Below are 104,017 nucleotides of genomic sequence, written 5' to 3'. Positions count from 1 at the left end.
ATTTGTTCCACTTTTATGGTTTATTTTTCTTAAAGTATCATGTAATGTTCTTTGGATGAAAATAACAGAGACTCAACTAAGGGTGGTGGTGGGGTAGAGATTGGTGTGTGTGTGTGTGTGTGTGTGTGTGTGTGTGTTTCTCAGCCACTCTACTAGGAACTTAGATTATTTAGCTAGATCTCATGGAGGATAGTACATACGTGACTTGGGAACTGAGAAAATATTGATATATTTCTGCTCTAATGATTTCAGAATATAATGAGTTTAAGGATTACTCTAGTCACATAGTCTATTCATCTCATGCTACTCACCTATATTTTGATGATTGATACTAATTGATATGATATGGAGATAAAGAACTTAGGGTGAGGTGACTAACACCTACCTGTATTATCCATCAAACTTACAAAATATACTACCGGCAGGTAGTTGAATATAGGGTTTAGTAGGCTGTGAGAGAATGAAATAATATAGAGAATTGTCCTGGTCAGTGATAGGATGGTAGGTTTAACTGCCTATCTGATTTCTTGCACCTCAGACCTTACTTCTGGGATTACCTTCCTCCTGAAGTATATCTTTTTAAGATGTTCCTTTAGTAGGTCTCTGTGGTTGGTAACATCTCTGTTTTTGCTTGATGATATCTTTATTTCACCCTCACTCTTATTACTGATAATTTAGCAAGATATATACTTCTTAGTTTAGTTATTTTCTCTTGGTAGTTTGAAAATATTTTTCCATTGTCAGATGGCACACATTGTTGCAGTCGAGAAATCTATGCTAAATTTAATAGTTGTTTCTTTGTAGCGGTGTCTTTTTTTTCTGGTTTCTTTATCTTTGGTATTCTGCAGTTTCACTTTGATGTGTTTGAGAAGATTTCCTTTACTTATCCTGTTTGGAATTCACTTTGCTTCCTGAATCTGAAGGTTCTTGTCTTTAATCCATTCTGGAAAATTCTTAGCCATTATCTCATCATATACTGCCTCTTTTGTTTTCTCTTTTTACTCTCCTGAATTTCTCATTAGGCAAATGGTATACCTTCATAATCTATCCCCATGTCTCTCAGTCTTTCTTTCATATTTCCTCTGTCTTTGGGCTGCTGTCAGTAATTTCTTTTGATCTGTCTTCCAGTTTATTAATTCTCTCTTCAACTGTGTGTAATCTATTTAACCGAAACATTGGCTTTGGTTTCAATTATTATATTCTTTATTTCTAGAAGTTCTACTTGGCTCCTTCTCAAAGCTTCTTGGTCATTTTTTAAAAATAGTATCTTGAACACCCACTGAACGCTGGCAGAAAACGTCAGACCTCCCAAAAGGCAAGAAACTCCCCCCGTACTTGGGTAGGGCAAAAGAAAAAAGAAATAACAGAGACAAAAGAATAGGGACGGCACCTGCACCAGTGGGAGGGAGCTGTGAAGGAGGAAAGATTTCCACGCACTAGGAGCCCCTTCGCGGGCAGAGAGTGCGGGTGGCAGAGGGGGGAAGCTTCGGAGCCACGGAGGAGAGCGCAGCCACAGGGGTGCGGAGGGCAAAGCGGAGAGATTCCCGCACTTCCCGCACGGAGGCTCGGCGCCGAGCAGCACTCACCAGCCCGAGAGGCTTGTCTGCTCAGCCGCCGGGGCGGGCAGGGCTGGGAGCTGAGGCTCGGGCTTCGGTTGCAGGGAGAGGACTGGGGTTGGCGGCGTGAACACAGCCTGAAGGGGTTAGTGCACCACAGCTAGCCGGGAAGGAGTCCGGGAAAAAGTCTGCAGCTGCCGAAGAGGCAAGAGACTTTTTCTTCCCTGTTTCCTGGTGCGCGAGGAGAGGGGATTCAGAGCGCCGCCTAAACGAACTCCAGAGACGGGCGCGAGCCGCAGCTAACAGCGCGGATCCCATAGCAACAGGGGCGCAGAGGGAAAAACGGAGAGACTCCCGCACAGAGGCTCGGCGCCGAGCAGCGCTCACCAGCCCGAGAGGCTTGTCTGCTCCCCCGCCGGGGCGGGCGGGGCTGGGAGCGGAGGCTCGGGCTTCGGTCGGATCGCAGGGAGAGGACTGGGGTTGGCGGCGTGAACACAGCCTGAAGGGGTTAGCGCACCACAGCTGGCTGGGAGGGAGACCGGGAAAAAGTCTGCAGCTGCCGAAGAGGCAAGAGACTTTTTCTTGCCTCTTTGTTTCGCGGCGCGCAAGGAGAGGGGATTCAGAGCGCCGCCTAAACGAACTCCAGAAACTGGCGCGAGCCGCGGCTATCAGCGCGGACCCCAGAGACGGGCGTGAGACGCTGGGGCTGCTGCTGCCGCCTCCAAGAAGCCTGTGTGCGAGCACAGGTCACTCTCCACACCGCCCCTCCCGGGAGCCCGTGCAGCCCGCCACTGCCAGGGTCCCGTGATCCAGGGACAACATCCCCCGGGAGAACGCACTGTGCGCCTCAGGCTGCTGCAACGTCACGCCAGCCTCTGACGCCGCAGGCTCGCCCCGCCTCCTCTGTACCCCTCCCTCCCCGCGGCCTGGGTGAGCCAGAGTCCCCGAAGCAGCTGCTCCTTTAACCCCGTCCTGTCTGGGCGGGGAACAGACGCCCTCAGGCGACCTACACGCAGAGGCGGGTCCAAATCCAAAGCTGATCCCCAGGAGCTGTGCGAACAGAGAAGAGGAGGGGAAATCTGTCCCAGTAGCCTCAGAAGAAGCGGGTTAAAACTCCACAAACAACTTGATGTGCCTGCATCTGTTGAATACCTGAATAGACAACGAATCATCCCAAATTCAGGAGGTGGACTTTGGGAGCAGGATATATTAATTTTTCCCCTTTTCCTTTTTTTTTTGTGAGTGTATATGTATATGCTTCTGGGGGAGATTTTGTCTGTATAGCTTTGCTTTACAATAGCTTTATTTTACTTCACTATATTATAGCTTCTTTCTTTCTTTTCTTTCTTTCTTTCTTTCTTTCCTTCCTTCCTTCCTTCCTTCCTTCCTTCCTTCCTCCTTCCTCCTTCCTTCCTTCCTTCCTTCCTTCCTTTCTTTCTTTCTTTCTTTCTATTTTTTCTCCCTTTTACTCTGAGCCGTGTGGACGAAAGGCTCTTGGTGCTTCAGCCAGGCATCAGGGCCGTACCTCGGAGGTGGGAGAGCCAACTTCAGGACACTGGTCCACAAGAGACCTCCCAGCTCCACGTAATACCAAACGGCAAAAATCTCTCAGAGATCTCCATCTCAACATCAAGACCCAGCATCACTCAATGACCAGCAAGCTACAGTGCTGAACACCCTATGCCAAACAACTAGCAAGACAGGAACACAGCCTCATCCATTAGCAGAGAGGCTGCCTAAAATCATAATAAGGCCACAGACACCCCAAAATACACCACCAGACGTGGACGTGCCCACCAGAAAGACAAGATCCAGCCTCATCCACCAGAGCTCAGGCACTAGTTCCCTCCACCAGGAAGCCTACACAACCCACTGAACCAACCTTAGCCACTGGGGACAGATACCAAAAACAACGGGAACTACAAACCTGCAACCTGTGATAAGGAGACCCCAAACACAGTAAGATAAGCAAAATGAGACGACAGAAAAACACACAGCAGATGAAGGAGCAGGGTCAAAACACACTAGACTTAACAAATGAAGAGGAAATAGGTAGTCTACCTGAAAAAGAATTCAGAATAATGATAGTAAGGATGATCCAAAATCTTGGAAATAGAATAGACAAAATGCAAGAAGCATTTAACAAGGACGTAGAAGAACTAAAGAGGAATCAAGCAATGATGAAAAACACAATAAATGAAATTAAAAATACTCTAGATGGGATCAATAGCAGAATAACTGAGGCAGAAGAAAGGATAAGTGACCTGGAAGATAAAATGGTGGAAATAACTACTGCAGAGCAGGATAAAGAAAAAAGAATGAAAAGAACTGAGGACAGTCTCAGAGACCTCTGGGACAGCATTAAACGCACCAACATTCGAATTATAGGGGTCCCAGAAGAAGAAGAGAAAAAGAAAGGGACTGAGAAAATATTTGAAGAGATTATAGTTGAAAACTTCCCTAATATGGGAAAGGAAATAGTTAATCAAGTCCAGGAAGCACAGAGAGTCCCATACAGGATAAACCCAAGGAGAAACACGCCAAGACACATATTAATCAAACTGTCAAAAATTAAATATAAGGAAAACATATTAAAGGCAGCAAGGGAAAAAAAACAAATAACACACAAGGGAATCCCCATAAGGTTAACATCTGATCTTTCAGCAGAAACTCTGCAAGCCAGAAGGGAGTGGCAGGATATACTTAAAGTGATGAAGGAGAAGAACCTACAACCAAGATTACTCTACCCAGCAAGGATCTCATTCAAATGTGATGGAGAAATTAAAACCTTTACAGACAAGCAAAAGCTGAGAGAGTTCAGCACTACCAAACCAGCTTTACAACAAATGCCAAAGGAACTTCTCTAGGCAAGAAACACAAGAGAAGGAAAACACCTACAATAACAAACCCAAAACATTTAAGAAAATGGGAATAGGAACATACATATCGATAATTACCTTGAATGTAAATGGATTAAATGCTCCCACCAAAAGACACAGGCTGGCTGAATGGATACAAAAACAAGACCCATATATATGCTGTCTACAAGAGACCCACTTCAGACCTAGAGACACATACAGACTGAAAGTGAGGGGATGGAAAAAGATATTCCATGCGAATGGAAATCAAAAGAAAGCTGGAGTAGCAATTCTCATATCAGACAAAATAGACTTTAAAATAAAGACTATCACAAGAGACAAAGAAGGACACTATATAATGATCAAGGGATCGATCCAAGAGGAAGGTATAACAATTGTAAATATTTATGCACCCAACATAGGAGCACCTCAATACATAAGGCAAGTACTAACAGCCATAAAAGGGGAAATCGACAGCAACACAATCATAGTAGGGGACTTTAACACCCCACTTTCACCAATGGACAGATCATCCAAAATGAAAATAAATAAGGAAACACAAGCTTTAAATGATACATTAAACAAGATGGACTTAATTGATATTTATAGGACATTCCACCCAAAAACAACAGAATACACATTTTTCTCAAGTGCTCATGGAACATTCTCCAGGATAGATCATATCTTGGGTCACAAATCAAACCTTGGTAAATTTAAGAAAATTGAAATCGTATCAAGTATCTTTTCCGACCACAACGCTATGAGACTAGATATCAATTACAGGAAAAGATCTGTAAAAAATACAAACACATGGAGGCTACACAATACATTACTTAATAATGAAGTGATTACTGAAGAAATCAAAGGGGAAATCAAAAAATACCTAGAAATAAATGACAATGGAGATACGACGACCCAAAACCTATGGGACGCAGCAAAAGCAGTGCTAAGAGGGAAGTTTATAGCAATACAAGCCTACCTCAAGAAACAGGAAACATCTCGAATAAACAACCTAACCTTGCACCTAAAGCAATTAGAGAAAGAAGAACAAAAAACCCCAAAGCCAGCAGAAGGAAAGAAATTATAAAGATCAGGTCAGAAATAAATGAAAAAGAAATGAAGGAAACAATAGCAAAAATCAATGAAACTAAAAGCTGGTTCTTTGAGAAGATAAACAAAATTGATAAACCATTAGCCAGACTCATCAAGAGAAAAAGGGAGAAGACTCAGATCAATAGAATTAGAAATGAAAAAGGAGAAATAACCACTGACACTGCAGAAATACAAAAGATCATGAGAGATTACTACAAGCAACTCTATGCCAATAAAATGGACAACCTGGAAGAAATGGACAGATTCTTAGAAATGCACAAACTGCCGAGACTGAACCAGGAAGAAATAGAAAATATGAACAGACCAATCACAAGCACTGAAATTGAAACTGTGATTAAAAACCTTCCAACAAACAAAAGCCCAGGACCAGATGGCTTCACAGGTGAATTCTATCAAACATTTAGAGAAGAGCTAACACCTATCCTTCTCAAACTCTTCCAAAATATTGCAGAGGGAGGAACACTCCCAAACTCATTCTACGAGGCCACCATCACCCTGATACCAAAACCAGACAAAGATGTCACAAAGAAAGAAAACTACAGGCCAATATCACTGACGAACATAGATGCAAAAATCCTCAACAAAATACTCGCAAACAGAATCCAACAGCACATTAAAAGGATCATACACCATGATCAAGTGGGGTTTATCCCAGGAATGCAAGGATTCTTCAATATACGCAAATCAATCAATGTGATACACCATATTAACAAATTGAAGGAGAAAAACCATATGATCATCTCAATAGATGCAGAGAAAGCTTTCGACAAAATTCAACACCCATTTATGATAAAAGCCCTGCAGAAAGTAGGCATAGAGGGAACTTTCCTCAACATAATAAAGGCCATATATGACAAACCCACAGCCAACATTGTCCTCAATGGTGAAAAACTGAAACCATTTCCACTAAGATCAGGAACAAGACAAGGTTGCCCACTCTCACCACTATTATTCAACATAGTTTTGGAAGTGTTAGCCACAGCAATCAGAGAAGACAAAGAAATAAAAGGAATCCAAATCGGAAAAGAAGAAGTAAAGCTGTCACTATTTGCAGATGACATGATACTATACATAGAGAATCCTAAAGAGGCTACCAGAAAACTCCTAGAGCTAATCAATGAATTTGGTAAAGTAGCAGGATACAAAATTAATGCACAGAAATCTCTTGCATTTCTATACACTAATGACGAAAAATCTGAAAGTGAAATTAAGAAAACACTCCCGTTTACCATTGCAACAAAAAGAATAAGATATCTAGGAATAAACCTACCTAAGGAGACAAAAGACCTGTATGCAGAAAATTATAAGACACTGATGAAAGAAATTAAAGATGATACAAATAGATGGAGAGATATACCATGTTCCTGGATTGGAAGAATCAACATTGTGAAAATGACTCTACTACCCAAAGCAATCTACAGATTCAATGCAATCCCTATCAAACTACCACTGGCATTTTTCACAGAACTAGAACAAAAAATTTCACAATTTGTATGGAAACACAAAAGACCCCGAATAGCCAAAGCAATCTTGAGAACGAAAAATGGAGCTGGGGGAATCAGGCTCCCTGACTTCAGACTATATTACAAAGCTTCAGTAATCAAGACAGTTTGGTACTGGCACAAAAACAGAAATATAGATCAATGGAACAGGATAGAAAGCCCAGAGATAAACCCACACACATATGGTCACCTTATCTTTGATAAAGGAGGCAAGCATATACAGTGGAGAAAAGACAGCCTCTTCAATAAGTGGTGCTGGGAAAATTGGACAGGTACATGTAAAAGTATGAAATTAGAACACTCCCTGACACCATGCACAAAAATAAACTCAAAATGGATTAAAGACCTAAGTGTAAGGCCAGACACTATCAAACTCTTAGAGGCAAACATAGGCAGAACACTCTATGACATACATCACAGCAAGATTCTTTTTGACCCAGCTCCCAGAGAAATGGAAATAAGAACACAAATAAACAAATGGGACCTAATGAAACTTAAAAGCTTTTGCACAGCAAAGGAAACCATAAACAAGACCAAAAGACAACCCTTAGAATGGGAGAAAATATTTGCAAATGAAGCAACTGACAAAGGATTAATCTCCAAGATTTACAAGCAGCTCATGCAGCTCAATAACAAAAAAACGAACAACCCAATCCAAAAATGGGCAGAAGACCTAAATAGACATTTCTCCAAAGAAGATATACAGATGGCCTACAGACACATGAAAGAATGCTCAACATCATTAATCATTAGAGAAATGCAAATCAAAACTACAATGAGATATCATCTCACACCGGTCAGAATGGCCATCATCAAAAAATCTAGAAACAATAAATGCTGGAGAGGGTGTGGAGGAAAGGGAACACTCTTGCACTGTTGGTGGGAATGTAAATTGATACAGCCACTATGGAGAACAGTATGGAGGTTCCTTAAAAAACTACAAATAGAACTACCATACGACCCAGCAATCCCACTACTGGGCATATACCCTGAGAAAACCATAGGTCAAAAAGTGTCATGTACCACAATGTTCATTGCAGCTCTATTTACAATAGCCAGGACATGGAAGCAACCTAAATGTCCATCGACAGATGAATGGATAAAGAAGATGTGGCACATATATACAATGGAATATTACTCAGCCGTAAAAAGAAATGAAATGGAGGTATTTGTAATGAGGTGGATGGAGTTAGAGTCTGTCATACAGAGTGAAGTAAGTCAGAAAGAGAAAAACAAATACAGTATGCTAACACATATATACGGAATCTAAGGAAAAAAAAAAAAAAAAAGGCCATGAAGAACCTAGTGGCAAGACGGGAATAAAGACACAGACCTACTAGAGAATGGACTTGAGGATATGGGGAGGGGGTGGGGGGAGATGTGACAGGGTAAGAGAGTGTCATGGACATATATACACTACCAAATGTAAAATAGATAGCTAGTGGGAAGCAGCCGCATAGCACAGGGAGATCAGCTCGGTGCTTTGTGACCACCTAGAGGGGTGGGATGGGGAGGGTGGGAGGGAGGGAGATGCAAGAGGGAAGAGAAATGGGAACATATTGTATATGTATAACTGATTCACTTTGTTATAAAGCAGAAGCTAACACACTATTGTAAGGCAATTATACTTCAATAAAGATGTTTAAAAAAAAAAAATAGTATCTTGTTTCTTGTTTAAAAATAGTATCCTGTCTTACTTTGCTTAATCATTTTAATAAACTTATTTTATATTCTGTAATCAATAATTCCAATATCTAAAGTTCATGGGCTTCATTATTCTGTTTATGGTTTCTGGTGATTCACTTCTGGCTTATTTTCTCAGATGTATTATATTTTGGGTGCTCATGTTTAACTTTTGATAGCCTGTTTGTCTGTGGAAATCCTTTCAGTCCTGTGTTGAGAGTGAACCTGTGCAGTGAAGATTTGTGTTTGTTTCTTCCAGGCCTCCAAGCATTACCAGCCTGGGACATTTTCTTGACTAAGTTTCCTGGGCAGTGTAGGTACTATAAATTTGAACTTTCAAACCCATGTGAGGGAAAGTTTGTGGTTATGAATTCTAAAGGGAAAGTTTTTTTCCCCTCGATGCCAAAGTCCAGGCTAAAACTTACCAGTATCTGCATATCGCCCTGGGTTGGTCCAGGGAATTTTTTTTTTTCCAGTGTATTCTTAGAGGGTACAGCCCTTTGAGTTTTCCAGCCTTGTGCAGGATTATAATCCCAACACCTTCTACAGGCCCAAGGCCTTGTCTTTGGTCTCTTGTCTTATGTGCAGCCAGTAAAACCATAGATTTTTCTGAGATAAGTAGGTTCTTTCAACACAACACAACACAATAGGCTTCACTGACCTGGTTACTACTCTGGTTTCTTGCTCCCCCCTCTGGGTTGAATGTGGAGTTTGGAAGACTATCAGATGTATTCCTCTTTCTTCCTTGAAAGCTTAGTTATGCCTTTGAAAGGATGTTCTATTTTATCCAACATTTTGTGTGTTTAGTAATGGGACTGTTTTTCAAGTTACCTAATAGCATGCCACATTGCTCCTTGAATTCCTTCTCTCGTACTCTCCGTATCAGTTGAGTTTTTCACTCTACATCTATCAGTAAGAACAGTCTGGCTACTACCTATCTGCACTTCCATGGCTATTGCTCTAGCATCAGTCATGATTAATGCCTTCCTAGTTCATTCCCTTCTATTCTTGCATCTCAATACTCCATTCTCCATGTAGCAATCTAGTGATTTTTTTTAATAACTTTATTTATTTATTTTTGGCTGTGTTGGGTCTTTGTTGTTGTGCGCGGGCTTTCTCTAGTTGCGGTGAGCAGGGGCTACTCTTCGTTGCAGTGCGTGGGCTTCTCATTGTCGTGGCTCCTCTTGTTGCGGAGCACAGGCTCTAGGCTTGCAGGCTTCAGTAGCTGTGGCACGTGGGCTCAGTAGTTGTGGCTTGCGGGCTCTAGAGCTCAGGCTCAGCAGTTGTGGAGCACGAGCTTAGTTGCTCCGTGGCATGTGGGATCTTCCCCGGCCAGGGCTCAAACCTGTGTCCCTTGCATTGGCAGGCAGATTCTTAACCACTGTGCCACCAGGGAAGCCCTCTAGTGATCTTAAAGTGTAAACCAGGTAACATCACTTCCTTACAACTCTTAAACTTCTTGGAATCAAGTCCAACCTCCTTACCATGTCATTTAAGATCCTTCCTGACCTGAATCTTGTCTTCTCTAGCGTTTTTTCCCACTATGCTACTCTTCTTGCACTAAACTGCAGTTACACAGGCCTTCTTAACTGACCTTAGTAAGTTCTTTTCTTCTTCCTTCTGTCTGTAATGCTCCTGGGAGCTTCTCATGGCTAACTCTTTCTGTTCTCAGCTTAAATGTCACCTCATTAAAGATGCCTTCCCTGGCCACCTTATCCAAAGTAATCATCCTAGTTTTTCCCTCATACCAGATATCACTATTTTAATTATTATGTTGTCATATTTGTAAGTTCCACAAAGACAAAGTGACTTGTATTCACCCTTGTATCCCTGATATATCCAGCAGTGTCTGGTACATATTAGACACTGAAATATTTGTAGAATCAGTGAATACATTAATGAACTCCTCCATGGATAAAAATGAGGCCTTAATTTGCAAGGAGGTGGGGCTTAATTTAGCACCAAAGTATATTAAGAGCTGTAGGTAAAAAGCAAAATGGATAGTGGATGAATTCCCAGGAACGCGTATCCTAGAGCAGGTTCATATAACAGGAATCGTCTTTCAGCATCTTTGGTTGGCCACAGACCTGACTGGAGGCAATGCTGAATTACATGAGGAAGTGGCGGTGTCTCTCAATATAAAGAATACCCAAAAAAGGCGGGGGGTTGCGGGGTACGGGGCTGGGGAGTGGCGGAGATAAGTGGTACACACCTCCAAACTACAACTCCCAGCAGGCCCCGCGTGAGCCCGCCCACTGGGAGGCGGTGCCCGTCTCCGCCCCGTGGAGCTCTCTGCTTCGGCCCCACCCCTCCCCGCTCCGCGCCGTAGCCCTCCCCCAGGGTTGTGGCCACGCGCAGCGGCGGCGGTTGTTCCGCTTCCCCTCTGGCCTGGGCCGTCGCCATTGCCGAAGGCTCCCTACCCTCCCTTCCCGGCGCCCGCGGGGCTCGGCTGCCGCCCGGCCTAGCAATAACAGCAGCTACGTTCCAGCGCGGTTCCTCTTCCCGCCCCGCTTCCCTTTCCCTCCCCTCCCCGCCCCGTGTCGCGCGCTTGCTCGGGGCGGCTCCTGAGCTCGCCGGGAGCTCGGCCGGAGGCTCCTCGCTGGGGCGGGGACCTTTCCTCGCTTGGGGTAAGTGTGCAGACAGGCCGGGACGCGGGCCGTCGCTCTTCTTCCTTCTTCCTTCTCCGCGGCCTGGCCGGCGCGAGCGGCCCGGGGCAGCTAACCTGCCCCGCGCGGGGCCGGGAAGCCGCCACCTGCGTGCCTGGAGCCGCAACTCTTGGGGCGGTGGCTCATTGTCTGCGCCCTCCGGCTGTTTTCTTCCCCGACTGTAGCCTGAAATGGGAAGCTTGCTGGGCTGGTGAGGTCTAACTCTTCCTGGACCCGGCCCTACCCTGAACCCTGTCGCGCCACGGTCTCTGCCCTGTTGATCTCCCTTCCATCGCGTTTCCAACCTCCTTTTCTCCATTTACTTTTGTGTTGTGCAAAACGTTGCGGGTTTTGTTCCTCGATTTTTTCGTCTGTTACAGAATCCTAGCCCCTCCTTGCTGTCTCTCTGGTCATCCCAGTTTCTTTGCTTAGGCATATTGTCTAGGGTCCCTTTACTGTTTTCTAAACTGCAATCTGTGCTTTCTTCCATATTCCGCGTTAGTAGAAACGAATAGTTTTCCGAGGGTTTGAGGGCCTCCGCTTAAGAACAGAACTTTCCGATCTTCTCGTGATTCCTGTTTGATCTTCAGCCAGGAGGTGAATATTTGCTTCTTTAGGTAACTTAGGTGAAGGTTGGCTTTCACCATGTTTGGCTTTCTTTCAAACAACATACACAACATGTTGCCGAATATTCCTCAGTGGACTCAACCTTTTGACTAATTCTTTAAAGATAGAGTCATCCAAGAACTGAAGAGTGGAAAGTAATTGCCATTGTCAGTCGTTGTGGAGTTGTACTACCAGTCCTTGTATCTTATCTTTAATGGGAATTCTCTGGGCAGTGCGAGCGTGATTTCTCTCCTCCTTGATAAATAATGCTAACTCCCACTGGTATAATTATCTGTTTTATTTTACAAGTGATCTATAGTTTTTTGTTTTCTTTTTAAACCTCTGTAAAAAGACAATCAAAATGGTTAGGCCTAAAATTAGACTACGACGAGCAGTGTTTTGGATCAAGGTTGTGCACGTCACGTTTTTTCCCCTGCTCTGTTTGACTCTTCCGCTCTTGTAAGTAGGCAGGATATTGAAATGTAGAAGAATTTGCTCTGGGGTTTTGTTTTTGTAGGTTTATTCAAAACAGTAACATTAAATAAAGTTAGATTGGGATGAGGCAGTGAACAGTAATTTTTAAAGCAGGTTAGAACTTGTCAACTTTGCCAGGAGCTCTGTGGCATTTGTAAAACACACTCATAATCACTTATATATATTTTGTATATATGTATGAAAAATATATATATATAAATGAAAAAGCTTTGTTCATGTTCTCCTATTAAGGGTGTTGATTTGTTAACTCTTTTCATCCTTAGCTTTTAAATCTTTCTAGTAATTAATTAACCAGAAACACTGATTTGCATTATGAAAAATGAACCTTAAAATGTTTCTGACCCGTAATATATGTAGGTCTTAAACTCACTTTCATGTTTTGGTGAAAGAGGTTGACCTAAATTCAGTGAATTCTGTGTTTTCACTTCAATTCTGTCATTTTGGTAGTGTCAGTTGTCCTTAATTCAATGAGAGATCTTCTTGGCCTAAGGGGTTAAGGTCTAGAAATGTTGGAGTGTGAAACTAGGTCTGTTGATGTCAGCTTCTCTGCCAGTTCTTTCTACAAACAGACGCTTTTACTGAGGAAGAGTTCTGGGTATTCTGCTTCTCTCAGGACCTTGATTCTGGTTTACAGTTATTCAAAGAGAGAGTTATTCTTTTGGACTTTGTGACATTAAATACTAGCCTTGAAAACCCGAATTCATAAAGTACGTTTGTGGTTGGAGTCTATCTACTAAACAAATGAATAAGGGGTTCCTATGATTCTCTGATCTTTATGAAAGGGCGATTTCCAAGTAGACGTGGTTAACAGTGGTGTATCTTTTCAATTGTACTTTTTTAAAGAGAAAACTTAGAACTTGTTCAGGTAGCTAAAGATAAACTTTCAGTTATTCTTTTTAGAAGAGAGAGACCTTGTTCAAAAAGCTAGGGATGAAATAAATAGGTAGGTATTGTTAAATTCTTCCTATGTTTAATCTGTCAATATTGATTATTCTAATATTTGAGTATAATATTTCTTTTGGCTTTCTGAATTTTCTACTTATGATTAAAGTGTGAAACTGCACCTTCTTCGAGTCTTTAAAGCTTTTGGGTTCTGATCAATTTGTTTTCAAAAGCCCTTCCAGTTAGTTAGAGGGGGTAATTCCAGACTAATCAGGGAGGGTGTTAAGTTACTTGCGAATCTGAGTTGTCCCTGGTATCCTTTTTGTACCTTGGTAGAAGCAGAAAGAGATGGAAAAAAATAGCCCCCGTTGCCTTGAAGAAATACTGATTATTTTCTTCTGTGACCAGAATTGAGTTTCACTACTTCTTCATTTTACGATCACTAACCTGAATAAGAGTAGTCAGTCTGAACATTCATGCCGGATTTCAGAGGTCTAGCCTCTTATCTTTGAGGTACAGTAGTACTTGTCATTCCATGTATCACAAGTGGTGAGGAGCTGGAGACCTGGATTTCAATGCTAGCTCTTCCACTTGACCCTGGGCAAGATACATATTCTTTTCAGCTTGTTTTTTTCATCTGTAAAATGAGGATTAATAATAATATAATACACATTTCATAGGGCTATTTAGAGCAAATGAGATAATGCAGGGAAAAGTACTTAGCAAATGCAGTGTTTAAGTGATTAATAAATGTTAGTTATTATTAATATTAATATTAATAATATTAATAGTTAATATTCCATTCTGAAATAGGTTTTATATTTAATTGCTTCTACAGCAAATGTTATACTTCCAAACTTAGATTTAAGACTGCTTTCTGAAAGTGATTGGAATCTCAGGGCCAAGTTTCTGAGACCATAACTATTAAAAATTACTTTTCAGGAAAAAAAATAGTTTCATCACTGAAATAAAATACAGGTTTTTTGAATACATGTTTCTCAGATTTTAAAATAGGCATACTTCTCATAGAAAATTTAGGAAGTAGTGAAGACTATTAAGGAATGGGACAAAAATTACTATACAAAAATCACTTAGCCCCCAGAGATAACCATCATAACAGATGAGAATAGTGCCTTTTTTCCTTATTTTTAAATTAAATTCCAAAGGTAGTCACTACATGCTTATTACAAAAGGTTCAAGTCAATTATTTAGAGTAGAAAGTGAAAATTACTTTCCTTACTTTTTAGTCCCATTCCTTACAGGTGCCCACTGTAAACAATTTTGTTTTCTTTATGCCATTAGAAATAAGCACAGTGTGTATGTAGTTTTACCTTGATTTTTTTTTTAATTAAAAAAATCTAATCATTATAAATTCGTTTCCATCTCAGTACTTGTAGTTAAACCTCATATTTTTAATAATCATGAGATATTCCATTGTATGGTTGTACTTAGTTATTCATGGTTATTTGTTATTTCCACTTTTGGGCAACTAAAACTGGAGTTTTAATGAACTTCTTTATACCTTTGTGCACATGCACATGTATACAAGTATTTCCATTAAAAGGATTCTTAAGTGTGCATTTTAAGTTTTGATAGATGGCAAATTGCCTTCCTAAAAGACTATACTAATTGAATTGTAGAAGCTCTTTACACATAGTAGATATTAATACTTTGCCTTCTGTTTAAGACGATCTTTTACATTTTATCTTTATCAAAAAACAGTCTTCTGTATTTTCTTCTGGTACTTTAATAACTTGTATTTGAATCTTAATACTTCCAGATTTTTTTTTGGGGGGGGGGTGGTGCTTGGTGGGGTAAGAGTTTGGCTACTGAAATAAAATACAGGTGTAACAATATTTCAGGAGTTTGAGGTTGGTGTAAAACTTAGTCCCATTATAGGGATTCAGAAAGGAATATTTTAATCATTTTATTGTAAGCATCACATCCGAAAAGGGGGGGAAATGCCCCCTTTGGCCCCTATTTCTTGTCATCTACCTAATTCATCCTCATCCTTCAAATTTCAGCTTTTGAGTATAGCTTTCTTTGGGAGTCTTTCCTGATTTCCAGTATGACTTAGATATTCTTACTGCTTTTATATGTTTTCTTAACACGTCCATAATCTTTATTTGCAGTGTGCTGAAAGAATGAGTTATTCATCTGGAAATGAGAGTTATTTCTCAATTGTTTTCAATTGAAATTAGTCAAAAGGGAGGTGCAAAGAACTCAGTAGTGTTGGTTAAAAGTGATGCACATACATATGTATGCATACTTTTAACCGCCTTTTAACCTGCATTACTGAGTTCTTCCTAACATCTTTCTGATCAAGCTGTTACCTTGTAGGTAATATTTTTTCATGTAAATGTTTAATAGGTTCTGGAAAAACACAAGGTTTTATTTTAATCTTGCATTTATTTCATAAGAACAAGGTTATTTATTTCATAAGAACAAGGTGTATTTTAATCTCAGCTTTTAAAAAATTAATTCCTATTCCGGGAATTCCCTGGTGGTCCAGTGGTTAGGATTCTGCACTTCCACTGCAGGAGGCATGGGTTTGATCCCTGGTCATGGAACTAAGATCCTGCATGCCACGTGGTGCAGCCAGAAAAAAAAAAAAAAAAAAATTCCTATTCCTTTTAATTTGAGATTAGTAGTTTATAGGCTTATGAAGCAATAATGTTATATAATAAACACATGAACAACAAGAGTTGGAGTAAAACTTTTAAACACAATTTCAGGTGCTCTAAAGAACAAATTATTAAAGAATAAAAAGTTACATTGGCAGATATAATGGTAAAAATATAACCAGATGTTTGATAAAGAATAAAGTTAAAAAAAAAAAACCCTTATTTCATTACCTGTGGATAACTGCTGTTAATATTTTGATGTTTCTTTATATTTGTGTGTGTACATAGTTTACTCTTCTAAAATTGGAATCATATTCTGTATAATTTGCTATCTTGCTTTTTTTAACTTAACCTCAAATCTTGAAAGTTTCCCTCTTTCTCCTTAAAAATTCTATTTAAAAATGATTTTTTAATGTTTGCCTAACATTCCATTGTACACCTATGCCTTAGTTTCATTATTCTCCTATTGGTGAATGTATAACATTTCTAATATTTTATATAAATAATGCTATGATGAATATCTTTTTATTCATCCCTGAGTATTACTTTAGAATATTTTCTTAGAAGTGGAATTACTGAATGAAAGGGTATAAACATTTACAAGTGTTAAATTACCCTTCAGAAAGGTTTGATGTATACCATCACTAGCATTGTGAGTCTCATTTTGTTGCTATCCTCATTGAAACAACCATCATTCTTAATGAAATTGTTAAATTTGCTTATTGCTAGGCAAATAAAAAATACAGTTTAATTTGCATTTCCTGTTTAAATTATAATTTTGTTTTTGTGAATTTGATTTAGTTTCATTATTTCTGATAAGTATACAGAAGTAACTAGATTTTTTATTAGTAAGTTCACTTTTTCCTTTAAAAAAATTTTTTTATACAGTTTTTAAAGTTACTTTCCATTTACAGTTATTATAAAGCATTGGCTGTATTCTTCATGTTGTATACTATATCCTCGAGCCTATCTTACACCCAATAGTTTGTACCACTAGAAGTAACTAGATTTTTGTGGTCACGATTATTTTTATTATCTTGCTGGACTTCAGTAAAATTTTATTTACTTTTGTTTTTCAGGTTCATTGTCTTACCTGAAAATAATAGTAACTTTTGCTTCCTTTCCAATAGTTATAATATTTATTAGTATTTTAGCTCTTTATTACATTGATCAGAATCTCCAAGACACAGTTATATAAGAGAGGTGATAATTGTCTTGGAACGTCTCTGGTATTTTTACAATTTAAGGATGAATGCAGCTGTTGGTTTTAGAGAGAAATTTTTTATTATTTATTCTGTTCTTTGTAAAAAAGAGGAGTGTCTTCCGAATTTTATCAAATGTTTTTGTAACTTATTTAGGTGATGATAAGATTTTTCTTTTAACTACTGATAAAAGTATATAAATAAATTTGCTAATAACATTCCCAAAGGTTATATATCCTAAGGCATATATCATGAGGAATCAAAACCCCACTCTTGTTAGTCAAGTGTACAGAATTTATTGAAAGAATAGAAGAGAGTCTCATAGAACTTTAGTTTAATAAGAATACACAGTCCATATGGTAACTTCTGTAGTCTGGAGAAATCCTTACTTACTCATGAGTCAGTTTTGAGAAATTTGTATTTCCCCAGATTATATTTTTAAAGATTTTCAAATTTATTATTATATGGGTGTATGTAATATTTTTTATAATTAAAATCTGTGGTGTTCATCTCCACCTTTTATTAGTGATTTCATTATTTTTCTTAATTTGATTTGCCAAATGTTTGTCTACTTAGTGGTTTTTAATAAGAAGCTTTGAGATTTATTCTGTTGATTTTCTGTTTTCTGATTTTCTAATTTCTGCTTTTTATTTTGCTCTGCTTTTTTTTTTTTTGGTTATACAGTAAATCCCCTACATATGAACGCATTCCATTCCAAGAGCACATTCGTAAATCCAGTTTGTTCGTAAGTCCAACAAAGTTAGCCTAGGTACCCAATTAACACAATCGGCTATATGGTACTGTACTGTAATAGGTTTATAATACTTTTCACACAAATAATACATAAAAAACAAATGCAAAAAATAAAGAAAACATTTTTAATCTTAAAGTACAGTACCTTGAAAAGTACAGTAGTACAGTGCAACGGCTGGCATACATGGGCTAGCATCGAGTGAACAGGCAAGAAGAGTTACTGACTGGAGGAAGGAGAGGAGGTGGGAGATGGTAGAGCTGAAGGATCGTCAGCAGTAGGAGATGGAGGGCAAGCTGCAATTTCACTCACACCTGACGTTCACTACCAGCTACATCACCGCTGCTTTTACACTTGCTTCTACGCTTGCTTCTGGACATCCTGGGCTTGAAATAAAGATACTGTGCTACTGTACTCTATTACAGTACTGTACAGTAAATTACACAAAAGCACAACCACTTGTAGAGGATGCCCGCATGTGACAGTGTATGCCAGACATGTGAATTAACTTACGTGGTTGGACCTGTGAACACACGTTCACATCTTTGAAAGTTCACAACTTGGAGATTCATATGTAGGGGACTTACTGTACTTTTTCTAACATAGTAAATTCTTAGTTCTCTCTTTTTTTTTTAAATGAAAACATTTTTAATGCTCCTAATTTGCCTCTGAGTACAGCTTTGGCTGCACTCTAAAATGTCTGTGAATGATATTCTTATATTCATTGCTTTCCAAATAGTTGCTAGTTCTAGTTTGATTACCTCTTTGACTCAGGAAGTATTTGGTATAGTTCTATTCACTGTATTTTCTTTCACTGTCAGTGACTGTTCTTTTAAAATATCTTTAAGTTTATTGAGGGTTTCTTTGTGACTTAAAGCATAATCCAATTTGCTAAATGTTCTTTGAAAACTTAAGAACATTTTCTGTTTGCACATACAGTTTTATATACACGCATATATCTGTCAATTAAACTTTATTCAAATTATCTTATTATTCCTTATTAATAGTTTTTATTAATTATAAGATAGTCTTTATTAAGTTTTTAATCTTAATCTGTCAAAGACTAAGAGTTAGCATTGTTTCTGAAAAGCTTGTGCTTACATTGGGGCCTTTACATTTCTGTTTCTTCCCCTTGAATACTGTGTTCCTTTCATTAGCCTCCACCTGCTCCTGCTCAGTATCTAACTTCTTTCCCCTCTGTGTTTTTCTTTATAGCACTTCCACCTGAAATTGTTTTTTCATTCACTTGTTTATCTCTTTGCTATTCTGTTCAGAACTTAGAACAAGTATGTATGCAGTGTGTGTTTGTTAAGTAAAGAGTGTCCTTTTTTATTTCTAATGACTTTTTTTTTTTAATTAATAGACTTTATTTTATACAATTTTAGGTTCACAGAAAAGTTGAGCAAAAAGTACAGAGAGTTCCCATATACCCTGATCTACCCCCTTCCTCAGCTTCCCCCATCATCAACATTCTGCAATGTTTGGTATGTTTGTTATGATTGATGAACCAACATTGACACATCATTATCCATCAAAGTTCATAGTTTACATTAGGGTTCACTCTTGATATTACACATTGTATGGGTATGGACAAATGGTGCATAATGACATGTATCCACCATTACAGTATCATACAGAATAGTTTCTTCACTCCCAAAATTCTCTGTGCTCCACTTATTTATCCCTCCCTTCTCGCTAATCCCTGATAACCACTGAAGCTTTAACTGTCTCCATAGTCTCGCCTTCTCCAGAATGTCATATAGTTGGAATTATACAATATGTAACCTTTTCAGCTTCTTTCACTTAGCAGTGTGCATTTGAGTTTCCTTCATATCTTTTCATGGCTTAATAGCTCATTGCTTTTTTATGCTGAATAATACTCCACTGTTGGGATATACCACAGTTTGTTTATCCGTTTACCCACTAAAGGACATCTTGGTTGCTTCCACATTTGGCAGTTATGAGTAAAGCTGCTATAAACATCCAAGTTTGGGTTTTTCACGGACATAAGTTTTCAGCTGATTTGAGTAAATAGCATGGAATACGATTGCTGGATTGTATGGTAAGAATATATTTAGTTTTGTTAAGAATCTGCTAAAACTGTCTTTCAAAGTGGCTGAACCATTTTCCTTTCCTACCAACAGTGAATGAGAGTTCCTGTTGCTCAAATCCTCACCAGCATTTGATGTTAATGTTTTGGATTTTAGCCATTCTAATAGGTGTGTAGTGCTATCTCATTGTTTTAATTTGCAATTCCCTAATGAAGTATGAGACTGAGCATCTTTATATCAGATACTTCTTTTGCAAATATTTTCTTCCACTCTGTGGCTTGTCTTCATGTTCTCTCTATCCTGATGATTTTTATCATGTTTTTGGTGTAATATTATTGATGCATGTTTAAGTTCTATACTGCTAAAGATCTGCATTACACCTAATCAAAAATAATTGTCATATTTAATCTTTCTAAGTCTCATATTTTACTTATCTTAAATTCCCATCTGTCCTGTTATTCTTTGTTCAATAAATTATTATCCAACCTTGTCTTTCCATGCCATTTTTAGTTGTATCTCTTTTAAATTACATATAGTTTATTTTTGTTTTAATCCAAAGTGAATACTTAAAACATTTATGTGTATTGTGATAGTTAATTCTGTTGAGTGTGTTTCTGTTATTTTATTTAATGCTTTCTGTTTTTTAATGATTCATTGCTACTACTTCTACATTTTTGTAAAATATACATAATGTAAAGTTATCATCTTAACCATTTTAAAGTAAAGTTAACCCTTGAACAACACGAGTTTGAACTGTGCAGGTCCACTTATACGTGGATTTTTTTTTTTTTTTAATGAATGCCCTTGCAATTTTTTTAAACTAATTAATTAATTAATTTTGGGGTGTGTTGGGTCTTCGTTTCTGTGCGAGGGCTTTCTCTAGTTGCGGCAAGCGGGGGCCACTCTTCATCGCGGTGCGCGGGCCTCTCCTATCGCGGCCTCTCTTGTTGCGGAGCACAGGCTCCAGACGCGCAGGCTCAGTAGCTGTGGCTCACGGGCCCATTTGCTCCGCAGCATGTGGGATCTTCCCAGACCAGGGCTCGAACCCATGTCCCCTGCATTGGCAGGCAGATTCTCAACCACTGCACCACCAGGGAAGCCCGTGGATTTTTTTCAGTAGTAAAAACTACAGTACTGCCCTATCCAAGGTTGGTTGAATCCTAGGATGCAGAACTGCAGATACAGAGGAACTTTGGATTTGGAGGAACCATGTATATGGAGAGCCAGACTATAAGTTATATTCAGATTTTTGACTGTGTGGAGGGTTGAGCCCCAACCCCCAAGCTGTTCAGGGTCAACTGTATACAGTTCTTTGGCATTAAGTAGACTTACATTGTTGTACAACCATCATCACCATCCATCTCCAGAATTTTTCATCTTCCCTAACAGGATCTACGCTCATTAAACACTGACTCCCTGTTCCTCCCTACCCACAACCCCTGGTGACTGTCTCTAATCTACTTTCTCTTATGATTTTGCCGTTTCTAGATGATTCATATAAGTGGAATCATACAATGTTTGTCCTTTTGTGTCTGGCTTATTTCACGTAGCATGTTTTCAAGGTTTATCCATGTTATAGCATTTATGAGTACTTAATTCCTTTTTGAGACTGAATAATATTCCATAGTGTGTGTGTTTATCCTGTTATCTGTCAATGTCTTAAAGCCAACTCATCCATACTTTAAGTGAATTCAACTGTAAGTCTAAAATTTTTAAAAATAACAATTTCTGATTTGTCAGTCTGAAAAAGAAAATTATACTTTGACTCCCCATAACTGAAGACTGGCTTATTCTCTTAACCAACCCTCACTTTAATGTTCATTGTCAGTTTCTCAGTCTTACATTTAAATTGAGTCATCATGTATGCCAGCTAACATACATTTTCATTTAATATAGGAGTAACTGGAAGGCACATTTAATAATTATTAGGTCACTAATGTGCACAGAAACTTTCATGCCATGTGGTCTCGCATTAATTTTGTTTCAGAGCTTCCTATATCTGATGGTGCTAGGAATCTTCCTTTTTCTTTTTATTGAAATATTTTGTGACTGATTGTGTCTTGTACATGTTTATTAATGTTGCCTGATACATTAACTCCTTACAGTCTTCATACTTTTTTTTCATTTCCAGAAATATTTTTGGTTATTTTTAGTTCTGTTTTCTTCCTTGAAAACACTTACAGTAATCAGGTTGGCTTATCATTTCTGTCTTTTGTGTGAGCTTCTCGAATGTTTGTCTTTAACACTCATTTGATTTTCCTTTATCACCTTCAATGTAGGCTTTATTTCTGCTATGGAAATTTTAGTTTCTTTACATCCTTTAAAAATTTACTCCACTCCCTTTTCTTTTTAAATTACTCTCATTTCATCTTGGTCTTTTCTTTTCATATATGCCTGTTTCATGGATTTTGCCAAACACAGTGTTTGGAACTTAATTCTGTGTCCTGCAGTAATTTTTTTTTTTAATTTATTTATTATTTATTTTTGGCTGTGTTGGGTCTTTGTTGCTGCGTGCGGGCTTTCTCTAGTTGTGGCGAGTGGGGCTACTCTTTGTTGCAGTGCACGGGCTTCTCATTGCAGTGGTTTCCTTTGTTGTGGAGCATGTGCTCTAGGCGGGCGGGTTTCAGTAGTTATGGCACATGGGCTCAGTAGTTGTGGCTCGTGGGCTCTAGAGCACAGGCTTAGTGGTTGTGGTGCACGGGCTTAGTTGCTCCGCGGCATGTGGGATCTTCCCCGACCAGGGCTCGCACCCGTGTCTCCTGCATTGGCAGGTGGATTCTTAACCACTGAGCCACCAGGGAAGTCCCTGTCCTGAAGTAATTTTAATTCACCTTCTAAGTTAGACTCTGCTTCTGTGAAAGGTAATTTTGTCTCCTTCTTAGGCTGCATTATTTTTTGTTGGGACCAATACTGAATTTTTTCCTGCTTATTCATCCTTGAATGGTAACAGTTATCTATTACTTGATATGCACTTGTCAGAAACATTTGTGGGATTGATTGTCCTTGCCTCTACAGTTGACTTTGATTCTGGTTGAAACCTCTTCTTAGGTGTATTGCTAAAGGATAAATACACACAGCACCTAGCCTGAGTTCCAGTGATAAATTGGCATTCATCGTATAGGGTAGTTCTGGGCTAGGATGGTGGGATCTTATGGTACCCTGGTTTCTAGTATGTGCTACTATTAGGGCTCTTCCTGATTCTAACCAAGTACCCCCAACACAGCACTTTGCTTGTGTGACTACACCTCCCAGGAAGCCATGTGCCAATCCAGGTTTTTCTGCCCATTTACAGCTCTACTTGAACCTTACATACACACAGACACATAGAAACATACTTGTTTTCTGGAACTTGCATAGCAGTCTCCTAAATGTATGTAGAAAGATCAGAAGAGATGATAAGGAACTCCAGCTGTCACAGAACCCACTTCTATATAGCAAGAAATGGCTTAGCAAGGATGACTGACTAGCTTGTTTCTTTGAGGCAGACTTTGGGTCTCCAAATAGAAGTATGGCTAGCAGAGAGGAGCGAGCTATCTTTATATCTTCTTTTAGGCAAATGGTCAAACTTTCTGTTATGAAACAGAACATGGATGGGTCATGAATCTTTTCTTAGTTGAGATTGCGTGACGTTATAGCTAATGGAAAGCCTTCAAAGATTTTATATAAATTGTCTTCATGGAAATTTGGGATAGACTCCATGGTGACTTCTGATATGATACCATTTTTTACTACAATAAACTGGTTTCAGTTTTTGTTTAACTTAGATAACCACCTAAGTAATCAAATAATCAGTCTGCTGTTGACCTTCATTTTTCAGTATAAGGTCTTAGATTGATAAGTTTTCACTTTGATTGTAGGAAAATGGCATCTTGTTACAATTTGCATCTTTTTGATTTCTAGTTGAACACTTTTTATATACATACAGTCCCCCTACTTATGAATTTTTGACTTTACTATGGTGCAGAAGTGGTATGCATTCAGTAGAAACCATACTTTGAATTTTGATCTTTTCCTGGGCCAGGTATACAAGGTTCAGTACTCTGGTGGTGCTGAGCAGAGGCAGCGAGCTGTAGCTCCCAGTCAGCCATGCAATCACAAGGGTATACACTTGTGATAGACTTAACAACCGTTCTGTACGCATGCTACCATTCTCTCGTTCACTTTAAGTACAGCATTCAATAAACTACAGGAGATATTCAACTCTTTGTTATAAAATAGGCCTTGTGTTAGATGATTTTGCTCAACTGTCAGCTAATGTGTTTTGAGCATGTTTAAGGTAGGCTGGGCTATGATGTTCCTTGATAGGTTTAGGTGTATTAAATACATTTTCGACTAAACGGTATTTTCAACATACATATCGTTATGTAGCCCCATCGTAAGGAAGATCTGTGTTTGTTGCCCCTCTCCTCTTTTTTCATTTTGAATCGCCATTTGGGGTTTGCGACCAAACTTGAGGAAAGCTAGACTTCACTCTGTTGAATACATTTCTTCTTACTTCTTTTTTAAGTTTTTAATTTGTTGTTCCTTGCTTCACCATTCACTACCTTATAGGCACTTTTGAAGCATTTTCTGAGTCTCACCCCTTTACTTCTTTCTTGCTTAGTCATAGTTTCACGTTTTTAGTGTAGTGATTGGGTGAAGGCCAAGGGGAAGAAGAAAAAAAGGAGGATCACATTTTGATTACAAAGTTTCTTTAACACACTGCTTCCTCTGTTTACAGAGACCTTCCTCTCTTTTTGCTTGGCAAGTTCTTTCTCATCCTTCAAAGGCCAGTTCTGATTTCTTTGCCTAATTACTTTCATATGCATAGGAGCTCTGGGTCCTCTTTTCCATTGCATTCCACTCATCGCTGTCAGCTCTTATCTCATTGCGGAGTAGTCATTTGTTACTCTTTTCCCACTGATGGTGAGCTCAAAACTGAGACTACATCTTAGTTATCTTTGATCTCTAACATCTGACACATTGTATTCACAAAATAAATATTTCAGTGACTTAGGAAGGACATACTAAGAGTTTCTTCATTCTTCAACCGTGTCATTTTCCTGCTTCTAGTGTGAAATGTAAAAAACAGTTCTTTCTCGGGAGTGTAATTATGGATATTCTGTTTTTCTTTAAATTTTATTCTGGTTTGGGTTTCTTTGTAATGACCTTGTACTACTTTTATTATGAGAATAAAAGGCACTTAAAACCAAACCTCTCGAACTTCCAGGTGTTCCCCATTGCCCAGCACCTGCAACTTTCTGGTCCCACTTAACAGTCTTATTTCCCCCTACTTGCTCCTATGTGCCCTTTTGTCTTATGAACTAGATCATTCTTATTGTTCCTGTTGCCTAGAATCCCATCTCCTGTGTAGGAGTATGATCTGTTGTAAATGGAGAAATGCTTGTAATAGGGATTGAGTAGTGAGAATTTAGACTAATGTCCTGCTGGTCTTATTTTGAATATACAGTAGTTAAGATGAGGTGCTTGGATGAGTTTTATCAGTTGTGAGGATCGAGATAAATGGAGCATTTAATTATCTTAGCTTTCTAGAATAGTGATCTTAAAGAAGACAGAATAGTGAAAATACCTTCAAAATTTCCTGGGTCTCCCCTAGCCTAAAAAAGGAAACAAACTTTGCTTGGCTCCGATGCCATCACAGATACACCTTTCATTGATTGATTTATTCATTCAACAATACTCATCTCTGAGACACATGAACTAGACACAGTGTTAGGTGTTAATGATGTAATGGTCAACAGAATACTCACTGGATCCATGCTTGTGGAGTTTATAACGTAGTTAGGGTAGAGAGACTTTTAAAAGCAAATCCAGTGTGATGAATGTTAAGACAGAATAAAATAATGTGCCTGGGATGGGAGTGAGGAGGTATCAGAGAAGGTTTCCTGAGAAAGTGACCTTTTTAGGCCAATAATACTTGGAGTAGGTGTTTGACAGGTGGAGGTGGTGAACAGAAAGTAGGGTGACCCGTTCAATCCCAGTTTGCCCCGGGCTTTCCTGGGTTTAGCACTGAAAATCTTGTGTCCCAGAATAACTCCTCCAGTTCCAGGGAAACTGGATGATGAGTCACTGACCAGAAAGTTTTCCAGAAAGGTCATGTGTGAAGGCCTGAGATGGCTATTAGAGAAACTGAAAGAATAGACAAAACTTAAAGCCTGTTAAGGGAAAGTCTGCAGAGAGCTGAGTCTAGAAAATTAGGGGCCTGATCATGCATGCACTACTGGGCTTCATCTTAAGTATCCTACTTAAAGGCTTTAAGAAGGGGACTGAAGTGATAAAGTTTTATGTATTTTAAAGTGGCTCCCTGTACTGTAAAGAATAGACTGGGAGAGACTGAGTGTATTTGGGGACAGTAAATAACAATTATTAGGTTACAGGCTACAGCGACTTAGGAGTTGAAGAAGCTGTTTTGGGAAGCATAGATAGTTTTGAGAATTAGGTTATTTCGATAGTATTATGAAATCCTGAAGCAAATGATTTTCAAAAATTGTTTTCCTCTAAGAATGCTAATTTCTTAAAAATGGGAAAACAAACCTTTTTACTTCCATATTTTTCCATCTCATTGGATAGAAATTTTACTACCAGAATAAATCGAGACAGCAGTTTTTTTGTTTTGTTTTGTTTTTTTCCAGATACGAAGAACAGCAGCATAGAATGTAGGAGGCATGGCTGTCAAGTTTTAGAAGTGATTATTTTTCTGAATACAGTGAAAAATGTAACTTGAAATAGTTTTGTCACCTTCAAAGTAGTCCCATTGAAAGGCAATGTGATTATTTCAGTGATGTTTCCATTCTTCAAATCATTTTTCAGAACTCTTCTCTTTGAAATACTCTAGGGGACTGCCGTATGTTCTTTAGAGTATCTTCTTCAACAGAGGCAGACCTTCCATCTTTGCCTCTGCCTGTTTCCATCAGTCCCCGTTGCTTTCTCCACTACATCTGCCCCACCGTGGTTTCTTTCTTTTCCTTTAAATTTAAAAACATGAGATATGATTTGTATATGATAAAATCCACCCTTCAAAAGATGTACAATTAAGTGGGTTTTTGTTGTTGTTGTTGTTTCTGTTGTACTCACAAGGTTGTACAACCATCACCACTGTCTAATACCAGAATATTTACATTACTGCAAGGGGAAATCTTACACCCAATAACAGTCACTCATTTTACCCCGAACTGCACCCCCTTGCGCCAGGCAATCACAGATCTATTTTCTGTCTATAAGTTTGTCTATTCTGGACATATAAGCAGATTCATACAATATGTAGTCTTCTGTGACTGGTTTCATTTAGCACAAGGTTTTCAAGGTTCATCCATATTGCAGCATGTATGAGTACTTCATTCCTTTATATGGCTGAATAATATTCCATTTCATTTATCTACATAGGAGTGGAATTGCTGAGTCATATAGTAACTCCATGTTTAATCTTTTGAGAAGCTACCAGCCTGTTTTACAGAGCAACTGCATCGTTTTGCAATCCTGCCGGCAGTGTATGAGGATTCCAGTTTCTCTACATCCTCACTAACACTTGCTATTTTCTGTCTTTTGATTATAGCCATCCTAATGGGTGTGAGATGGTATCTCATTGTGGTTTTGATTTGCATTTCTCTGATCACTGATGAAGTTGAGTATCTTTTCACGTGCTTATTGGCCATTTGTTTAACTTCATCTCCTTTTGGAAAGCATTTTATGTTCCGAATTGAGTATTTTAGATGAATGCTTCTTAGAAGTTTTCTGTAATGGGCTAATAACTTTTGTACAATACCATAAAATGGAAATGAAAGAAAAACCAGGCAGAAATACAAGCCCCAATTGTGGTTGTTAGAGTCAATGGCAAATCACTCTGTCAAATTGCTCTGAAAGTTTCTAAACACTTATTCTCACTTTTTGTATTTCATTCAGTACGGTTAGTAAGTAGCCAGTCCACATAACACTCTTCCAGAGGTACTGCTTTAAATTACTAAAAGGCATTTGAAAAGTAGTTCAACTTTTTCCATGTTTGAACTCAAGGCAGTTGCTTGATTCTTGTATTTTCTCACTTCCGGATATGTCTACCAATTCTAATTTGCTATTGAATTAATCCCACCGAGGGCTGGTTTTGAGGCTTGATGAAAATAAGCACTGCATACAGATTTTATATAAGCTGGTTATATTTTATTGAGATAAGCTAGAGAGTACATTTTTAGCAAAAGATAACAAGGCAAATTGGGTTTGGGGCCAATGAGGGTAGCCTTCTGTCCTTCTCCCAGTTTTTCTCATAGGACCCTCGGTGTTGATGATATTGTTCTTGTTGAAGGGGTTTCTGCTAGGTGTTCAGAAGCACAGAGTAGAAGCTTACAATAAAGCCTCTTATACTTCCAACCATGTCACCCTGAAATCCCAATATACTTATTTGTTTGTAAATAAATAGTCACTTGGCTGTTACATCCTTATTCTGAACATAATTTTTTACCTCATTGTTCACATTTATACAAAAATAAGCGTTAGTCATGCTCAGCCCCTTTTTGACCCTGTAGCCATGAACAGTCTGTGAGCATGAGCAGTTCATTATCTCCTATCTTACAAGGTCTAGAAGGTCTAAGTCCACAGGCTGTTCCTGACTTTGAAACCTTATAGTCTAGGAATACTGAGGAATACATTGTTATAGTATTCAAATTACTTATGCTTTTGGTGGTGAAAATTCTGGGAAAAAAAGTGGGTTATTAGAACATGTTTCTAGTGGCCTTAAACTAATGAACGTGTAATAGAGTATTTATGAATCATTTGAAGTGTGATTTTAAACATTTGTTGGTGCTTCTGTGTTAAAGAGCATTATGTTACACAGTGTCAGATTGATACAGAGAAGTATGAAAAGTGTTCCTTGGCAGCCAGGAGTTTATAATCTTGTAGAAAGAAGAAAAGTTGGAAGTTGGATGACTGAAGTTCAAGGAAGTGTGTAAGTGTCAAATTAATAGATAGGACTGTATCACTCTGGGTCCAATCAGGAGAGAGACCACACAATAATTTGAACATGGAAAGACTATTGACTATAGCAGGAGAATGGAGTAGTGAAGGATTAGCTAGTAGTAAAAAGTAAATAGAACTCCAGAGAACGTAGGAATAACTCATATCTCAGCACCTAGGGAAGAGTCCTCCTTCCCCCAGAAGGGGAAGGTCCAGACCTTGTTGGACAGAGCATGGCTGTGGATCATTGAATGACAGAGAAGTTGATGTGGTGCTGTATTGGTAGTATGTGCTGGACATCTGCACCCTAGGGTGCTCGTAAAGTTGTTCACGGGGAGGTGTTAACTCCACTACAAAACCTCCCAAGAAGAAAGTGTGAGGAAGCTGCTGGCTGCTGGGTATGCTGCTGGCCACCTTGCCCTATAGAAGCCTGGTGCTGGAGGAGCCTGTGAGCAAGGGCCCCAGAACCAGGAAGCAAAACAAAACTTTTCTGCTACAATGTCTCTCCTGCGCCCTCTGCTGATTAAGTTTAGCGTCATGCCAACTGGCCAAAGAAAAATACTTGAAGATCCCAGATCGGTTTTCACAGTAGACAAAAAGGATGAATTTGGAATTGCAAGACACTAAATCAGAAATCAGCATGGTAATGGTAATAGTGCTGCAGGAGCTCAGAGAAGGAGCAGAGATCATATCAGGTTATGAGAGTTAAGGAAGAAGTACTATTTGAAAGAGCCCTTGTAACATGAGTAGGGTTTTTTTTTTTTAATTGAAAATGACTTAGGGCTTCCTTGGTGGCGCAGTTGTTAAGAACCCACCTGCCAATGCAGGGGACATGGGTTCGAGCCCTGGTCCGGGAAGATCCCACATGACGCGGAGCAACAAGGCCCGAGCGCCACAACCATTGAAGCCCGCACGCTTAGAGCCTGTGCTCCGCAACAAGAGAAGCCACTGCAATGAGAAGCCCGCGCACTGCAACGAAGAGTAGCCCCCGCTCGCTGCAACTAGAGAAAGCCCACGCACAGCAACAAAGACCCAGTGCAACCAAAAATAAATAATAATTAATTAATTTAAAAAAATGACTTACTGTTTTTCCTTATTAGAAAAATAGTACATGTTCATTTTATAAAAATTAGAATATAGACAAGTATTTTTGTCTATAGTCTCTAGATAAAGAAGGGAAAAGCAGTCAGGTCTATTACCCATGAAGAGAACCATTGTTAATTGTTTGACAAAATATGGCTAGATAGTGGATATAGTAGGGAGGAAAAGCTTTTTATGATGGTGCTTGCTGCTGCTTTTGTATCTTTGTTTACAGGAAAAAAGTTGGCTTTGAAATATAATAATGCTAAATTATATAAACTAGCATTTTGAGGAACTTTCTATCTTTGGCGTTAATGAGATTTATTTATGTAACTTCACGTTTGTGAAAGAGACAAGTTTGTCAAATAGACAATTACTAGACATCACTTTCGTGCCCTTTAAGTGACCATTAGGAAGGTATTTTCTGTTGTAATCACACTGATGGAATGTTGTATCTTAGAAGTCCATTGTGCTTGTCTCCTCTTTGCTCAAAGATTTCCATATGAATCCTCTTAGGAATAGGGTTCTAGCAGACTTAATCTGAGAAAACAAATTGAAAACTGAATCTTGCCCTTTTTGAGATATGGGGATTAATTCCCCCAGATAGCAAAGGCTGCAGGATTCTCATGAAAGAGGAAGACTTTATTTTTTTTAAATTTAATTTCTATTTTATATTGGAGTATAGTTGTGTTAGTTTCGGGTGTACAGCAAAGTAATTCAGTTACACATTTACATAGTATATCCATTCTGAAAGAGAAAGACTTTATAATACCATATCACTGTTTCTTGGCATTTGTTTTTTAAAAGTTAGACAGTAATTGTAGAGAATGAAAACAAAGTTCTTGTGTATTAACCAACAACTGGCTCATGAATGATTAGGACATACAATGTTAGGCCTGTTTTCAGAGAAATATCCTATACTGCTAAATTCAGACTAGTTCCTGTTGACTTGTTGCCTTTTAACCAAGTTGGTACAAAAGTGAATTGTTTGCATTCCTGTTTTTGATAAAATTAGGAAAACATTAAAACTTTAGTGTAAGTTTAGTTTTTATGCCTTTTAGATACGATAAACACTCATCCTCTGACCGTATAGGAACAGTTTAGAACTGTCCAATTTGAACTTGTTGCAGTGATGGAAATGTTCTATATCTGTGCTATCCAATATGGCTAGTGTGATGAAGAAACAATTTTATTTTTATTTCATTTAAATTCATTTATATTTATATAGCCATATGTGGCTAGTATGGCCTACCCATGTTGGATAGCACAGCTTGCAGAATGGTGTGTTCATAAGGAAAAAAGTTTTAAAGATAAATAATTTGAAGATGACTTTAAGAGCAAATTCCCATTCAGGTGAAAGCAAGAAGAAGCAGAACTTAGCAGAGCCTAGCAAGACATAATTTTAGACAGGATGCTGACCTCAGTCTGAGGATTATCCTTTAATTTGTAGACCAAAGTGTGCAACTTAAAAAAATCCTATAGGAGCCTAGAGGGTAAAATAAATGAACTCTTTTTTCTCTACCTGGCAAATACTTGTTCATCTTTCAGGGGGCTCCCTGAAAAATCTGTTCTCACTTCTGGACCACCCAAGCTACTGCTCCCTGGTTCCCTAGGAAATGGTAACAAAGCTTCCCCGTAATCCCGGCTTCCATTTTGTTTCTCCACAAAACTTCTCATACAGCTAGATTAATGAACTAGAACAAGGCCAAGTGTATTAAAGAGTATATTGATGTGAAGAAACAAACATGAGCTCCTAGGTTACCATCTATAAGAGCCTTAACAATAAGAAAAATGGGTTAATAGAGATGATTTATTTTAAAATAAAATATATAAATTTCATTGAGAACAATTTCCATTCAGGGTTGGTCTGTCTACATTCTAGCACTTCATTTTCTCAAACTATCTTAACTTGATATTTCTTGAAGAATTTTTTACATCACTGAATTTTTTACAATCACTGATGTGATTACTAAAATTGGGTCAAGATCCATTTCTTCTTTTAAGGCATTTTTTAAAATGCATGTCCCTTGGCGACATCTGTTTCTGTAACTTATTCATCTACTCTCAGCTCGTTATAGTAAGCATTTGTTGAGCACATACTATGTGCTAAGCTCTGTACTGTGTGCTGGGAGTACAAAAGCTAATAAGGTATGATTGCTGTCGTTAGCAGTTTAGTCAAGTTGGGATTAAGGGAGAGGGAGGTAAGGGTAAAGGGAAACTTTTAAGTGTTCCCTTTTTTAAAAAAAATCTCTGTATGCAGTTTGATACTGCTTAAGAATATTCTTTCTTTAAAAACTTGCCTCACCTTTTAAAAACCATTTTTTTTTAAAGCAAAGAGAGAGATTTTTGTCTGTCTTCCCCGGATTATTTTACTTCATATCCTCCCATAAGTGGAATGCAGCCTCAGAATTCTTCCTATCACAGCATATGGGTGACATGACAGCCAGCCACTCTGGGTCATTCAGAGTAGCTCTGTGAGGTAAAGCCTGCTTGCCGTTTGTGACCTATAGATAGTACCTGGAGTATCATTCCCCCACTTTTTATGTATGGAAACTATCTGTCCTATGTCATTTATCACAGTTTATCACATTTATCACATTATCACAGTCATGCTCTTTCACAGATCATTTTGAAATGATAGAAATAATTTCTTACCCCTCTGTACTCATGCATTTGTTCAACAGGTATTTATTGATTGCATTGCATTGCACGTGCTGGGTTCTATTGAACCAGGAGTGGGGAAGTGAGGCATGTCACTCGTGGACTGAGACGGTTATGAGCCCATATGCACCCTCAGTCTCTCATTTTGGTGGTGACTTGCTGAGAGAGTGGAACTTTAAGATGGCAGCAGCCTAGATCCGTAAATCACCTTAAGAAGAAGAACAAACTTCCTCAAGCTTAGTGTCCACTAGAAATTTTTGTTGTGTTAAACAATTGAGATTTTGAGATATGTTTGTTACCAGTGCATAGCCTAGCCCCGCCTAATACAGGGTTGTTTTTAGTCTTTTGCTGTTATGACAGTGCTATTATGAATATTCTTATAATTTGTACATGTGCAAGAGTTTCTTGGATTTATATCCAGGAGTAAAATTGCTGAGTTGCAGAATGTACAGTCAGTCAGCTGTATAAGCTAATACCAAGTTGTTTTCTGAAGTAGTTTTACTGGTTTATACTCCTGCTAGCAGTGTATGAGAATTATCTTTGCTCTGCATCCTTGTTTTCAGTCAAATGTCTTAATTTTTGCCAATCTAGGTGTTAGATGGTATCTACAAATGGCCTTAATTTACATTTCCATATGAGACTGGGCTTGTTCTCGTGTTTATTCACTGTTTGTTGTCTTCTATGAAATGCCTGTTCTTGTCATTTGCTCATTTTTTTACTGGATTGTTTGCCTTTTGCATATTTCTTTGTAGGAAGTGTTTATTTATTGTTGATTCAGTTTTTGTCAGTTACTTTTGTTGCAGTTATACCCTGGTTTGTGGCTTCTCTCTTTATTCTATGGTGTAGAATGTAGTCATATTTATCAATCTTTTCCTTTAGAGTCGTGTATTGTAAAGATATTCTTCTGTATACAGATATTCTTGTATATAATCTTCTAAAAGTTAGGATTTTGCCTTTCACATTAAATCTTTAATTCATGTAAAATTTTTTTGGTATGATGCAAGGTAGGAATCTTTCTTCACCTGGATTCCCCAGAAAACAGAGCTTGAGGCTGCAGGCTTACATATCTTTACATTATTAGGAAGCATTTCCCCAGTGTGGGAAAAGGGGAGTGAAGTGGTAGCCAGAATGGCAGTGCAACTGATTGCTCAATCCCAGTGTATTGTCCCCCAGGAAGTTACACTATACAGTCATTCACAGGATCATCCAACAGGATGAGAAAAATGATCTAAGGAGATGAGATCTATCTGTTTCATCACCATTCGTCATAGGTTCACTCCACAGTTAACTCCCCTGCACTACCAGGTTGCACATGTGTGGGTGCCACACTATCCCATCGCATTGTGCAGCTCAGAATGAAGAGGGGTGTTGTCATGTTGTGCCTGCATGAAAAAGTTGGCCACACCCAGTATAGAACTGGTTGTTGGGATAGTAGCTTGAAAAGACAGGTAAAGCGAAATAAAAAGATTGGAAAAGATGCATAAGTGGTATGGTATCTGGTATAGGATCCATTTTTTTTTTTAATGAAGACTTTTCATTTCACGGCGAGTCTTTCCACATTATTATTCTTCAGGAATATCTTTGCTATGCTCTTGCTCTTCCATATAGATTTTAGAATTAACTGTCCAATTTTTCACAAAACTCTTTTGGATCTTTGATTAGGATTGCTTTGAATCTATAGGTTAGTTTGAGGAAATGTGGCATTTGTACATTATTGAGTTTTTAAATTAGTGACCATTAGTATCTCACCGTTTATTTAGGTCTTAGTGTCTTTCCGTACATTTTTCCTCTCTACAAAGATTCTAGGTCCACTGTTCCCAAACTGTGCCATGGTGTCCTGGAGTACCCCACTGAGCTTAAAGGCACCATGGGATATTTATTTATTGATTTATTTTTGAACTTTATTTATTTATTTGGCTGCGTTGGGTCTTCTTGCTGTGGGCTTTCTCTAGTTGCAGCGAGTGGGGGCCACTCTTTGTTGCGGTGCGCGGTCTTCTCATTGCGGTGGCTTCTCTTGTTGTGGTGCACGGACTTTAGGCGTGCAGGCTTCACTAGTTGTGGCATGCGGACTCAATAGTTGTGGCTCGGGGGCTCTAGAGCGCAGGCTCAGTAGTTGTGGCGCACAGGCTTAGTTGCTCCGTGGCACGTGGGATCTTCCTGGACCAGGGATCGAACCTGTGTCCCCTGCACTGGCAGGTGGATTCTTAACCACTGCGCCACCAGGGAAGTCCCACCATGGGATATTTAAACTTTTAGAGGGAAACGGTGATGGATGTCCACTGGACACAATGTGAACTTCTAGCTCTAGGAAGTTCCACGTTTCAACATTAGATTGTGATACATTTGATAAAGTCTATCTTTGTGAAATGGTTGCTGAGATTAGAAGTATGAAAATCAATGTGGAACAGGAAATGAGGGTGGGTGGGGTCCGAGGTTTCAGAGGTTGTGCATATTTCCCTAATGTACATGAAAGAGAAAGAAAAGTTTTTTGTTTTTGTTTTTTAATTCAATTGCTTTTTCCAATAGTTACTAAGTTTTTAGGATGAGTGAATGATAAATACTAATGAAGTTGTTTGGACCTAACTACTAAATACTAAATGAAACTGTTAGGAATGTCTTTTGTCTTAGAGGTGCTGTGAAATGATTACTGAGAATAGTATGGGCATCATGAACTAAGCAGGTTTGGAAATTTCTGTCCTAGAAACTTCAGACTTTTTAATGGTATTATAAATGGTATCTTCCCCCCCCCCCCCATTTCATTTTCTGTTTAGTGTGCACAAATGCAATTGAATTTTGTGTATTCCTCTTCATCCTGCAACTTTGCTAAATTTGTGTTTATCCTAATAATTCATCATAGTTTTGTTTACATTTTGTAGACAGTCTTATTATTTGCAATTAATGACACTTGTTTCTTCTAGTATAGCAAAATGCTGCAGAAAAAGGAATAAATGATAACAAAAAATTGTTAATTTACAAATATACAAAACAAGATATGTTCAGAGAAATCTAACTTTTAACTCAGTCCCTTCCATTTTATTCTTTCCCTCCCCCAAAGCAACCATAAAAAAAATTATGGTTTATCCTTCCATTAAAAAAAGTAATAATAACCGTGTGTGTGTGTGTTTGTGTATTGATACACCTTTTTTTCTCCCCTTAGGTAAGTGGTAGCATACCAGACATACATTTTTCCCTCATCTTGCATTTTCATCAGTAGTATATCCTGAGATAACTCCATGGCAATGTATACAGTGGTTTCTTCCTTCATTTTTACAGCTTCATAATACTTCAGTGTGTGATATACCATAGTTAATTCAACCAGTCCCCTATTTTTGGCCATTTGAGATGCTTCCTGTCTTTTGCTGTTATAGATAATACAACAATAACAGCCTAGTGTATATGTTTATTTGTATTGTATTTTTGTTGGTGTGTCTTTGGTATAGGTTGCTAGCAATGGGGTGTCTGGGTCTGTACTTTTTTTTTTTTTTTTTTTTTTTCCGCCACACAGCTTGCAGGATCTTAGTTCCCCAACCAGAGGTTGAACCCGGGCCACGGCAGTGAAGCCCGGAATCCTAACGACTGGGCCACCAGGGAAACACCCTCCTCGCCCCCCGCCATGGGTCTGTTCTTTTTAGACACTATGTTTTACTGCTCTCCTATGAAATTAAAAGTCACAGATTATTTACTTTATCTTCTTTTCAGGGAAAAATCAATATAATGCCTTACGCTACTTCTCTAAATCAATTTGGGGGGGAAAATTAATATATAACGGAAAAAATAGAACTAACAGGAAAACTTTAATAAAATAATATTTCCATTTGTAAATACTTGATCACAACAACTTTAAAAGTATGAAGTGATCCTAGGCCTGTATCTAATACTCAGGTTCAGTCACAGTGCAGTCTCATGCAGGTGTACTGCTTTGATGATTCAACCAGCATGAGTGCATTGCTTTCAGTGACACGATATTCCAAATGATGAATAAACTTCTTGGTAAAACTGAGCAAAACAAAATGTAAGCTCTTCTTGATTTCATAGTCGTTACATACCTGGAAAATTCAGTGTGTGTTAAAACTGTGTAAAAGGTATCTTTTATGTATAAAATAGAACTGTGCTCTAGGTTCAGATAATTTTATATATATGTCTTTTTAATTATAAATCAGAGCATGGTGGAACGTTCAAGAGTTGCGAAGACTTGCTGGCATGTTGCAGAATATTGGTATTAGTGACCTCTGCTCACTACTGATAGAACCCCTTTTCATTCCTGTTAGTGTTTATTTGTGATTTCTTTGTTCCTTGGTTAATTTTGCCAGAGGTATCACTAGTTTTGTCTAAGACTCAACTTTTTAGCTTTATTGATCTTCTCTATTGTATAATAGCCTTACATTCACCAATTTCTGCTTTTATCTTAAATTATTATTTTTTTCCTACTTTCTTTGGGTTTATTTTGCTATTTTTGTTTGTTTTTGTTTTGCTTCTTAGGTTGGATGCTTAAGTCATTAATTTTTGGTTCTTTTTTAAAGTAAAAATTCAGAACTGTAAGTGTCATTAAGTGCTTTAATCACATCTTGCAAGGTTATTTTGTGTGTGCGGTAAAATATACATAACATAAAATTTACCATTTTTTTTAGGTGTGTAGTTCATTGGCATTAAGTACACTCGCAGTGTTGAGCAACTCTTAACCACTATCCATTTCCAACACTTTTTCATCATCCCGAATACAAACTCTACCCATTAAACAGTAACTCCCTATTTCACAACCCCCCACCCCAGGCCCTGGTGACCTCTATTCTACTTTATGTCTCTATTGAATTTGACCACTCTGGATACCTCATATATGTGAAATTATACAGTATTTGTCCTTTTGTCTGGTTTATTTTACTTAATGTTTCCATAGGTCATCCTTGTTAGAGTGTGTATCAAATTTCATCTCTCTTTAAAGCTAAATAATACTCTACAGTATATATACACCACATTTTGTTTATCCGAATCCTGCAAATTCTGATACATAGTTTTTCATTCTCATTCAGTTCTAAGTATTTTCTCATTTCCATTATGATATCTTTTTTTTTTAACCGTAAGTTTTTAAGAGGTGTTTTATATTTACAAACTCATGGAGTTTTTTCCTAGTTACGTTTTTGTTATTGATTTCCAACTTAATTGATTTTGGTTAAGAGTATATAGTGATTCCAATCTTTTGGAAATTTTCTTTCTCTCAAAATGTATTTATTTTAACCGTATTCTTGAAGGATAGTTTTGTTAAATCTGCAATTTGTGTTGGCAGCTTTTTCTCTCAATACATTGAGGCCATTCCAATGTCTTGTTGCTTTCATTGCTATTATCAAAAAGTAAGCTGACAGTCCAACTGCCACTTCTGTGAGGTTTATCCTTTTTTCTCCTTTGACTGCTTTAAGAACTTTATCTTAATTTCACTATGTTTTGTCTTCACTTTGATATGCATAGATTACATTTTATCCTGCTTTTGATTCATTAGGTTTCTTCAACTTACAGATTTGTGTCCTTCATCGGCCTTAGAAATTTCTCACCCCATAATTTATCTGGTGAGTGAGTCCCTCATTCATTCTGTCATCTCTTTCTGGAACTCCAAATAGATGTATCTTAGATCATCTAGCCTACTCATTTTATTTTTCTTTTATATTTTCTATCTCTTTGTCTTTTGTGCTGCATTCTAGGTACTTTCTTCACATATATCTTCCAGTTCACTAACTCTCTCTTCTACTGAGTCCATGCTGCTCTTTACTTCAAATGTCAATTTTTAATTTTCAGGTATTATGTTTTTTCTTACTGAAAGTTCTGTATGGTTGTTTTTCACATTTGCTTTTCTTCTGCTTTTATATTTGAGCTTCTTGTACATGTTCTGTGTCAGATTATTTCACATCTATTTCACCAGTCTGTTTTGGTTAGTTCTCAGTCACAGTGTGTTGTTTGCTTTCTGAATTTTCCCTATGAGCTGCTCCTTTTCGTTAGAATTTGATCTTTGGGTATTTTTTGAGACCTGTGTTGAAGTTGTTTTCTCCCAAGGAGGCTTTATATTTGATTCTGTCATTCACTAGGGAGTGCTACCAACATGGCCACATTCAATTAAACCTGTTTAGGATGTGGGGGGACCTCATGGGTGGCATGAATTCAGACCACAAGCATGCATTTTGTTGTTAGGATTTCTCAGGGATTCCCCATTGCCTGCACTTCTGTTGTTATTACTGGGCTCAAAATGCTTAAGGTTTTCTCGTTCCCTTCTGTGCAAAGGGATTTATTCCTGATTTACTCTTCTATAGATTATAGCTAGCCTTCTGTGGGAGGGACTCCAATTTTGGCAGACTCTGGGTTTTATCACCTGTCCCCTATGGCAGCCATCATAGTAGAACTTTAGTCAGAGGTTCCTTGAGAATACCTGGATTAGTAAATTGCTTACTCTCTTGTTCCTGGTTTCACTTTGCTTTGCACCATATGGAAACATCCCTTTCATCTTAACTAGCTTATCCATGCATATTTAAAGATTTGTTACATTATCCAATCCTTTATTTATTTGAGTTTGAAGCAAAGTTTCTTTTTATTTTCCTTTATTCTTTACCGTGCCCAAGTTGTTTTCTACTTTGCTACTGATAGACTTGGCTACTGATAGGCTTTGCTACTCATAGACCTGATGTTACAGCCATTGCCACCAAATGAAAACACTCCTTTCCTTCTGATTTGTGAACTTTCCTTTCATAGTGTGTGTTGTCCACTTAAGGTGATTTGGGATATTTTCATTAATGCTTTTGCTCTCAAAGGCATTTGAGGCTTTTTTGGAGGGACTCAGGGTCAGTGATGTTGGGACTCTTAGAGCTTATTGAGAGATTGTTTGATATCTTATAGTGTTGTATTATTACATTCATAAGGTACTAAAAAATTAAGGTTTGTTTGGTATTTATATAAAATGTAAGTAAAAAATATGAAGCAAAATTGTGCTTTTAAAATCATGTTTTTCAGTAGTATGTGGTTTGTACTTGGAGTACCGTAGATGATCTGAGTGAATTATAATAAATTTATTAATTTCTCCTAGTTGGACTGACTGGTTCCAGACACCACTCCTTTTTTCATTTCTGTTGTGTATTTAGCTTCCCTTCATCTCCTTCAGTAGACAATTGAGGAATTGTTTGTCTTTGAGTTGTGTCACAATTAAACAATGGTCCTGTTAGAAGAGTACAGTGTGTTTTGGGCATGCTTTTTGTTTCGCCTACTTGTTTTTCACTGAAAAGTAGCAAAAAGTGAAAGGATTTGGAGAGAGGCATTCCTTATCATTTTGCCCTTTTTTATAAAACATTTTTGCGTAATGGTAGAGCAAAACATTGGTAAATCAGTATTTTATAATGAATTGTTTTTATACTCTTTGTTGTTTCTCCTAAAATATAAGATGTAAAGAACCTTATCACATCTTCATTTGGTGCTTCTTAGCCGTTTGACACTGTCAGTAGAAGCAATAAACAAAAAAATACACTGCCTTATGGAAAAGTTGAAGACTAAGGCTATGAATTGGCTGTTAGGGGAAAAGTATAAATCTTTCCAAAGATATTTTTGTTAATATAGGGTAGTTTATATGTTGTCTAGTGAAATGCTGTTTGATACAAGAAAGTTGAGGAAAAACAATATTTCATCTGGGGACAGAGTGTGCTACTGTAAGTCAGTAAACATTATTGTCTGATTCATGGAAGGATTTGTGTTAAAAGAAATAGTAATGTGGTATAATAGTAGTAGTAGCAGCAGCAGTAGTAGTAGTATAATCCCTGCTTTTTAAAAAAATTTTTATTTTATATTGGAGTATAGTTGATTTACAGTGTTGTGTTAATTTCAGGTATATAGCAAAGTGATACAGTTATACGTATACATATATCCATTCTTTTTCAGATTCTTTTCCCATATGGGTTATTACAGACTATTGAGTAAAGTTCCCTGTGCTATACGTTAGGTCCTTGTTGATTATTTTTATATAGTAGTGTGTATATGTTAATCCTAAACTCTTAATTTATCCCTCTTCCCCAACTTTCCCCATTGGTAACCATAAGTTTGTTTTCTATTTCTGTGAGTCTGTTTCTGTTTTGTAAATAAGTTCATTTGTATTATTTTTTAGATTCAAATATAAGTGATATCATATGATATTTGTCTTTCTCTGTCTGACTTACTTCACTTAGTAATGATAATCTCCAGGTCCACCCATGTTGCTGCAAATGGCATTATTTCATTCCTTTCAATGGCTGAGTAATATTCCATTATATACATGTACCACATCTTCTTTATTCTTCTGTTGATGGACATTTAGGTTGCTTCCTTTTCTTGGCTATTGTAAACAGTGCTGCAATGAACATTGGGGTACATGTATCCTTTCGAACCATGGTTTTCTCCAGATATATGCCCAGGAGTGGGATTGCTGTATCATATGGTAGTTCTGTTTTTAGTTTTTGTTTTGTTTTGTTTTAAACATCTTTATTGGAGTATAATTGCTTTACAATGGTGTGTTAGTTTCTGCTCTATATCAAAGTGAATCAGTCATACATATACATATGTTCCCACATCTCCTCCCTCCTGCATCTCCCTCCCTCCCACCCTCCCCATCCCACCCCCCCCAGGCAGTCACAAAGCACAGAGCTGATCTCCCTGCACTATGTGGTTGCTTCCCACTAGCTATCTATTTTACGTTTGGTAGTGTATATATGTCCATGCCACTCTCTCACTTTGTCACATCTTACCCTTCCCCCTCCCCATATCCTCAAGTCCATTCTCTAGTATTTCTGTGTCTTTATTCCCGTCCTGCCACTCGGTTCTTCATGACCCTTTTTTTTTTTTTTATGTCCCTTAGATTCCATATATATGTGTTAGCATACTGTATTTGTTTTTCTCTTTCTGACTTACTTCACTCTGTATGACAGACTCTAACTCCATCCACCTCACTACAAATAACTCAATTTCGTTTCTTTTTATGGCTGAGTAATATTCCATTGTCTATATGTGCCACATCTTCTTTATCCATTCATCCGACGATGGACATTTAGGTAGCTTCCATATCCTGGCTATTGTAAATAGAGCTGCAATGCACATTTTGGTACATGACTCTTTTTGAATTATGGTTTTCTCAGGGTATATGCCCAGTAGTGGGATTGCTGGGTCGTATGGTAGTTCTATTTTTAGTTTTTTAAGGAACCTCCATACTGTTCTCCACAGTGGCTGTGTCAATTTACATTCCCACCAACAGTGCAAGAGTGTTCCCTTTTCTCCACACCCTCTCCAGCATTTATTGTTTCTAGATTTTTTGATGATGGACATTCTGACCGGTGTGAGATGATATCTCATTGTAGTTTTGATTTGCATTTTTCTAATGATTAATGATGTTGAGCATTCTTTCATGTGTTTGTTGGCAATCTGTATATCTTCTTTGGAGAAATGTCTATTTAGGTCTTCTGCCCATTTTTGGATTGGGTTGTTTGTTTTTTTGTTATTGAGCTGCATGAGCCGCTTGTAAATCTTGGAGATTAATCCTTTGTCAGTTGCTTCATTTGCAAATATTTTCTCGCATTCTGAGGGTTGTCTTTTCGTCTTGTATATGGTTTCCTTTGCTGTGCAAAAGCTTTGAAGTTTCATTAGGTCCCATTTGTTTATTTTTGTTTTTATTTCCATTTCTCTAGGAGCTGGGTCAAAAAGGATCTTTCTGTGATTTATGTCATAGAGTGTTCTGCCTATGTTTTCCTCTAAGAGTTTTATAGTGTCTGGCCTTACATTTAGGTCTTTAATCCATTTTGAGTTTATTTTTGTGTATGGTGTTAGGGAGTGTTCTAATTTCATACTTTTATATGTACCTGTCCAGTTTTCCCAGCACCACTTATTGAAGAGGCTGTCTTTTCTCCACTGTATATGCTTGCCTCCTTTATCAAAGATAAGGTGACCATATGTGCGTGGGTTTATCTCTGGGCTTTCTATCCTATTCCATTGATCTGTGTTTCTGTTTTTGTGCCAGTACCATACTGCCTTGATTACTGTAGCTTTGTAGTATAGTCTGAAGTCAGGGAGCCTGATTCCTCCAGCTCCATTTTTCGTTCTCAAGATTGCTTTGGCTATTCGGGGTCTTTTGTGTTTCCATACAAATTGTGAAATTTTTTGTTCTAATTCTGTGAAAAATGCCAGTAGTTTGATAGGGATTGCATTGAATCTGTAGATTGCTTTGGGTAGTATAGTCATTTTCACAATGTTGATTCTTCCAATCCAGGAACATGGTATATCTCTCCATCTATTTGTATCATCTTTAATTTCTTTCATCAGTGTCTTATAATTTTCTGCATACAGGTCTTTTGTCTCCTTAAGTAGGTTTATTCCTAGATATTTTATTCTTTTTGTTGCAATGGTAAATGGGAGTGTTTTCTTAATTTCACTTTCAGATTTTTCATCATTAGTGTATAGGAATGCAAGAGATTTCTGTGCATTAATTTTGTATCCTGCTACTTTACCAAATTTATTGATTAGCTCTAGTAGTTTTCTGGTAGCATCTTTAGGATTCTCTATGTATAGTATCATGTCATCTGCAAATAGTGACAGCTTTACTTCTTCTTTTCCAATTTGGATTCCTTTTATTTCTTTTTCTTCTCTGATTGCTGTGGCTAAAACTTCCAAAACTATGTTGAATAATAGTGGTGAGAGTGGGCAACCTTGTCTTGTTCCTGATCTTAGTGGAAATGGTTTCAGTTTTTCACCATTGAGGACGATGTTGGCTGTGGGTTTGTCATATATAGCCTTTATTATGTTGAGGAAAGTTCCCTCTATGCCTACTTTCTGCAGGGCTTTTATCATAAATGGGTGTTGAATTTTGTCAAAAGCTTTCTCTGCGTCTATTGAGATGATCATATGGTTTTTATGGTTTTTCTCCCTCAGTTTGTTAATATGGTGTATCACGTTGATTGATTTGCATATATTGAAGAATCCTTGCATTCCTGGAATAAACCCCACTTGATCATGGTGTATGATCCTTTTAATGTGCTGTTGGATTCTGTTTGCTAGTATTTTGTTGAGGAATTTTGCATCTATGTTCATCAGTGATATTGGCCTGGAGTTTTCTTTCTTTGTGACATCTTTGTCTGGTTTTGGTATCAGGGTAATGGTGGCCTCGTAGAATGAGTTGGGAGTGTCCCTCCCTCTGCTATATTTTGGAAGAGTTTGAGAAGGAGAGGTGTTAGCTCTTCTCTAAATGTTTGTTAGAATTTGCCTGTGAAGCCATCTGGTCTTGGGCTTTTGTTTGTTGGAAGATTTTTAATCACAGTTTCAGCCTGAGTGCTTGTGATTGGTCTGTTTATATTTTCTATTTCTTCCTGGTTCAGTCTCAGAAGGTTGTGCTTTTCTAAGAATTTGTCCATTTCTTCCAGGTTGTCCATTTTATTGGCATATAGTTGCTTGTACTAATCTCTCATGATCCTTTGTATTTCTGCAGTGTCAGTAGTTACTTCTCCTTTTTCATTTCTAATTCTATTGATCTGAGTCTGCTCCCTTGTTTTCTTGATGAGTGTGGCTAATGGTTTATCAGTTTTGTTTATCTTCTCAAAGAACAAGCTTTTAGTTTTATTGATCTTTGCTATTGTTTCTTTCATTTCTTTTTCATTTATTTCTGATCTGATCTTTATGATTTCTTTCCTTCTGCTAACTTTGGGGTTTTGTTGTTCTTCTTTCTCTAATTGCTTTAGGTGCAAGGTTAGGTTGTTTATTCGAGATGTTTCCTGTTTCTTGAGGTAGGCTTGTATTGCTACAAACTTCCCTCTTAGAACTGCTTTTGCTGCATCCCATAGATATTGGGTTGTCATGTCTCCATTGTCATTCGTTTCTAGGTATATTTTGATTTCCCCTTTGATTTCTTCAGTGATCACTTCGTTATTAAGTAGTGTATTGTGTAGCCTCCATGTGTTTGTATTTTTTACAGATCTTTTCCTGTAATTGCTATCTAGTCTCATAGCGTTGTGGTCGGAAAAGATACTTGATACGATTTCAATTTTCTTAAATTTACCAAGGCTTGATTTGTGACCCAAGATATGATCTATCCTGGAGAGTGTTCCATGAGCACTTGAGAAAAATGTGTATTCTGTTGATTTTGGGTGGAATGTCCTATAAATATCAATTAAGTCCATCTTGTTTAATGTATCATTTAAAGCTTGTGTTTCCTTATTTATTTTCATTTTGGATGATCTGTCCATTGGTGAAAGTGGGGTGTTAAAGTCCCCTACTATGATTGTGTTACTGTCGATTTCCCCTTTTATGGCTGTTAGTATTTGCCTTATGTATTGAGGTGCTCCTATGTTGGGTGCATAAATATTTACAATTGTTATATCTTCTTCTTGAATCGATCCCTTGATCATTATATAGTGTCCTTCTTTGTCTCTTGTAATAGTCTTTATTTTAAAGTCTATTTTGTCTGATATGAGAATTGCTACTCCAGCTTTCTTTTGATTTCCATTTGCATGGAGTATCTTTTTCCATCCCCTCACTTTCAGTCTGTATGTGTCCCTAGGTCTGAAGTGGGTCTCTTGTAGACAGCATATATAAGGGTCTTGTTTTTGTATCCATTCAGCCAGCCTGTGTCTTTTGGTGGGAGCATTTAATCCATTAACATTTAAGGTAATTATCGATATGTATGTTCCTATTCCCATTTTCTTAAATGTTTTGGGTTTGTTATTGTAGGTGTTTTCCTTCTCTTGTGTTTCTTGCCTAGAGAAGTTCCTTTAGCATTTGTTGTAAAGCTGGTTTGGTGGTGCTGAACTCTCTCAGCTTTTGCTTGTCTGTAAAGGCTTTAATTTCTCCATCAAATCTGAATGAGATCCTTGCTGGGTAGAGTAATCTTCATTGTAGGTTTTTCTCCTTCATCACTTGAAATATGTTCTGCCACTCCCTTCTGGCTTGCAGAGTTTCTGCTGAAAGATCAGCTGTTAACTTTATGGGGATTCTCTTGTGTGTTATTTGTTGTTTTTCCCTTGCTGCTTTTAATATGTTTTCTTTATATTTAATTTTTGATAGTTTGATTAGTATGTGTCTTGGCATGTTTCTCCTTGGATTTATCCTGTATGGGACTCTCTGTGCTTCCAGGACTTGATTAACTATTTCCTTTCCCATATTAGGGAAGTTTTCAACTATAATCTCTTCAAATATTTTCTCAGTCCCTTTCTTTTTCTCTTCTTCTTCTGGGACCCCTATAATTCGAATGTTGGTGCGTTTAATGTTGTCCCAGAGGTCTCTGAGACTGTCCTCAGTTCTTTTCATTCTTTTTTCTTTATTCTGCGCTGCAGTAGTTATTTCCACTATTTTATCTTCCAGGTCACTTATCCGTTCTTCTGCCTCAGTTATTCTGCTGTTGATCCCGTCTAGAGTATTTTTAATTTCATTTATTGTGTTTTTCATCGTTGCTTGGTTCCTGTTTAGTTCTTCTACGTCCTTGTTAAATGTTTCTTGCATTTTGTCTATTCTATTTCCAAGATTTTGGATCATCTTTACTATCATTATTCTGAATTCTTTTTCAGGTAGACTTCCTATTTCCTCTTCATTTGTTAGGTCTGGTGTGTTTTGACCCTGCTCCTTCATCTGCTGTGTGTTTTTCTGTCTTCTCATTTTGCTTATCTTACTGTGTTTGGGGTCTCCTTTTCACAGGCTGCAGGTTCGTAGTTCCTGTTGTTTTCGGTGTCTGTCCCCAGTGGCTAAGGTTGGTTCAGTGGGTTGTGTAGGTTTCCTGGTGGAGGGGACTAGTGCCTGTGTTCTGGTGGATGAGGCTGGATCTTGTCTTTCTGGTGGGCACGTCCGTGTCTGGTGGTGTGTTTTGGGGTGTCTGTGGCCTTATTATGATTTTAGGCAGCCTCTGTGCTAATGGATGGGGCTGTGTTCCTGTCTTGCTAGTTGTTTGGCATAGGTTGTCCAGCACTGTAGCTTGCTGGTCGTTGAGTGAAGCTGGGTCTTGTTGTTGAGATGGAGATCTCTGAGAGATTTTTGCCATTTGGTATTACATGGAGCTGGGAGGTCTCTTGTGGATCAGTGTCCTGAAGTTGGCTCTCCCACCTCAGAGGCACAGCCCTGATGCCTGGCTGGAGCACCAAGAACCTTTCCTCCACATGGCTCAGAATAAAAGGGAGAAAAAATAGAAAGAGGATAAAATAAAATAAAATACAATAAAGTAAGATAAAAGAAAGTAAAGCTTTTAAGATAAAAAATAAGAAAAAAATTATTAAGAAAAAAATTTAAGAAAAAAAATTTTTTTAATAAAAAATAAGAAAAAATTATTAAGGAAAAATTTATTAAAAAAATTTTTTTTAATTTTTTAAAATAAAAAAATTAAGAAAAAATTAAGAAAAAATTTTTAATTTTTTAAAATAAATAAGAAAAATTATTAAGAAAAATTTTTTTAAATTTTTTAAAATAAAAATAAGGAAAAAATTATTAAAACATTTATTAAGAAAAAAAAATTTTTTTTTAAGTTAAAAAAAAAAAAAACGGACGGACCGAACCCTAGGGACAAATGGTGAAAGCAAAGCTATACAGACAAAATCTCACACAGAAGCATACACATACACACTCACAAAAAAAGGAAAAGGGGAAAAAATAGTGCATCCTGCTCCCAAAGTCCACCTCCTCAATTTGGGATGATTCGTTGTCTATTCAGATATTCAACAGATGCAGGTACATCAAGTTGTTTGTGGAGCTTTAATCTGCTGCTTCTGAGGCTGCTGGAAGAAATTTCCCTTTCTCTCTTTTTTTTTTTAAATAAATTTTATTTATTAATTTATTATTATTATTATTATTTTTGGTTGTGTTGGATTTTCGTTTCTGTGCGTGGGCTTCCTCTAGTTGTGGCAAGCGGGAGCCACTCTTCATCGTGGTGCACGGGCCTCTCACTGTCACGGCCTCTCTTGTTGCGGAGCACAGGCTCCAGACGCGCAGGCTCAGTAGTTGTGGCTCACGGGCCCAGTTGCTCCACGGCATGTGGGATCTTCCCAGACCAGGGCTTGAACCCATGTCCCCTGCATTAGCAGGCAGATTCTCAACCACTGCGCCACGAGGGAAGCCCCCCTTTCTCTTTGTTTGCACAGCTCCCAGTTCAGCTTTGGAATTGGACCCGCCTGTGTGTGTACGTTGCCTGAGGGCATCTGTTCTTCGCTAAGACAGGACGGGGTTAAAGGAGCAGCTGATTAGGGGGCTCTGGCTCACTCAGGCCGGGGGGAGGGAGGGGTACGGAGGAGGCGGGGCGAGCCTCAGCGGCCTGAGGCGCACCCTGCGTTCTCCCAGGGAAGTTGTCCCTGGATCACGGGACCCTGGCAGTGGCGGGCTGCACAGGCTCCCAGGAGGGGCGGTGTGGTTAGTGACCTGTGCCTGCACACAGGCTTCTTGGTGGCGGCAGCAGCAGCCTTAGCGTTTCATGCCCGTCTCTGTGGTCCGCGTGATAGCCGCGGCTCGCGCCCGTCTCTGGAGCTCATTTAGGCGGCGCTCTGAATCCCCTCTCCTCGCGCACCAGGAAACAAAGAGGGAAGAAAATGTCTCTTGCCTGTTCGGCAGCTCCAGACCTTTTCCCGGACTCCACCCTTTCAGGCTGTGTTCACGCCGCCAACCCCAGTCCTCTCCCTGCGATCTGACCTCCGAAGCCCGAGCCTCAGCTCCCAGCCCCCGCCCACCCTGGCGGGTGAGCAGACAGGCCTCTCGGGCTGGTGAGTGCTGCTCGGCACCGATCCTCCGTGCGAGAATCTCTCCGCTTTGCCCTCCGCACCCCTGTGGTTGCGCTCTCCTCCGTGGCTCCGAAGCTTTCCCCCTCTGCCACCCACAGTCTCCGCCCGCAAAGGGGCTTCCTAGTGTGTGGAAACCTTTCCTCCTTCACAGCTCCCTCCCACTGGTGCAGGTCCCGTCCCTATTCTTTTGTCTCTGTTATTTCTTTTTTCTTTTGCCCTACCCAGGTACTTGGGGAGTTTCTTGCCTTTTGTGAGGTCTGACGTCTTCTGCCAGCGTTCAGTGGGTGTTGTATAGGAGCAGTTCCACGTGTAGATGTATTTCTGATGTATCTGTGGGGAGGAAGGTGATCTCCCCGTCTTACTCTTCCGCCATCTTGCCCAGACCCCCCTATTTTTAGTTTTTTAAGGAACCTCCATACTGTTCTCCATACTGGCTGTACCATTTACATTCCCACCAACAGTGTATGAGGGTTCCCTTTTCTCCACACCCTCTCCAGCACTTACTGTTTGTAGGCTTTTTGATCATGGCCATTCTGACTGGTGTGAGGTGATACATCATTGTAATTTTGATTTGCATTTTTCTAATAATTAGCCATGTTGAGCATCTTTTTTTCTTTTTTAATATTTATTTATTTATTTGACTGCATTGGGTCTTATTTGAGGCACACGGGATCTTCGTTGCCACTTGTGGGATCTTTAGTTGAGGCATGTGGGATCTAGTTCCCCAAACTGGGATAGAACCCGGGCCCCCTGCTTTGGGAGCTTGGAGTCTTAGCCACTGGACCACCAGGGAAGTCCCTTGAGCATCTTTTCATGTGCCTCTTGACCATCTGTACATCTTCTTTGGAGAACTGTCTATTTAGATCTGCCTTTTTATTTTTTTTCTTTTGGCAGCGCCATGCGGCTTGCAGGATCTTAGTTCCCCAACCAGGGATCAAACCTGTTCCCTCTGCGATGGAAGCGCAGAGTCCTAACCACAGGACTGCCAGGGAATTCCTCTGCCCATTTTTTGATTGGGTTGTTTGTTTTTTAGATACTGAGCTGCATGGGCCGTTTATACATTTAGGAGATGAAGCCCTTGTTAGTCACGTCATTATATTTTGTCAGTCACGTCAAATATTTTCTCCCATCTGTAGGTTGTCTTCTTGTTTTGTTTATGGTTTCCTTTGCTGTGCAAAAGCTTTTAAGTTTAATTAGGTCCCATTTGTTTATTTTTGCTTTTACTTTCATTACTCTAGGAGGTGGATCCAAAAAGATACTACTGCAATTTATGTGAAAGAGTGTTCTGCCTATGTTTTCCTCTAAGGGTTTTATAGTACCTGGTCTTACATTTAGGTCTTAATCCATTTTGAGTGTATTTTTGTTTAGTGTGTTTGAGAATGTTCTAATTTCATTCTTTTACATGTAGCTGTCCAGTTTTCCCAGCACCACTTATTGAAGAGACTGTATAATCCCTGCTTTTGAATTGCTTTAAGTCTTGGGCAGGAACACAATTAAAATAATAATTAATGATGCACAGTTGTAATTCATTGCCAAAGAATGGCCTGATATGTTAATATAATTTAAAAAATATGAGATGAAGGGTTGTTAGTAAACTTGGATTCTGGTCTTAGTTCTGTTAATAATTAAATTTGTGTGACTTCAGGCAAACTGCTTACATTTTGGTGAGTCAGATTCTTCACAAATAAAATAAGGAAGGTGGACCAAATGAATTCCATTCCAACTTTAATACTCTCTGGATTTATATTCCTGTGTAACTTGCATTCAGAGGATGTGAGAGGTCTTTTTGAACAGGGACAGACAGGCATGACCTTACATAGGAAATAATTTTTACTGAGCATTTGGTTGGGTAGAGAAGAGGATGAAGAAAATTTAAGAATGGAGAAATGTATACCCAAAGATGATTTAGGCCAGGAAAGTCTTTGGTATATTTGGGGAACATGAAGTATAGTATTTATGTGCGCTCATGTGAGATCAGATTGATTTGGTAGTAAATGGCCCTAAATGGCAGTAGCTGCTGAGGAACGTATAGCCAGGGAGAGTGTTATCATGTGTTATTTTTAGTCAACCAATTTTAACTTCTTTGTCTAAACAAAAGCTGAATGTATAGAAACTCTTTGGGAAGCTAGTTAGGGCTTCTTCTAACCTTTTCCTATGAATAGCAGCTGAAGACAGATTCACTAGAGAAATCATGAGATGAAGGGATCAAGTCCTCAGCTTAGCTAGTGGCAGAGTAATCAATGTTTTATCAAGGGTCATGCTTTTATTTACTACCATCTAATCACTTATGAGGGGCTTCCCTGGAGGCGCAGTGGTTGAGAATCTGCCTGCCAATGCAGGGGACACGGGTTCGAGCCCTGGTCTGGGAAGATCCCACATGCCGTGGAGCAACTGGGCCCGTGAGCCACAATTACTGAGCCTGTGCTCCGCAACAAGAGAGGCCACGATAATGAGAGGCCCGCGCACCGCGATGAAGAGTGGCCCCCACTTGCCGCAACTAGAGAAAGCCCTTGCACAGAAACGAAGACCCAACACAGCCATAAATAAATAAATAAGTAAATAAAAATTTAAAAAAAATCACTTATGAGGCATATTACTTAGAATTATTGCCGTCATATTTGTCATTTTGAGTAATTTCATTAGGGACATCTGTGACCTATAAAATTTAGATTTTGTTCAGACACGTGTTGCCTAATAGGGTGTGTCGTGTTAATTGGGATTTCCTTGAGACATAGCTAATTTAACTTTATAATGTAGATAAAGAAGAAAGTTCTGAAACAATGTATTAGCTCCTCTTTAGTTTTATTGGACTGAATTTGTGCAGAAAATTTTAAATATTACTGCACAGTATATTAAAATAAAGCAGTAAAGAAATTTTTTTGAATAACCAGAGTATAAGGAAAGGCTGTGTTATGAAAGTTGCCTTGTTAGTGTTGTTTGCTTTAGAATTTGGTGGTGGTATTTTTCATATAAATGACAGTGTCTCTGGCTGACATCTTTCTGGTTTTTGTTACAAAAAACAGTGTGGTAATTACTATGACATATGTATAGATTTTGAACCATTTTCAAGATTTGATTAGGTTTTTGTGCCCCAGATTGGAAATCAAGCCATTGGTTACCTTTTACCTTTTCCTATGTCAAAAATGTGTTCTGTAGAGTATAGGAGGAAATAAATATGGGTCTTCTGCTGCCTCAGTAGCACATCAGAAAGAATTGGGACTATGAGGGTGAAGTATGGAGCTGGGGTAGACTCTAAAGCAGCAGTTCTCAAAGAGTGATCTGTGGTACCCTTGGGGGTCTGTGAGTCAAAACCTATTTTTCATAATAATACTAAGGTGTTCTTTGCCTTTTTACACTGTGTTGACATTTGCATTGATGATGCAAAAGCAGTGGTGGGTAAAACTGACTGTACTTTAATACAACTCATTCAAGGCAATAGCTATGTGCTTGTAGTTTTTATTTTTAAAAGCCAGTTTCACTTAAGAATGTACTTGAAACAATAAAATTACTAATCTTATTATATCTTTACTTTTGAGTTTACTTTTAAAGTATTTTATATAGCAAAATGGGAAGTACTCACAAGGTACTTATGAAGTATGAAATGGTTGTCTTACAGAAAACCACTTATATGATTGAGCTTAAAAAGGCCCCGTTTCCTGGAACACCATTTTTATTTGAAAGAACGACTGGCCCACTGAACAACTCTGGTTGTTCAGACTTAGGTATTTGGCAGACATTTTCTTGAAAATGAATGAAGTGACAGAATTCGTTGTTAATTGATAAAATTTAAATTTTCAAATGAAAATTAGAGTGTTAGAAAACTTGTATTCACTTTCTTGAGTTTGACAGGTTCCCAGTACCTAGACTTTTCTGATGAGATCAGTGGTGATATTAATGAATGTGATTTTATTTTTATTGTATAATGAAGTGTAAACATTGGAATATCTTAATAATTGAATGAGCCAATACTTTCCAGATAATCAATTCATGACATTACAAAATTCATTAATGGGTAAAATATCCATTCAAAGTGTAAGAGAAATCAATGGATTTAATGTAACACAGTACAAAAAATTTATTGCTGTGGTTTCAGAGTCCATAGCTAACTTTATGAAGGTTGAGTTTGGTGTAGTATCAAAGAAGAATATCCACAATTATCTGAAAGCTATTAAAATACTCCCTTTTCCAGCTACATATCTGTGTAAGACCAGATTTTCTTCATATACTTCAACCAAAACATAACACAATAAATTGAATGCAGAAGCAGATATGAGAATCCAACTGTCTTCTACTAAGCCAGACATTTAAAAGATTTGCAGAAAAGTAAACTAATGCCACTCTTGTCACTATATTCTGTTTTGGAAAATGTTATTTTTCATAAAAATGTTATTTATGAATAACATTGTAATGTAATGGGTTTAATGAAATAAATACTTAAATAACTTATTTTAATTTCTTATAGTGAATATAGATAGATAGAACGCACATAAACAAAAAGTGAGATCCTCGGTAATTTTTAAGAGTGTGAAGGGGTCTTGAGGCCAAAATGTTTTGAGAACTGCTGCTTTGAAGAAACAAAGTGGCTTTTAATATGCATGTGTTGAGAACAAATGTTGATGAAGGGCATAACCTAACTTAAATATGTATGTGCTGATCTTTCCCAGTAGATTATGAACTCTTGGAGAAGAATTAAGTCCTCTTTTCTTTTCTCCAACTTCTAGCATAGAATCTTATAAATAATAATATCATGATAGTAATAGTAGCAGCCTTCAATTATTAACTCATTTAATCTTTATGAGGTAAATATTATTAATTCCTATCCTAAATTGAGATATAATTCACATAGCTGAAATTTACCATTTTAAAGTGTACAGTTCAGTGGTTTTAATATATTCACAAGGTTGTTCAACTGTTACCAGTGTCTAATTCCAGAATATTTTCATTCCTCCAAAGTCACATCCCATTCCCCTCACTGTCTAGCAACTACTAATCTACTCTCTGTCTCTGTGGATTTGCCTGTTCTAGACATTTCATGTAAATGGAATCTTATAATTTGTGGTCTTTTTGTGTCAGGCTTTTTTCACTTATGTTTTCAAGGTTTATTTCATGTTGTAGCATGTATCAGTACTTGACTCCTTTTTGTGGCCAAACAGTATTCCATTGTATAGATATGACATATTTTGTCTGTCTGTTCATCCGTTGATAATTTGGTTGTTTTCCTTTTTCGGCTATCACGAATAATGCTGCTGTGAACATTCATATGCAAGTTTTTGTGCGGACATGTGTTTTCAATTCTCTTAGGCATATACTGGAAGTGAAGTTGCTAGGTCATATGGTAGGTTACTCTATATTTAACCTTTTGAGGAATTTATTCCTTTTTTAATAGAGTTCTTATTTTTGAATAATTTTAGACTTACAGAAGAGTTGCAAAGATAGTAGATTTCCTGTATAACTATCACCCATCTTCCCCTAATAGTAACATTACATAAACCATAAAATGTATGTCAAAGCAAAGACGCCAACACTAGTACATTATTATTAACTAAATTGTAGATTTTATTTAGATTTCACCAGTTTTTCCACTGATGTCTTTTTTTCAGTTCCAGGATACCACATTGTCATGTCTCCTTAGCCTCCTCTGTTCTATGACAACTTCTCAATCCGTCTTTGTTTTTCATGTCCTTGATGGTTTTGAGACGTGTTGGTCAGGAATTTTGTAGGATGTCCCTCAATTTGGGTTTATCTGATTTTTTTCCCCCATGATTAGTTATGGGTTTGGGGAAGAATACCACAGAGGTGAATTGTGCTCCTCATCACATTACGTCAGGAGATTAATGATGTCATTGTGACTTATCACTGGTGATGTTAACCTTGATCACTTGGTTAATGCCAGATTTTTCCATTGTGGTGTTATTTTCCCCTTTCCATACTCTTTTCTTTGGAAATGAGTCACTAACTCTAGCCTACACTCAAATGGGGAGGGAAGTTAAGTTCCAACTCCTAGAAGGGAATGTATCTACATATATATTATTTGGAATTCTTTTGTAAGGAAGATTTGTCCCCCCGCCCCATTTTATTTATGTATTCAGTTTTTTTGTATCGATATGAATTATGTATATTTATTTTATACTTTGGATTATATACTACTTTATTAATTTTATTGCTCAAATCATTCCAGTATTGGCTTTTGGGAACTCTTTCCTGTGTCCTTTTGACATGCTATCATGCTTTATAAGTACTTGCTTATCTTCTGACACTGTAAGACTCTATAGACTCATCTTGTATTTTCCCTGTCCAGGCCTAGAACCAGCCATTTCTCTAAGAAACTCTGAGTCACAGTTTAGTCCTAAGGTCACACAGTTAAGTAAATGATGGAACTAGGATTCCAACCAAAGCAATCTGATTCCACAACCCAGTACCAGACAACATGCAGCTGAAGGTGCATTGCCAATTTCTAGTTATGTTCCATTTATGAGCCAGCCTTAAGGATAGAATTTGTAGTCAGTTTATACTAAATAATTATTGTGCCCAGTTTTATATTGATTTTTTTTAACCACAGCTATGCTGATTATTATCAAGTTTAAAAATTACTTATTAATCACAGATAACCACTGTTAATGTTTTGGTGCATTTCCTTTTGTAAATGCATGCAAATGTATTTTGGAATTTTGTTATCCTGATTTTTAAATAGGAGCAATTCACAGTGTAATCAAAATCTAAACGTGTAGTTTCTATATTGTAACTGGTGATTAAGATAAAAGTGAGCTACTCTAGGGTTAATCTGTTTTGCCTTAATGTTTGGTCACATAAAAGCTAAATATCTGTCTTGATTTTATCAATTCATCAGGTAATCCACATGATGTGACCAGCTGGTTTGGAAGAATCATCTGACTGTATGTTGTTCACACCACCTTCTTAGATCCCACCCCCATTTCTTCCTTTGAGCACCAGTAGTTTAATTTCACTTCAGGCAGTCTTTCTCATACACAGTTATAGATCTTTCCTTTCTCTCTTCTCCAGCTAGTTACCTCCAGAAATGTTTATTTTCCCCTTTTACCTTCTTTCATTCTTCCTCTTGTAGGCTGAAAAATAACTGTCATATGACATATAAATTATACAGTAGTGCTTTAACATACTCCTATCAAGGGAAACAAAAGCTGTAAGATTTGGCATGGAATTAGGTATAATTCTTCAACCCTCAGTTCTTTTCAAATTATACCTACTATTCTTCAGGTACTAGCATTCAGACTAAATAAAAATCTTCTAAATTATTTTTAATTTTATCTAAAAACAGTTGCATTCTTTTCATTGTACATATACAAAGTTTTGTTCACTTACATGTGTTAAATAATGTTACAATCAAATCAGGATCTAATTATCAATCAAAATCTTGTTTAGTGAGGCATTATTTCCTAACATATATACTTTTGTATTAGAGCTCATCTATAAGTTAGGCATCCCCTCTCCTTCACTGCTGATTTTAAATGTGTGTAATCTACTTTTTTTTAAAGACATAAAATAGATGTGTGTACATATATGTAAACAAGGTTGACATTTCTGCTGAATTAGCCATGTGGATAAGGAGGGTAACTTGACGGCCTGGACAGGGCATCACAGGATGACAGAACCTTGGGATTTGGCCAAACTCTGGATTTACTTTTGTTAGTGTTCCCAGACTTGAAGGGACTAACGTATGTAGTTAGATGGTCAGATTTTCAGAGAAACCAAATATTGTATCAGTGGCACGTTTCTATCCTTTACGAAAGTCTATATTGAGGTTAAGTTGTAATGACAAAGCTAGCAAGCATGGAATCAGTTTGGAGGCTATTGGTTGATATTTTTAGTAGCAAGCATCCTATCTCTGCTCTAGAAGTAGACCTATCAGAGACATATATCCTATTATTGGCTGGTCAGGACATAGTCTTCCTCTTCGAATTATTATTTTTTTAAGACTCTATGTTGTCTGTTCATTGGAACATTTACTCTTAGAATCAATTGAATAGGTGGATATACTCTGATATGTTAGTGTCATCTTGCTTCCCCAAAATTATCATAGTCCTCTTAATGGGATATGACTTTTCAAAGATTCCCTCAGCTAGCCATTTACCAACTTTGTTAGGGGAGATTGCCTATATTGCAACTAATTTCATCTCTTAAGTTTTACAGCTTTAAATGGGTAACATTTTCTAATTTGAAGTTGGGGAGGGAATAAATACTGTTTTGTGCTTGTCCATACTATTTTTTACCTTGTTGTTAACTGTATGTTTTTGCCTATCTGTTTCAGGCCATATCATAATTGTGAATCATGTCTGATAACGGAGAACTGGAAGACAAGCCTCCAGCACCCCCCGTGCGAATGAGCAGTACCATTTTTAGCACTGGAGGCAAAGACCCTTTGTCAGCCAATCACAGTTTAAAACCTTTGCCCTCTGTTCCAGAGGAAAAAAAGCCCAGGAATAAAATCATCTCTATATTCTCAAGCACAGAGAAAGGTAAATAGCTACTGTGGTTTCAAGAGTCACAGTTATTATTTTATGTTATTGGTTTTGATATCTTTTAAATTAAAGTATAATAAGCTGATATCTTTTATGGTGAGAACAGTAAACATACAATTGATGGTGGTATATAGGCACTATTAGAAAGGCTAGTTTGGAAATTCCCTGGTGGTCCAGTGGTTAGGACTCTGTGCTTTCACTGCTGAGGGTGTGGATTCAATCCCTGGTCAGGGAACTAAGATCCCGCAAGCTGCACAGCACAGCCAAAAAAAGAAAAAAATAGGAAGGCTAGTTTATTTTAAACTGTAATGGAAAAGAATAAAATGAAAGTTATTGCTCATTCTATTTGTTATGTCCAGTGAATTTCTGTACTCCTCTCCTTCATTTTCTAAGGCTTGGGCCACAGTTCATGGCTTCCTGTCATTAATGAGATTCGTGATATTTGAGAAAGACTTGCTATTAGAAGAATGGAAATATAAAGTCTACAGTCTCCTGTTTGAAATCTCAGGAGCCAACTGTGGCTTGGAATTAAGAGTTTTTCTGACTTTTGAGTAGTAGTAATGCTGTCTTTTTTTTTAAATTTATTTTTGGCTGTGTTGGGTCTTCGTTGCTGCGCATGGGGTCTCTAGTTGCAGCGAGCGTGGGCTGCTCTTCATTGTGGTGTGTGGCCTTCTCACTGCGGTGGCTTCTCTTGTTGCAGAGCGCAGGCTCTAGAGCACAGAGCTTCAGTAGTTGTGGCTCACGGGCTTAGTTGCTCCGTGGCATGTGGGATCTTCCCGGACCAGGGCTCGAACCCGTGTCCCCTTTGTTAGTAGGCGGACTCTTAACCACTGCGCCAGTAGGGAAGGCCCCAGTAATGCTGTCTTTTTATAATGTGTTTTGTAATACCCTGAGATTCATCTGAGGCAACACTCAGTAATCAACACATAAATGGGTCTTCCATAAACAAGAGTCTAGTCCAGTGTTTCTCATCCTCAGTAAGATAGACATTTGGGGGCCAAATAATGCCTTGTTGCAGGGATCTGTCCTGTGCACTATAGGATGTTAAGCACCATTTCTAGCTTTTACCTGCTAGATGTTAGTAAGTAGCACCTCCTACCCAGTTGTGACAACTGAAAATGTCTCCAGACATTGCCAGATTCCCCTGTGGGGCAAAATTGCCTCCAGTTAAGAACCACTGGTCTAGTTACACAAAGTAGAATAAAAACTATAAATAGTCTCACATAAATTGAATTCACTAAATTTGTTTTGGTGCCAAACCTAAAGAAAGAACTTTTGGTTTTCAGAGAGCTTTATGGATTTTAGAATTGGATAAGGGATTATGGACTGTAATGGATTTTAGAATAAAGGTTAGGAATTAGTTTGTTTTATTATATTAAGCATGACAGTATGGCTCTGACAGCTAGTAATATATATAAGTAGAGGTAAAGATATTTTTCACTTACATATGTCTAAGTTTACATGGAGAGGTAAACCCTAGTGGAAGAAAACAGTGCTTTGTATATAATAATAAATACACATTTAATTTGAGAGTTGAAAATACATAATCAATGAAAATTTGAATGAGGCAATATAGTTAATATTAATAGAGAATCAAGTCTTAGAGAATTTAGATATGCCGGCAGGATATAATCATTGAACAGTTGAAAAACTGTTCATTTTAGTGTATATCTCTTGTTTCTAATTTTCTTCTTATTTTTAAGATTTCATGTGAGGTTGTAACTGAAAAGCCTCATGAAAGTATGTTTTTTAAGTTTATTTAACAGAAGTGGTAGCATGTGTATTTGACGTGTTTGAGAATGAAAAGTGTACATACTTAGACTGGATTAAATAAAAGATAAAGGGGGAAATCAGGAAATGAACCAAAAAGTACACGTGGGAAGAAGGCAGAAAAAGTGGATGTGTTGGAGAGCCCTAAATTATAATCTTCCGTAGTAGTAAATCAGTGTATTTAAAGTAAGAAAACCTAGAAATGGCAGTGTAAACACAGTATTTATAATTACGGAGATTAGAAAAAAATTTATGGTGGTTAGTTAGTACCAGAAGAAATTGCCCAAAGGGTTGAAATTACTTGCCTATGGAGAGCAGAATGCAAAATTGGGGTAGGAGAATGCTCAAGATAGGATAACAACATGTACTTGGGGACAGCCTTGGAAAGGGGAAGAGAAGAGCACTAAATGAAGGAGAAAGTGTGGACAGTCCAGCACTTTGGGTAAATGGTAGGGTGGTGGGGTTTGTGAGCAAATTGAACACGCATTTACATAAATATAGCAGGGCATGCCTATCTCTCTGATCATATTGAGAATCTTCCAGTTTTACCCTCCTTCATTAACTCCCCTTTCTTTTCTTTTCTCCTAGAAATATTAATACTTATCAGTGGTGACTAATTCAAGGTCCCCCACTAACAAAGGGAGGGTGAGGGTACCTGGGGGTCCTAGGGAAGGCTCTGATTGCCTTCAGGTTTATCAGCTTTTGAGGTCTGTAATTAACATCTATTAATTTTTTTTGGTGATTTCTGAAGTCTTTTGTTTTCTTGTGCTTATTATATTCAAGATTTAATAACTTTTTAGTGCTAATCTTAAAACTTTACAAGCTCTTAAAAAAAAAAAAACTTTGCCTTTCTTATCCAATTCCTTTATTCCTTTCTCTAAAAAATAGAAAATGTCAAACTATACAAAGTGTAACAGTCTAATGAACCTTGTAACCCAGCTTCAACAATTATCATTCTTTCTCCACTTACTTTTTAGGTTAAAATTACATATATTGAAATGCATGAAAATTAACTACGGTTTTGACAAATGGACAGACCTGTGTAAGCCATAATCATTATCCCCCTATCACATTATGCACCACTTCCATCTCCCTGGAAAACTCTTTCACATCGTGTCCCAAATAGTCTACTCCTCCCACACCTTTGGGAAACTTCTGTCTGATTTTTCACCTTTGATCAGTTCAGCCTGTTTTAGAACTTTATATAAATAGAATTTTGCTTTAATTTTTTAGTTTTGTGGTGACATCATACACAAGAGTATAGTATACATAATGTATATATTTTAATAAACACCCTTGTACCCACCACCCAACATAGAATTTTACCAGTATGCCCTGAAGTCCCCATCAGCCACACCCCATCCTACCCCTCCTCTTCCTCCTTCTCCTCCCCCGACAATATCTACCATCCTGAATTTTGCATTTTTTATTTCTTGCTTTTTATTATAATCTTATGACATAATATCCCCAAATAATATATGGTTTGGGTTTGCCTATTTGGGAACATTTTATAAATGGAATCATACTACAGTATATGCATATTTTCAGGATGTATATTTTCACTCGACCTCATGTTTTTGAGATTTATGTTGATATATATAGCTGTAGTTCTTTTTCACTGCTAATGTTGATATATGTAGCTGTAGTTCATTTTCATTGCTGTACACTAGTACACTGTATAAATAGATGACAGTTTATTTACCTGGTCTCCTATCTATAGACATTTGGATTATTTTCATGAACAATGCTGCTATGGGTAATTTTAAACATATCTCTTGGTGGACATGTGGAAGTATTTTTCTAGGGCAGTGCTTTTCAGACATCAGGTCGTTTTGATTCTAATTGCTTATTAGAATCTCTTGGGAAGCTTAATTAAATAAATCTGTGTCCAAGCTCCATCGCAGACCAATTGAATCAGTCTTCAGGAGCTTACCTGGGCATCAGTTCTGGTTTTGCTTTTAATTTTTTTAATACCTCAGGGGATTCTAATGTGCATCTAATATTAAGAACCACTGCATTAGTGAGTTATGAAATCTATATAGTGGATGACACTAAATGAAATGGAGTATAGAGTTATTGCACACAGTATAAATAGAGTTATTGCAAAAGTTTCACGAAACTTCTGTTTCAGTTGTGTGTATGTAGGGTCAGGATGCAAAATGTATTGATGTGGGTCCTGGCCAAATATTTAAAGGTTGCTCTCAGGTATATACTTAGTAGTAAAATTGCTGGGTTACAGGGTATTCCCATGTTTGACTTGACTAGGTTTATCAAATTACTTTCTAAAGTTTTTTTTTTAATGTTCATTCTCACCCACAGAACACAAATGTTCTATTGCTGAACATCCTTGCCAATTCTTGTATTATGGGATTTTAATTTTTGCCAATTTGGGAGGTGTGAAATGCTATCTCATTGTAGTTTTAATTTGGATTTCCCTGATGACTTGGGAAATTGAGTATCTTTCCATATATTAATTTACTATTCATTTGTGTTTTCTGTGACATACCTGTTTTTTAGTCCAGTTTTCTGTTGAGTTCTTTTTCCTTAAACATTCCTTATAGTCTATATACTAATCCTTTGTCAGCTATGTGTTATTAAATATAGATTTCCAGGTTGCAGTATGCCTTTTCACCCTTTCAGTGGTATCTTTTGATGCATAGAAGTTATTAATTTTGGTGTAGTTGAATTGATCAGTTCTTTTCCTTTATGTAAAGTTTGAGCTTTTTGTGTTTTAAGAAATTTTTGCCAAACTGGAGGTGATATTTTCTTAGGTTTTTCTAAAAGTTTTATAATTTGGCTTTTACAATTTAAACCTTTGAACTATCTGGATTTGGTTTTTGTGTATTTGTAAAGAGAAATTCATTTTCACTTTTTTTTTAAAACCAGTGTCCCAGACCATTTATTGAAACTTTTATCATTTCCCCACTAACCTACAGTATTAGTTAGCCATTATCCGTCAGGTTTCCACGTATGCCAGGATCTGTTTCTGTGTTTTCTGTTTTATTGCATTGGCTCATTTCTCTGTACCTACACTAATACCAGACTGCCTTAATTGTTATAGCTTATAATTCTTAATACTGATAGAGCAAATCTGGTACCATGTGGTTCTTCAGGATCTTTTGACCCTTTGCTCTTCTGTATAAATTTTGGACTTTGCTTATCATGTACTTTTTTTAAAAACCTGTTGATTCTTTGATTAGAATTGCCTTGAATTTGTAGGGCAAGTTGGGGAGAATTGCATTCAGCTTTGTAGTTGAGAGTAGAACATCTGCAGAGTCTCTTTGTGTAGTCTACTTGGAGGGAGATATTTAGGAGTGCGTAATTTTCACTTAGACTGAGAGAGAAAAAGATGTTTGGAGGGTGGGGTGCTCTTTGATACCTCCTATTCCTGGGGCTCTTCTCCCTTCCCAACCCAGCCTCCCACACTTACCGTTCCTTTCTGGAAGCTAACACCTCTGACAGGGCCTGAACCTTGAGGGTTAGGAATGAGGGTTAGGAATGTGGATGTGTATGCACATTCATGCTTGTATGAATGCAGAAATCCATCTGCAATTTCATCCTCCTGTCTACATCCTGAGCTGCTGTTTCTCTCTCTAGTTTTATCCTAATTGCTTTTCATCTTTGGGCATTCCTCACAGATTTTGTTCCATTGTGAATAAAGAGGTTTGGTGTAGAAGGGGAGAGCTACAATATGTGCTTTGTCTACCACCTTTAAACAGAAGGATAAAAGGGAAAAAATTGTATTTTTATTTTAAAAAATTACAGTGACCCTAAGATCTTTGCCAACTCTAATGTAAAGCCTCATCTAGAGATATTAATTTTGTTCTGCTCAAATTTACATCCCTTATTGCTGTCCTTATTACTAAACAGACAGCCAGTATTTTCATTTAAAAAAAAAAAAAGAAAGACTCTAGAGTATCTTCAGTTATTCATTATTGGTTTTCATGTCACTGCAAAAATTAAGAAAATTAGAAATTGTACCTTTTATAACAACTTGACTGAATAAATCTTTTTCATATCCCTGCTAATTATGTATCTTATGCACTCTGTGAGTCATCAGAGATTCCATGATCAGCAAGGCCGATGATATCCCTGCCCTCATGCACTAATAAAAGACTGCAACATATAATTACGAACTGTGAAAAGTGATAATAGGGATAGAGTAAGATGTCTGTTATATCTGGGAAGGCTTCCTAAAGAAGGGATATTAGAGCTGAAGACTGAAGGATGAGTAAGTGAAAATAGGAGGATTTTGATAGTTAAAAAGTATGTTCTGTGCCTAGAAAAGAGTTTCAGTGGCCCAGGTACAGGGGGGGATCGTAGCACATTTGTGGAGCTGAGTACGGTCAAGTGTGGTGTGAAAGCACAGAAAAAGAGAGAATAGTAATAGCATGATGTATGTAGGAAACTGCAGGTAGCAGAAGAGGCTAAAGAGGTAGGCAGGGAGCAGTTTATAAAGGGCCTTGTATTCCATGCTACAGAGCTCAGATTTTATCCTGTTTCCTGGGGAACCATTACAAGATTTTAAACAGTGGAAAGACCTGGTCACATTTCTGTCTTAAATAGGCGAGACTAGTAGCTGTCTAGAAAATAGGTTTTGTTGGAGGTCTAAGACTGAAGTTGGAAACTAGTTAGGAAGATTTTGCAGTAGTCCAGGTGAGAAATGGGCTTAACAAGTCTAGTAGTTTTGGTAACGAAATACGAAAATGTCAGTGAGCCATTGTCTTGGCTTATTTTTAAAAGCTCTATTCAGTTAGCTAGTGTTGAATGGTGTGTATTTATAAACTAAAGCAATATTTGTATCTAATTATTCAACCTATATGCACTGTCACCTCTAGTTGGTTATGAAGATGAAAGACTTAGAACTGTAAATATTCTTTCTGGTCTAAAAATCTAATTCTAAGATTAATAATAGTAGTCCATACTCCTCTGTCTGTTTCCTAGAGAATACCCTTCTGTGTGATGGAACAAGTTTAGGTCACCAGTTTGAAGCTGTTTTGGGTCAAAAGAACAAAGTAATCAGTAATCACTGATTCTGTTAAACAGAAAAGTCTTCCTTTTAAAGAAATGGGGGCTTTTTTAGCCTTAGACTCCAGCTCAAATGTAGCCTAACTAGTGGTGGCTTTTAAGGATATGGTAGTGGCATATTTAGGATTCTTTCAAGTACCTTTTGTGCAGCACATCACTCAGGGTACCCACTTCTTAGCTGAAGGTTGCTGCCTGCCTGCTTGTTTTGTTGTCTCATGAAGTTGAAAAATGATGCTAAGAATCCTTTTTTTCCCAGTCCACTAAAAAATTGTGCATTTTTATTAAAAGAAGTTTCTTTCCCTGGTCCATTACTTCCCATCAAGTGATCCAGTTGCTGGGTGGACATCCTGTAGGTAGATGACTGTGGGGTTTTTTTGTTGTTGTTTGTCCACATAGCTCTTGGATTCCAGAGTTATAAAGCAGTGATTCTGTTTACATAGCAATATCCTTCCAGCACATTGTTTGATTTGAGACATGCCTCAGTATCTTTTTGTTTTAGATACTGTTTTTAATATCCCTTTCCTCTCCTACTAGGACTACTAAAATGCAAGGAGTATTTGTGTGTATGTGTGTTATATAAAAACAAATGAAATTAAACAGATTTTTAGGGTATTGTGCTTCAAGTTCTGCTTATTCTATACTCCTAACATATATGAAACTTTCTATTAAATATCTCTAAATTTTTCAAAATTCCCAAGTTGAAAAATATGGCTGGGCCTTAGATACAACAGGAACCGGGAATTCTCTTGCTATATGTCTAGTTTTCCTGCTTTCTGTGTATCTGATCATATTTCTTTCGTATATCAGACTGAGTTTTTTTCTCTGTGTGTTGGGAAATACAGCCCTCAACAGTTCCTGGGCTTTATTTCTTATATTCACCGGTGAGAGACTGATTCTAAGGGTCCTAAGACTGGCTTAGCTTATGTATTCACCCCTGAACCAATCTAATTGTCTGGGAGTGTGTGGGCAACTGTGGCTGACGTGGCTTGAATTAGATGCCTACCTTGGACCAGTCATCTGTAATCAGGGTCATATAAGAAAATGGCATCTTTCCCAACTATGTACATATCAGAAGTGGATACTGAGCAGATTTTTTAAAAAGAAGAAACAAACACTTTTATATAGTGCATGAAATTTTATGTTTTTTTGTCAGCAGTTCAGAGCCGTATAAAGAGTCATCAACTATTAGTTTATAGTTGGTTAATAAATATTTCCTCCTATATGCAGGATACCAAATTAGAAGTCAAGGGACATAATAGAGAAAGTAGAGGGCATGACTTCAGGTTATTCACAGTCTAATGGAATATGAAAGATTGTTTATGAGAGATGTAAATGTGCATTTCAGTAAAGGTAGCAAAGTTTATATTAGGCTTAACAGTTACATTTACCTCTGCTCCTTTCCATGACCAATGTGTGCTGCCCTCCTACCATAGCCTATTAGGAGAATCTAATGGTTAAACATGCCTCTATTTACTCTCCCTCCCCAGACACAACTAAAATAACAGTAAAAAAAGAATTATTTTTTCTATCACAAGGACAAAGAGAACGGGAGAGGAGACAGTAGTATACAAGAGATTTCAATACATATTTGGAAGAGTGAAGTGGTGGAGAATGGTAACTGACTAAGCAGAACAGAGGAAGACATATCCTAAGTGTTTGCAGAGGGGAATGTTTATGAGAAGTGACCAATTTCCCTTGTAAAAATCTCAGAGGCTCAGGATTTAGAGGTACACAATTGTGTGTGTGTGTGTGTGTGTGTGTGTGTGTGTGTGTGTGGTTGTGTGTAATACATAGGCTGAAAAGGGGTAATTAGTTGAATAGCTCTATAGGATGTGTTGAAGGCCCTCAGGGCCCCTCCTTTATCCCATAGGCATGCAAATATAACTCCATCCTCTGGGGAAACAAAAGAACAAAAAGATATTTATATTTATTTGAGGAGAATTAAATCTGAGAGTCTCCTTATTCTTGTAGAGGAGTCAGAAAAAGGTATAGAACCAAAATGAAAAAGGCAGATTCAGGAAAGTTAACATACTGAACTTCTTTCTTCTGCCCTGCTTTTAGAGCACTTGTACCTTGAGTCAAAGCCCTCAGACAAGAGAATGAACGATTTTTTTCTGGATAAACAGAATGTCCTGGGGAGAAATATTTCAGATACTCCACACCCATCCTCACCTTTAATGAAAAGGCTGACTTATCTCCCAGTTAACTTTTTAATACTTTTCTGTACGAGTAGACAGCAAAGGATCACCAGACATTTGAGCAAAACCCTTAACATAAGAGAGTCCAAAACAACAGGGGGTAAAATGTGAATGTAGAAGAAACAGGGAGGGAAAAAAACCCAATGTATACACACACATAAACTATATAATCTTCAAAGAGAGAAGATAAAGTGCATCCATGAAACAGGAAAAGTATTCTCAGAGAAAAAATGATCAGAGAACAATGAGAAATAATTATTGGAATATCAACAGTTAAGATTATCAACACAAACAAAAGATATCAATAGGCAAAGGATTGGAAGATAGTCAAGAAAATTTTCGGGCTTCCCTGGTGGCGCAGTGGTTGAGAATCTGCCTGCCAATGCAGGGGACGCGGGTTCGAGCCCTGGTCTGGGAGGATCCCACATGCCGCGGAGCAACTGGGCCCGTGAGCCACAACTGCTGAGCCTGCGCGTCTGGAGCCTGTGCTCCGCAACAAGAGAGGCCGCGATGGTGAAAGGCCCGCGCATCGCGATGAGGAGTGGACCCCGCTCGCCGCAACTGGAGAGAGCCCTCGCGCAGAAGCGAAGACCTAACACAGCCAAAAATAAATAAATAAATTAAAAATAATAATAAAATAAACAGCAACTACTTTTAAAAAAAAAAAAAAAAAAAAAAGAGAAAATTTTCCCAGATTGTTGAAAGTACAAAGATGGAAAATATGAGAGAAAAGGTAACAGTTACAAGATCAGACCAGGATGGACTTATCTAACTAATAACGACAAAGAAAATAGAAGAAAATAATTAAATAATAGGAAAAATTTTCCAGATCTGAAGAATATGATTTCTAGGTGGAAGCAGCTCACTGAGTGCTCAACACAGTGAATGAATGAAGACCATATCAAATCACATCATCCTGAAGTTTCATTATACCACAGATAAGACAGCAAAACCTGTTATACTTCCACTCAAGATATACTAACAGGGACCAGATTTATTTCCCCACCTAAAAAAACTAAAACACTGGGGAAAAATGTACAAAACAACAGTTTTCAAGACATTGGACATCAGATAGTAAAGGAAAGTGATCCCAAAGAGATGGGAAACAAATGAGTTGAGTCCTATAATTGATGCAGCTTATTGCCTGAAGAGTTTACAGCAATAGGGAGGGACAATTAAGTGGTCTCGTAAAGTTGAAAAACAGAACTGGGAATTTGGGGGTGCCAAGGCTGCTAGTTTGTAGGCAGAGTATCAGAGAGTAAAGAGCTGAACAGAGAGAGAAAGAGATCTGCAGAGGGTCCCCTTTGAGTCTTCAGCAGCACATGTGTGTGAGGAAACTACCCAAAACTGGAGGGAAAAAACCACTGGAAATTATAAAAGGGAACAGCCTTTAAAGCTCACACAGGGCCCAGAATATTTCCTGTTCCCACTATTCAGAGTACAAAATATTGGATAGAGGTCTTGCCTCAGTAGCAGGACAGAATTAGCCCTAGATTAAATGCTGCTCTAGCCCTGCCTAACAAAACTTTAAAAATAATACCTAAAAGGATCAACTGTTTCTAAATTTGTTTCTCTCCTATATGAGTAGACAGCTAAGAATCACCTATCTATGTCCCAGAACAAAGTTCACAAATATTTATAGGAATGCAAAAATATCTGCACCTAACAAGGAAAAAATGTCAGTCTGTTATCCAGTCAATATTTGTAAATAAATATTAGTAAATGAGTAAAAATCCAGTCAATATTTGTAAATAAATATGAGTAAATGAGTAAAATCCATCAATTGGAATCAATACCAAAATAACACAGGTGATAGAATTAGTAGGCATGGACATTAAAATACTTAAATAACTGTATCCTATATGTTGAAGAACCCAAAGGAAGGATTCAGCATATTAAGGAAAAGCAAAGGAAGAGAGAAAAAAGAACAAATCAAAATTCTAGAGCTGGAAAATACACTGGACAAAACTAACAGTAGACTAGACATTGCAGAGTAAAAGATTAGTGAATTTGAAGACCATGGCAATAGAAACCATCAGAATGAAACTTGGAGAAAAAAGACTGAAACAAAAGTGAACAACCATGGAACAACTTCGCGCAGACTAATGTAAGTATAACTGAAGTCTCCAAAGGAGGGGAAGGAGAGACATTTAAAAAACACCACCTAGAGGGGTGGGATAGGGAGGGTGGGAGGGAAGGAGATGCAAGAGGGAAGAGATATGGGAACATATATATATGTATAACTGATTCACTTTGTTATAAAGCAGAAACTAACACATCATTGTAAAGCAATTATACTCCAATAAAGATGTTAAAAAAAATAAAAATAAAAATAAAACCAATACTTAAAATAAGGACCTACTGTATATGTATAGCACAGGGAACTCTACTCAGTACTCTGTAATGACCTATATGGGAAGAGAATCTTAAAAAGAGTGGATACATGTATATGTATAACTGATTCACTTTGCTGTACACCTGAAACTAACATATCATTGTAAATCAGTTATACTCCAATAAAAATTATTTTAAAAAAACACCTTAAAAAGAAAACTTTAAACAATGGCTGATTTTTTTTCCCCTAATTTAATGGAAACTATAAACCCACAGATTCAAGAAGTTCAGTGAATTCTGAGCACAGGAAACATGATGAAAACTGCACAAAAGCACATAATCATTGTTTAAAACCAGTGATAGAAAACTCTTAAAAACATCCAGACCTTAAGCTCAATTTTCTTTTTTTTTAAATAATTTTATTTTTTAATTTTAATTTAATTTAATTTATTTATTTTTTTGTCTGTGTTGGGTCTTTGCTGCTGTGCACGGGCTTTCTCTAGTTGTGGCAAGCAAGGGCTACTCGTCGTTGTGGTGTGTGGGCTTCTTATTGCAGTGGCTTCTCTTGTGGAGCATGGGCTCTAGGCCCACGAGCTTCAGTATTCAGTAGTTGCAGCACGCAGGCTCAGTAGTTGTGGCTTGTGGGCTCTAGAGCCCAGGCTCAGTAGTTGTGGCACACAGGCTTAGTCGATCTGCAGCATGTGGGATCTTCCCGTACTAGGGATCGAACCCATGTCCTCTACATTGGCAGGTGGATTCTTAGCCACTGCGCCACCAGGGAAGTCCATAGGCTCAATTTTCTGTGAACCTAAAACTGCTCTAAAAAAGTCTGTTTTAAAAAAAAAGCTGTCAGAAAGAAGACACATATAGAAGGGGGAAAAAAGGTAATTATAAAAAAAATACGTAGTTAATCCAAAAGAAGAAAAAAAGGAAGTGGAAACAAAGAATAGATAGAGATGATTAGAAAACAAATGAAAGAATGGTGGGTTTAAACCATACTATAGCAATCACATTAAATGTTACTGATCTAGACACCCTGTTTAAAAGGCAGAGATTAACAGATTGCTAAAGCAGACCTAAATTTATATGCAACCTATAAGAAATCCACTTTAAAAATATAAAGCCACAAAATAGGTTAAAATAAAATAATTTTTTTGAAGTATGCTAACAATGGGACTTCCCTGGTGGCGCAGTGGATAAGACTCCACACTCCCAATGCAGGGGGCCAGGGTTCGATCCCTGGTCAGGGAACTAGATCCCACATGCATGCCACAACTAAGAGTTCACATGCCACAACTAAGGAGGCCACGTGCTGCAACTAAGGAGCCGGCGAGCTGCAACTAAGACTCGGTGCAACCAACCAACCAAATAAATAAATAAATAAATAATTTTTAAAAAGACTGTGAACAGCTTCAAAAAAAAAAGAGAACACTGGTGCTTTAAAAAAAAATAAAGTATGCTAACAATGAAAAAAAGCTGGATGGGCTTTGTTAATATCAGACAAAGTAGATTTTAGAGCAAGAAATATTCCTCTAGTTAAGGGATAGGGAATAATTTATTTTATAATGATAATAGTGTCTGTTCATCAATATGGTGTAATAGAGCTAAACATTTATGCACTTAACAGCAGAGCTTCAAAATACATGAAGCAAAAAACAGATTTCAAGAAGAAATAGACAAGTGCAGTTATAGTTGCAAAGTCCAGTACACTTTCACAATAATTGGTAGAACAAGTAGACAGAAAATTGCTAAAACTATCAGCCAACTTAACCAATTGACCTTTATAGAATATTCCATTCTTTTTAAGTGAACGTGGAACATTTACCAAGATGTATTCTGTGGCCATTTTTTAAAGTCTCGATAAATTTAGGAAGATTCAAATCACAAAGTATATTCTGTGACCACAGTGTAATTAAGTTAGAAATCAGTAACAGAAAGATCCCTGGAAATATTTGGAAAGTAAATAAAAGCACTTCCAAATAAATGAAGAAATTAAAAGAATATTTAGGAAATATATTAAACTGAATGAAAATGAAAATTCAAGACATCTATATCTACATGATGCTGCTAAAGTACTTAGAGGAAATTTATAGTATTTAAAACATCCATATTAGAAAAGAAAAGAAAAATTTCAATTCAGTGATTTCAGCTAAGCCATTTTAATAAACTAGAAGGGAAGAACAGGTGAGATCCAGAGTAAGTAGATGAAAAGAAATAATAAAAGTCAAAGCAGAAATCAGTGAAATAAAAAAAAAAAAACAGAAAAATCAATGAAGTAAAAAGTTAATTCATTGAGAATACCAATAAAATAGGTGAACCTTTAGCAAGACTGACAGGGTAGTCGGGAGGCAGAAAAGACACATTATCAATATTGAGAATGACAGAGATGGTATCTCTATACTAATTTTACAGATATTAAAAAGAAGGTAGTATTATGAACAAATATATACAAATAAATTCAACACATTAAAGTGAAAAAAATTCTTGAAAGACACAAGTTTTCAAAGCTCACTCAAAAAAAAATACGTAACCTGAAAACCCTATGTTTCGTAGGAAAATTTAGTTTATAGTTACTAGCCTTCCCACAAAGACTCAGATGGCTCCATTGGTGAAGTTTACCAAGCATTTGAGGTAGAAACATTACCAATTCTATACAAACTTCTAGAAAATTGAATAGGAAGGAATACTTCCCAAATCATTTTATGAGACCAGCATTACCCATACCCCAACCAAAGACATTTCAAGAAAAGAAAGCTACACACCAATATCCTTCATTAACATAGACGCAAAATCTTAGCAAGATTTTAGTAATTACAACCCAACAGTATACAAAAAGAGTAATACATCATGACCAAGTGGATTTCATTTCAGTAATGCAGGGTTGGTGTAACATTTGGAAATCAATCAGTATAATTTACTATACTAACAAAATTTAAAAGGTGAACCACACGTTCATCTCAGTAGATATAGAAAAAGCATTTGACGAAATCCAATATTCATTTCTGATCAAAGCATTCAGCAAATTTGAAATAGAAGGAAATACCTTTAACATCTTTGAAAAACTTACCCCGGTATCAAACTTGGTGGAGAAAAAAATGGCTTTTCCTACTTAGATTAAGAAACATACAAAGATTACCCTTTCACCACTTTTATTCAACAGTGTGCTAGAGGTTCTAGCCAGTGCAACAAGGCAAGAAAAATAAATGAAAGGACTCCAGAGTGGGAAGGAAGAAGTAAAGCTGTCTTTATTCACCAGCAACATAATTCAAATTTTATAGGAAATTCTGTGATAGCTACAAATGCTACTGGAACAAAAAGTAAGGCTTAATAGTAAGGTTTCAGGATATAAGATCAGTATTTAAGAATCAACTGTGTTTCTCTATGCCATCAATGAACAATTGAAAATTGAAATTTAAAAAGCTGTACCAGGGCTTCCCTGGTGGTGCAGTAGTTGGGAGTCTGCCTGCTAATGCAGGGGGCACGGGTTCGAGCCCTGGTCTGGGGGGATCCCGCGTGCCGCGGAGCAACTGGGCCTGTGAGCCACGGCTGCTGAGCCTGCACGTCTGGAGCCTGTGCTGCGCAACAAGAGAGGCCGCGATGGTGAAGGGGCAGGCGCACCGCGATGAAGAGTGGCCCCCACTTGCCACTGGAGAGAGCCCTCACACAGAAACAAAGACCCAACACAGCCAAAAATAAATATAAAAATAAATAAATAAAAGATTACTATTATTAAAAAAAAAGCTGTACCATTTGCAGTAGCATCAGACCTTTTGAAATACTGTGGCAGAAATCAGACAAAAGCAGTAACAGAGCTGTACAATGATAACTATAAAACATTGCTGAGAGAAATGAAAGAAGACCTAAATAAGTGGAGAGAGTCACTATTTTCATGGATTAGAAGACACAGTATTGTTAATAAATCAGTTCTCCCTAAAATGATCTATAGATTCAGTGCAGTCTAAATCAAAATCCCAGCAGGCTTTTTTTTTAGAAATTAGCAAGATTATTCTAAAATTCACATGGAAATGCAAAAGACCTAGAATACAGCCAAACAATTTTTTAAAAAAGAAAAGGTCGGGGACTTCCCTGGTTGTCCAGTGGTAAAGAATCTGCCTTCCAATGCAGGGGACGTGGGTTTGATCCCTGGTTGGGGAACTAGGATCCCACATGCCGCAGGGCAACTAAGCCTGTGCACCACAACTACTGAGCTCATGCGCCTCAACCAGAGAGCCCACGTGCTGCAAACTACAGAGCCCACACACTCTGGAGCCCACATACCCTAGAGCCTGCGCGCCACAACTAGAGAGAAAAAACCTGCACGCCACAGCTAGAGAGAAGCCCGAGTGCCACAACTGGGGAGAAGCCCGCACGCTGCAACGAAAGATCCCACATGCTGCAACTAAGAACCGATGAGGCTGAAAAAAATAAAGAAAATAAATTTTAAAAAATAAGTAAATAAAAATAAAAAATATATGTATAAAACAAGAAAAACTTGTGAATTCTTTTAAAAAAATAAATAAAAAAAGAAAAGGTCACAAGGCTTAGAGTGTGTAGTTTCAATGCTTATTATAAAACTACAGTAATCCAGGCAGTCTTATACTATTGGCATAAGATAAAGAGATTATTGCAACAGAGTTGAACATCCAGAAATAGACCTGTGCATATATATGGTCAATTGATTTTCAACAGTGGTTCAGAATGAGAAAGTGGCTTTGGCCTTCTAAATAGCAACACTGGAAATTAGAAGAAATTCAAAGGGGGATGGTATTTTCAACCTAAATACATATATAGTTAGTCAAGAATTATCAATTAAAACAAAGGTGTATACCAGAAGAGGAGAACACAGGATACAGAAAATAGATTCTAGCACAGCGTAAAAGTGAAGGAATGACCTAGGACCAATAGCTGTGCCAGAAGCCTCCGCATAATAAACTACTGCAGATTAGAGCAAGAGGATCTGAGAGCAAGGTGACTAGGTGGGGAAAAAAAAGGAACTGATGTGTTTGAATTTACAGAGAATATTATTGATAGGTGTGTGGCAGAAATGTTGTAAAAATAATTGGCGGAACCACAGAAGAACTGGGAAATCTTAAAATGTAACAGTTATTAATGTCAATAAAAAGGAAGAGTTAGAGTTGCTGCACAAGAGAGGTGACGTGGTCCTTGTAAACTACCTGTTTATATGGTGTATATTATCCATAGTCATAGTAATGTAAATTGCTCTTTCTAGATGAGTATAGCTCACTGGAAATAGGACTTGATAGACTTTGTTTTCCAGATTGTTCGGCATCTGAGGTGTAGTTGTTTATTTATGAGAGAACCGATAATCTGAGGGGCTCTCTCTTCTGCCCTGAGGGCTTTTATTCAGGCCTGGTGCTGGGTCAGTCTGTGTGCCTCTTTAATCAGGACATAGGTTGACACCCTCCCCCTCCTCTCCCCTCCCCCAACCCTGGCCCTTGATGACAGAATAGGTTTCTGTACTTGATTTATCAGTTTCCTATCAGCCAGTGTTTTTAGGGAAAATTTGTTTTAGAATAATTTTGTTCCTAGTCTGTTTTGGGAAAACTATAAACATGATTATAAGTACCTTTATTAATCTTGTTTAAAGAGACTCTTTTTTTAATGCCTTCTAGGAAGTAAGAAGAAAGAGAAGGAAAGACCAGAAATTTCTCCTCCATCTGATTTTGAGCACACCATCCATGTTGGCTTTGATGCTGTTACTGGAGAATTCACTGTAAGTTTACCAAGTTCAGACTCATTTTTAAAGCAATACTCAAACCTTTCCTTTCAGTATTAAATTTGAAGTTAACTTTTCTATCCACACGTTAACTGTGAATTTTTAGTGCTTTTCTCTTCTTACAAAAGTGTTTGTGTTTAGATGTGTTCTTTTCCTAGGGAGCTGAGCCTATTGATTATAATTTGCAAAATAGATTTAGAAAACCAGACATTTTAGAATTTAGTCATACCTACAATTATGTAGATTGATTTGTTTTATGTATTTTCTCACTTTCCTCTGGAAATTGATCTTATTAGAGCAATTCAAAACAACTGATTTCTGAATATCTTTTTGTTAGGGCATGCCGGAACAGTGGGCTCGATTATTACAGACCTCCAATATCACCAAACTAGAGCAAAAGAAGAATCCTCAGGCTGTGCTGGATGTCTTAAAGTTCTATGACTCCAACACAGTGAAGCAGAAATACCTGAGCTTTACTCCTCCTGGTAAGACATCAGACCATGGTAAAAGGCTGACTTAAATGGGATTGTAGAGTTGTGGAGCACTTCTGGATAAAAAGATTGCTTCTGGAAAAATTAAAAAGCTAAGCTACTTTTTTCCCTGCATAGGTCCTGCCTTTTGTAAACTCATTGGGATAGCTCTTATGCATAATTTGGAGTCTGGGGATTATATTAATCTCTTAGTTTTGCCAAAAGTGAGTGTTCGGACCTTTTGTTTATTTGTTTTTTCTCTTTACTGCTTTTGAATGAGTTCAGCAATAGAAGGGAAAGAGGCTGATTTATAGGCATGTTTGTACTAGAAATATATTTATTGTCAGTGGGACAGGTTGTTTTACTATATATAAATGCACAGACTTTGAAGTAAAAAATGTTTGCTCAAAAATTGAAACTCATCACATATATAAACATAAAATAAGCATTAGAACTAAAAGTATTTATTCCTCAGAATTGGAATATCATCAGGTAAGAATTGGAGAATAGTGGGGTTTTTTTAAGTTTATTTGTTCAAATAAGGATTAAAATAAAATCCATACATTACAGTTGATTGTGGTATCTCTTGCATCTCTTGTTATTTAGGCTTCCCCTCCCTCACGTTAGTTCCTCTCATGCTCTCCTTTTCTTGCAGTTTATTTGTTAAAGAAACAGAATCATTTGTCCTGTTTCCCTCAGTGTAGATTTTGCTAATTACATCACAGGTTATCATTTAATATGTTTCTCTGTCCTCTCAAGTCATACATGTAGTTTTAAAGAACAATATGATTGAGCTAAAAATCATACATTTAGTTTTAATTAATTGTACTTATTTGATTGCATTCTCGCAGAAATAAGGGCTGTGTTGAAGGAAGAAATAGAGCCCACTTGGTAAATCTTGACCTTTTTTACATAGTCTAGTACAACCTTAGCAAAAGGTCAGATTTGTCTGCAACTTTCTTGTCAACTTCTAAGTCTGTGTAAATGAATAGTCTTTTTTTTAATCAGTGTTTGAACAAAGAATGGTATATTCACGTGTGTGTGTGTCTGGTCATTTTGAAAGGTAAAACAAAACTTGCTCTTCTAAACTCCAGAATGAATATTGTGATGTTTAGTCTTCATGAACTGTGTTTTGTCTTCAGGGATATGCTTTCATACTGATCAAAATTTATGTCAATAATTTTCCTTTGCAGAGTTACTGTTGGTTTTTTAAGTTCCTTGATAGGCAGTTAGCTGGAGAAAAATATCATTATGAATAGACTTCTGTTTTATTTTAATAAATACAGGTATAGTTTCAAATAAAATTTTTTTATTAAGGTATAATTTCATGCTGTAAAATTCACCCACTTGAAGTATACAATTCAATGATTTTTAGCAAATTTACAGAGTTCCATTAAATTTGAGGTTTATAATATGTAAATTCTTGTTTGAATACTGATATTGTTTTTCTCAAGACTTAATTCAACTTAAAATGAAACCAGTCTAAGAACTTTTTACTTGCTCTGCTTTATCTTTTTTTCCTTTTATTGTATAAAATTGTTTTATTTTTTGAATTGTTAACTTAGCATTATTTTCTGTTTTCTATTCAGAGAAAGATGGCTTCCCGTCTGGAACACCAGCAGTAAGTTAATATGTTATTTCTTATAGCTCTTGTTCTAATTTAAGTTACCCAAAACAAGTCTCAGTTTTTATTTTACGTTCTGAAATAAATTACAGCCTCTAGAAATAGCTACTTAATATTGATATATGTTTTTAGCTAGCCACTTGATTATTTGAGAAGCCATATTAAGCAAATAGAATTTCCTCAGATGATGCTTAAAGTAACTAAAGCTTATGATCTTTAGAGCAGTTTAGCTACTTTTTGTAATGTTTCCATATATAAACATGAATACAAAGAACTTGCCAGCATTTTCCTCTGGCATCATCCTACTGAATATAGACTGGAAATATACTGAACAATAGAAGCCTGTCAGAATCTTCAGAGTTGTCTGAAACTTTATCTAAGTTATCATGTAAGCACAAATACCTCTTGCAAACAGTAGCTATTTTATTTTCAATTCCTCAATTAGGAGGACACAGTCTCCTGGAGTTATTTGAAGACTATATGTAATAACATGTAAAGTACCTACCTAGCATACACCTGGCATGTAATAAGCTCTGTATAAAGGATAATGCCTTCCTCTTTTGCTTTGTTAGCCACAACTTCTTCTGGTGAATCTAGCTGTTTTAAATAGCCAGAAAACTCTGACTTATACAAAGTCCAGAGGATTTTTGTTTTTGGTCTTAACAAATGAAATGATTGTTTACTTTTTGGGCTTGTTAAAAGGGTATAAAATTCTCTATAAAAGATGCGAATTCCCTCTTAAGAATATTTGGTATTTACTGTATACATTTGTTTCATAAACTTTTCTGTAACGTATAAAATTACCTTTACTTTTTAAATGATTAGATTAGAACCAGTGAGGTTTTATTGCTTTGAAATGAGCTATTAAATATTTTTTCAAGTATGGTGAAAAAGAGAGTCATATTTTAACGTGTTTTTATATTTGACTTGTCTTCCTCACTTTGTTCGTGTGATAAATGCAGCTGAATACCAAGGGTTCGGAAACAGCAGTAGTAACAGAAGAAGACGATGATGATGAAGAGACTCCTCCTCCTGTTATTGCCCCACGACCAGATCATACAAAATCAGTGAGTTTCTGATTAGTGAATTGGGTTGTGTGTGTCTGTGCGTGTGTATTTTAAAAAGCAGTCTGTATTTGACTTCCAGTGATTAATTTTTTAAAAGTCCTCAGGCTTAAAATGTTTTAATATGGGATATTTGACTAGGAGAGCTTTACCTAAACACCACTCATCAAAAAACTAGTTTTCTGACAATTAAAATCGAATGGATCCTTTAAAAGTTAAAATACTTTTCTCATTTTGTTTTCTTTCTGTATTACACCATCTGTTCCAGAGAACGCATCTGTTTCTCTGCCTTTTTCTGTTTATCTCAGTGCAGAAAATTACTGTATCTAAAACTTGGATCTTACCTCTTATCCAAAGTACGTATTTAACTCCCATTTAACATTTCTCTTAAAGCCTTGGTATCATTCAAGAGGCTGCTGAGAGTGAAGTTTCTAACAGATATGGGAGAATTTTAACAATAAAAACCTTAGATAGAGACAGAATGAGTCCTGTCCCTCTCCCTGTACTAATACAAATAAAGTCGGGGGAGCATGGTGAAGTGTTGGCACAATAGGCAGGTAAGGCTCTAAGGACTGCCATTGGATCCTCATCTAATGATAGGTCTATTTTCTTTACCATTTAGAACTGGCTGTTTGCAATGAAATGGTAGATATTATATTTGTATAAAAACTTTTTGTGGAAATTAATAATAGTTATTTCAACATCAGGGTTTCTTTGCTCCTTATTTCTCTCTTGTAGAAAAAATATGACTTTTAAACTTGTACTTCTTTTTGCTTCATTTCTGGCATATTATTTTCTGTAATCTGGTTACACTTAAATTTCATTCACAGATCTGCTGTTTTGCTAAACAGACTTTTAAAATATATACATGTCGTGCCAAAGAAAAATGTTTCACATTACATCTTAGTTACCAGTCTTTTATAAGACAAGTCTGAAAATACTATTCTCATTCTTTAGAACACTGAGGACAACTTAGTTTTTGTCAAAAATCAAAGAACTGAATAGTGTGCCAGTAAGAATACCTAAAAATATTTTTCCTCAAGTCTCAGTAATTAACTGTTTCTCTGCAGATTTATACACGGTCTGTAATTGATCCTATTCCTACACCAGTTGGTGATTCTAATGTTGATAGTGGTGCCAAGACTTCAGACAAACAGAAAAAGAAGGCCAAAATGACAGATGAAGAGATTATGGAGAAATTAAGTATGTTAACTACATTTTACATTATTCTTAAATTTTTAATAGCCCCTGAAACGTTTGGCCCAGATGGATCTTAATTTATGTCTTATATGTTAGCTTAAGACATAAAAAATAAATTGTTTTCTTCTAGGAACAACAGCTTCAATTAATGTAGTAAAGCCAAAATAATACTCTTCTTTGTTTTCTTATTATTATGTGCTGGCTAGTGAGCAGCATCTTTGCAAAATAGTCAGTACTTTGGGGAGCAATACTTCTTCTCAAAGGGCCAAATCTAAGGGTCCTAGTTGGAAACTTTATGAAAGGAAGTTTGTATATATTTATGCACATCTGTAGAATACAATATGTCCCTAACTAACTAAACAAAATGGCCTATATAGATAATATGTGTAAGCATAAAATATATTTTTTTCTTTTCTCCTTTTTCATCCATCAGCTATCATTGGCCTGGATCAAGCACTGGAAATAATACACACAGTGCCAGAGAGAGGGTAGCAATAACGTCTCATTACAAGTCTATAGCAACTTTAGTTATAAAGGATACTGACCTAGAGGGATCAAGGAAAAATATTGTATATTGGCAGTAGGCTTGAGGTTGGGTACCTATGTAAAACTGGATTATTTCTGTGAATTTCTTTGATATGCCCCTCTCTCCTTTTACCTAGTGAAAGTTTAAGTGAAAATTTAGTGTGGTTTTCTCATGTTTTGACTTACTGTTAATACGAATATAAGTTAGAGTTATATGTACAACATCCTAATTTTAAAATCTGTTTCTCAAGAAAAATCTCAAATAAACAACCTAAGCTTACACCTAAAGCAACTAGAGAAAGAAGAATAAACAAAACCTAAAGTTAGTAGAAGGAAAGAAATCATAAAGATCAGAGCAGAAATAAATGAAATAGAGAGAAAGAAGACAATAGCAAAGATCAATGAAACTAAAAGCTGGTTCTTTGAAAAGATAAACAAAATTGATAAACTTTAGCCACACTCATCAAGAAAAAAAGGGACAGGACTCAAATCAATAAAATTAGAAATGAAAAAGGAGAAGTGACAACGGACACTGCAGAAATACAAAGGATCATAAGAGACTTACTACAAGCAACTGTATGCCAATAAAATGGGCAAGCTGGAAGAAATGGAAAAATTCTTAGAAAAGTACAACCTTCCAAGACTGAACCAGGAAGAAATAGAAAATATGAACAGACCAGTCACAAGCACTGAAATTGAAACTGTGATTAAAAAACTCCCAACAAACAAAAGTCCAAGACCTGATGGCTTCACAGGCGAATTCCATCAGGCATTTAGAGAAGAGCTAACTCCTGTCCTTCTGAAACTGTTCCAAAAAATTACAGAGGAAGGAAAACTCCTAAACTCATTCTGTGAGGCCACCATCACCCTGATACCAAAACCAGAGAAAGATACCACAAAAGAAGAAAATTACAGCCAGTATCACTGATGAACATATCACTGACGCAAAAACAGTCAACAAAATACTAGCAATCCGGATCCAATAATACCGTAAAAGTATCATACACCATGATCAATTGGTATTTATCCCAGGGATGCAAGAATTTTTCAGTATCTACAAATCAAGCAGTGTGATACACCACACCAACAAATTGAAGAATAAAAACCATATGATCATCTCAACAGATGCAGAAAAAGCTTTTGACAAAATTCGGCACGCACGTATGATAAAAACTCTCCAGAAAGTGGGCATAGAGGGAACATACCTCAACATAGTAAAGGGCATATACTACAAACCTACAGCTAATATCATACTCAGTGGTGAAAAGCTGAAAGCATTTCCTCTAAGATCAGGAACAAGACAAGGATGTCCACTCTCACCACTTTTATTCAACATAGTTTTGGAGGTCCTAGCTACAGCAGTCAGAGAAGAAAAAGAAATAAAACGTATCCAAACTGGAAAAGAAGAAGTTAAACTGTCACTGTTTGCAGATGACATGATAGTATGCGAAGTAGATCCTAAAGATGCTACCAGAAAACTACTAGAGCTAATCAATGAATTTGGTAAAGTTGCAGGTTACAAAATTAACACACAGAAATCTGTTGCATTTCTATACACTGACAACGAAAGATCAGAAAGAGAAGTTCAAGAAACAATCCCGTTTACCATTGCATCAAAAGAATAAAATACCTAGGCGTAAACCTACCTAAGGAGACAAAAGACCTGTACTCTGAAAACTATACGACGCTGATGAAAGAAATCAAAGAAGACAAACAGATGGAAAGATACACCATGTTCGTGGATTGGAAGAATCAATATTGTCAAAATGACTATACTACCCAAGGCAATCTACAGATTCAGTGCAATCCCTATCAGATTACCAATGGAATTTTTCACAGAACTAGAACAAAAAAATCATAAAATTTGTATGGAGACACAAAAGACCCCAAATAGCCAAGGCAATCTGGAGAAAGAAAAACGGAACTGGAGGAATCAGGCTCCCTGACTTCAGACTATACTACAAAGCTACAGTCATCAAAACCGTATGGTACTGGCACACAAATAGAAATATAGATCAGTGGAACAGGATAGAAAGCCCAGAGATAAACCCATGCACCTATGATCAATTAATATACAACAAAGGAGGCAAGACTACACAATGGTGGAAAGACAGTCTCTTCAACAAATGGTTGCGGGAAAAGTGGACAGCTACATGTAAAAAAATGAAATAAGATCATTATTTAACACCATATACAAAAATAAGCTCAAAAATGGATTAAAGACCTAAATGTGAGACTGGACACTCTAAAATTCCTAGAGGAAAACATAGGCAGAATACTCTCTGACATAAATCGCAACAATATCTTTTTTAATCTGTCTCCCAGAATAATGGAAATAAAAACAAAAATAAGCTCAAAAATGGATTAAAGACCTAAATGTGAGACTGGACACTCTAAAATTCCTAGAGGAAAACATAGGCAGAATACTCTCTGACATAAATCGCAACAATATCTTTTTTAATCTGTCTCCCAGAATAATGGAAATAAAAACAAAAATAAACAAAGGGGACCTAATTAAACTCAAAAGCTTTTGCACAGCAAAGGAAACTATAAACAAAACGAAAAGACAACCCACAGATTGGGAGAAAATATTTGCAAATGATGTGACTGACAAGGGATTAGTCTCCAGAATTTACAAACAGTTCATGAGGCTTAATATTATCAAAACAAACAACCCAATCAAAAAATGGGCAGAAGACCTAAATAGACATTTCTCCAAAGAAGACACAGGTGGCCGAGAGACACATGAAAAAATGGTCAACATCGCTAATTATTAGAGAAATACAAGTCAAAACTACAATGAGATATCACCTCACACCAGTCAAAATGGCTTTCATCAAAAAATCCACAAACAATAAATGCTGGAGAGGGTGCGGAGAGATGGGAACCCTCCTACACTGTTGGTGGGAATGTAAATTGGTACAGCCACTATGGAGAACAGTATGGAGGTTCCTTAAAAACCTAAAAGTAGAGCTACCACATGACACTAGAGTCCCACTCCTGGGCATATATCTGGAGAAAAACATGGTCTGAAAGAATGCATGCACCCCAGTGTTCATTGGAGCACTGTTTACAATAGCCAAGACATGGAAGCAACCTAAATGTCCATCGACAGAGGAATGGATAAAGAAGATGTGGTACATACATACAGTGGAATATTACTCAGCCATTAAAAAGAATGAAATAATGCCATTTGCAGCACCATGGATGGACCTAGAGATTGTTATATTGAGTGAAGTAAGTCAGAGAAAGAGAAATATTGTATGATATCCCTTATATGGGCAATCTAAAAAGAAATGATACAAATGAACTTATTTACAAAACAGAAACAGACTCACAGACTTAGAGAATGAACTTATGGTTACCGGGGGGAAGAATGAGGGAAGGGATAGTTAGGGAGTTTGGAATCGACATGTAGACACTGCTATATTTAAAATGGATAACCAGGGACTTCCCTGGTAACGCAGTGGTTAAGAATCTGCCTGCCAATGCAGGGGACACGGATTCGATCGCTGGTCCGGGAAGATCCCACATGCCACGGAGCAACTAAGCCGGTGTGCCACAACTGCTGAGCCTGCGTGCCACAACTACTGAAGCCTGCGCTCCTAGAGCCCGTGCTCCACAACAAGAGAAGCCACAGCAATGAGAAGTCTGTGCACCACAACGAAGAGTAGCCCCCGCTCACTGCAACTAGAGAAAGCCCTCGCGTAGCAACAAAGACCCAACACAACCAAAAATTTAAAAAATTTTTTTAATAGAAAATGGATAACCAACAAGGACCTACTGTATAGCACAGGGAACTTTGCCCAATGTTATGTGGCAGCCTGGATGGGAGGGGAGTTTGGGGGAGAGTGGATACATGTATATGTATGGCTGAGTCCCTTTGCTGTGCACCTGAAACTATCACAACATTTTTAGTCAGCTATACTGCAATGTAAAATTAAAAGTTAAATAAAGTAAAATAAAACATGTTTCTTAGTTGTGACATAGTGAACTTTCCTAAAACAGATGTATGATTAGTTCACATTAGAGTAATGTTTATAGTAATAAGTGGTTTCCTAAATATATTCAAAGATATAAGATATACAAGAAGAGTCAGAAAAGCCATTTAGGGTTTTCCATTTGGATATTTTATATATATATAAAAATTTTTTTTTCTCATAGTGAGTAGTTTTATAACTTATCGTTAGTTTACTACATTTCAGTGGAGTATGAAAAGTAGGATGACCAACTTTTCCTTTCCCCGGGAATTTACCAGTTTTAAGACTGAACATGCCACATCCTAAAACCCCCTTAGTCTCAAGAAAACTAGTACCGTTGGTCATTCTAAAACGTGGTCATTTTTGAGAAAATGGGATAATCAAAAACATTAGTTAGGCGGTCTAACCTAGTGGAAATGTGTCTTCTTGCTTCTGATACTTTTTTATTTGTATTAATTGTTTCTTTAGTGTTTTGTGTTTGAAACATACATTATTTTTGAAACTTAGTGTTATGTTTGAAAACTACTGTTCTAAAGTCAGTGGAGGTTATTAAAAGAAATGTTATCAGAATTAGTTTACAATTTTTAAATGCTTGACTGAGTTTCCAACTTTTTGTTGTTTTTGTTTAAAATAGGAACTATTGTAAGCATAGGTGATCCTAAGAAAAAATACACAAGATATGAAAAAATTGGGCAAGGGTAAGTATTTGTGACTGTATTACCAGAATATTCATTATTTCCTGGGTGTCCAGCATGATATCTCTTTTGCCTGCTGACCTTGAGCACTTCTGGTATTCTATGAGTAGTATCCTTGGATTTGTGTAAATAAGTAATGCGTTTATTTCTAGATGCTATTAAAATACTGTACTACTTAGCAGTGATTGTACATTGTTTCTTCTTAAGTGTTATTTCACGTTGGTGATAAGAAATTAGAGGGGTGGGAAAATTGCCCGGCAAATATTTAGAAGACAGTAAGAAAATTTACTACAGGATTATCGTTTAAAAAACCTACATTTTAATCACGTCATTGAGTATGGATATATAATTCTACTGATCTTCTGATTTTGTTCAATAATTTGTATTTTTAAAAAAATTATTATTAATTATTTTTTGGCTGCGCCAAACGGCTCATGGGATCTTAGTTCCCCGAGCAGGGATTGAACCCAGGCCCCCTTCAGTGGAAACACGGAGTCCTAACCACTGCATCTCCAGGGAATTCCCAATAATTTGTATCTTTAAAGTATGCTAACTGAAATCTTTTTTTCTGTTGCTTGGGAGCAAATGAACATCTTGAATTTTTAATGTTATTAATCTCTGGAAAGTGTTCTGTGAGTTTAGAAAGTGAGCTTGAGTCTTTTTGAAAACTTCCTTATGAATTTCTTTTTAATCACTTGCAGCACTGGTTTTAATAACAAGAAATTGAAAATCATGTTAATATTCTTCTGCCTGAGAATGGATAAATTATAAATAGTATACCGGATAATAAATGTAATAATTACAAATGAACAAGGATAACACCTGTCCATATGGATGACCAGCCCCAGTCCAGTGTTGAATTAAAAAAGCAAATTACAAGAAAATACATAAAATGAAATCATTTATATGAAGTTTAAAAATTACGTGAAACATTTTCTATAGTGGTACACACCTATGGGCTTAATAAAGTATAGAGAAATACATGGAAATGATGCACATCAAATACAGAATACATACCCAGTATAGATTACTTTTGGGAGGAGGTAGGATGCCTTTGGAAAGGGCACATAAGAACCTTCAAATTTATTTGTAGTTCTTTGTTTCTTAAACAGGGCAGTGGATCCATGAGTATATGTGACTTTTTTCTTTCTTTTCTTTATCTTTTTTCTGTATTTTTGTAGATCTGAAATTTATGACAAATTTCTAACATAAGTTTTGGCCACAAGAATTGCCCCTTTTTCTTATTTTTTCCCCCTTTGTTTTTGCTTTTACTTCTTTTAAAGATGTTGAGTCTTCAACGTTCTTTAACCTCTTTTTAGTTGTTCTGAGTATAAAGTCTTTGTATGTTATAAATGAGAATGATTTAGAAACCTTAAATCTGGTTGTGTCTTTTTTTCCCTAGGGCTTCTGGCACAGTTTTCACTGCTACTGATGTGGCATTGGGACAAGAGGTAGCTACCTTTTCATACTTCTGGGTGTTAGCATTAGCTTTTAATATGGGAAGAAACTAGATCTGCCTGTGAATAATCAATAAGGAATCTCTTTTGCAGTTCGATATGTTGAAAGAATTACTCTAATTTTTTAGCACTTTCCTTATTGAGGGGAAAAAAGAAGTAATTACGTGTTTGGTTTCATAAATAAATATTTTAAAAATTATTTTCCCAGCTTGGGATGAAAAGAGGATTAATTGCTGGCACTGGGCTGACCTTGCATTAAGATTTCGAGAGAAATCTAAAAATATTTAAGCTCTATGTATTACAAAGAATTGTGCATAGGCAGTGTAGAAGTTAAAGTACTGCCTATGAGTAAATTATTATCTCATCGTATAGTATGTATGTAATAAATTAGATTATTAACTGATCAGTGTTTGTAATTTTCTAAGAGTATTAGGAAACTTGTTCTGACTTTTTTTTTCCCTGTTTCCATCATAGGTTGCTATTAAGCAGATTAATTTACAGAAACAGCCAAAGAAGGAATTGATCATTAATGAGATTCTGGTGATGAAAGAATTAAAGAATCCCAACATAGTTAACTTCTTAGACAGGTAAATATAAATATTTCTTAAACATTGGGAGAAAAATGTTGAAATTTTAAGTCTCATAGCTTTGGGGGCTAGCCGGTTTAGTTAGACTAGGGTTGAGTGTCAACACTGAAAAGTAAACTTGAAGGAGGAGGAGAAGTAAAAATAGCATATTACAGTTTAGAAGGTCCTTTTTCTACATAGGTATCACTTGGTAAGCGAGAGAAGGCAGTTAAATGAAGGACATTGCTGCTGGTGCTCATATTAATTACAAATGATCAGAAGCAGAAACATTAAGGAGACGTTGGCTATGATTCATGTCTTGACTGACAGAGGTGACTGACCACACAGTTTTTAAACTTTCAAGTCAGTTTTTATTTCAAATTTTGTCTTTCAGGGGCAAATAACATGTTTATCAGAACCTCACTTAATTTAGGAATTGATGTTAAATAGCAGAACAAAAAGTAGAAGAGAAAATTATGTATCTTACATTTTTAATTTTTTTAATTTAAAAATTTTTTTATATTTGGCTGCACCATGTGGCATATGGGAATTTAGTTCCCCAACCAGGGCTTGAACCCGAGCCCTCAGCAGTGAGAGCTCGGAGTCCTAACCAGTGGACCGCCAGGGAATTACCTTACATCTGTTTTTTTTAAAAGCAGTTACATATATGTGAATGAAAGAAGAATAGTAGAAAAATAAATGAAAATTATAGTAGTGGTTGTATTGGAGATAGGGAATCATAGGTGATTTTTTAAATTTCCATATTTAAATTTGTTTTGAATGGGTTAAAAGAAAACACATTTTTAGACTTCAGGGCTAGCTCTGGGGACCATGTTCATAGAAAGAAACTTTCCAGGTACATTTCTCTGCTTTTAAAATAGTATTTCAAGTCAGTAAAGCATGGTGGTTAAGATAAGCCATAAGCTTTGGAATCAGTTGTGCTTGGCTTCAGGTTCTGGTTCTGTCACTTACTGGCTGTGTGACCTTGGATGAGTTACTTAGCCTTTCCAAGCCTCCATCTTTTCATCTGTAAAACAGGACAAATCATTCCTACCATACAAGGTTATTTGAATTGGAATAATCTATGTACACACTCAAGTTAGAATTGTGGGCAAAATTTTAAAGTGATTTGGGAAAATCATAATGACCCTCAGTTATTTTTTTTTGTGTGCTGTTCCATAGCAACTTTTCAGTTTTCTTCCCAGCTATCAAAGCTACCAGCTTTCTAGTTTTTTAAATTAGGATTCCTAACATTTGAATTCTTCAATATAGAGTACCACGTGTTTAGAAAAAGTAAAAGTGTGAATGTATTTTTTATGTTCTTTTTTTAGTTACCTGGTGGGAGATGAATTGTTTGTGGTAATGGAGTACCTTGCTGGGGGATCACTTACTGATGTTGTAACAGAGACCTGCATGGATGAAGCACAGATTGCTGCTGTATGCAGAGAGGTGAGTTTGCTCCCTTTTTGAAAAGTTACAGTAACAATGTGGTTAACAGGATGTGAAAAAAAGCAAATTTTTAGTTATTATCCAAGCAGGATACTTTTAAGGGTGAGAGGAAGTGCCATTAAAAATACACCGCTCAACAGTGGAAACAAGGACAAAGTGGTACACATCTTCACCCTAAGTATTAATTAATAAGTTTACTTGTGGCTTTATCGATCTCATTAAAGGTGACCAATGAGATGATATTCATTAATGAATTTGAGACATACTGTTTGCTTAGGCTAGTAGAATTCTGCCACATTGCCTACATCTAAGCCAAAAATGAGCCTTTCTTTCTTCCATGTAATCTTTTCGTACAGATGAGACTTAGGTTGATGATTTGCTTATTGTCATTAAAACTGCAACAGTACTTTCTTCGAATATCCTAGGAATCATTGTCACAAAGGACAAAATTGTAAAAGTTCTTACGACTATTATGTTTCCTGTGATTTGGCTTTCAGCATTTTTACAGTGAATTATAAGTAAATTATAAACTTTGTTCATGTAAGAACAGTATGTGTGATGTTTTTCCTTTTTCAGCTTTTATTAGGTGTTTTAAAAAAAGTATTCTTTGAAACTTTTAATTCTAATGTAATTATGTTTCACCTAAGGGGAGCCCTCTTGACTCTTTCAGGAGGGAAACAATAATATATCCCTTAACAAAGAATGTTTGATCACTTAAAAGCTGATAAAAACTTAAGGACTTATTTATTTATACTTAATTTGTTTTTCTAATAATTTTTTTCATAATCAATATAAAATTATTTTAGTAGTTCCTCTAATTGTGATAACATTTGTTTCTATTTGTTTACACAAGTATTTTTCTGGGGATTTGTTCTTTTCAGGAATCTGTTTAAATGCTTGGTAAATGTATTGCAGTAATACACAGTTAATCTGGTTTTTTTCTTTGAATAGTAGAGTATTTTGAATGAGATTTTTGTTATTAATGATGTACAGACTTTATTTGTTGTTCTACTTTAATGGGGGTAAGAAATAAAAACAACTTTTTCCAAGTTACCATTTATACTCAGTTTACATTAAAAAAACATAGCAAGCAGATTTTTAAAATTGAATTTCATTCTTGTTTTTAAGGAAGTGAGAGTAGTTCTTCTGCTCTTTTGACTCAGTGCTTTCTGAAATATGGCATAAGAGGGAAGTGGTGTCCAGGATCATCATTGGTGTCTAGGGTGTGGGTATAGCTTTATGTAAAACCTACCATAGAAGAAATGAAGAAAATATTTTACATAGCATTGAACAGCTGGAGAGAACCAGACCCCCAGTGGCTTACATTGATTAGACTTCGGCATATTTCAGATTCAAATGGGAATGATCACAAGTTTATCCTTTACTGTTGAAATGATTTCTAAAAAGCCTTGTGCATCTTTACCAAGTGCTGCATACCTTTAGGCATTTAAACCTGAGCAGGCCTAGAAATCATGTAGACCCACCCACCATTTCATAAATGAGAACACTGAAGACTAAGTGATATTCTATGGTATTAAATAATCTGTGGCAGAAATAGGACTAGATAAGACATTATTTAATATTTGTCTCTGGATAAGAGCAGAGAGTGGGAAGAGGGGGATCTAATTATTTAAGGTGTCTTATTTTCATAACTGCATGTGACAGGATTTTTTTCTTCATAAATGTATTATTAGAGTGTCTTCTGCTGGTTACTAGAGGTGGTGCTTAGGTCATAAATAGTGTATGTGAACTTTCCTTAGACTTTTCAGGGACTGTTTCATTGATAGATGTTTTTCTCCTGTTCAGTGTTTACAGGCATTGGAGTTTTTACATGCTAATCAAGTGATCCACAGAGACATCAAAAGTGACAATGTGCTTTTGGGCATGGAAGGATCTGTTAAACTTAGTGAGTAACAAGTGAACAAATAACATTTATATGTTACTTATAATTTTCTGCCTTTTGTTTAAGTAAAAACCCTCTTCTGCTATTAACATTTTTATGGCAATACATGGAGTGGGGGAGAATAGTAGTAAAAAGATATGGACTGTCAGCTGGACAGCTTGAGTTTAAATAGCAGATCTGCTACTACTTGCTGAATAATTTTGGGTGAGTTACGTAATCTCTTTTTGTGTCCATTTTCTCATTTGTATGATAAGGAAAATAACAGTACCTATCTCAGAGAATTCTTCTGAGTAGTAAAAATGTAAAGCACTGAGGAACAGTGTCTGGGACTATTATAATGTTGGTGCTGTCTTCCAAACATAAACTTGGATTTATCTCTGCTACCTGTTGGGGTAGGTTTTTGTCATTGTGCTGTTCATCTTTCTCTGGATTTGGTAGATGGTGGCCTAATTGGGGGAGGGCTGTATGACTCTTATGTCAGAGATGACAAGGTCTGAAAAAAACCATGTGTAAACCTCTTTCCCCAATTAACTTCTGTATCAGACATGGTAGAGTCATGGGGAAAAAAAAAAACCTCCTTTCCTCTGCTGGCTATAATCTTCAGTTCCAACCATGTCCTCTGGAGGATTCAAGAAGAACTTCTACCGAGGTTTCTCCAACTATGCAAAATTCAAGGCATTTCTTAGATCAAGAGACCAAAAACTTTTTCTTCTGTTTGCCTAGAAGAGTTTGGCTCCTTTTTCAACATCTCTTTTTTTAAGATAGATCCTCCGAAGGTTATTCAACCACAAGAAAGGGGACCCAGGTTCTAGCAGATGGTCAGAATATATAGTTAATAATTGTAATTTTAATGGGAAAACTAGAAATTGACATTCTCATACATTTTTGGTGGATACACAGGTAAACTAAATTTGACTTTTTTGGATAATATGTTACCATGGCTCTACCACTTACTAGATGAATGATCTTGGATAAGTTATCTAAAAATACGTATGCCTCAGTTTCCCCATTTGTAAAATGGAAATCATAATAGTAGTAAATATGCCTGTCTCATAAAGTTATCATGAGGTATGTTAATTCTTATGAGGTATTATACTTGGAACAGTTATAAGCACTCATTTTAGCTGTAAATGTTATGATTTGACCTAACAATTGCTCTTTTAGGATTCTCTCCTATAGAATTACTGAACATATGCACAGCAATAAGTACAAAAATGTTCTCTGCAACCTTGTAAAGAAAAACCAACAATATCTTAAATGTTTAGTAGTACAGAAATGGTTAAATACATTATGGTATTTTTATGTTCCGTGAAGTTGTGTAGTTATAATAATGAGGTGGGTTAACGTACTAATATGGAAAGATATTTAAAAAATTAGGTTTTAAAAAGCAGTTTACAAAATATCCTAACTAGGTCAAATAAACCAATCAGTTCACGGGTATTATTTGTACATTTGGAAATGCATAACGAAAAGTCTAAAGCTTACAAACCTAAATGTTAACAGTATTTACGTATGGAGTAGAATGGGTTTAACAGTAGAAGGAAGGAAAAAATTCTAGATTCTCATCTTGACTTTTCCACTAAATTAATACTGGGTACTAAATTAGGCATTCTGCTCTTCAGTTATAAATGAGGTGGTTGGAATAGAGTAATGCTGGTGAAGACCTTGTAGGTACAGTTGCAGTTAAACATGTTCTTTTTCTAGGCTCTCTGCTGAGTTGGATGCTTATTATTATTAATTCTAGCTTCTGTTTATTTTCTTCAAAAGTAATTTCCACTTCCTGACCTTTGCCTGATTCACAGTGGACATAGTTTTGGTGTCCAGCTTTGGTGACTTTTTCTTTCAGACTTTTTCAACTTTATTAAAATTTTTAGGATAGAATTATTTAGAATAAAAGGCTTCCTGATAATTTACCCTCTACTTGTGGGAAGTAAAAGTTAAAAAGTGAGAGTATATAATATCATCAAAATATTTGTAAGCCCATTCTGGTTTTCTTTATTAATACATTCTTAAAAATTAAGAGGCTGAATACTCAAATGTAATTAGTTAAATCATATAAAGTAACCTCTTAAACAACCCATGGACACCATTAACTCAAGATGTTTTATTTTGTTTTATAGCTGACTTTGGTTTCTGTGCCCAGATCACCCCTGAGCAGAGCAAGCGAAGTACTATGGTTGGAACGCCATACTGGATGGCACCAGAGGTGGTTACACGGAAAGCTTATGGCCCTAAGGTTGACATCTGGTCTCTGGGTATTATGGCTATTGAGATGGTAGAAGGAGAGCCTCCATACCTCAATGAAAATCCTTTGAGGGTAAGACCAATTAAATACCAGCCTTATTTTAAGAAAAATAATTTTCTTTAAATCATTTATTTAGAACTTGCTTTTGCCAGGCACTGGCCAAGAATTTAGGATACAAAGTTGATAAAACCTAGTCTCTGCCCTCACTCTACATCTAAAAATCATTTGCTTCTGGCTTATTGAGTTGAATGTGTTAGGTGTAAAGAGTTTGTAAATTTTTGGTAAGCTGTATGGTTTCTAAATTTGCACATAAGTAAGAATTTGGTCACTTTTCTGCAGAATTAAGGGACTCTAGATATATCCTTCAGGTTGTTGACTTTGAACCTTGGCCTCTGTACCCCCAGGTACAAAGAGGAAAGCAGGATCACATCTATGAGAAGGCTGTGTAGATGGCAATGTTAAAGCCCATATTCAAACAAAAGAGTGAGGGTTCTGAGAAACAGATGAAGTCAGTAGACTTTAAACAGTTATGTACGTATTCCAGCAGCTGAGGTGGAGAGTTCCATCTTTCTTTCTTTCTCTTTTATCTTTTACTTCTTTTAAATTATCATATATGACTCAGTATCAGTAGTTAATAAGGAAATGCAAATCAAAACCTCAACAAGATCACTACACCCTTACTAGAATGACTATAATCAAAAAGGCAGACAATGATAAGTTTTGGTGAGAATGTGAAGAAACTGGAACCCTCATACATTGCTAGCGGAAATGTAAAATGGTACAGCACTTTGGAAAACAGTTTGACAGTTCCTGTAAAAATTAACTTTGAGTTACCATGTGACTTGGCAGTTCCACTGCTAGGTAAATAACCAAGAGAATTAAAAGCATTCATCCACCCAAGAACTTGTACACAAATGTTCATGGCAGCATTATTCATAATAACCAATAGGTGGAACACAGGGAATTTTTAGGGCAGTGAAAGTATTCTGTGTGATACTATAATGGTAGTTGCATGATAGTGTACATTTGTCAAAACCCATAGAACTGTGCAATACAAAGAGTGAACCCCAATGTAAACTACAGACTTCTGTTTAATGAAAGTTTGTCAATATTGGTTCATCACTTGTAACATAGTGTACCATACTAACGTACGATTTTAATAATGGGGGAACTCTGTGTGTGTGTGTATAGGGGTGGTATATGGGAGCTGTGTACTATCTGCTCAATTTTCTGTACATCTAAAACTTCTTTCAGAAAGTCTATTGAGGTTTTTTTTTTTTTTAATTCCATTTCTAGGAATTCAAAGAAAATAGTCAGAGAATTACATAAAGAATACAGGGATTTTCCAAAGGGGATTGACTAAATTATGAAGCACCCATATAAGAAGACACTATTCAATTCAGCCATTAAAATAATTTTGTAGATCTAATCTGTTATTATTGATAGTAATGATGAGGGTGGGATATAGCTAGTTTTGTTTCGGGTTTTGTTTTGTTTTGTTTTTTAAAGACTTTGTTTTTTTAGAGCAGTTTCATGTTCACAGCAATACTGAGAGAAAAGTACAGAGATTTCCCATATGCCCTCTCCCCCTACACATGCATAACCTCCCCCATTATCACCATCCCTCACAGAGGGTACATTTCTTACAATCATTGAACCTACACTGACACATCATTATCATCCAGAGTCTATAGTTTACATTAGGGTTCACTCTTGATGTCATATGTCATGGGTTTGGACAAATGTATACTGAATAACGTGTCCATTATAAAAGTATCTTAAAGAGTATTTTCATTGCCTTAAAAATCCTATGTGTTCCACCTGTTCATCTATAGCCATATAGATATAGCTAATTTAAAATTTCTTAAAGCGGTTTCAACAAATCCCATTGTTTTGAAATGTGGTATGACTTCGAAAAAAAATCTTAAGAAAGATAAATAGGATACTATATGTGGATGGTGGGATTGTGGTCATTTTTCTTTATACCATTTTATTATAGTGGTAGTTTTATTTATCAATATGTATTTATAATCCAAAAAAAGAAAAAGGTGAAGATAATTTTGAAAAAAAGTCAGGGAAATGTAACATCTAAAAATAAAGTGAAAAATATCTAATCGAAATGGGTAGAAATAATAACCGCACTTTAGTGTGTATGACAATTGTCTTTAAATACGTAAAAGATCCATAAACTTTAAAGTACTCTCTAACTTTGTTGAGCTATCTTAAGTATGTCAGAGTTGTTCTTCTATTCTTAGGCCTTGTACCTGATAGCGACTAATGGAACCCCAGAACTTCAAAACCCAGAGAAACTTTCCCCAATATTTCGGGATTTCTTAAATCGATGTTTGGAGATGGATGTGGAGAAAAGGGGTTCAGCCAGAGAATTGTTACAGGTGAATTTGGAAATAATACTATTTTGGGAAAAAGTTGACTTTTTTGAGTAACCGGCAGAAAGTTTACATAGGGTTAATAATTACATTTCACTATTCATTCATCACCAGCAGCATGGCAGCTGCTGCAGTTTAAGATTTTATCTGCTGGGAATAAAATACCCATAATACTGGGATAAATGTATGAGTTTTTCATATTACCAGTTCTCACACCAGTTCATTGCAGGCATGGGTATCTGGGTCATTTAACTGAGATTTTATAATATGAGAAAAACTAAAAAGACTACACTTCCAACCATAGGAGTGATGTAGTGATTTTGTTGATTTTATATAAGTACTGAAATATGTGTTTGTTAAATAAATTATGATCCATAAAGTAGTCTTTGGGGCTTAATTGAAAGGAAATATTTAGCTTCTAAACTGGTGACATTTACATTTATTTTCCCCCACTCTTTCTGACAGCATCCCTTCCTGAAACTGGCCAAACCATTATCCAGCTTGACACCACTGATCATGGCAGCTAAAGAAGCAATGAAGAGTAACCGTTAACATCATTGCCGTGGCCTCATATTCTTTTTTCCATTTTCTAAAAGAAGTCTTTTAATATATGAAAAATATTATTCTTTTGGGGTTTAAAGAAATGGTCTATATAACATGGAGGAAAAAAACAAGCTACTATTTCCTGAAGACAACCAAGAAAAAATTGCAAAACAGAATGACAACTTTCTATTGAATCCCTTCTTTAGGGTCCAAAAGGAATTGTGGACTGAATCACTAGCCTTACGTCTTTCAGCAGAAAGCCCATCAGGGCCATTTATCATGCTTGAGATTTGCATTTTATTTTGCTGACTTCATTATAATAGATCCCATTCATTGTCCCTTTTGGGGTATTTTCAGTACTTGAATGGCAGATTTGAGTTTTGCAGAGTATGTGTTTTATCTGCTAGTCTTCTTTTCTCTCTTCTTCCTAACTTTCTTTTCCTTGACTTGCTCCTTTTGAGTTGCTTTGAGAAATGTTTCTTATGCCTAAATTGGAGGCAAGTGTGATAGAAATTTTGTAGCTCCTTATATTGGCAAAGGAGTTCAATATGGTTTAACTTTGTATAGAAGTTAGAACCAGCTATTGTTACATGTAATATTTCAGTTCAGAATTTGAACTGAAGGAAGGGAAGAAAAGTATGTGATTTTTACCTTTTTTAACAAATGTGAAAGAACCAGTTTTAAAAATTTCATAATAGTGAGTTGTTTGGCATTTGTTACATGTATAGAGAGAAGACTAATAATCTATATTTATAACTAAATCATTGAAACAGAAAAAGAATCCCATTGACTCTACTTTCTTACACTTTCGTTTTTCTTTCTATGTCCTCTTCAGATTTGGCTTCAGGACTTTGGTTTGTGCCGCTACTTTCCCCTTCCCTCTTTTTTTCCCTTCATTTTGGAAATAAGTTTCTGTATATGTTGTAATTTTAGCTAGTTTGTTTTTTAATTAACCCTTTCTCACCCTACTCCTTCCCCCCCCTTCCCATGGTAAATAATATAATAACCATTGAATTTTCAGAATTTAAAAGTTAACCTTTTTTTTTTTTCCATTTAAAGGTAAAAAATATTTGGAGCTAGCAGAGACAAAGTGAGAGGCTTGAACCTTGGTGAGCTCTAAAATAGATAAGATTATATTCATGAAAGAGAAATGTCAGTTACTTAGAGATGCAGCTTCTGACCAGTAAACTGTAGAGATTTGTTATAAACATTGTTCCCAGCCCATTACCAACATTTTTACTGTCTGTGAGAACTTAAATGACAAAGTACTTCTTGGTAAATTCATGGGTCGTTTGAGATGTTGAGTTACTTTAGATTTTTTTCAAATAAGTAAATAATATTCATGTAAAAAACTGGAGAAAGAGTAATGAAATGTGCTTGTTGATAGCAATACATTTTTTATTTTAAAGATTTAAAAAAGGTCTGTGACCTGTAGCATTAATTATTAGAGTGCCCTCTCTTCTCCCTTCCCCTCCTCTCCTCTTCTTCTCTCATCATTTTAATTGTTTGGCTTTTGGAGGCAGTATTGTCCCTTCTGACATGCCAAGAGCCACATGAAAGAGAAAAATATGTGCTTTGGTTCTGGCTTTTTGTTCCCACCATTCGCTCCTAATTGACTTCACACCTACTTGCCATCCTGCAATAGTACAAATCATGCATAAAAATAATTTTGATGTTTTGGAGTACATTAGGAGAACTTAATATGAGTTTTATTTCCTATCATTCCCATCATGTCTGTGTTAAGATACAGGTATAAGGATAGAAATGGCTGGTGGGGTTTGTTTGTTTTTTTTAATTGGTAATGCAGGAAGGTTTTCACGAAAATAAGTAAGATAATTAGTGAAACTTGTATCTAGAGCACTTAATAGTCTCTGTTTTCAATTTGATTCTTGATTTCATTTTTCTCTGGATTATATTGGCCTTCTACAGCTATTACTAAATTACTTTACAGAAATAAGCTGGTTTATTTCTGGTGGAAAGCTACAGTGTCTCTTGAGTTCCAGATTTGAACATTCTTTGTAAATAGTTGTCTGGATGGATTATGATAAAGAAGATGCTACCAATGAAATAGAAAACCAACTAGATGGTATAAGACTGTGATCCTCATGACCACTCTAGAAGGCACTTCCATGCGTAAGTCATAAAGGCCATATTCACTGAATGCAGTGCCAATGCCCCATTTTTATGCCTGTGACTCAACAAAGGTCTTTTCAGTTTATAGAAGCAGTTTGGGGTTTGTATTTACAACTTCCTTGATGGTTACCTGCATGTCCATTGCTGGCAACGGACTTTGTCATTAAAACCTGACTCCTAGGTTAAGGGAGCTATGCTGTGGTTTATTCTTTACTTACTTGGATAAACTAACTTGTAATAGCAATGTACTTTGGTTAATTCTGAAATGTGTCAATTATTGAATAATCTTAATCTTAAAAGCAATACAGAATTGTGATTTATTAATTTTAAATTAAAATGTTCACATGTTGTTGCAAGAAAAATTATATCTGAATCAAGATTCATGGTTTTTTTTTTAATAACTGCCTTTTGTATTTACCTTTTTGTCATTACTTTAGAATGAAAATTCCCATTTAAATCTAAAAATTACCTTAGTAGTCCTCTTTTGTTATTAAGACAATATTACTGTAGTATTTATTATATTTCAGACTCTCTGGCAGTCTAAAAGTTTCCTTCTCCTCTTGTTCCTTTTGCTGCTTTTAGGGACAGTTAAAACTGGGAAACCATGAAAATATTGAATATTTCATCCTACATAGAATAGTAAACAAGTAGAGTGATTGTGCTAGCATAAGAAACTAAGGCTAACACAACTCTGTTTTCATGTGTTGAGTGCCTGGCACACAGTACAAATTCTCTTCTCAACATATAAATATTAAGCTGCTTAAAATGTATCTAGTTACCACCAGTCCTAAATCACCTGTGCCTTTAATAAGCAATTTAAAACTACCTATGAGTATTTCTTTGTAGGGCTCACATAAATACATGTTTGTTTATACATACACCGTATTCTAGCCAGAATAATTTTAGATCTGATCAGGCAGTAGTTATAATTAGAAAAAAAAAAAAAATGGGTGCTTAAATTTGCATCAGTTTTTTAATCTAAAAGTTTTAAAATGTACTGAGATCCATATCCAGTGAAATGTCAAAAAATCATTATGGAATATAGCTAAAATCCAGATTAAGATTCTTTTGGGGTTTTTTTTAGTGAAATTATAGTAATATAAAAAGCAGATTGTCTTCCTTGTCTCAACTGCTCCCACAATAAACAACTAAAATCAGTTTTTCCACAGTGTGTGTATATGAGTATGTGTAATAAAGGTGGAAAAAATACACACACACAGAGATTTTATTTCTCACTAACACATTTATTGACCACTTTGACAAAGACACTGTGGTAGATATTGTGGGAATTACAAAGGAGAACCAAGCACTGGCCTGGCCTTGAGAGAACTGAAGTCTTTCTCATTCACCATTCTAGAATGTTGCCAAATGAGAGAGAAAGAAATGTATGATAATTCTGTCAAACATCTTTGGTAGGAATGTCTTGTGTTTTTTTTGTTTGTTTTGTTTTGTTTTTGTTTTTGTTAGATAGAAATGGAACTAAGTGAAAGTAACTTGTCTTTTCTGTTTTGTCTTCAAATTTTATATTGACTTTTATTTTTAATTTAATCCCATTCAGTTATTTAATTGTTACATTGACATTAACTGCTGTATTTGATGACCTTGTTCAATAATTTTGTTCTTTCAGGGCTAGAAATAAACTTTTTTAAATGTTCATTTTCCCTTTTACTAAAACTTTAATTCTTTCTTTAGATCAGAATAGCTTAAAAGAATAAGTGTAACAGGTTTTCAAAGAACGTTCTAGTATTTTTAAGGATGAATATTTTTTAAACATGTCATGGCACCATGAATGTATTACAGAGCTCCAAATTGGAAAGGTTTTCAAAAATTAATGAGTAATAACTTGAGCCTTTGCTCTTCTAAATCAGGTTCAGAATAAATTTGTTCAAAATGTTCTGGCTATCAGACCCAGGGAAGCACTTCTGATCTGTTGAAATACCTTCAATAATTTGGCCTGAAATTCTAATGCTTACCTAGGTGAAGTAATAAGAATTTTACTAGAATTTTTGTGTTAAATGCACCAAGAAATCTTTAAAAGTGCCATACGTTAAGGCATCACTTCATTATATGCATTTAATTTGAATGTTGGATATGCTGACATGGAGAACAGGTGCATTATAGAGAGTTCACTATGAAAAAACAAAATTATACATTTTTTAGCCTGGAGTGGGGGGGTGTAGGCAATGACTGCATAAAATATATTCGTTACATTATAAAACTGCTTTGTGCTATTCTGACATTTGTATTTCTTTAACTATAGCAAATGCCCAAAACATTTGCCTAAGAAAAGTTCAAAAATGCCTAGATGATTGATTTTATTGAAAAGCACTATTTGTAGGAGCTTAACACATGCTTTACTACTATTTTGATATTTGTGACTTTTTTTAAATTAGGGAATTATTTTTTATGCAAATCATTTAACAAGTTTTTATCTTTTGAAGAGGAGGAAGAGTAGAACAATGAAGGGAAAGGTCTTTTTTGACCTTTATTTTAGGTTTTTAACAAAATAATATGCACAGATTAAAAAGTCAGATAATCATAAAGGAGTCATTATAAATAGTGCCAGTCCCCAGCTGCAGACTTTCTCACTGCAGAGTCCTGCTCCACAGAGGCCTCTGCTTTTAACTTTGAGCTGGTTTTAGCCTGCATTAATTTTCAGATTTCTATATTATATACTTATACAGGTATTTCTTTTTTTTTTTAACTTTTTTAATTTCAGTTTTTGTTTGGTTTTTTTTTTTTAATTAATTTTATTTATTTATTTATTTTGGCTGTGTTTGGTCTTAGTTGTTGCAACACGGGCTTTCTCTAGTTGCGGCGAGCGGGGGCTACTCTTTGTTGCGGTGCGTGGGCTTCTCATTGCGGTGGCTTCTCTTGTTGCGGAGCACGGGCTCTAGGCGTGCGGGCTAGGCGCGTAGTTGCAGCACGCAGGCTCAGTAGTTGTGGCGCACACAGCATGTGGGATCTTCCTGGACCGGGGCTCGAACCTGTGTCCCCTGCATTGGCAGGCAGATTCTTAACCACTGCGCCACCAGGGAAGTCCTACAAGTATTTCTTGACATTTCTGTATTTTACTTTTTCTGGAAACTTCCTGTTATGACAGTTGAGAATTTGGTTACTATTATACCATCCCATTTTCCCATTTCTACTCCCTCTAGTCTCCCAATTAAGAAAGGTGGCAAAGTTTTATTTGATTAGCGGTCAGTTTTTACCTTATGACTATGTGGGACTGTTGTTCACTTGAGTAATTTATTATCACCACGTGTCATTTCTTGTGCAACTCTTTGCTTTTCTTATTGTTAATTTTGTCTTTTTGTTTCCTTTGAAAATTTCTATGTTTCTATCACTAAGTTTTTCCAAACTCACTGCAAAAGCCCTCTGAAGACAATTTTCTATAGAATTAAATGTCTTGGATAAGGACAGTTCCCTTTTCTTTCCGGGAACTTGATTAGGGCTCCAGTTTGGGCTCTTTCTCTCCAGGCCTTCTGCCCTCGGGCATCTGAAACTCAGTTTCACTTTTCTCCTGAGTTTAGATCCTTTGTTTCCTCTTGCTTGGTTTATTCCGCATTTTGGAGAAGTACATCTTTCATTAGTGTCCTGGAGAAGTACATCTTTCATTAGTGTCCTGAGGAAGGGTGCATATAGGTTAAGATTTTTAAGAGCTTGCATGTCTGAAAATGTCTCACATTTAATTGATAGTACAGGATTTTAGATTGGAAATAATCTTCCTTGAGAATTTTGAAGTCCCTGCTTCATTATCTTAAAAACCTGCCATTTCTGATAACATCTTTATATGTAACCCATTTTTCTGCTTCTCTGGAGCTTTTGTTCTGAAAATTTACCATGAAATGCCTTGGAGAGAGGGTCTGTATGTTTAGCTTTTGGCAGGCCTTCATGGTAACGGACTAATTTCCTTCAGTTCTGGTAAATTCTTGTATTATTTCTTTAATAATTGCCACTTTTTTTCCCTGTTATTTCATTTTGGAATTCCAGCATTAATCTCCTGTTTTTCTTATCTTTCCTGCTTTTCATCTCTTTGCCTTTTGTTTTTAACTTTCTGGGAGAATTTCCTTGATTTTATCTCTGACCCTTTTTTGAACATATATCAACTATCACTTTTTGTTTGTTTTACTTATTTACTTATTTATTATTATTATTTTATTTTTTTGGCCTCACTGTGCAGCTTGCAGGATCTTAGTTACCCAACCAGGGATTGAACCCGGGGCCACGGCAGTGAAAGCGCCAAGTCCTAACCACTGGACCACCAGGGAACTCCCTCACATTTTTAAGATCATTCTCGTTTTCTGATCTTTTTACAGCCTTCTGTTCTTATTTCATAAATTCAGTATCTTCCCTGGTGTATTAAAGAGTTTTTGCTTAGCTCAAGTTGCCATAACAAAATACCATACACTGAGTGGTTTCAACAACAGAAATTTATTTCTCACAGTTGCAGAGTCTTAAAAGTCCAAGATCAAGATGCCGGCAAAGTAGGTTTCATTCTGAGGCCTTTTGGCTTGTAGGTGGTCACCATCTAGCTGTGTGCTCACTGTACCCCCTTCTGTATATGTACACTTGGAAAGAGCAGTCTCTCTGTAGTCTCTTCTTACAAGGACACTAATCCCATCAAAAGATCCCACCCTCATGACCTCATCTAACTTTAGTTACCTCCCAAAGACCCCATCTCCAGATTCCAGTGAGGGGTAGGGCTTCGATATATGAATTCAGGGGCAGACACAAACATTCAAGCCATGATAGGTCATTTTTTTAAAAGAGTTTTTTAGTTATCTCCAGGTTTGTTTATTTTTTCTGGGTTCTTTTTTTAAGTATAACACTGTCTGGAACTGCACTAAACATTTCACATTGATTTTTCTCAATTCTCAGCGGGGCTCTTGGTGCTGCCCACTGCTCATTCATTTCGCTCCTAGGTTTTTTTTTTTCCTTTCTCATTTTCTCCAAACTGTCTCATGACTTCCAACCCCTTTCTCCCACCATCTCAACACTTCCTTCTCCCCTACTGCCAGAATTCTCTGGGTTTTTGACTTTGCCTTCTTCCTTTGGGTCTCAGTGAAAGATGTTCTTCGTCTCAGTGGCCAGGCTCACCGGGAACCCGTGCTCAGTATTCCACCACCTGCCAGGTCTCCAGGCCACTTTGACTGATCCTAACTATCCTATACCTTTTACCTGTGCCTCTGTTCTTTCCAACCCTCAGCAAAACAAGCATGCTCACCTGTCTTCCTTTTAAAACAGTTTCCTTTGACTTTCCTCAGGTAAACTTGTGGAAAGAGGAGACCAAACTTGCTGTTTTTCTCATTATCATATTGCATCTACTGTCAACATGTCTTTGAAATTATCCCTACAAACATCTCCAAATCACTGAATTTCCAAGAGATTCTCAAAACATCAAAAAGATGACTTCCCTAGGGACTTCCCTGGTTGTCCAGTGGTTAAGACTGCGCTCCCAATGCAGGGGTCCCTGCTCAGGGAACTAGATCCCACAAGCATGCTGCAACTAAGATCCCGCATGCCGCAACTAAGACCCAGCGCAGCCAAATAAATAAAGAAATAAATAAAGCAAAAAACAAAAAAGTGACTTCCCTTGACTGTTAACTAGCGTGCTCACTGGTGTATTTGAGAATTTCTAAGATTCTACTCGTTAGCAGTCTTCCTTTATGCAAAATAGAGGACTTTGATTCCTAGCTTTTTAAAAATGCTGTGACCAGATATTTATTTTGGGCTAAGGTCCAGAATGTGATGTAGGTATGGATTTGGTAAGCTTTTAATCAGTAGGGTTCTGTTTTCACCACTGAATATAAAATATACAAGTAGCTCTTGGTAAACTTAACAATTGGGAAGGAAGAGTGGTAAGGATAAAAAAGAGCAAATTCTTAAAAATCTCTTCAGAACGTAATTTGTACTGTACATTATTTGAGTAGTCTTAAAACGTGTGTTGTTCTTTGAGCATATTAATGTGGGCGCCCAAAGGAGAAAGGCTTACCTAAGAATGTGCAGAGTGATGGAGGAAAGCCAGCCCAGCCTTAAAAACCAGTCATAGATTCTTGGTCAGAAATTAAGAGTTGATGAGTATAAAGAGATTTTTATAGCCTATGTAGTCCTGATTATAACTTTTTACCCTAGGCATCTTAGTTTTTGTTTAGGGGAAAAAACTAAAAATTATATTGCCTTTCTAGAAAACAAAATATGTTCAGTATATAAGGACAGCCTTTGTATAAATTTGTAACCCATGAGGTTGATTATTTTGAAACGAACAACACTCGTGGATATATAACTTCTGGTATACTCGTTACTTTTTATCCACAGATCCCAGTTTGTGTTCTGTAGCAGATGAAAACATTCATCCTAGTTATGCTGCCCTTTTTTTTTTAAGCAATCAAAATGGAGTAACAGTGCCACATACATTCTTGTCTTTCATTTTTAGATCTGTAGGTATATACAGTATTGCCATGAATGCACTGCCAAAAAATGTTTTTCTCTATTTCTTAATGAATTACTTTACCTTGACTTCTCCTGTATTTAAAAACAGAAATGCATCGTTTTCAAAAACTATTTGATCTGGGCCATAAGATTAAGGAATGTCTAACAGTACAATCTGATTCTGATTACTTTAATATATTGTCTTTAAAATATTTAAGGAGTTTTGTGGTTGAAGCTAGAAGACCTCTTAATCACATTCAGTATTCCTTACACTTTAGGATACTATAAGTTTTGCTGCTAGTAACTTTGTTGAAGAGTTTTGTTTTTCAATAAACTAAAAAAAAAAAAACTTTAACCATTTGACTTTTTACTACAGACATTGCCACTATTTTGATCACACTCTTCTTGGTGATGTGAGAAGTATTTAAATGTTTTGCCTTTTCTTTTGTTCATCTGTAGATCTTTTGGAGTATGTTCTAAGACCAAGGGTTCATTGAAAAGTAAGTTTAGGCCATAGGCTGTTGAATACATGGATCAGCCACTTTCATATAACTTGCATTGTCAGCCAAGCAAATACTTTTCCACTTCCTTTCATCTATGCATGTTTTACTGCTGATACTCTCCACTGTGTGCCACTGTGTGTCCTGTTTCAGTATTTATTTTAATGACTATGCACAGGTGACCATGGTCTTGACACAAGAAGTCTTAGTACTTGAGTATTTCTCGCTGCACATTTCTTCATCACTAAGCATTGTAAAACAGAGCTTTATTAAAGCTTTTTTTTTTTAACTTGGTTTCATCATATAGTTATTTGTGCTTAGGAGTTTCTTCTAAATAGAAATAAAATTGGAGTGTATAATTTTAAATTTTGCTGCAATGGGAGAACCAGTTATGCTTTTAGTTAGTAACAATATTACTCTAGTAGACTGTGCACTGAAAATTGTTGCTGTGAATTGGCTGTTTTCTGTTTGTTTTGGGCGATAATAAAAGTGCCTACATTATAGGGATTTTTTTTTAGGGTCAAATGAGTTAATTTCACATAAAATGCTTGGTATGTGCCTAGCACATATTTAGCACTCGATAAGTGTGATCTATCACTTTTTTTTTTGGCCACGCCGTGTGGCATGCACAATCTTAGTTCCCTGACCAGGGATTGAACCTGAGCCCCCCTGCATTGGAAGTGCGGAGCCTTAACCACTGAACTGCCAGGAAGTCCCCACCTATCACTTTTTTTAACCATACTCATTGGACAGCCCTTTATGACAATGCAGTAGCCGATAGGGGGCTAATGAACTGAGAATGCTGCGCAGAGCTATCTGCCCTTTCCGCCACCTCATCTTTTAAAAAATGTATGCATAATATATCTTAAGGAAATTATATTGCGAATATTATATGAAGACAGCCCCAATAC

The 104,017-nt window shown here is 36.8% G+C and overlaps 1 protein-coding gene across 2 annotated transcripts; it reads left to right on the top strand.

The window, feature by feature from the left end:
- The first annotated feature begins 11,046 nt into the window (after positions 1–11,046).
- On the top strand, positions 11,047–97,830 carry PAK2 (p21 (RAC1) activated kinase 2). Of its 2 annotated transcripts, none has more exons than XM_059920843.1 (15): positions 11,047–11,339; positions 56,656–56,863; positions 73,830–73,930; positions 74,271–74,418; positions 75,993–76,024; positions 76,990–77,094; positions 78,162–78,294; positions 83,431–83,494; positions 84,894–84,942; positions 85,423–85,535; positions 86,846–86,963; positions 88,770–88,869; positions 90,987–91,183; positions 93,367–93,504; positions 93,964–97,830. In XM_059920843.1, the coding sequence occupies exons 2-15, from the start codon at positions 56,677–56,679 to the stop codon at positions 94,048–94,050; spliced, it is 1,572 nt and encodes a 523-aa protein (XP_059776826.1). In that variant the 5' UTR covers positions 11,047–11,339; positions 56,656–56,676; the 3' UTR covers positions 94,051–97,830. The 2 variants fall into 2 exon arrangements, with proteins under 2 accessions (XP_059776826.1, XP_059776827.1); XM_059920844.1 differs by lacking the exon at positions 11,047–11,339 and adding an exon at positions 11,425–11,568.
- The last annotated feature ends 6,187 nt before the right edge of the window (positions 97,831–104,017 follow it).

This window comes from Balaenoptera ricei, chromosome 4, assembly GCF_028023285.1.
Source record: "Balaenoptera ricei isolate mBalRic1 chromosome 4, mBalRic1.hap2, whole genome shotgun sequence".
Lineage (NCBI taxonomy): Eukaryota > Metazoa > Chordata > Mammalia > Artiodactyla > Balaenopteridae > Balaenoptera > Balaenoptera ricei.
This window is presented reverse-complemented; position numbering and strand designations above follow the sequence as displayed.

What these genes read in the sequence shown, in the direction of transcription:
- PAK2 (XM_059920843.1), top strand. Translation starts at nt 56,677, where the DNA reads ATGTCTGATAACGGAGAACTGGAAGACAAGCCTCCAGCACCCCCCGTG. An exon ending in CCTGAGCTTTACTCCTCCTG is followed by an intron (nt 74,419 to 75,992) that starts GTAAGACATCAG and finishes TTTTCTATTCAG; the next exon opens with AGAAAGATGGCTTCCCGTCT. An exon ending in ATAGTTAACTTCTTAGACAG is followed by an intron (nt 85,536 to 86,845) that starts GTAAATATAAAT and finishes TTCTTTTTTTAG; the next exon opens with TTACCTGGTGGGAGATGAAT.